This window comes from Eucalyptus grandis, chromosome 9 (genome assembly GCF_016545825.1).
Source record: "Eucalyptus grandis isolate ANBG69807.140 chromosome 9, ASM1654582v1, whole genome shotgun sequence".
Taxonomy (NCBI): Eukaryota; Viridiplantae; Streptophyta; class Magnoliopsida; order Myrtales; family Myrtaceae; genus Eucalyptus; species Eucalyptus grandis.
The window spans coordinates 26,218,821-26,356,338 of NC_052620.1; the positions used below are offsets into that span (position 1 = coordinate 26,218,821).

The following is a 137,518-nucleotide window of genomic DNA, read 5'->3' on the forward strand; positions in this document are numbered from 1 at the left end:
TCTATCGCACACAATGCATAGCTTGTATCCATCCAGCAGCAGATAAAACATGACAGCTTTTTTCCATAACTAGAACTCAAATCATTAAAAGAGAAAGAAAAAAAAAAAAACACACGCACACGCACGCACGCACACAAAATCAAAATCCATGATCTCGCTAGATAGGAGCTTCGACGATAATTACCCGCGAAATACCATTGGAATTATTCAACTACGAAAAATGCTTAATTCTAGGATCCTGTCCAGGAGCAACGTCAACAAAACCAAAGGCCAAAAGGCATCCCAACATTATCGCGGAAAGGGCCAGGAAACTATTTCCTTACAGACACAAGACATAAAAGGACGTGACATGGCTTCTGTCGTCGAGGATGCCACTACGATTAAGGGCATAAACACGACGATTAAACTCGATTTGCCGAACTCCAGCTTGTCTTAATTTGTCCTGTTTTAGGGTTTGCGACATCATAGACAACGATAGCTTAAAAGCACTCTATACTTGATGACGGAGAGGGAGGCCGATGGTTCATTATCATGTCATTGTGTGGTGACTAGCCTCCGCCGAAAAAAAAAAGGGGACATCCATAATATCTCGACTCTATCTTAATTAAATTGACCGATTTATACTTTTGTAGCCAACGAGCTCCCTCTTCGACCGCCCTTGGCCCGGCAATGTGGGTTTACGCTAATTTCCTATCAATCGCTATCTAAGTGAGACATTATAACAATAGAGGCCGTTACATGTCCGTTTAACCCAACATAACGACAGCGGATTGATGGGCGAGTCGGGGGATGATGGCCGCACTGTTTCCCGAAAACAAATTGTTTAAATCTGACCGGATCTGAGGAAAAGGGCAGTGGTCAAAAACGACGTGTATGGTTTACGACGAGCCGGCATCGCCATCACCACGAAGCTAAATACCATTTGATCTTCCTTTGCCTTTGCTTCCTATCGTCACAAGGCCTATTACAATGTCTAGATTAGGGAATGAATTCGAGGTTAGTAGGGAGTTTGGTAAGTGCTAGTGGACAGCACAAAAGGAGCAACGACCGATCACGGTCAATCGCAATTGCAGGGGAGGGATGCTTCCTTGCCTGCGAAGTAAAGTAAGTATAGCTGCTACATATAGCCTTAGCCAAGTAGCATTCCCGGGGCCGATTGCATCCTCTGAACCGCTTTCCCCGGTCTCAAATGCAATGTATTTAGGTGGCAAAAAACATCATCATCCTATCCACCGCCACCAACAAACACGAAGCGAATTCAGATGAGGTCGGGATTTGTGAAGACGTGTCATTCCCGAAGCAAACCTCGTAGAAACAACACGGGTTCCGTAAGTTCATTGCATTAAGATGGGTTAGCCGAAACGAGTTTACGTGATAATTTTTGGGTTGCACATCTTAGTAAATTAGGGTCTTTTTTTTTTTTTTTTTTTTTGGTAAAAGATAAGAAATTAGTATATTAGGGTCAATACTATGAAAAAACCTTAAATTAGTATACATATGACAAATTTAGATATTCAAAAACTCTAAATTGATACATTTGTAATGAATTTTTTTTAATTACTTTCCGTTAAATTGGATTAATATCACGAAAAATCACAAACCAGTATACTTACGACAAAAGGAGGGTAAGATCCCAAATTAATAAATTCATCAACTATCACGTGTTATCCAACTTAATAACTTGAAGGTAAATTTAACAAAATTTAACATATAATAAATTTATAAGTGTATCAATTTGGAGTTTTTGAATGTCAAAAAATAAATTTTTTATAAATTTATCACGAATGTATCAATTTAGTGTTTTTGAAGGAACCAACCTAATAAATGTATATATATTCTCACGAGGACAATAAGGAATGAATTCCAAAACGTTCATGTGATTGATGGTGGCTTTCTAAATGTGGAAAGGCTAAGAGGTCAGGCCTTAATTCACGCAGAATCCTGGAGCTAAAAACAGAAAGGGGTGTCCTATGATTGGAGGGAGCAGGTGCCCCCCACTTCGAAGCTGGCCTTCTAGGGTAAGGCTTTGCGGCTTCTCTACCTTCTCGGAATAATAATTAAAAATCGTTCCTGGTTTTCTCAACTTCGAGGGAGACCAGGACGGGAAAAAGAGGGACCGTCGAAAACACACCCCCCGTCCGTTCCGTCCACGCCGTCGTGCCCACGTGGAGGATCGGGTGCACCCGAGAGGGCCATGTGTGAGCAGCCCACGTGAAGCAGACCATCGAGCGGGCTTCCCGGCATGCTTCCCGTCCCCCCCCTCCTCCCATGCGTGCGTGCACCGTGCAACGCATTTTTGCAACGTTTTTTTTGTTTCTTTCTTCTCTCTTCTGCTCTGTTTTGGGGTTTTCTAGACTTGCTCTTTTTGAGGTCCTGTTGCTAGATTTGCCCATGCAAATGCGTCGTGGCCTCGCCAATTTCGGAGCGGGAAGCTTTCTCCATCTTCCCCTTGGCTCGGACCGTTTCGATACAACCACAGATCGATCGCGACTTTGGACGCTGCGGATGGACCTCTATTTGGAGTTGCACGTTGATCTACACGCACTCCGGTCGAGACAAGAATCCCCCCCCTTCCTAGAGCTGTTTTCACGCACTTTGTAGTTGTTATTTTGCATGTACGCAACGAGTACCATGCATCTTCCTGTAAACAAAGGTCTTACGGAGAGAGAGAGAGACGTCGCTATCAACAGCTAAAAACATTTGGCAAAATTTATTCGTTCAACAAAGGAGTCGAATCATTTGACGAATAAAAATCAATTTGTGGTGAGCTGTTTTGTTGACATTAGGGTAAACGCATTGTAGTGATCCACATGTCTGAGCAGAAGCGCATTACGCATGCACGTTAGTACATTAGCTTTACGCATTCAACAAGTAAAAATGTTTTCCTAGCAAAATCTATTCATTCATCAAAGGAGTCGAGTCATTCGACGGACAGGGACTGATTTATGATATACCATCACGTCTACATTAAGGTAAACATATTATAATAATCCAAATATCTTAGCAAAAGTGCGTTAAGTAGATGTGCGAAGCATTAAGCATGCGTGTGTTCGCACATCAGCTTAACGTGTTCATAGCTAAAAAACATTTTCCCAGCAAAGTCCATTCTTTTGACAAAGGAGTCAAGTCATTCGATGAATAGAAATTCTTATATAATGAGATGTCTCATCAACATAAGGTAAATATATGGTGGCGGTCTAAATATATTAGCAGAATCACATTTACCATGTGATTTACACATCAGCTCAACGTGTTAAAAAAGAAAGAAAACTTAATAACAGAGAAGCCGTGGATTGATTGAGATGACCAAAGTGGGCAATTCATGTCACCATAATAGACTTGGACCAACTTGGACCAAACAACTTGGACATAGGAAATTTCCCTTCACATCCAGAAATCCTAGAAACGATCTCAAAAAGCTAAAAACAGAGGAACGACGTGAGAGGGGTTGAGGGCACCCATCAAAGATGTTCTTGTCACGACAACATGGCATGTTTTTTTACCACCATCGTCAAAGCCTCCGATTTGCAAGATCACATCGCGGTCGTTGACGATGCGTTTCGTTCGAGTAACGTTGTTTTGCTCTGGTTCTGATTCGAGGTTTGGTCGGGCAATTATTGGCGGCGACGGCGGAAGCCGAAACGCTCCCCACGCCCGAGGACCCCGTAACGGGATCCCGCGCTCCCGTTCCTCGGAGCCCCGGACAAGCCCACGTGGCGGTCATGTCATGCCGGGGCCCGCGCTCCATTGGCTCTCTTTGGTCATTGGGGGGATTCATTTTTGATGGCTCCCCTGTCCCACACCCTCTCTCTCTCTCTCTCTCTAACCTATCCTTTCTCCCTACCTACATTCTCTCTCTTCTTTTCCTAGGTATATATTATAATGATCTTTTGCAAATGCTAATCAAGAAGCATTCTTGATCTCACTTGCAGGTGATTTCCAACACTGGTAACTTCACTTAGACAAAGAGGCTCTGTATTATCCCCCTGAGTTTCTAGGATAATCATACATTCTTGGTTCCGCTTTATATATAGACCTCTGCAATCCTCACGTTCCTCTGTAGCCTTACCTCTCTCTCTCTCTCTCTCTCTCTCCTCTTCCCTTTTTTCCCTCGCCATTCGAATTGGCACTGGATACAGAACAGAGTACCAGTACGCAATACGCAGGGGAGGCTCTCGCATTGTAAAAGCGATCGCTTAATAATATCAAGAATCGTACTTTTTCGAAAACGGCCCTTCGCAAAAAGAGAGCTCGCTCGCTCGCTCGCTCGTTCGCTCGTGTTGGGCACACAAAAGAAGAGAGCTCCCCCACAAAAAGTACCCGAAACCAGCACCAGCACCAGCACCAGCACCACCTTTATTTTCTGTTTCGCACATCGCATCTCTCGCTTCTCTCTTTTTCGCTCCCCCGCAGACGGCCGGCAAAGCTTCTTCTTCCCCTCCCCCATCGCTCTCGCGGCTCTTTCCCCACGTGATGAACACGCCGTCGTCGTTGCCGGAGATGCTCCACTGCGCGGACATGACGGTCCTCGAGCGGCAGCGCGCTCGCGTGAAGTGGCAGCAGGACCCGCTCCAGCTTCATGCGCAGAGCGAGGGGCAGAGGTATTACTACGGCGGTGGGGGCGAGCTGAACGGCGCGTTTGGCTTGGGGCAGAGCATTGAGAGCTTGTTGGGCGGCGGCGGCGGCGGGGTGGTGTTCGGGGATGTGCCGAACCACCAGATTAAGCCCGACCCGGGTGTGGAAAGCGGGTGGCTGAGCAGCTTCGACTTGTCTGGCTTGGCCTATGGGGCGTGTGGGTTCGGTGGTGGGACTGGGTTGGATGCGAATTTCGCCATCAACAGGACTTTGAGCTGCCCTCCGGCGGTGGTTGCCGCCGCGGTCTCGCCGGCGGCGACGCCGGCGGTGACGGTGGAGAAAGGTAAAGAGTCAGCGGTTTCGGAGAAGATGACCCAAGCTGGGCGAGAGAGTTCCAAGAAGAGGAAAACGGATAAAGTGCACAACACAAAGGTGTGTAATTTCTCTCGGCGTCTGTTGAATTTTCCCAACTTTTTCCCAAGTATGAATGCGGTTTTAGGTCAAGTCATTATGTGAACTTCTGGGTACTTGATCAACGTCTCTCTTTCTTTTTCTTTTCATCTTTCTGTATTTTAACCCCATTAGTTAAATGCTATTGCTGGTTCCTGAACTCTAATGTTAGATGAGTTCCATAATGCTTTCTTCCCTCTTCCTTCAGCAGAAAGGTTTCCTTCTTTTTTTTATCCCCTTGTCCGAGTAGTCTGGTCAATTTTGAGAAAGATGTAATTTCAGGAAATGGGTGATTTTGTGAGGATCGTGATGGATAATTTAGCTGACACGTTGGTTACGATTTGTAGATTGAAGATGATTCCAAAGGAAAAAGGATCAAAGGGTGCCCTGAAGAGGGAGAGTCAAAGATCATGGTGCAGAGCAACAGCAACAACAACAAAGAAGCATCTGCAAGCACTTCAAAGGAAAACTCAAAGGTGTCCGACGTCCCAAAGCCCGATTATATCCACGTCCGAGCACGTCGTGGTCAAGCCACAGATAGCCACAGCTTAGCCGAAAGAGTAAGTCCGGAGTTCGAAAAATCTCTTTTTTCCTTTGGGCCTATTAGCTCTGGTTGAACTCCAAAGTTCAAGGTTTCAATTGGACCTAATAAGAAAGTTCTTGGTGCTGTAATTTTTTTTAATCTCAGGTGAGGAGGGAAAAGATCAGCGAGAGAATGAAGTTCCTTCAAGATTTAGTCCCTGGGTGTAACAAGATAACCGGGAAGGCCGGAATGCTTGATGAGATAATTAACTATGTCCAATCCCTGCAAAGACAAGTAGAGGTAAAGATCTAGCAACGTGTAATGCTCTACACTCTTGTTTGGAGTTTTTAACTCTTACAGCATCCCAATCATTTGCTACGACCATTGTGCAGTTCTTGTCCATGAAACTGGCTGCTGTCAATCCAAGACTTGACCTTGACCTTGACAACATTTTCGCGAAAGAGGTAGTTATAGCATTTTAAGGAATTATGAGATGCGATTCACTTTAGAGTTTTCCTATTTGCTTTCCTTTTGAGTTAATCACTTGGAGTCATCTAGAGATGAATATTCTTGAGAAGCTGGTAACTTGTAACGTTCCTGGTTTGTGTTAACTTGTGGGTCGTGACTATAGTAATATCTTTTAGCAGAATCGATAACATTTCTGATCCTGGTAATAATGTTATGACATAACCATGTAAGAGGATTTAAGCCTACGTATATGAGGAAAGCCAGAATATTTGTTTCTGAAAATGCTAATTCTTAGTGCCATCTCCTGAACATTGCGTTTGCATTACTATAATGAAGGGAAGCTCAATTTTTTTCGCAAGTTGAAGGTTTCCTCATGCTCTTTTTACTTTAATATCTGCAGATGAATCCTGCGTGCACAGCAAGCTTTCCAACAATTGACATGTTGTCGGATATAACAAATCCAGCCTACCTTCCTTTTAGTCCAACACAAACGGTAGCGTCATGCTCTGGCATGGAAATAGGAATCAATCCTGACTCGGGGCTCCGAAGGACGATAAGCGCCCCCCTGTCGATCCCTGACACGTTTGTCGACTCATCCTGCTTCAGTGTAATTCCTGCTGCACTTTGTACAACATTTCCCAATTCCCAGTAAATATTGATCAATCTTTTTACTTGCACTATGTTGACTCTGCAGCAATCACAGCAACCCTTGACATGGGATCTTGGTTTGCAGAATCTTTACAACATGGAGTTCCACCAAGGAAAAGCAATGGCCTTTCCATGTCAACAGTTCACAGGTAATATTTCGTCTTTCTAATGATCACCTAATGTCTTGATCGTGAGAGAATTGAAGTAAAGTGAGATAAACTATTAATGATAGATACAAAAAGGAACCCCACATGTCTAATAATGATTGTGCTCAGTGATAGAGGTATCTTTCTAATTGTGATGAAGGGTAATGGATTACAGAGATACCCTGTATTGCTTCTTTTTCTAAGTCTCTTAAAAGTCATCCAAACAGTGGATCCTTAAAGGCCATATAATAGCACTAAGTTGATCCTTTCCGAAAGGCAATAAAGCCTCTATTGCATTTTGACTTTCTCGACCAAGGAAGTCTCGAACAAACTAGCAATGGCAATTCTTGAAGTCTCTCCCTTTTTCCTCCAGATTCCACAGATGTCAGATTTTCAGTGATTGATAAAATAAGCACCAACAAATTTATTTTAAATGATGCTACTAATTGGCCGTGAAGTGGGTCGATGCCAAAGCTTGTCATCTATAAATGGTGGTTGATTCATTACAAACAAAACTGATACTCTCTGGTTACCTTCTTGAATCTAATGATTGCTTAAACAAATTTGTGCAGGTTCAGTTGAGGGCGGCAATCTGAAGATGGAGATGTGAACCAATATCTCATTGTCATAACTCCTATGAATTCATTCCAAATTGCTGGAATCCATTTTTTTTTTCTCCTGTCTATGTATAGAAAGATATATTTGTACGTACATTTACGCTGATAGTATGAATAATAGTAGTCTCAACCTTTCCTTGCCTCTCTTTCTCTAGCCAAGAACCTTCGCTCGTGACTGTTTGTATGCTCTTTTACATGAAAAATGTCGGGGAGGGGGTGAGGACGATCAGCATCAGAACAGAGGAGATTTGAGCATTGATACGGGGAATTAAACAGAGAAAAATTGTGGAACTGCTTAAAACTATACTACAGAAATCTATCAAGACTCTTGATTAACAGTGGATTACAAGTGGAGTTAGTAATTTCAGAGGACCAGTCAGAAGTCCTCAGCTCGAGCCCTCTGTGTCCCTCAGGAGCCGATTCCTTACTTGCTTTATGATCATGCCCTCCGCGGCAGGCATGCTAAGTGACATAAAAGTACAACAGTTTCGCTAGAAAAAAAGATGATGGTGATGGAGGAGAGGGACCAATTCAAATCGTGTGAAGAAAAGTGGAGATAATGCCCATCATTTTCACCCAACCATCGTGCCAAGTTAACCGACTTTTTGTGGACAGTGCTGCTATATATCTAATTGACAATCTGACCCCGTCTTCCTCGGTTACATAGAATGATACCAGCACCATCATCATCCTCTATCAGTTACTGTGTTTCTAATATCCAAAAGCACTTTTAATTTGACAATTCCGTCGGACTCCCATTTCTAGGAATGTACCCCGTACCCCGAGAGTCCATTGATGATGGGAAAATGTTATTCACTGTCTCGCAACTAACAAGAGGCGAGCAGATTTGCTCATTCAATGGCGAGAGGGCGAGGGGGGGGGGACCACGAGAGGAGTTGCCTGCTCAGGAAGTTGATCATCTCTCTGGTCTGATTGCAAAGGAGAGGAAGCGCAAGCTCGGCCTTCGTTTTCAAGCCATAGGTTGGAGTGAGAGGGATGGACCTGGCCTCATCCATTTAACCAAAGATCTTCTCGATTCTCTTTGCTCCAAAGGATGTTGAGAGGTGAATTTGCCTTTTCCCTTTCGCTGGGCCCAACATCAACTTTCCGCAATTTCCTCCTCTCTCGTGTCTCTCTCCTCTGAGAAAACCCATGTAGATATCTTTTCTTGGCTACATACATGTCGGATACTCGAATTTCTGTCTTTTTCTTTTTTTATGGGGAATCAACAGATGAGGATAAGAAGTGTAACCAACTGTAGAGATGGTTCTTTCCAAAAAAAAGGAAAACAGAAAATTGAAGTCGGATACGGCAGCCTCATAATTCGTTTTGTACCCACTGCAACTCTTTTCATTACAGGACCTTGAACACAGATGTTCCCTTTTGTTCCCATATTGGATTAGCACTAGAAAAAAGCACAAATGCCGCATGAAGATTTACACGGATAGGGTTGTGACTTAAAAAGGTACTTTTCTTTGGTAGACAAGATCCAATTTGTGAATCGGGTTATTAATTGTAATTGGTCAGGTCATTACATGGATAGTGCCATGACTCGTGCTTCTGTCTTTTGCATTTGTTAGGGGAATCATCAGCAGATTGGGACAAAAGTGAACCAACAGTGCATATGATTCCTTAGAGAAAAGGTAAAGGAAAAAATATTGATGATTAATTATGAAAGTCCCATGGGACTGATTGTACCGCTTCAACTCTATTATTACAGGACGTCAAACCATGTGGGAAGGCATAAACTTAGCTCAAAGCCCATATCTTTTTTTTTTTTAATTAATATCCCAAAAAATCTCAAACTAATATATTTATAACAAATTTACTTCAAATTAATTATTTTACTATAAAAAATCTTAAATTAGTATATTTGTGATAAATTTATTTTTCCTTCATTTTCATTAGATTTTACCATCAAATTGTTGAGTTAGATAATCCATGATAGTTAATAGATATACCAAATTAGGATTTTAGCCATTAGGTTTTTTCTGGTATTAATCCATTTTAATAGAAACTAATTTATTGTATATTTATTCAAATGTACTAATTTAGGATTTTTAGTGATCAATTTGAAATAAATTTATCACAAATATACTAATTTGAGTTTTTGATAATCAAAATATTAGTTTATGGTAAATTTTCATTGGTATATCAAATTATGATTTTTTGTTATATTAACTATTTTATTTTTATCCTTCGAGATTCTTGAATGGAATTAATCCAATGGGAGCCATAAATTATGGGTAGGTCTCCAAAGACATGACGTCCACATTAGATTAGAATTAGTGAAAAGCAAAAAAGTTAGATGTTTGGATAATTGGGAACTAATCGAATAATAAAATTTTTATTTTCGGAAATAGATTTGGAACGAAATTAAGAAGTAGAAGCAAGTTGTCTACCATCATCATCAGCGATGGCCGAACACTAACTAAGTAAGATCCACCGAGCTCGCCAAAGGCTCTCCTGGCCACAACGAGCCTCAACCTCACCCAACTTGGGCCAAGTTAAGCCTCGCCAATGGCTAAGCAATCCAATGAGGCTTGGCCTCGCCTCGCCTCGCCTCGCCTAGACAGCATGAGATCAACCTCACCAATGGCTGGGTGAGGCCGAGGCTCGCTGTGGCTAAGCGAGCTTGTCGAACCTTGCCTAGCTGGTCGTCGATCACGGAAGCCAACAACTAGCCACAAAGAATGAGGAAGAAGAAGGAAAAAGGGGGGGGAATAAAGAAAAAGAGAAAAGAGAAAATTAAGAAAAATATAATGAAAGTATTAAAAAATTTAAGAACCCTACCAAGCACATTTATATTCCAAGAATAGAAATTTCATATAGTTACCAAACATATTCTTTTGTCTAGAAATTGTTCATAAAAATATAATCAGAAAAAACCATTTTTAATAAAAATTGTTTTCGGGACCGAATGATTATCAAATATGCCTTAAATTGCCAAATAAATAAAAATTAACTACTTTCCCAAAAATATTTTCTTTTATCATGAAATTTTTTGTGAAATAAACAAATCATTGATTCTTTTGGTAAAACTCATTTTAATAATTAACCTAGGGAGGTAATTAAATTACCCTATTTGAGTTACTGATGCCTCTAGTTTTTGTCATTAGTTCGAGAATTGGGAAAAGAAAAGGGTGAAGCTTTTTTTTTTTCCTTTTCTTTTGAAAATGGTGAGAATGAGCATCGTTGCAGGGAGCTCTATTCACACTCCTGAGGCCATGAGTTTAGGCTAACAGCCAAACCACATAAATTTCTGGTCATTTCACCAAATTCTCATCATCTTTTGTTTGCCACCTTTCCTAAGCTGTGCAATAAATTCACCATGTTCGTGACACCGTTAGCTAGCTGTAAAACCTCTCTCTCTCTCTCTGTGTCTCTCAAACTTTATTTATTCCGAAAAAACATTGTCCCTGTAATACACCTCAACACTAAAACAATATATCCGACCTGTTGCTAAAGAATATTATCCTCATTCAATCTCGTATTGTTTAGCATAGCGAAAAGAGAAGGCCCGTCAGCAGAAGAGGCTAAGAATGGATCAAAATTGTGAACTGAGATCCCTTTTATAAATCAAAACTTAAACAGGTGGCAAAATTTCATCAAGAGAGACAGGTCAGTAAAATGCTATGCATGCCTTCAGTCACGCATGCCCGCCTTTTGCTTTGTTTCCCATCTTCCCCTTTCCAGAGCCCTTTCCAGAGCCCTTTCCAGATCCTTTACCGGCTCGCGCTTTTGCACTCTTTCCCTTTTTCAAACCGCCTTTCCCTGGCTTGCCCTTCCCACGACTCCTAGCGTCCTTCTTCATCCTTCGGTCAACAACGACTTTCCCCTTCCCGCCCTTCACCTGGACCCCCTTCTTCGCGACCACGTATTCCCTTTGAGGTTTTTTGGGTGCAGCCTTCTTGTATAGTTGGTCAATCATCCTCCCCTTGGAACGATCAGATATATCTGTCTGGTCTGATATAGAGTTCGCTTTCTTACGAATCTTGTCTAGCTTCCTCATGGCAGCCCGCTTCTTTCGTGCTTTGGCCTCCGCCACCTTCTTAGCTGGGCGGGCATCTATCTCCTTAAATTGTGCCTTCATTGCAGCAATTTCCTCTTTCGTCACAGGTTTCATTGGTTGTCGGTGTTTCCTCTCCTCATCTACAAACCACTCAGGCAGCCCCTCATCATCAAACATGTACTTATTGTAGGCATCATCTAGGATTTGCTCTCTCTGCTTTTTCCTTAACATCTTTTTTGCACAAGCCAAGATCTCAGCTTTCGTGCCAATATCTTCATCCTCCGAGTCATCAGAGGAGGACTCCTCACTAGAATCAGTAGCTGGTGCAGGAACTATCTCAAAATCATCTCTCTTCTTGGAAGCTTGAATGGTGTCCGATGCTGCAACTTGGGTTGCTGTCTTAACCTTTGCTAGTGTTGGAAGTTCTTTTCCGCGCTGATCAATTTGCATCTCATCATCACTATCATACTTCTCCAAATCTCCCCCTTCTACAGCTTCTGCAAAGATATCTTGACTGAACCACTTGTTGGTTATCTCTTCTTGGGTAGGCACTTCACCATTATCAAGGTTTACCATAAGTGGATTTAATTCATTATCACCGTCAGCTTTGTCGGAGTCATCATCATAATGGATCATGCCCTCATTTTCACTACCCTGTATGGTTAAAAATTAAAAAGAAAAGAATCAGCAATGCCAGCATGCTATGAAAAATTCTATGCGTCGCAAACACAAGTTAATGCGTACAACCAAGTTTATCCTAGGCCTGTAACTATACAAGCACCACCTTACGACTAAAAAAGTTCATGACATTAGAATGTAATCTGCAAAGTCTGTTTGTCCTGAATGCAAAATCACATCAATGAAAAAGAGAGTGGTGCAAAAGTCCATGTGCATTGATACTCAGAGCTCGGAGTTCTGTACCTCTAAAAGTTGGTCCTTTTCATAAGCTTGTTTCGCACGCTTCCGCTGTTTTGTGCTACCCTCCTTTCTGGCTACAAAGCGTTCATAAGCTTCATCGAGAAACTCTTCCATCTTTTCATCATATCTGCCATGGGATCATAACATAAGATAAACACACTCTTAAATATGCCTGATAAATCAGCAACTGCAGAAAGTCAGGAATGTTACCTTTTGCGTTCTTCCTCCGAATCAGCATCACTTGAAGATTGCTCCTCACTTTCCTTCAAAGTTCCTTCATCATCACTATTCCGTGAGTCCACATTTTCCTCATCAAGTTCATTGGAATCAACAGCTACCAAATCTTTCTTGCCCTATAGATGCAGAATATGACCATTGATCAGAAAATTACAGTTGAAAAAAGACCAGCTTAACTTGCATTTCTTTCTAACCTTTTTGCCTTCCAAATCAATACAGAGCATTCAATAAGAAACTAAGGCTTGATAAAAAGTTCCCTAGCCGATAATTATACTCTAACCAAGAAAGAGATGGAGGAGATGCACTCCACTCTGGCTCTTTCCCCTAAAATTTGACAAATCATCACTTGGGAAAGATGAGAGACATCTGTCACAGCCAAAGCTATATTGTCTGTGCTTTAATAACAGAAACTCATCACACGTAAGCAAACATATGGACTGAGGAAGGGGTGATGAAAATCATTTCACTAGTGAACCCAGGGAGGGGAAAAGGACATGAAGTGAGGATCGTGGAAACTTTTGAATCCCAAACAACAAAAAACTGCAAGATGATATATAATCCACCATTTCCAATTAACCATAGTTGCAGAAAACACTTATGTATCTATCCACATTGTCCCTTTCTCCAACCGTCCTCCAACCAAAAAGCAGGGGGAGGAGGAGGATGTTCACATACGTAGCTCTAGTACATGCAAGGGAAACCAATTCCACAAGCAAGACCATTGAACAAGCAAGGGAAACCATAAAACAGTTTGAACATAGAGCATGCAAAACTAACAACTTGCCTTGATGGAAGAAAGAGAGAACAATTCATGATCCATATAACCATCTTCCATAACATCCACTTGCACCCCTAAGGCCTTCCGTGCCTTGTCCTGACAAAAATCAAATGTCAGTATGGCTATTCAATTCAAATGGCAAGTGATATGCTTTTTCCCTTATTCCATCGCACAAAAGCCAAACCTTAGCTCGTCTTTTTGAAAGAAGCTTCTTTTGTCGTTTTTTCTTGCGATCCATAGCATATGTCAGCTCCTCCATCTCATTGAGTATTTTATCATCTTCATCTACTGGGTCCTCCTTGTCACCGACTGCAGGACTAGAAGAGTCAGTCTTCTTTGTAGGAGACAGAGCCTTCCTTAATTGCATCCGCCATCTGCATGTCAACATGAAAGTTTTCAAATCAGGAGAATGTTATGCTTTGGCCATTTATTTTCAGAACAGACACATCAGTTAACAGAAACTTTTGGGTTATTAGCCAGCGAAGGACTGCCTATTCGATTGTTCATCAAGCATTAATTGATGCTATCCAAAGTCAGCTCCTCACCATCCTTGTCATTCCTATTCGGATGCACCTGGTCATCTATTTTAATATGGCTAGTCAAAAGATAAACCTAGACTAATGAATCAATACCTCCATTGGTTTAGTCGTTGAATTAGTTAAGCCCTATACCCAATTCCAGGAGAAAAGTAAACTAAGTGACAATCATGCTAGCATGATAGAGCCCTAGTGAGAAGCAAGGATACCTAACCTTCCCAATGAAAAAACGGCATGTAAAATCTTGAAAATTATTTTATTGATGATGGCAGAGAGAAAAGGAGGCAGATCACTCACTTCAACAGATGCTTGAAGTCTTGTTTTCCAAGGACTCGCAAATCCTCACATAGATGTTTGACCTAGAAAACAACAGGATTCAAGTTTCTAGGAGGTAATAGACCATATATATAAATAACTGTACAGGGGAGAACAAGAATTACCTCCTCGGTAGTTAAAGAGTGCTCCTTAATAGGCAAAGAAGCTGGGTCTTCGAATGATATTGAAGTTACTGAACCAAGTATCTCGAGAGGAGACTCGGACCAAATGAAATCTGCAGCTGAAGACACTTTCCTGAAAATTGTTTCTCCATCTTCATAACTGCGAGGAAACAAAACAGTTAAGAGAGAACAATGCTACTTTCGTTGCTGCATACAAGAAGCAACTGGAAAATCATCAGCATGCTCTACATGGAATAGCTGCTGCACTGCAATATGGCATGGTTTTTCAAACAGGAAGGCATTTCCACTCCACATCAGAATTGAATCTATATATATTAAGTGAAACAGACATAATTAACTTAACATCATCATCCAAAGAACGCTTACCCATCACGGTGTCTCTTTTGCTTTGTTCCTCTGAGTACATCAACCACCTATGTCAAATAGATACAAAACTAAGTCAAGAATAGGCGCTGTATTTTGTGGTGCGATAACCGTCCCCAGTGAAGTCGTATGCTACTATGCACTAAAATAAGTAGCAGGTACCTTCCTAGGGGGCTCAATAGCTCCTTGAAACAGGTGCTTCACATCAAGAAGTCGCAGATCTATTTTTGCAGGGGCCTTGTATTTCAATCCCAAAACAAATATCTCAGCAGATGTCGACCGACTAGCAGCTGGTTTGTCCACCTCAACCTTTTCAAACAACTGGAGAGCAAATTCCAATGCTAAATATTAGATCAGGTCTGGATGTATAAAGCAAACGTTATATAACCAGGATGGTACCAATACCTGCTTGAGGCAATACAGAACAGAGTTGTAGTCTTGGGACCTGAAAACCTGATACAGGTCGAGTAGAATGTAAGTAGAGCGAAAATGGATTCATCTGCAATATTTCGCAATACCCATGAGCTGGACTAGTATTATAGTGACTTCGGAAGGTTAAAACACAAGAAGCAGGAGATAGATGCTAAAGATAAAACCTTCATTTGTGTAACAAGATATGGCGATGCAACAGAGTAATCCTACGCACAAACTGTAGTACAACTAGCAATCAGATGCATGGTAGATGCCATTTCGTGTCTTTCTTCCGATATAAAGAAGCTGCAAGCACTAAAAGCTTCTCATTTCCACAAACAAGCATCCACTCAATCTCTCATTTTTCACCAGCTAAATTTCACTAATCCCATAACATACACACTCCAATCAAAGCCTACTGGCAAGCTCAAAACTTAAGAAACCGCAAAAGCCACAAGGCCGAAAACCGAAACACGCACCTTCGTCACGAACGTGCCCTTCGGCGCCAGAAACTGAGTCGCGAGCTTGACCGCATCGATGACCAGCGCGTTCTGGCTCATGGCCTCCTGCGCCCACGCCCCGCCGACATTCGGCGACCCGTCGTGGAGCACGAGGTCGAAGGCCCGGACGCCGTGCTCCCCCATCAGCTTCTTGACCCGGGCCCGGCACTCGGGCTTGGTGATGTCCTGCTCGATGGAGACGGCGCCGCGGATCGGGGCGATGGGGACGAGGTCGATGCCGAGGACGAGGCTGCCGACGGGGACGCGCTGGACGGCGACCTGCATCCAGCCGCCGGGGGCGGCGCAGAGGTCGAGGACGGCGCGGGAGGAGCGGAGGAAGGAGAACTTGGAGTCGAGCTGGACGAGCTTCCAGGACGCCCGGGACCGGTAGCCGTGCTCCTTGGCGAGCCGGTAGAACTTGTCCAGCCTGTGCTTCCCCTTCACCTTCCCCATGGCAGCCGCTGCTTCTTCTTCTTCTTCTTCTTCTTCTTCTTCTTCTTCTTCCGAGGTTTTTGCTGCACTTCCGCAGTTGCAGGTTAGGGTTTATGAAGCGCGGGGCATTCCTTTATGGTTAGCTGATTTGACGGATTTGCCCCCCGATTCCGCCCACAAGCCGAGCGACTTGCCGTTTCAAAGATGGAAGGGAAATTTTTTGGGGAATGATATAAATAGTAATATAGTTCCTGAATTTTTAATTTTTTTAATTTGGTTTATATTCAATGAAGACATAAAATTTTAAATTGTTCAACGTTATGCCCTAAACTATATGAAAATGATTAATATAGTATTTTCATTAATTTAAGATCATTGACAACATTAATAATTTTCATATTCCATTAACAATTTCATATAATTCAGGGATTATATCGAAAATGTATCCAAAGTTCAAGGATTATATTATACATTAAGTTAAAGTTTAAAGACTATATTGAACAAATTAAAATTTCAGATAACCGAAGTTCAAGAACTGTTTTTATCATTTTACCAAAATTTTTAGGAAAAAAGGAAAAAAGGGAGCAAGCCGGGCCAAGCTTCTAACCGAATAGGCTTGTCCAAGGAAGCCCGCAAGTGCTCTCCGGGCTTTTTGGCCCGATCTGGCCTGGGACAGGCTGATCGCCAGGCCCATGACCATGTACACCACCACCTGCGCAGCAACCCTTCTCAAGTTCCTGAACGAAAAACCTTTGATTTTCATCGTAACCATTGTGGCGACTCCACTCTAAGGGAAGACCACCGAAAAGTGAAAGTCCATCCGATGGCTATCGGAGACGACGGCCCGAGTCAGACTTTCAGGTCTGTGAGAGGCCACTACATCGAGCTTGGATTGTGGTACGGGCCGTCAAATATGTGAGCTTTGAAAAGATCGAATTCTGGGTTCATTTTAGATCACTACATCTATGTTGGATTGATTTTGGGCGAGCAGACACCTAGGCCCAGATGGGACTCTTGGATCATTACCGCTGCGATGGATTGAGCTTTCAGACAAAGATCTCACACCTTTGGATTACATTTTCACATGTCAGCAAACCATACCGCGGGATTTCAAAGATGCAGGGTCTGCACACAAAAAGTCGGAGGCGGTAACATTTCGGACCACCATGGCAAGTTTCAGGGTCGAGCTTGTTGGATCATTATTATGTAGTAATCCAATGCCGGTCAGCCGAAAAAGCAGTAATTCCACAAAGATCCTGCCGCATTCATTCGATTCAGACTCTTCCTTTTGCCTAACATTTCAGTCTGCACGACACCCGAAATTCAGTTCAAGAACTGTCGTACGTTCTTGAATATGATTCTTTCTTTGCCTAGTATTTTGGTCGACACAATGCACGCATGAAATTCAGTTCAACGACATCTCCAACACAAAAGACTAGCAGCCACTTCAGAGAACTAGTTCACATGCTCGAGTAAATCAAAAGAGATGTTGACAGAAAACTGCCGGTTACTTAAACAATAGCCCATTAGTTTCACAAGACATCATCACCAGGATAGTATCGAAAGTTCGATACAACCGGCAAAGTTTATTCAAATCTCGCAGATTACCTTATTTACAAACTAAGAAGCAGTTATATTGTGGGAACTCAGACTCTAGTAGGCTTGTCCTATAATACTATGGACAGGACTAGGGATAAGTATTTTTGTACATACAGCAGAAAGGAGCTCAGCAACTCTCCGGCACGAGAACTGCTTGAAAACTATGTATAACTTGTTCGATCTCCATGCCTAGGTCTCTTCTCGGAGTATTTTTTTCATCTTGGAAACAACTGTTGATTGACTCGAAATCCATCCGCTTATATAACTGTACCATCTTCTATGGTTGCCTTCTCCAGTATCACGGTTATTCCCAAGCGTATGTAAAACCCATCCCCTGGCCGATCTGCTTCTTCAACTCCCTGAACAGCAAATACATCAATTTCGGTCTGTTAAAGCATGCCAAACTTGGAGGACAGAATCGTTCGAAACGTTAATTACAGAACTACAGAGAAAGCCCAAGCGCTGCGGGCGAGTTACTTACATCTTTGTTTACAATGGCCACATCTTTCCCAATCTTTGCGTTCTTGTCTATTATGCAGTTCCTTTGAAGATTAAAACCCAAACTGGTATCAGATTATGTAATATGTCATAGCACCTCTCAAAAAATTAATATCCCACCCTTCAAAAATTGAACAGCTCAATATTTTTACCTTATCTTTGTGTTCTTCCCTATCCCGATAGGCACCTTCCCCTCCGCTAGCAGAGAAGCTATTTCGGATTCTGTTTGGTAATAGTCTGCACCCATCATCACCGTGTCCTATCAGGAAGAGAGAGATCACAGGTAATCAGAAATCGGAGATTTCCACATTACATCGACTCAGATAAAGGAAAAGTTGAAATTCAAGATGAGTTACCTTCAGCTCAACTCCAGAATCGAGGCGCGAGCGTTCACCCACTATGGAGCGTTCAACGCGGCACTCTCTCAAAAAGCAACCGTGGGAAATTATTGCATCCTTTAACTACAACACACAAAGCAAGCATAAGAAGCAAAGACAAGTTAAAAGACCAAAGACAAAAGTAATACTGCGAGAGCTGCACACCTTGCAGTTGTCTATCTTGGTCGGTGGAAGAAATCGAGGGGACGTGAAGATAGGTGTCTTCGGATCATAAAATTCAAATTTTGGAACCTGCAAGAAGGACCACATCAGTTAATCCCGTTTCAAATGAAAACCATAATTGCAGCTCCTCATGTTGCATAAATTGGATGGCGTGTTCAATTCAGGGATCTTAAGCACACAAATTTGAATCATAATGTATATAAAAGTGAGAGCACAAGTAGGCATGCTTGAGAAAACCCACCTCTTCTGTGAGAGCCAAATTAGCATCATAGAAGGACTTTATAGTCCCTATATCCTCCCAGTAATCGCGGAAAATATAAGCCTGGCAATCAAGAGAAATTAAGCTTGCAATTAGAGTTTCAGTGGATACAAATATCTTAGAAGAGAGAATCTTTCAGATAAGAGAGCTCGCTTACCTGGACATCTTGCTCCATCACAGCCGAGGGAATGATTTCAGATCCAAAGTCATTGGCTGTAGGGTACCTCCACTTCAGAAGATTTAGTAAGGACTCCGTCTTGAAGGCATAAACTCCCATTGATGCAATATATGGAGATCTTGCAGCTTCTTGCGGAGACAATCCTAGGGTGGTGGTATCTACTTGCTACAAGAATCAACAAATAACTTGTTACCAAATTGAAGGAAATTTAAACAGCATTCATAAAATAAAGCGAGGATGGACAGCCTACCAAATAAAAGAGGAAAAAAAGTTCAATCACATTAAAATATCATAAACTCTAGTTAATTGGCAAAGGTGAGACGTAGGTACAGTTTAAATGGATCATCTTAGCACCAAATGCTCACCATAGCTGTCAGATCAGGACCCTTAGGCTTTTCAGAAAATTGGACAATTTGGCCTCTGCTGTCTATCTTCACCAATCCATAATCAGATGCCCGGCTGTTATACAATTGACCAAAATTAGATTACATAATATGCCTAAGATAAATTAACACATTAATAACACGAAGTTTAAAATTGGTAACAAAATGTGGCTAGAATCACAACCAACCTTTCCCCCACAGGAGTACAGGCAACAGATATTGCAGAGTTTCTGTCAATATGATTCTGTCGAGCAATGGCAAATTCATAAGGAATATGACTTAGGTTTTCAATCAAGAACTCATTTCATTTGGGAACCACCATACGTACCTGCAGAAAATCCATATAGTCCATGCGGTAAAGATGATCCCCCGCCAAAATTATTATGTCCTCAATATTTCTGTTTTTGGCATCCTTCAAAATTCAATACAGAAAGCAATGGATTAAGAGACTAAGTTATGGAGACTGCTGAGATAAGAAAGGGTAGTGTTTAAAACCAGCAACAATGAGACACCGACCTCAAACACCCAAATGAATTTCCTTACTGCATCCGCTGTTCCTTCAAACCACTTCTTTCCCGTTTCTCCAGGAGTTTGAGTAGCAGCCAGAACCTATACATTGATTGTACTTAGACACCAATCGAAAAAGGCCTTAAATATCGCAGCAATGGATAGATATTGATATCGATTGATCAGAAAAGGTTTCCTAACATAAACCAATTTCCAGACAGAAAAGGTATCAAGACAAACACTGCCAATCAAATGAGTCAACAATCAGACTCTTCTTCTCAGGGATGCAGATGCAAAGCATTTTTTCTGAAATCCGAATGAATCTGCATAAGGAAAACATACCTCAACAAACCCATCTCCAAAATTGACACCATTTCCAAAGTAAGTGCGCGCCAGATGACGATTAAGAGAAGCAGAGTTGAACTGGGTCAGCACAAAGATCTTGTTTATGCCACTGTTAATGCAATTACTCATTGGGATATCTATTAGCCTGTAGCATCCACCAACCGGAACCTACACATATTATCAATTCCTTAATATGCATACATACATACAAACAAATATATGTTATATAAACAGAATGTCTGTATGCATGAGCAAATATGCACTACTGATATTGGTAATAGTAGTAGTGTGTGGTACGAGAAAATAAACTGAGATCCTTACAGCGGGCGTGGCTGCTCTTCTGGTGAGAGGGAAGAGTTGAATCCCTGCACCTCCCCCCAATATAATGGCGGCCACTTTCTTTGGGTCTGCTCTTGGTCTATGCAACACCGGAGATCTAATAGTCTGATATCAACAGCACAGAATTCGAATAGATTCATTTGATCCCGATTATGGCACAACGCAAGACTTTAGCAGCAAAATGGAGTCAATGAAATTATTTTCATCAAACAATGGCTACTTTGAAAGATCATCGATTCTACTGTTAAACGAGATCAACTCACCAAGGTCTCCGCAACGGTGTTCGATGTAATAACAGCAAAAGCCACTCCGGGTTTCGCCTTCTTGAACTTTTTTTCAACTCTCAGATTTCTAGCAACCTGTTTAACCCAAACACTGTTATCTAGGCTCCCTCTGATTCTCTCACCCAAGAATCCCTTATCTACATTCTTGAGACAGCTCTTGTTTGATTGAGCCAAAGAGGCGTTGGCCTTGAGGGCCACACAGCGAGAATCCATTGCCGTCAACTCTCACTGCAACACCAAATCACGACCAATAAGCTAAGATACTCACCTGAGCACTAAAAGACCACATGAACAAAAAAGGAACTGATTAAAGTAAGGCCACCCGATCTAAGCAAGCGAGTAAAGTGCACATTACATAAAGAAATGGAAAAGCAGTGGAGTCAAAGTTGAGTGAAGCTAGAAAAGCCGCAGAGCAGTCAAAATCTAATATAATACACAAGATCCAAGAAACCCAAAAAAGAAAGATCGAAAAAACTAACGCAAATCAAGGAATCAAAAGGAAAGGTGGCGAGAAAGCATTCAAGCGCCCAGACCACGAATCTTGATGCAGAGAGAAAGCGAAAGAAGATCACAAACCCAAGAAAGCAAGCTCCGAACTTGAAGCCTTGATGCTGTGCAACTCCAACGAGTGATCAAGAAGAGAGCATTCAAGCGCCCAGACTCCGAATCTTGATGCAGAGAGAGAGAGAGAAGATCACAAACCCAAAAAGCAAGCTACCAACTCGAGGCCTCGATGCTATTATGCAACTCCCACGAGCGATCAAGAAAAAGGATCGAAGCCTCAAAAAAGAAAGACGGTGGAGAGAGCGAATGCGGTGGAGGTTGAAGGGGGAGGGAGAGGCGCGTGAGGGGATGGCTTTGCTTTCAAGGTGGCCCCTGTGAGAACGTGAGGCTTTTTCCCCTCACGAGAAGCGCCGGGGCTCACGCCCCACTGTTTATACAAAGATGAAGTGAGTAGAAAGTAAGAGAAAATCTAGCTGAGGATCTTTGAGGAGGGTGGCGCCGGTCGATGCAAATTTATACATCGAGAAATGAAGGAAGACAGCAGTGTCAAAGTCATGCTCTGCTCTGCTCTGCTCTGCTCTGCTCGGAGCGCTTCGCTGAAAAACGCCAAGACGATATCAGAGAGAGAGAGACAGGGCGTACGTGGCCGTGACCCTCGGTCCACGGAGACCTGATTTTTTTTTTTTTACCAAGTTCCTAGGCCAGCTCTGTCCATTTCATACTTTCGTCCCATTGAAATAATCAACCTCGGATCTTATATTAGTGAATCTCATAAAGAAGTCGGTTGACATTTTTACCGGCTGGCATTTCTTTTAATATTCCTTCTTTTTCTTTAGTGATTGCCAGTGCACATCATTCTTTCGGCTAAATATAGCGTGAGTTGTTAAAATGAGTATTAAAATTTTCAAAAAATACAATCAAATTCTTCTTTTAACTTTGTTCAACATGACAAATGAAAAATGCTAACAAGTATAAGATTTGATCACACAAAGTTGATAAATTTTAAAATTGATCGTACTTTTTAAGTTTTATGATTCAATTACATTTTTGTGACAAGTTTTAAAATTTAATTATACATTTTAAAATCTTTACGACTCAATTACATTTTTATAGTGAGTTTTAAAGCTTCTAATACACTTATCTCCAATCATCTTTTATGTTATGATCTTCAGTCATTCCATTGTGTATTTTTGTCAGGAATGAACAATTTTACAAATCTTGTAGTCTACAGACATGCAATAACGTCGTTAATCAAAACGAAATTGTTGACTTGCGACAAAACACAATCACTTTTTGACTCGCCCCACTGCCCAAAAGGAATCTTGTAGAAAACATGGTCAGTGCTCGTGGAATCAAATGATTAAGTAGAGTACCAATCGATGAGTTATGTCGTAAAATCAAAATGGCGGTACATGAAAACAGGCCGTCAAATGAAAATGGCTTTTGCACATCATTCATTCAATTAAAATCTAGGAGATTTCATGAAATTTTTGCCCATCGTAAGATGAAAAATCAGAGTGAATTTGCCACCGATCGATGAAGATGGCGATGATGATAAGGGATGCGGTATTTACCGAGAAAAGTCGTGCAAGAGGTCGATCCACGATGAGGTCTTTTCGTAGTTAAAATCCACTAATGTATAATTTTCTTTTGTTTTTTTTTTAACAGCACTAATGTATAATTTGACGGGGGGAAATAACGTTCATGTCTTTCTCGCGCTGGCCCACGGGAATCACGTCCAAACAAGAATATCCCGCCAATCATTTGGGTTAATCGACCGCTTGATTTGAGACATGTCCCTCCACCAAATCTGATGGACGGTTGCTATTCCATTCCGATTTTCATCTTCTAGTGTATGTACTATTCGCAAGCCTTTGGTGGGTCCCGCCGGTCTCTATCGTTCCAGCCCCTTGCCGCGAAAAATTATAGGCGCACTCCCTGCTCCGTCCATCACCATCCCTCCCTGTCGCCGGATATTTACTAGAAACGGCTCCAAAACTTTCTGTATGAACAGCGATTCAGTCCTAGTATTTTTAATTTAACTAATTTAATCCTCAACATTTTTTCGATTAATTTTAATCAAAAATTACTAACGTAATTATTCTGTTAATGTTTACCGTCTTATATAATACAACCAACTCTAATATGAATGATTTTTGTAAGTTCATGGATAATTTGAGTTTAAAATTGAATTGACATTTGAATAATAAGTTTTGAACTTTTTAGTAATTTTTTTGATAGATCACAATTAAATCAAATCCCAATCCAAATATGTGGCGCACCTAATGGATGAGTATGCAATTTATCGTAGTCGTTGAATCATGGGTGTGGAGCCGACGCAATCCAATAGTTAACGATGCATTGAGCTCAATGAACTTGAACACTCAACATTGGCTTATCCTAATAGGTGAAAATCTCGCATGGCAGATTTAGATGAATACAACCGTTCATTAAATCCAACAGACAATTGGAGTTGACAAGCCTCATATCAAAGGCTCTCGTGCATTGTATCACAAAGCTAATCACAGTTCTTTTTTAATAAATATGGTTGATTCACTATATCCCGTCAATGTCACACACAACATTATTACTCTCTCCATAATTGGGATTCAAATATTAAACAACTCAAATCATTTGATTCGATCGTAAGATTATTTCTTTAATATCGATCTTTTTTTTTTTGTCGTTCTTCAATATCAATCTAGGGATTACATATTTGTATATAAACATGTGTAAGTTCAATCTTTTTTTTTTTTTTTTTTTTTGATCCAATATGTAAGTTCAATCTTAACATGCAAAAGAAATCACATAAAATGTGGAAAAAAAAAAGACCCCCTCTCTTCTCCTCTCTTTCGACCTCGCCTTTGTGCTGCTCATCATTGTCGCACTATCAATCCATCGCCACCATGTCCGGTTCATCCATCGTCACATTCAGCATCTAACTTTATCGACATTGAAAAATATGGTCCTCATTCCATTCACGTCATCGCATAAAATCAAGTTTGAATAAGCCGAACATAAAATGACAAGGATGGTCAGATCGCATTCTCGGCTAAACCCCGGCATTTCCCTCATACCAATTTGCTCCAACGATACAATGTCTCTCGAGGTCATTCTCCATGAGCAGATGACAAGGGAGTTTACCATTGGTTTCGTTTCGCGTAGCTACTGCCTGCGAGCTTCCACCTATTAAGCACGAGACAGTTCCATCAGATATTTTCGTTTGAGATTGAAGCCGGCATTACTAGCAGATGAAGCGCACCGAACTGGCCATGACCCACTCTGGAACAAAGTAGTGAAAGAGATCGAGATAACGAAAGAGACGGACCAACTTGGTTTCCAGCCATTTCCGAGCGCTTCGACCGAACGCCGAAAACATGATTCTGGCCAATTTGCAATGTCGATCCAAGGGCGACATGACGGACGATTCCGATGAGTTGTCTGACTGTCGTGCTGCAGTTGGGGACTGGACACTTCGATTTGTGACCAAGTTGAAATAAAAAATGTTGCATTGGGCTTTTTCGACCGCACGCGTGTCCAGAAACAAATGGGTAGCCGTTAAAAGATCTTCTTCTTCTTTAAAAAAAAAAAAAAACTTTTTTTTGGGAGGTTTGAAGTAGCAGTGAGAAGAGTAATAATTCTTTTCGTTTGGCCTTATAAACAAGCGAAACGTGTGCTTTCGGACTGGCGCGACTGATGGGGGTGCGCTGGAGGTGGTGTGGTCTAATCTCACCAAATGATTGTATGAATTAGGGGAAAAAAATTGTTTAAAGACCCTCAAGTAACTAGAAGAAAAATTATTCAAAAAATCATCAATTTATTATACGGTGACTAATTCAACTTTGAATCATTTAATTGTACCAATTGAACATCAAACATTTTAATCATTTACCAATTTTATGATAAATCTTTTGAAAATTTATCAACTTAGGCATCTTGATCAATTTTGACTAGAATCACTAATTAGACATAAACATGATAATTTAATCAACATCGATTATTCTACATGATACAATTGGCATTGGCGTGAATAACTTCTGAGTTCTTTTAAATTTTTTGAATTTTTTTTTTTCTGTTCTCCCTATGCTGGCCACCAATGAGGGCTAGAGGAGGGGAGGTTGGCAACTTTGCTAGCCATCAACAAGGCATGGCAATGGCTAACGGAGGGAAAAAGGGAAAGAAGAAAAAAAGAAAAGGAAAAGGAAAAATAGAAAATAGAAAATAAAGAAAAATTTAAAAATTTGTTCACTTTAGTATGGGCCGTGTCATGTAGGATGGCCAAACTAAATCGTCACATCAGCAATTTCAAGTCAATTTTGACCGAAATGATTAAATTAGCAAATTATTAAAAGTTTTAGGAATAAATTAGCAAATTATCAAAAGGCATAGGACTATTTTGTCGTTTAGCGCTAAATTGGCAATTTATCAAAAGATTCAAGGTTAAATTAGTACAGTCAAAAGGTTTATGATTGAATTAACTATCGTATAATAGGTTTAAGACTTTTTAGATAATTTTCTCGATAATTAAATCTTTGTGTTTGTGTGTGTGTATACATATGATAAGTTGAATGTTCTTTATGAAAGTTCCCTTGTTTCTGTCATTTGTGTAAAAGTGCTCTGTTTTTGTCGAAGGGTACCTCTTTTAATCACCCTTATGATTGGCGGTTTACAATAAGGAACATAATTAGCTTGATATTTAGTTAAATTTGTACAGGTCAATATCCCCAACTTATAACTTATCATTAAAAAAAAGGTTACAGAAAATTTCTCACAATTTTATTCCAATTACGATGGGACAAAATACAGTCCGTTCACGAATGGGAAAGCACCATCATGTGTTTTCCCCTCCCCACCTATCCCTCTCGTGAGAATTTTATTTAAGCCGATCGTACGGGATCGATCTCGTGACCAATTCGATCTCGACAACTAATTTAGCATACAAAAATTCAATGATCAAATGAGAAATTTGGTTTGAGGCTGAAAGAAAGTGCTCGAATCACATGATCATAGCCAAATCAACTTGACCCGATAAAAGAATAGGAGATGACAAGGACCCCCATGGGCAACGTCAACAGCATGATAATGGAAAGCAAGACGCAATTAATTAACCCCCAACGACCCGATTTGAGAAGTGGATGCATTCCAACCATCGAAATGCACATAAGAGCTGGAAAAAAAAAGGAGGAAATGGGACATGCACTGGCGGACAAAAAATTCACGTGGTGTGTGCTACTGAATTATAAAGAGATCGAAGACACTGGCATAGGAAAAAGGAAGGCTCGCACGTGCTCGAGTTAGTAGATACAGCGACATATATAGGCAAAAGAAATTTCAGTCGCTCGTGTCCCGATCCAATGAGATTGCATTGATTTGGCAACGCCGTGGCACGGAGCGGCGCGGCCGAGTCCTGGACTCCCGCGAATCTGTTTGAGCTAAGGGTTCGAGACCGAGCACTCTTAGATGATCCCGACATGCTTCATTGGAAGCACAAGAACATGTCAGATTATCTTCCGGGTGTCCCTTGTCATTGCTGAAGAAAAAGGCATAGATGCAATGCAGATGTCTCCTCTTACATCATACGAAAGCCTTGACATTTGAACTCAACAGTTCCATACGTGCAGAAGGAATGAGATCCGCAATGGATCACCAGTCTTTTCGATTTTGTGCGATTCAAGATTTTCCTTTTCTTCTTTAATCGACTAGAATCCGACCTTAAGCCAAGCACGTCGGAGGATACTCTCTGTTGGTGTAAGAACAAGGAGGGAAGATACCCTCCTTAGACAAATGAATGTTGATTTGTTAACCACAGATGTTTCAAAAACAGAGGAACGGGTTGTTCCCCCTCAGTTTCACGAATGTCGAGCACAAATGTTATGAAATCCGGCGTTTAGAACAATCCATCTAGGATAATAAAGACGATGTTATAAAGGGAACATGGGTTGAACCTACAAGTAAGATCTCACCAAGCCCATGTCCAAGAAAATCACCCTCAATCCCATACTCACCCTGAAAAGAAATGAAGAGAAAAAGTTCTCCAACAAGTTAATACAAAGAATTTCCACGACCATCTTTGAATTAGGAGCCTACTGCACTACAGATATTGGCATACTAATCACAAAGATCTCAGAACCGCACAAATTTTAATAAGTGCTCTGAACAATTCTTTCACGACTTGTTTTTTTTTAGCAGACAAAATCTCTTTTGACGGTCATTCACGACCCCAAATGGCCAGTTCAAATCCAAATCATTCAGAGAATTCCATAAGTGCAGCACATCAACAAGGAAAATCCAAACGATGCATGTTAAATAGCAGTAACAAGGGTCACGCTCTAAAAAGTCTAATACGTCCAAAAAAGGAACAGCAGAGTACAGCACCAACTGATAGTGAGACAAAATTACAAAACATCTATGTGTTTGTAGCCCTTGTGTAGATCTGTTGGCTGGAATGAGCAGAAACCATCCTGATCAGACCTCTCGCCATCAGTTCTCTTATAGCCTTCCTCGCCAGAGACCCATTAACCTGGTGAGGCAAATCCAATAGCAGTTAGTATGCAAGCATTTTACGGCTCAACGAGAAAAGCATGTTATATTTCCCATTATAGAACACTCAAATATTATATTATATTTTCAAGGATCGGAACTAGCCGCCATTAGATTAAATTAGACCAATAAACTAAATTCTGTCCAGAACAAAGATATGACAGCCACTTTGATGATCACTTGACAGGGTGCATTTCTGAATTACCCGAGCCAGCGAAAATGCCACAAGTCAAAGAAAAGTTCACACTGGAAGAAACAATTATGTGATAAACCAATGAAAACAGCATACAAAGAGTCAGCTGCTGTTGATGGTAAATATATGAATTGTTGACCAAATGATAACCATAGTTCCAAGCACAACGAATTCCCTCACATATGAACCCTCAAAAGAGCGAAAATGAATTCCTTCTATGATCTTATGATCTTAGGAGCACTCCCAGGCCCAACACAAATAGTTTTACCCCACGACAGCGGAAGCAGATTCAGATGTTTACGTGGAGACTAACAGAAACCTCTTACCTTTATTACTTTTACCAAAAAAAAAAAAAAAAAAAAAAAAACAGAAACCTCTTACCCTTTATCAGCTGTTGATGGATTTAAAAAGATATAAAGGTTCCCTCTATACCAATACCAACCTAACTTTTCAAACCCAACAATCATTCACTCGGGCATATCATTGAAGAGAACAATGGCTCATTAGTCCAATGGAACCAATAACATGACAACATCCGCACACCATTCAAGCTACTAAAAAGGCATTTATGGAACAAGAATACAGAAGCATACCCTCAAGCGATCGGAGAGAATGGAAGGAGTGATGAGCTTGTACTTCGGCGCCTCGGAGAGAAGCTTGTCGTAGGAGCCCTGGTCAAACAGCACCATGTTGTTCACCTTCTCCTTCTGCTTCCCCTTGCTCCACTTCTGCTCCCCCCACAAACAAGAAAATCGTCACACCCATGACCCCACACAAAACACAATCGAACTTTCGAGCCAGAAAACGCACAGAGCACCAACATCCTCAGACGCATCTCGTCGCTAAATAACAAACTTACAATTCTAAACCAGCAAGAAATTACCAAGCTTTACCACAAATTGATGTACATTGAGAACGACACTGGCAAACCATTTTCCAACTACCGTTCTACCTCCGATTGATGAAAAAAACAGATAGCAGAACCAAACTTGAGACCAATACGAACAAAAAGGAAGAATTTTGCGAGCATCCATGTCGTGAAAAGGGCTAACCTTCTTCTTCTGCTTGCCACCGCCGGATTTGGCAGGCTTTGAAGACGGAGGAGGAGCCTTATCCTTCTTGGGAGCCTGTCGACAAACGCGAGATTAGTTCAGATTCCCATGCAGATGCGGTAAACTTGAACCCACAAACAAAATCATCGAGCGGATGCCGAGGAAAACGAGCAAAAGAAAGTGGCGGAGCGCGGCGGCGAATACCATGGAATCCGATCGGCGGCGGCGGCGGCGGCGACGAAGAAGGAGAGATGGCGGAAGCTGGGGAAGCCACAACAATCGCAAGATGGAGGCTTTTCTAGGGTTTCAGGTCGCTCGAAAGTCTTAGAGCAGCTCGGCTTTGGTCTCTAAAAGCGACGCCGTTTCGAGCACCGACTGGGCTTCATGGACATCAAGCCCAGCCCATATTGAACAAAAAAAGCCCAGCCATATCTTTGGACCAGGCCGGACACCCTCTAAAGCCCAGACTTAAAACAGAAACAAAAATGAGTGTAGATAGCCAGGAAAACAATGCGAGAACCAATACAAAAGAATGAAAATAGTCGATTTATTTATCCAGAATCGAGAATATATTTTGAATAATCTAATTTCATTGAATTTTTTGCATCATGGTATCGATGATTCTCGTCTGATAATTTTTATTTTTTTATTTTTTATTTCTTTCATTTGGCCTGGCGAGATTGGTCTAGATTATTTAACACAAATTCCCTAGTGCCTACTATTGCTTTTAACTCCTATATAATATAACCAACATATGGAACCGTCTTATAAGACGATTTTCACTTTTGCATTTTACTGGAGAAGTCGCTCTCAGTGATGTGGAGGTCCATGCATTTTCTCCAACTAGTCTTGAATTTTATCTCATAAAAAAAAAAAAACAACATGAAAGAGACAAGTTAAAAAAAACCTTTGTTGTTGAAGTGTATTCACGATTCATGAATATTAAAGAATTCCCTGCAAGAGAATATTGTTAGAGATATTATTATATATCATTTGATATTTCATTATTCTTTAAAATAGCTAAGTTTCTTGTTAGGATAGATTACTTCATTTCCTATACATGTTCAAGTATAAATACTCTTGAATATAATACATTTTTGCCAATGTCAATTTAATTGAGTATTGATGTAGAGTGCGTTTTTTCAATGAAAACTTCAGGATAAAGGAAATTTATTTCCAAAAAAAAATCATCTTTATAGAAAAATGACGAGTTTTGGTTTGTTTAGTAATTTAAGAAAAGTGACTTTCTTCGTTTCAGAGAAGGAAATTGTCTGCAACGCGTGAAAAACGTTTGCCATAAATCAATTAGCTTTTTCATCCTACAAATACTAGAAGTTTGGAATTTTTTTTTCCGAAAATAGTGTTTGTTCAAACAAACGAATCAGTATCAATTCTCTCTAAAAAATTCCCGAATAATTTACAGTAATAAAGGGAGAAAAACAAAGGACTGCTTTGCTTTTACCGAGGAGTGAACTGTGCGTGGTGTGCAATTATATATGCCTTTTGTTCTTGTCCTATATTCTTGTTTTTGCCTAAGTCATGCAAATAGAGGCGATGATGTAGTAATGGAATCCGATTCGACAAGCACCAATTCCTACGTGTTACGTTCGTGTGAATAATGCTTGAGATGTTTTTATTTAATACACTTTTTTTTTAAAAGTACCTATTTTATTTTATTTTAATTTAGTTATAAACTTTTCAATTATGTCAATTGTGTTCAAAATCTTTTAATGAATTGTTAATATAGTTTATCCGAACAATTTTCAGAATAAATTACTGACATGAATCTCAGGTGTTTACACGGCATAATCAGTATTTACGTGAACAATTTTTATTTTATTTTATTTACTTTTTTGTTCCTTTTTTTTTATTTTCAACCATGGGCCTATGACCGCGGGTGAGGTTTGGGCAAGGGCCTGACACCCTTGCCTGTGGTTAGCGATGGTTAGTCGACAACCTCACTTGCCTAGAGTTCTTTAAAAAAAAAGGGATAGAAAAGAAAAGAGAAAAAAAAGAAATAATACAACAAAAAAATCGGAAAAACATTTAAAAATATCAAAATTTATCCCATCAGTGCTAGTCATTCCGCGTAGAATAATCCATATCTATATCAACGATTTTTAGTTAAAATTTGTCGGATCGACTATGGCAAATCGTCAAGAGATTTAGAACTCGATTAGCACAATTGAATAGATGTAAAAAAAAAAAAAAAGTTCAATGTTCTCTTTTTTTATACTTTTCCCAACTTTTCTTTTCTTTCTTCAGGAATTAGATGATTTAATTTTGGAGAACCTTCTGACGTGGGAATAATTAGGTATGCATAGCTCCTGAGTCAGTGGGATCTTCCGCTTCTCCGTCCCACGCAGGCAGCGTGCGAAGTCGGATAATGATAAGCTAATGAATTAGAGCATACCATCTTCTTTTGCATGGTATATATTATATATTAAGTTAGGTGAATAATATCGGGAATACTTAGTGGGGCTCGATTGCATCCCCATTAAATTAGTCCGACGCCACGAAAAAGGGTGGACAATCTATGGACGAAGGGAAAAGAGGGAGATTACTTTCCGATTTGGATCGACGTCGGATTGATACCGTCTGTCTCGGACATTCGTCATTCGAGAAGAAAGATTTTCCCTGCAAAATTTCCGGGGTCCGAAATGCGTTTCGTGCGAAGCATTGTCTATCCTCTTTCTCTTTTGTGGCATGCACGCACGAGGCGTTTTCTAAAGTGAGACCTTTTTTTTTTCCCTTTTATTTACTTTGGTATGTGCACGTACCTTATTAAACTCAAGATATTTATCAAATTTGGAGAAAAGTATCAAAAAAATCCTAAACTTACTGTACTTGCATTAATCCGATCCTAAACATTTCAATCGTGTCAATTTAGTCTTAAATATATTCGTATTTTGTTAATTGAGTCTATCTTGTCAATTTTGAGCGGAAATTGTTAACATAAATGCCGATGATGATATGTGATATGGCTGACTCTGATATAGGCTTTTCAAAAAAAAAAAAAATTGTTTTTCGAATTTTTCTCTTTTCTTTTTTCCTTTCTTTTTCTTTTCATTCTCTTTCTACTAGTGGCCGGTCATTAACCACCAATTAGGGTCAGCCAAAGCTACCCTCGCCTAGGTGACCTAGCCGACCATGATCAGTGGCTGGTGACTGGCCATTGGCAAAAAGAAAATTTATACAAAAATGTTAAAGTTAGCTCCAATCGCATCGCATATGACAATGGGTATTCACATCAATAATTATCTATCTAAATTGGCTGGATAAACTCAACTGACAAAAACGTTAAAATGTTTAGAATTAAATTAGTATAATTAAAAGGTTTAGAACTCAATTGGTATAAGTATAATAAGTTTGGATTTTTTTGATACTTTCCATGGAATTTGTGATGAGGAATTACACATATTGCGTAGAGAAAATGGACAATTCGAAATTATGTTTGACGGCATGGATGCACGAGAAAAGCTAAAAGATAACGCCGACGTCGGACCAACTTGAGAGATGGGATAGCAATAGCATGCTTCTCAGACAAGGCGTCTTCCGGACTGGGGCCAGGTTCCTTCAATAATTCGCTCGACATTGTCTTTGATTCCAAGCGCACGAGAACCTCGACTTCGTCTGTCCTAATTCTCCTTGTTTCTGCAGAACTTTAGATAGGCATTCGAGATAAGTATTCTCCCCCCCTAATCATCCCCCTGATTTGGCAAAGCAACGTTGCTTCATTTCTAAGTGTTTTCTGATAGTTATCCCAACACCCTATGAAAATTAGCTGCATGGTTGAACATGTGAACATCATAGATTAAATAGGAATTCATGGTTAGTTGAGCTGAGCTTGCAAGTTCGGTCTAATTTATTACCCGAGAGCCGAGATTCCGACCCTGTATATAGTCCAGCCAAATGATGGGCAGCTCGACCATTTTTCATGTGGGATGCTCTTTAATGTTCGCTTTGTTCACTCCTAATTTAACTATAATAAAAACCAATTTCAATATACCGACAAAGAGAGCGACAAGCCATTAGTGTGAAGGCCACCTCATCTTGTTTCTCGTATCTAGATCACTTGTCACTGACGATCCTTACTATTCACACGATAAAGAGACATGTTTGTCTTTATCAATTTATTGATCTGCTCGATTTCTAATGTCTACCCTATATGTTACCCTTAACAAGGTGACTAAAACTATAGCATACATAACCATATCAAAAGGGGCCAAAGACAATTTCGGATGTGAGTGTACATATTATGGACTCTAGAGAAATCTCGAAGTAACAATGCAGAAAACATAGTTTCAGCATTAAGAAAATGAAAAGAAAAGAAAAGAAAAGGCAAAAAATATTTAAAAGAAGAAGAAGAAGAAGAGGGTGGTGGGTCTTAGATAATAATTTGTCTGGTGGGCCTTTGTACACAAACAGTAATAACCGCGAGCCCGTTTCTTCGTAGTGGTGAACTTAAAAAGCAAAAGAGAGGGAAAATCAAAAGTGGGTGAAACGTGGCACTTTCTTAGAGAGTAAGAAATGGAAATGGGGAATCCAATTGATGGTGATTGCCGGCTTGTCCGGTTGCCACCTGTGTGGAGCCTCACTAAGTATTAATCACTGTCAAGATCATGATCCACGGTTTTTCTTGCTTCAAAAGCTGATGCTTTTTTAAATAATTTACGTATCCGGTACTAACTCATTTTAATTCTCAAATACGAATCGAAAACCCTTTGATCTTTGTCATCTGATCACAACGTCTCTTTGATAAAGCCTTTCCTAACATTTGTAAATGGATCGACCAACATGTCTTTAAAGATATAACCGCCGCCGCGTGTATTGGCCTAGTTTCATGGGTGAGCAACTCCACTGTTATGGATATTTGCATGCTAATTCATATCATCAGACGATGATGGTAGGAATCTACTTCTTGGGATATGGAGTGCTTAGTTTAGTCATCCTCGTGAGATGATGAGCCGAGTTGGATTGATTCCAGCTAGCTTGACAGGATTAGCACAAGAATAATGGAACAAGATTTACTCAGATTGTCAAATATTCTCCTCCACCATGTCATTATTTAGATGAAATTTACATGAAAAATATATATCTTGTAGCACTAAAATCCTCTGGAAGTGGTGAGAGACAGAATACTGAGGCAGGATAAAGCATATTATGGTGCTGATCCCACAACGGGCAAGTTTCCGGTAAAGCAAAAGGCAAACAAAAAAAAAAAGAAAGTTAAAAAAGAAAGGAAGCAAAAGAAAAAAAAAACATATTCTTGAATTTCTAGAGTCTATATAAATAACTCATGCTTCAAGAACATCAGGCATTTCCCTCAAGAAAACGCATTGCAGAGAAGTGCAGTCTTCTCTCAAAGCAAGAATTCATACTTCTCGAACTTTGTTTGCTTAATCCTCCCCCTCCTTCAATAAGATTCTTTCTCTCCGTGATTGTGATTATATTTTCTTCAGTTTGCACAGTTTTCTTCCATGAATAGTTGCAGTGGTACCTTCACTATATATGCTTTGGTCATGCTCCTCTCTCTGTTCTCTTTGAGCGGGGAAGGGGTCTTTGCCCAAGCTTTCCTTGTATATCCCTTCTCGTGCGAGTAACGGGGTGTATAGTTTTCAATCCCTGGTGGTGCTTTAGAGATCACTAGTCGTTCCCAAGTCACTGTTTCTGATGGACTCGCTTCACTTTAAGAACATCAAAGTTGAGAAAAGGGCTTACAGAAGTACTGAGAAGAACTGCCAACTGAGAAAGATCGCGAGCTTGTTCAGGGTCATTGAGATATGTGTCCTGTTGGTGTTGCTCTCGAGGTTTTCCACTCAACTGCCGATAGCAGTCAAGAACTCGGGTGAGTATTTCCGGGACTTGAAGGTGGTCCTGGTGAGTCCTCAGTTCGTGTTCATCCTTGGGAACGTGATAATCATCACTCTGTTCGCACAGTCCAGACGGTTCTCTGCTCGGGATTCCACCACAAAGAACGATCTTTATGATGAATTCTTAGAGAAGAGCGAAAAGAGTCGGAACAACCGCCAAACCGAAACCCAATTCCAGGACAAGCAAGTTATATGTGAGGACACCAGCGATGACAAGCATGTTGTCCACACGGATGAGGTGGCGAAGACTTATAAGAGGAGCCAATCGGAGAACTTGCATCACGAGAATCGTGAGAAAGTGCACCGAGTTTTAAGGCGTTCTGTGACAGAGAAATGCAGAGAGAGTGCCCTTTGTGCTGAGATGGGAAAATCGGAGAAAAATCCTTTCCCTGAGGATTCTTTGAGCAGTGAGGAGTTCCGTCGCACGGTGGAGGCTTTCATCGCCCGGCAACAGAAGTCTCTGAGGGACGAGGAGTAGTCTGCGTTGTAAAATGCTTATAAGATCGTAAGGTAGTCGTACATAGTTCTATATTACTCTTTCCCAGGTTTTGGAACTATGTATATTTCCGAATCTTATGCAATTTCCCATGGGTGTCTTTTCCTCTCTCTCTTTTTTTTTTTTCCTTCTTCGGTTTGTTTTAGTTGCCATATGCTTCTGCCCAAGTTTTCTTTCATAGGGTACGACATGTCGAGCAACTGGTTTCCATCAGTCTAATCTGCTACCGATACAAAGAATGTGCACAAACCGAGTTCTTTCCGAGTTCTTAGAATAGGAACAACTTTCTAAAGTATGCTTTTAGGCCGGCTGTGATCCAGTGATGCAACTTTCAGAGCATCAATTTTATTGACACCGGATACAAAGATAAGATATTCGAGTTCGCAAACATTTTGCTAGCACACAAGTCGATGATACGGAGGGACTTTGATTAATAGAATTAAGTGATGCTCTGAGAGAATAATATGGATTGATTGGCGGGAATATATCCCTGGAATGTAATTCTGAGGTATAGCGTGCTTTGATGCCGTGCGCTTATAAGTTCATCTGTGTTTCGAGCACATGAGCAAAAAGCCAAGAAAGCTGTTTGCTTTTTTGAAATTTAAGTAAGATCTCTCACAGATCCATCTAGAAAGTTAGAGCTGATGGAGCAATAAGACACGATCTTCATATTGTACTTGGTCACACCGGTGAATTGTCACTCGATCGAGAAAATTATTAGCTCTCTTTCTAGTGCTGTACTTGCTAGTAACATATCGCAATACTCCCAATAGAAAATTTGTGCTTTTCTTCACCTCTTTCCCATCAGATTGCTGACTTTTTTGCCGCATCTGAGCACTAAAATTTAGGACAAGTGACCAAAAGGGCCAGTGGAATGCACCATTTTTATATGAAGCACATCAGACTTTACAGACCACCTTGGAGATCTAGATTGGGTTCCCTCTTTGGTTTAGCGCATCCTGTGTTACTTTCAATATGTGCAACTAGAGGTCTGGTTTTTGTTTTCGCAAGTGGATTTGCTTTCAACAATGACCAACTAAACTTGTCGGGCCATGAGAAGTATGTCGACGTGGATCTGATTGTGACTCTGGAAGGGTGGCTCTGCCCACCGGACTCGAGTCACGAGTAAAAGAATAATAGCCCACGAAATGCCGGCATATTGGTACGTTGCAGTTCTTGAAAAGTCTTGTAGGTAGGCATGCAATTTACAGCAAAGGCAAGGGTGGAACAGGTCGACGCAGCAAATTCGTTCTAAACTATGCTTGAGTTTCTGTAATTCTTACCTGTAACGTTGGGTCCTTTTCTCTCCTCATAATTTGCGTTCCCCATCATTCCACACCACAGACTGTGTTGCCAAGAGTTTTTTGGTCAGAGGTTATTATCAAAGCTGAAGCAGAAGAGAGCAAGAGAAGGGTTTCATCTCTGTTGTAAGTAGAACTTCAAAAGATCAAGAGCTCTGTTGGATATAATGCCGTGGGGACAGGCATTTTACCTCCAAATTCAGCTGCGAGGGCTAAATTCTCAACTAGGTACGGGACCAAAGAATCAATCCGAATCAATTATAGGAGGTCCTAAGAATTTCCCTCTTATTAAGTGTGTGCCGGCCGGCTTTTCAAATACAGGTCTAGAAAGTTTGCTTGATATGTCTGGACAAAAAATATCAACTTCAAAGTTGAAGCCGCGTCATGAGGAATGGACACCAACCAATAATGGGACAACTTATCTCTCTTTCTATTTGGACTCATCGATAAAAATCACTATGCAAACCTGTCGCTTGTTAGGCTGCCTTAAAAATGAATAACTAAATGCACAAACCTCTTGAATGACAAGCCTTGCAGGGGTCGATGCTTGCTTCTGATCTTATTCACTGTGGATGCAGAACACTGCCAATGCGCTTAGCCTCTTATGCTTTGTTAATGGCAATATGAAATAATTGCTATGGCCCGATTGCCGAGATAGGACAAATTCGATATCCGAACCCTTAGAGTGCCAAAAGTTGGTACAAAAAGATACTTAGTATAAAAAATTACGAAAGTGATACTTAAATGCTAAAATCAAAGCAAAATGGATCAAGTGCCAATCCGTCCAAAATGCCGACGTAGTGATTTTCCGGCGAAGCAAATGCAAAATGGCGTCGTTTTGGTGCTAACGTGGTAAAAAAAAAATTAATATAAAAATTAATTAAATTAAATTTAAAACTAAATTTATTTAAATCATTTAAACATTAAAAAAATTATAAAAATTAGAAAAAAAAGGGGAGGCGGTTGAGGGCTAAACCTTTGCTGCCACTAGGAAAGGCCGGCGACGGAGGGGGGGGTTGGCCGGGGTCGCCGGGTCCTAACTAGGGGCTAGCGACCCGGCCGACTGGTGGCCCTCGCCCAAATTTGATGAGGGTCGGCGACCCTTGCCTAACCGGGCCAAGGGCCGCCGCTCTCTAGGGCGAGGGCTCACAGCCCTCGCCGCCGGTCGGCCGGGGTCACCGGCCCTTGGCCAAGGCCCAACGACCCCGCCAACCCTCCCTCCTCCGTCACCAGCCATTCTTGGCGGTGGCGGGGAGGGCTCAACCCTCGCTTGCTTCCCTCATTTTTATTTTTTTATTTGTATTTTAATTTTAAAATTATTTAAATAAATTTAGTTTTAAATTTAATTAAATTAATTTTTATACTAATTTTTTATCACGTCAAAGATCAAAACGACGTTGTATTTGCATTTTTTAATCACGTCAGTGTGCAAAACAATGCAATTTTGCAATTACTTCACCGGAAATTGCGCACATCAGCATTTTGGCCTAATTGGCATTTAAATAATTCATTCTATTCCGATTTTGGCATTTAAGTATTACTTTTATAACTTTTAGTATTTAAGTGTCCATTTATGACAACTTTTGGCACTTGAAGTAATCTTTTGCCGGACAAATTCCCTAGGGAGAATTGAACTTGAACTTGACCTCGACCTCTAAGACAAGTAAGGACACAACGTCCCAGCCAAATTTTATCACTTGTGCACGCAGCTAGCTTGTTATTGTGGTCCGGAGAACCATAAATATCCACAATCTTCTGCGAAAGATCAATACCTGATTCTGAACTGTCAAATATCTTCTGTCAACCGAAACAATATTTTCTGATGCCAACATGCCGTCTCCCAAGACTATTGTTACCACTGCAGCTTCCGTTGCTGCTTCAACGATGGTCGTTCGGTCCGTACTTCGTGATCTCGTACCATATGAGCTGCAATATTACTTATTTAGAAGCATCCGAGGCTTCCTCAAGTCCTTTTCCTCTGAAGTGACTGTAGTCATTGAAGAATTCGATGGCCTAGCCGGCAACCAAATATACAAGGCTGCAGAACTCTACCTGGGCAACAAAATATCTCCGACAAAGATGTCTATTTTCATGGCAAAGAATCAAGAAGTAACAGATGTCTTTGAAGGAGTGAACTTCAAATGGAGACAAATTACCAGTGATATTGAATTGAAGCGGATGACACATGAACGCCGGCAATCGTAGGTGTCGGAAGTGCAGTATTATCAGCTGAAATTTCACAAGAAGCACAAGGATTTGGTCTTCAATTCTTACTTCCCTTTCATACTAAACGAGGGGTATAAGGTGCAGGAAGCACGAAAAACCTTGAAACTGTATACTTTGCAAAGTGACCACTTTCGAGGATACCCTAGTAGGGAAGATTCATGGCTTTCCGTGAACCTTCACCATCCATCCACATTTGACACGTTGGCGATGGATTCAGACCTCAAGAAGACAATAATGGAGGACCTCGATAGGTTCGTGAAGAGGAAAGACTACTATGGGAGAGTAGGAAAGGCGTGGAAAAGGGGGTATTTACTGTACGGTCCGCCCGGGGAAATCAAGCTTGGTGGCTGCGATGGCCAATTATCTGAATTTCAGTATCTATGACCTGGAACTTACAAATATCCCTCATAACTCTCAGCTGCGTAAAGTGTTATTGGCAACTGAAAACAAATCCATACTTGTTGTTGAGGACATAGATTGCAGCCTCGAGTCGAAAGATGAACAAGCAGACAACAACACATCAGCTCCATTTGGTAAACGTCTCTCACCTCGACAAAGCCAGGTAAATGCAAACCGTAGGTTACACTTTCGGTACATATTCCGTAAGCTTCTTGAAATTGCATTGAATGGTTGTTGAAGGGGCCTTATCACTTAATGATCCGCCTTTTCCTCAACATTTCCTAATCTATTGAGCTTTCTTCTTGCTCACAGGTGACATTGTCAGGATTGCTCAATTTCACAGATGGGTTGTGGTCAAGCTGCGGCGATGCAAGAATCATCGTGTTCACGACGAATCACAAAGAAAAGCTCGACCCTGCTTTGTTGCGCCTGGGACGAATGGACATGCACATTCACATGTCCTACTGCACTCCTTGTGGTTTCAAAACACTGGCGGTTAATTAACTCAGCATGACCGACCACCCACTTTTTCCTGAAATCGAAGAGCTAATGAAGTCTGCGCTGGTGACCCCAGCCGAAGTTGAGGAGCAACTGCTGAAGAATGACGATCCTGACATTGCCCTACAAGGACTGCTCGAATTTCTTCATACAAAGAGAAGGGAAAATTCCCAAATTTAAGATGATGACCCGGACCATAAAAGAGGCAGCAAAGAGAAGTTAAGAGAACTAGTACAGACTAAATGAAAGTTGTGTGAGACCATGTCAAAAATATAGTTTAGAATAAAATGTATGTTTGCAGCTAATTCTTCGTCAATTCATTAAACCGTCCTAAGTTTTATCTTTTCACGCTGAACCCTCAGTTGTTCTGAGAATAGCCTACTGTTCCAATGTGAATTCAGACTCTTAAATCGTCGATGTACTCAGAGAAGAAGGCATTGCTCTTCTTTCTGTATAGACTGCAGAATTTTCATCATGTACAAAATGCAAGTTCCATGACTACATCATCCAGCTTGTCTATGTTACGAGTCTGGACAGCAATTAGCAAAGAACGCATCACTGTGCTTTTTGGTACATTCATCCTGCACAAACTCTTTCGATTGCCCAGACATTGCACGCTTAGTTTTAGAAGGCTTCTTTTGTAATGCATATCGAATCAGTCATCAAGAATGAGCATGCGCAATCATTTCGTAGGACTGTCAACGGATCGGATATGTATTGGTTGGGTGATTGCCATACATGACATCCTTGACTTTGTTAGTTATATACGGGATGAAAATTAAGCAACACACGATGCTGACCTATACAAGCCTGTCATTTTTTGTTATAATTATATGACAAACATTTGCATTGATATGTCGACATATATATTGATTGCTGTCACGAGTTTACATTAAATGTACCACAAATAAGTAAGATATAGCTATTTTGATCGGAACTTAAAAAGAACATCGCAACCCACAATTGAATTTGGTTATTGTCTCGTGTATCTAATGATTTGTTACAAGGAATTTCTATTTAATTATGTGAATCCGAGATCAACAAGATACTGTCATAATTTCGTGTTATATATATATATATTAAATTGACATGTTATGTGATTAGTGGACTAATGAAACAATAAATAAGTAGAAACAATTGAAGTTTTTTTACTTTAGTATATTACGGAATGCATTGTTTACGTGTATAATGTATTTTACTCTAGAAAAACAAGTATTCTTCCCTGAGTTCAGCAAAAGGGCGGAAGATTGAAATTTCATTGCAAATCACATATGCACATGTATTTTTATGTGAAAGTACGAATATTTTACTGAAAAAATCATGGTAAATCATCACACAAAATGTGAATTGGTAACTCGATCCGTGATGATCACCCAAATGTTTCATCACGACTTCCCTCTTATCCCTCTATTTTTTGTGCAATTCCATCTTCCAAAAGAAAATCAAGACAAAGTTAAAGAGGAGTAAGAGATTGGATAGGGGCGAATCGAACGCCATCTACCAAGCACATCAGTTGAATGATCCACGTAACGATCCTTAGTGGAGCACCACAACTCAAAAGTCGAGCGCACCTATTCGGAGAACCCCAAAAAGGGCAAAGCCAAAGCGAACCTTTCAACATCCAAAGCATCAAGAAGTGCCCACAAGTCAACTGTTTCACAAATTTTCTGTAACTGAGTTGGACAAAATCGCTGACTTACGTGGTGGGACCGAGACAAAATTTGAGTTCACCACGACGGTTTTCATAGGATTTTCATAGGATGTTGTTCCTCTTTTTTTGGCTAATGTTTCCTGAAAGAGAACGAGAATGGTAATTTTTTGGACAACTGCTGAGGGTCAAGGAAGGGACACGATTTGGCGTTTTAGTTTTTTGGCTCTTTTTATTTTCTAGTCTTGGAAACAAGAACGTCGGTTTTGTTAGTTGGTGAGTATGCGTGGGAAGAGAGCGTAGCAAACAAACCTTCGAACGGAGTGGCTTGCATTTCGCTTCTCTCTCCCTCTTCTCTCTCTCTCTTTGTGGACAGGTTGTCCTGGACACATTGACCGTCCTCAAAATTTCAGAGATATATTCGGGATCATAGATAAACCTTCTCTTTCAGGCTCCCTAAATTCTTGTCCAGACAGGTATCTCTCTCTCTCTCTCTCTAAAAAAGCATCTTCCTATTGTGGTTTGTGCCTTTCAATCTATGTGCATCTTCTTGTTGGAGATAATTACCGGATATTTCTCATTTTTAGCAAACCCGTTTCGGATTTTTTTTTGAGTTGGTACGATTGCTTAGAACTCCTACTTGATCATTTCATGGCAAAAGTTCGTCTCTTGTACAATCTTGTGCATGTGGGGAGGTGTTTGAGCAGTCCGCAGTAGTTATGTGCTGGTTTGTCTAAAATTGGTGTTTCCCCATTACAAGGTAAAATTCTTGGATTCTTAAGCTGTTTGATGTTGCAATGGAGGCGATGTTGCATGTAAATGATGTTAACTTGACCCCCTTTTGGCACCGATGATTGATCGATTGATTCTTGTGTGCCCATCGATTGGTTGATTGATTTATGTGAGCCTTGTGTTCTCATTGATAGATTAATCGCGTGTGGCAAAATGACGGGACCTCTTGATCTCGCTGCTAAACCAGGTACCAGTTTTCCTCTTCTCCTCCAATATTTTCCTGTAAACCTTTGATCTGACAAGATGTCTCAGTTGTACTGCAAGTATGAATTCACTACGTGTGTTGTGGACGTATAATTTCTCAAGCAAAATTTTTGGAAAAGTATTGAAGGAAGGAGTCAATATTCAAGAGCAGGGGTTTTCCATCATTTATTGAATTCTGGGAACTCGTTGCGGTAGCCATCAGAAGCTACATAATTGAGAGGAGGGTTTTCATTTCTGGGTTTGATCTGTGTGAATAAATTGTGAGGCTACATATTTTCGTTTTCTAGGTGACTGAAGATGATCAAAGAGAGATTATGTGGTTATAGCATGTAACAATTCATCTAGTAAATAAGCTGCATGCTTTACATATTCTAGGAAATATTGAGAATTTCCCACCATATTTATCCAGTATGGTATTATCATAGAAGCACCAGAGCTAACAGTTCTGATCTCAAAGTTGTCAAAATGCGGATTCTTCTCTTCACTTGATTTATTCAAAAAGATACTTTCACAATAACAGCAGTACTTGCTCTTCCAAGTTGCTTTATGTGCGTTTCTGTCTACACAATGGTAACATGTCATGAGGATAGAGGAAATTTTTTTTCTGTTAAACTCTTCTTCATAGTATTTGGTAAAGATCAAAGAAAGTTTCACCTTTTTGCTCTTGCTGCAACTTTAATAGTTCTGTCATTTCATTGTACAGTTCTTGAAAAGCTTGACTTGGAGAACTCTGAGGATGAGAGGAAGACCAGGCTCGGATCTCTTAAGAAGAAGGCAATTAATGCTTCAACCAAGTTTAGGCATTCTTGGACCAAGCGAGGTCGAAGAAGCAGTAAAGTCATGTCTGTCTCATTTGACGATGACTTTGACTCAGAAGAACTCCAGGCAGTTGATGCATTTCGCCAAGCTCTCATTCTTGATGAATTATTACCATCTAGACATGATGACCCTCATATGATGCTCAGGTCTCTTCCTTGCTCTCGCATTGAATATTAAATGTGTGCATTGGATATGAACACACTGTTATTCACATATGGAAGTGAAAACGGAGGCAATCAATCAAAGCACTGACAACTGACTTTACCAATGTGTAAATTTGTCATTGACAGCAAATCATTTTCTCATCAAAGACTTTTCACAGTGACCCACACCGTATCATTGAAGAAAGTGCTTTGTTTTGCCATCTATATGTCACTTGCCTATTTTAGATTTCAGATACCTCCATAGATGCTTCAGCTTCTCTAGTATTTGTAACTCTTAGCATGTATCTTCCTGTGTAATGTGTAACCCAACGCCTTGTGGATGCAACACCCCTTGCCATGATCATCATTGCATACTAATCTAGTGATGTAGATGTATCTTGGACGGTGTTTCTCCTTTTAATTCCTTTTTTGGGCCCGTCCTGGATGGAGTTCAGACAGTGTTATTTCTGTTTGACACAGATTTTTGAGGGCCAGAAAGTTCGATATAGAGAAGACAAAGCAAATGTGGGCTGACATGTTACAATGGAGAAAGGAGTTTGGTGCTGACACTATCATGGAGGTACCAATGGAAAACTCAATAACCTGTGTCAAGTGCTTCTGCTTGAGTACATACTTTTGGAATATAAGATCATTATACCCAGTTCTTGGACTTCATTTTTTTGGTTTCTTTTGCTCAGGACTTCGATTTCAAGGAAATTGATGATGTCCTAGAGTATTATCCACAAGGACACCATGGTGTGGACAAGGAGGGAAGACCTATATACATTGAGAGGCTGGGTAAAGTTGACCCCAATAAACTGATGCAAGTGACGACAATGGATCGCTATGTTAAGTACCACGTGCGGGAGTTCGAGAGGACGTTTGCTGTTAAGTTCCCAGCTTGTTCTATCGCTGCCAAAAAGCACATAGATCAGAGCACGACCATATTGGATGTCCAAGGAGTGGTGCGTAAGACGTTCCCTTAATTTTCTCAGTAGGACACCCTCACAATATTGGTTATCCAAAAAAATTTATCTGTTAGCGTTGTCAATGGTTTCTGTGATATCTAAACCTTGGCAAAAGAAAGATGTCGAGCTATTATCGAAGTAGAGCCCTGTGTTGAGGAGGTGATAACTGAGGCAGAATAGACTTTTAACACCGTCTTTAGGAATCGGGAGATAACATGATTGCTTAAACTGTTATACAGGGGGTTTTGATTAGAACCTAAATGCTAGCTTCATCGCAAATGCAGGGGCTCAAAAATTTCAATAAAGCTGCAAGGGATCTTGTCGCGTGCCTTCAAAAAATAGATGGGGATAACTATCCTGAGGTACTTTGCAAACTCTCAAGCTCTCTAATTCCCTTCTTGGTTCGATTTGCTTATTATTATGATGCTCACGATGTCCAACGAATTTCAGACTCTAAACCGTATGTTCATCATTAATGCGGGCTCCGGCTTCAGGCTTTTGTGGAACACGGTTAAATCCTTCCTTGACCCAAAGACTACAGCAAAAATCCATGTAAGGACCTTTCCCAGATATGCTGCACAAGAGTGCTCCGTTTCTGCTTCAGCTGACCTTAGCATGTTGCTGCTTTTTCTCTACTAGGTTCTGGGGAACAAATACCAGAGCAAGTTGCTTGAAATAATTGACGCAAGGTTGGTCCAACCTTCTTTAGTCTATTCTATATGCTTTCAATTTGTCCTCTCATTGTCTTGTGTATCCCGGTCATACAATCAATAAAAAGCTGCGATTGACCAAATACAGTGTTTTCTAATTACTTCGACTTGCCCAAAAAAAAAAATGTCTTTGACTAATAACTCTTTGGCTTTCACCAGTGAGCTGCCAGAGTTCCTTGGTGGTTCATGCACTTGTGCCGACAAAGGTGGTTGCATGCGTTCTGATAAGGGCCCCTGGAACAATCCTGACACGTTGAAGGTTCGCTGCCGCTTTTTTGTTCCCGCCATTTGTACCACTATCCATGTTCAATGCAAATAAATAATGGAACTTATTCATCTATATCCAGATGGTTCACAATGGTGAATCGAAATGTGAGAGAAAATTGTCAGACATCGACGAAAAGACAATCTCTCAAGAAAAGGTAACTGATGCCAGGGGAATCAGGCTTGATTTCTGAGTTCTATTCAGTAGTGGGCCTCTCTTCTTCTTGGATATGAAACTTTTCCTATCTTGTGCTGATAAATTGGCCGACATTCCATCTGTATAACATCAATATGCATGCGTCCTTAATGCAGGAGTGCGTTTCTTCCAACTTAACAGCAGTTCCCGATGTGAGTAATTTAGAACCTCCATGTGTGACAAAAGATAAGGTGCGTTCTATGGCTTATCATTACATGAGGGTGATACCAGAGCTTTTACTGATGGATACTCTCCTTTTGTGTAGATTTTCCTCGCAAAAAAGTGTGACACTGATAATGCTTATGATCACTTTGTAACTATAATTGACAAGGCAGTTGACAACGATTGGATTAAGACATTACCAACTTCCAAATCTGGACTGAAAAAAGGTATGCAATCTGATGCATGCTCCAAGAATAATTCTATTTAAATGCTTCTGAAACTTTTTATTTATACAAGGTCGTAGATGCTTTAAGAATTTTAGCGAGAGCAAAGTTTGAGAGCCCGTTATCATCCAAGGTTACCCGACTGCATCGGCTTTCAAAGTGGCAATCATTATAATTTCTGAGCTAATCATGTGTCGCCTGTTAACCAGGTTGTTTTGTCCCGCCTGATCATTGCAAACCTCATGATGCTATAAGCAGCCACATCTTAAATGGCGTCTTGGCCTTCATCATGGGTATTTTCACTGTGGTCCGCATGACCCGTGACATACCAAGAAAGCTTACAGACGGAAACCTCTACTCTACTCCCACTTACTATGTTGACACAGTGAAAAAGGGCCATCAGTTGCCAGAGCCTTCTATTTCCCGCGATGATTACCTGAACATGATGAAGCGCATGGCTGAATTAGAAGAGAAAGTGATTGTTCTCGGCACAAAACAAGCATCCATGCCACCTGAGAAGGAGGAAATGCTTATTGCTGCAGTCAGTCGCGTTGAAGCTCTAGAACAGGAGCTATCTTCAACCAAGAAGGTAAATACACAGCGTGAGCTTATACATACTATGTTCTCTGTCTGTTGCCAAATGTATGCCTCCTAATTCATCAAGTTACGAGTACAAAATCTGCTGCTTGCCATTTTTGCTTGTTCGAAAATCATAGGGTCGACAAATTTATTCAGAATATTATCTGCATTGACTACTGAATTCATGCAGGCACTGGAGGAATCCATTGCCCGACAAGAAGAGCTCTTGGCCTTCATCGAGAAAAAGAAGAAGAAAAAGAAGCTGGTGAGTTGAGATACGCCTTCAATATGACACTATGCATCTATCAGATTTGTTCTCGTGCTTTCAACTGATGGCTTTTTCGGTCGTAATTGCAGAACCCCTTCCGTTGGTAAAGGCGTGGATTTCAGAAATCCAAGCTCCCATAGTCCTTTTTGTACTGAAATTAACTCTCGTCTGACCTCATTTTGTTTCATATGTGTTCCCAATTCCTGAAAAACACAAGCTTTTCATTTGTTCACGTTTGTGTCGCCACTAAGGCCGTGTGCCCTGGTTTTGGCGTTTTGAACCTTTATAATATAGATTGTCTGTGATTGCCAGCTGCGAAAGGAGAAAATAATTTTCTCAACCACTGTTGGAATTTCAATATGTATACAAGCCATCCTCTGATTGGTGGCGGAGGGGTTGTTCGCCTGCTCGCATGACTGGGCCAGGACTCTGCATTGAGTCACGGCACGCGTCGCTATTCCTACCTTTGTAATACTTTTTACTGCACCAGAACCCGGGAAAAAGAAGGCTTTGCATGGCGTCTGAAATATTTGCCTCAAAGCATCTCTTCGTCGGAGAAACAATCAACACGGATAGAGCTGGATTTGGTTACGAACAGGGGTGAGCACCGTGGACTGACCTTAGACCAGTCCAACCCTACCGATCTTAGCCCGGTTTCATAGGGACTGGGTCAGTTCTTGGTCCTCAAATTGCTGGATCGATATTATATAAATTGATCCTTGATCCTGGGAGTTTAGAATTGGTCCATCCGAACCAACCATGACTATATAATATGTATTTATATATAAAGTATTTAAGATATATTATATATAATATTCTTATATCTATTCTAAAGAACAAACCATAACTTAAACAATGTTACCTTAACTTAAACGGTGTTAAACGACATATGGCATCCTCCTCCTCCAGCACTCTTAATTCTCCTTTCTTTTTTTATCCTCTTCTTTCTTCCTTATCTTCTTCAGTTTTTACTTGAAAGAAACAACTTTTCGCTCATGAGCAACCTCGCCCTGCTTGCCGCGCATCACTCACCTCGCTCGTCACTTGACGCTTGCCCTGCTCACTACTCCATGCCCGCACCGCTGGTTGCTAGCCGCTCGACGCTCGCACTACTTACCTCTCTTTGATGGTTTCGCTTGTCGCCGAGTAAATCAGAAAGGAGACAAAACCCTCATTAAAAACCCTCTTTGCTCATGAGCAACACTCGCCATTAGTCACTTACTTCATCGCTTGTCTTTGTTCACTCGTCTCACGGCTCGTCCTTATTGATGGATATGTAATTTAAAGTAATAGGTTTGTTTTTTAGGGAATACAAAAAATTAAACAAAAAAAATTATTAGTTAATCTTAGGTTAACCTTGAAACTAAACCAAACCCATAAGGTTGATCCGATCCTCAATCCCAGGCTCAACTGGGTCAATCCTTCGCTCCAAAAATTAGGGACCAACGATGTGCGGGTTGGTCCCTAGATTAGGAGTTGGACTAGCCAATCCAAATTATGATCACCTCTAGTTATGAAATTGTTTTTCTGACTTTTGGGGTGCACATGGTAACACTTGTTGGTTGGGGAACAGTTTCTTTTCAAAACAGTTCTTTTCTATTTCTACTCTACGGAACAATTTCTGAGTAAAATAAGGTGTTTGTTAACTACATAAAATTTTTACTTTTGAAATAGAAAAAGAATAGAAATGCGCTTGGTAAGAAACATTTTCCTTTTTGTATTTATTTGTCTTTTATTCTTGCTCACGAATCGCCGACCATTGATCATCGGTTGCCACTGCCTATCGCTGCCATTGCATGACTGCTGGCGGGTGGCGGTCGGCAACGACGGTGGCGACGGTTGGCGGTCGGCGGTGGTAGTGGGCAGTAGTCGGCGGTCAGTGGCGGCGGCTGGTCTACGATTGGCAGTGGCTCTAGGTAGTTGGAGGTAGCCGCGGCAAGAGAGAGAAACAAAAGAAAAATAAAAAGAAAATTGGCTATTTTTAGAAATTGTTCCCGGAAACAAGAAGCAACTTTTTTATTTTTCATTTCTACTCCAAATCTATTCTCGGGAACAAAAAAATCGAGAAATTGTTCCCAGGAACAAAAGTTTGACCAAATGGATTTATGTTCTTTCTTTGTTTCGGGAATAAAAGAATAGAAATCTTAAGGAATAGAAATGTTACCATGCAGAGCATTAGGCTATAAATAACAACGCTTCTTGGTCGAAAAGAGTTATTTTCTATTTCTATTCCGGGGAACAATTTCTTAGTAAAATAATGTGTTTGGTAACTATACAAAATTTCTACTCCAAAAATAGAAAAAGAATAGAAATGTGTTTGGTACGAAACAATTTCTTTTTTATATTTATTCGTTTTTTTATTTTTACTCACGGATTGCCAACGCCAACCACCACCTGTTGCCACTCGCCGCTGCCGTTGCACAACCATCGGCTACCGATTGTCATTGCTGATCGCCGCCGCACACCCATCACCTTGCCGCAAACCGCCGACCGCGAGAGGTGGCGGTCGATGGGCTATGCGGCGACAGTCAACGATGACGATCGGTGGCCGGCGGTCGTGTAGTGACTGGGGCGGGTGGCACGGGTGGCGGCCGACGGTGGTCGGCGGTGGGCAACGGCGGTCGGCGGCAATCGGCGGCATTTAGTGGGGCTGCATCCGGCGGCGGTGGCGGTGGCGGTTGACCGGTGATCAACGTGGCTCCAAGTGGTTGGAGGTGGCTTTGGCAAGAAAGAGGAATAAAGAAAAATAAAAAGAAAATTGACTTATTTCTAGAAATTATTTTCGGAACAAGAAGTAACTTTTTTTTTTTTTTCGTTTCTATTTCAAATCTATTCCCGGACTAATTTTCTATTCCTAGGGAACAGAAAAACAACTTGGCATTACCAAACAGATTTGTGTTCTTTTTTTTGTCCTGGAGAATAAAAGAATAGAAATTTGGAGAAATAGAAGCGTTATCATGCAGACTCTTAGGGCTGTTTGTTTGCATTTCTTTTTTTCGTTTTTGAACACTTTTTCTGTTTTTTTGTTCACTGGGAACAAAAAGGAACAAACGCGTTTGGGTGCGTTCCTGTTCCTTTTTTGTTTTTTGTTCCCAGTTCAAACAAAAGGGAACAAATAAGAAACAACAAATTTATGTTTCTTATTTTGAAACATATTTGAAGAACAAAAAGGAACAAAATCGTGTTTCTTTTCTATTTCTTGCTCAGCCCTTCGAACACCGCCTCTCCTCCTGCGAGCGTCTCCACCATCGTCTTCTCCTAGGCGCGACAGGTCGCCTCTGTCTCGAGACCATCCTAGCTTCTCCACCGTCGTCCTCTCAGTGCCGACAACCGCTGCGAGCGTCTCCACCTACGAGCGTCCCCTCCGCGAGCGTTTCCACCTCGCGAGCGTCTCCACCATCGTCTTCTCCGACGCCTCCCACTCTCCGGCGCCGACAGCCATGCTCCTTCACCGAGTGTAAACACGTTCACTGCTCCTCCCTCACGATTGACGAGGGCTTCAACAGAGCCACCCCGCAGATCCGGGTGATGGCTGGTGGAGCTCGAGCGTGAGGGCTCGCTCGAGCCGCGCTTGCCCGGATCTGATGGCGTTGCTCGCGGATTTGCGGCGGCTCGTCGTCGCTCGCTCGAGATCTGGACCAGCCAGGCTTGCCCGGATGAGCAGCTCGCTCGCTCGCTCACGCTTGAGCGAGTAGAGCAGCGGCGAGCGCTCGCTCGCTCAAGCGTGAGCAACAGCAGTGTCCGCTCGCTTACTTCTCTACTCGAGCAAGCGGAGCGGCGAGCATTGCTCGCTCGCTTGCTGCTGCTCACACTCGAGCGAGCGTCAAGGTTTGCTATTGACAGCAAGTATGTTCATCTAGTTGCTGCAAACTGAAATAGTCAGGAACTGGTGCCGTCCACCACGATCCTTTCCCATTAAGCCAGGTAGGAGTACCCCTCCCGTTGGAACTCGCTTGACCATTAGAACTTTTTGACCAAAATCTTGACAAAACGAAGCGAGTTTAGGGCGATTAGTGATGTTTTGAGGCTAATGCATCGTGCTTACATTGAGGAATGCTTTCCGGTTTGAACCCAGAACTCGAGTTCATGAACACATGCCAACTGCTCGACTTTTGCTCAAACTAAGCGTGAAACATGTAGGAACACCGAACTTGAGTATGGGATTTTGAAGTGAATCGTTGTAAAATAAGACAGCTCCGTATGAAACACATCTATTTAAGCTTGTATGCATCATCTGTGGCTCGAAGGTTGCAATAAATCTCGCTCTGGAACATGGTTAAATCACATACTAACCGTTTGATAGAATGTCTAAGAGAAGGCCGCAATATCTGTGCATGTTAGAGTTCAAGATCAATTCGCGTTTTGTCTTGTATTGGTTGGATTTGGTCTAATATTAGTATTTTCGGTGTGTCTCTATGAACCCTTGCGGCTCAGCCACATTTTGGCCCAATCGGAAGTCGAGGCTTGTTCTTTCTGTTAGTCCACACGCATGTCGGGTTTGAGTGAACTAATGTTACTGATTTCGGATGTTTTTTTTTTTTTGATGATTTCTTTGAGTCTGGTGATGAGTTCAAGTCCTGAAAATCGTTAATATTATTCCCCCAATCCATGCTCACCACACGTTTGACAATGTGTCTAATCCAGCCTAGGTGTTTGCATTACCGATTCCCGGTTGTTCTTGAACACGTATAGGCAGGTTTCACGTGTTATAAACCTCTTGTCATTTGTTGGTCTTCATTTGCATCATTAGACAAAATCTAGGCATTCCCCTTTTTCTTTTCTTTTTGTTTCATTTTGTGTTCCTACTATCTGTTTTGCAAATTTTTAACGTGTCTCGGTGGTCCTCGCTGATGAGGAAGTACTCGGAGTCTAAGATATTCTGTTGGGTTGTCTCTCCCTGTCCGCACACCGTACATTCGCTATTTTGTGGTCATAAATGGGGGTGTCGGCTGCCAACAAAGGTTGAGATGGGTTGTTTGCACTCCTTCAAAAATACGTGATCTGCAATGTCATAGAGCTTCTATTATTAAGTGGCTTTAGAATCAATTGGTTCCAAATGAATGTTGGGGATTATACATTATGCGAGATCCTTGGTATCTTATGGCTATAATGGTTCAATTTTTTCTCTTTAAGTTATGGATTTGCAGAGAATGGAGGGCGCTGTTTAGTTGTTGCCTTATTGCTTCTTGTCTTGAATTTTTCTTTACTTAAGGTACATCCTCACTTTATCTCAATTAGTTGTCTCCTTCCCAGGTGAACAATACTGGTGTTGGTGGATCCATTATCGACGCTGATGCTTTGAGAACTTCGGTGGATCCATCCAAAGTTCCGCCTTGCCGATGCCAATCCACGAAGACATATTCTTTTTCCCTTGCTCTGTCTGGAATTTGCTAGTCCTTGCCACATAAATCGCAATTTGCTGACTTTGGAAACAATCATCCGCAAGCTAAGGTTGGCCTCTCGGCTTCTTTTTTCATTGTCTTAATCTTAGAGATCTTATAATTTAGTTGGACTGTTCACAAAATAGGATAGTGTATACGGATCCATATAGGTTCCCATGCTAATTTTGTGTATGGCGTGTAGTTCTTACGGTTTTATGTTAATGATTTAATTCATAACTCATGTGATGCTCAACCGATCGAAGATTCAATGGCATCTGAGAGACACTCATTCAATGCAAAGTGAACGGAGTCTGTAACCAATATACTTATCGATTTATTGGTGGATGAGGTCAAAAAGGGAAACCGCACCTCTTCCACTTTCAACAAAGCGGGGTGGAGGAATGTACAGTCTGAACTCAATAGACAGACAGGATTCCAATTTACCACGGTACAACTGAGGAACAAGGTAAACAAACTGAAAAAACAGTATGGCAGTTTTTACAAACTCATTTTCTCAGTCCGGATTTGGTTGGGATAATATGAACAAAAGAGTTGTTGTCGACGATCCAAATATATAGGAATCTCATATCAAGGTATTTCTTAACTTTGTGGTCATTTTGATATCATTACAGATGTTAATTTTAAAATGTATGATTATATTGCTGAAATATCATTATTGTGAAAATTGTAGGATAATGTCGAGTGGGCAAGATTCAGGAAGAATGGATTCCTCAGTATCCTGAGCTCTGTATTGTTTTTGGTGGTACATATGCTACTGGGGATCACGCCATATGAAGTGCTGAAGATGTGAATGTGTCGGATGATGATGACAATGATGATGACAATGTAGGTGGTGACAACAGTGGTCGCAATGCAGATGGTGTCAATGTAGGTGGTGACTATGATGGTAGCAATGCAAATGATTTCATTGGACACCATAGTGATGATAGACTTTTTACAACAGATGACACTGGAACTTCAGCTCGTGGAAAGCACAAATTGGATAGAACTTCAAATAGTAAGCGGAGAAGAAAGAGTAACCAATCCAGTATTGCTGAAACTTGTAGAGCCATACAAGATTTTCTGAAAGTTAGGTCATCAAGTCAATCTGGTGGTGGCTCTGCGAGCTCAAGGACTACACAACCACCTGTAGACTCTTTCTTCGTATCTACTGTGGTCCAGATTTTACTGAGTATGCCCAAGATAGAGCAAGGTGTTTACAATAAAGCAATGGAACGAGCATGCGTCAGTTGTGAATGGAGGGAGGCTTTCATTACATCCACACCTGCAAGGAGGATTGGCCTTCTTCAATTCCTTTAGTAGATGTTTGGAAATATATTACAAATTGAATGGAGTTTCATTAGACTATAGAACTTATATTATCTATTAATCTTTAGTTTATTCAAATATGATTAGTGTTGAGACTCTTGTACTTATATGTAATGGCATATCTTATTGAGATTTTATGACTTATGTTATTGATTGTTATCGGGATGTGTTTTCAAAATCTATATTGATGTTTTGGTCATTTTTGTGATTGTATAGGTACTATGGAAGGTGGATTAAATAGTGTGTCTAATGAGTACGTACAACCAGTTGAACAATTCTCGGGTGATGATATTAACATATTGGTAGCATGGTTCTGCTTAGCTGCGATGGACACGTCCCTGTATACGAGAGAACCTATTAGGGATAGTCAATTATCAGGAGGAGAATGGATAAGGGAGATTGTTCATGGACATTCATATAGGATATATGAAGCATTTAGGATGGAGAGACATGTTTTTCTGAATTTATGTGACTTAATGAAAGTAAGGGATTGGTTCAAAGATAGTCGATTTGTTCAAATAGATGAACAAGTTGGGATATTTTTAAGTGTGGTTACTCACAATAACTCAAATAGAGATTTATGTGAGAGATTCCAACATTCAGAGAAACGATCAGCAAGTATTTCAATAAAGTGTTGAAAGCAATGATCAAACTTTCAAAGGAGATAATCAAACCACCGTCCTTTGACGTCATTCCACAAGAAATTCTTATTGATCCTAGTCATAAACGCTACTTTAAGGTATGATTTTTATATTGATTTTATACCGTCAAATACATGTAGTTGATAATCTTATATGATATTAGATTGTTAATATATTGACAGGGTTGCGTAGATGCTATGGATGGCACCCATATAGATGTTACCGTTCCTGTATCTCAGCAGATTCCATTTAGAGGTAAGAGTGGGAGAACAACCCAGAATGTGCTGTGTATTTGCTCTTTTGATATGAAATTTGCTTTCGTGTATGCTCGATGGGAAGGATCTGCCAACGATTGTCGAGTGCTTTCAGTAGCACTCGAAAATCCTCAACTACAATTTCCCCGACCACCACCTGGTACTTACTTTGTTTATGAAGTCAATTTTATGATTATATATTATGGTTCAATATCACAACAAATTTATATATATCATGTTATAGGGAAATATTACGTGGTAGATTCAGGTTATGCAGCACTTCCGGGATTTTTAACTCCATTTAGAGGCGATCGGTATCATCTAAGCGAGTATAGAGGGAATGGGGGACGACCAAGGACAACGAGAGAATTGTTCAACAAGAAGCACTCTTCACTAAGAAATGTAATTGAGAGGTCATTTGGGGCATTAAAGAATCGCTTCACCATTTTGAGACAGATGCCTCCATTTACAATTCGAAAGCAAGCACTTGTTGTAATTGCTTGTCGTGCTCTCCATAATTACATTCGTGATTAAGATGCGATGGATAGAAACTTTTCCCTATATGAAGATCCGGAGTATCCATGCGGACCTACAGAAGTGGAGGTTGCAGATGATACGTTGCAGATGATGCACCTGGAATAAACATGCTTAGGACAATGATTGCAAATAAAATGGCGAGGGATCATAATATGCCTGAGATTTCATGACTTTGTGTTTCCGACTTTTGTAATTTTGTTTTTAAGTATTCACTTATCAAATTCAATGTGATGAAGTTGAACAATGAACTATATTACTTCATTATTGTGATGTTATGTATGAAATGGTCTATATAGAGATCTATAAGATATTCTTCTTTTAGGTAGCTCTTATTGTACAAATTTTACTTACGAAATTTTGTTCCAAGTATGCACATGACCATGTTCAGAATGTTTGTCTTCACCCAACATGAACAAAATTAAATTGATGAGCATTTCATTAGAGTGATAATGCAATACCAAGTTTACACTTTATTGAAAAAAAGGCACGTGAGAAAAATTTGGTACAAAGTTTATTTATAAAATTTTCTTCAAAGTATGCACTTATAACCATGTTCAGAATGTTTGACTTTACTCACCATGAACAAAATTAAATTGATGAGCATTTTATGATAATGAGAATTCAAAACCAAGTTTACACTTTATTTAAAAAAAAAACAATTGGGAAAATTTTGGTACAAACTTAAAAAAATTTATTCCAAGTAAGCAAATATGATCAAGTTTAGAATGTTTGTTTTCACTTAATATGAACAAAATTAAATTGATGAGCATTTCATGAGAATGATAATTCAATACCAAGTTTACACTTTATTTAAAAAAAAAAGAACAATTGAAAAAAATTGAACAGAATTTTGTACATTACCAAACGTGTTTCGTTCTTTTTTCTATTCCGAAAACGTAAATTTTTGTAGTTACCAAACGTGTTTTTGTTCTTTTTCTATTCCGAAACATAAATTTTATACAATTACCAAACGCGTTTTTTGTTCAGAAATTATTCCCCGGAACAGAAACATTTTTTTCTATTTCTTTTCTCAAACAATTTTAAACGTAAACGTTACCAAACGTACCCTTAGTGTCTAGAATATAGAAACTTGTGGAACATGATTGGAAATTAGTGATTCATGACAGATCTGAAACTAAAGGCCTTTTCCAAGGTTCCTGGGATGCACTAAAATACTGTATTCATATTAACATACTTCTTGTAGATAATGGAACTAAATCTTTCGATCTTCCCAACCGATTGCATACCTTTTCACTCTTTTCTTGGTCCGTAAACGTGGTAGGAATATTTACATTCTCCCTCTCTCAACAGCTAGGCAATGTCAAGCGGCTGCCACACACAACGTCATCGTCTAATATGGTGTACAGCAACCAATCGAGTTCGGTCATCTACATAATACCATCATCTCACTCTTCTTCTCATTGTCCTCGTTGAATCTTCCATTTCCATTTTCCGTATACGACAAAGATGATGACATGATATTTGTTAAACTGTCCAAATATATTACTACAGGATCAGGTGTTTTCACTCATACAAATCCCTACTCTTTCAACCAAATTTATCCATGACAGAGCTCATTTCACTGCTAGATGGAGACGTCTGCTGGTGTTGTGTTGCGAGAGTTGATAAGACTTAAGACTAACGAGACCAAATCCATACCGAGGACCTTTCTTTTGAGACACATGGGATTTTGGTGATTATGGCCTTAATCGCAGACTTTTGAATCTGGATAGATTGCCGCAACCAATGAATAATCCCCATTTTAGTCGCCACACAAATTTAGTCGTGTAAAGAACTGCATCATTTTACTTTTCAAACTTATTTTAAATCGAATTGGCTAGTACTGGTACAAAACGGAAGAGGGACGATATTCGCTGACTATGGTAACTCATTGTAAAGATAGAAGGGAAAAACTATCCTAAGTTACTCTGCAAACTGAAACTTTAGCCCCCTCTAGCTCTTGTTTCCTTTTTAACTCCATTCGTGTGTAATACATACTATTACAATGCTCATGGGCGTCCAACCAATTCTAGACTCTAAACAGTATGCTCATCATCATACCGCCGGTTTCGGACTCGAGGCTTTTGTTGAAGACGGCTAAATCCTCTCTTGATCCAAAAGATTACTGCAATTTCCATGTAGGGGACCTTTAATAGATATGCTGCACAAGAGCGCTCCATTTCTGCTTTAGCTGACCTTGGCATTGTAGCCTGTAGGTGCTTTTCCTCTACTAGGTTCTGGGGAACAAACACCAAGCAAGTTGCTTGAAATAATCGACGCTAGATCGGTCCAGCATGCTCTAGTCTACTCTTCATCTGATTCCAATCGGTCTTCTCACTGTCTTGCGTCATCCTTTGCCGTATAATCAAAGAAAAGCTGCAACTTGCGAGAAAAAAAATATAAAAAGATCTTTGACTCGTAACTCTTTGGCTTTGACTAGTGAGCTGCCAGCATTCCTCGGTGATTCATGCACTTGTGCCGACAAAGGTGGCCGCATGTGCCGTGGTAGGGTCCCTGGATCAATCCTGACATATTGAGGGTTCGCTGCTGCTTTTTTGTTCCCACCAATTGTACTACTATCCATGTTACCGGAGACAATTGATGGGATTTATTCATCAATATTCAGATGGTTCACAGTAGCTATTCGAAATGTGCGAGAAAATTGTTGGACATCAAGAAAAAGACGATCTCTGATGATGAGGCAACTCATGATAAGGGAATCAGACTTGATTTCCCAGTGGTATTTACTAGTGGGCCTCTCTTCTTATTCAATGTGAAACTTTTCCTACTTTGTGCCAATGATTTGGGTAGCATTCTTCCATAGGATATCAATATGCACACGTTCCTTAATGCAGAAGTGCAATTCTTTCAACTCTCCAGCAGTTCCCAGTGCGAGTTATTTAGCACCTCCATGTGTGACGGATGAGAAGGTGTGTCCAAAACTCTTTCCTGTTCTTGAAGTAAGTTCTATGGCATTTCATTACACATGGATGACACAGAGCTTTCAATGGTAGATAATCTCCTTTTGTCTAGATTTTCGTTGTGAAAGAGTGCAATGCTGGAAACAGTTATGATCGCTTTTTACCTATAATTGACAAGAATGTCGACACTGGTTGTATTAACATATTACCAACTTCCAAATCTGAATTGGAAAAAGGTATGCAATCTGGTGCATACTCCAAGAAAATCCTATACAAGATCATATACGAATGAAGAATTTGAGTGAGTGAAAAGTCTGAGAGCTTGCTATCATCCAAGGTTACTCTGCATTGGTTTTGAAAGTGACCTTCGACATAAATGAGCTAATCAGATGTCACCTGCTAACCAGGTTGCTTTGCCATGCCCGATCCTTGCAAATCTTCAGAAGCTATAAGCAACCGCATCTTCAATGGTCTATTGGCCTTTGTCAAGGGGATGTTCACTGTGGTCTGCACGACATGTGGCATGGCCTTCAACCACATCAGTTGCCGGAGCCTTCTATTTCCTGTGATGATTACCTGAAAATGATTAAGCGCATGGCTAAACTAGAAAAGAAAGTGATTGTTCTCAGCACTAAAAATGCATCCATGCTGCATGAGAAGGAGGAAATGCTTACTGCTGCAGTTGGTTGCGTTGAAGCCCTAGAACAGGAGCTATCTTCAACCAAGAAGGTCTATGCACAACTAGCTTATAAATATCCAGGCCTCTGCCTGTTACCAAATGCATGCCTCCCAATTAATTAATTAGTGAGTAAAAAATCTGCACCGAGTGCTTTCCATTTTTGCTTGTTCAAAAATCATAAGATCCACAAATTTATTCAGAATAGAATCCACACTGATACTGAAATTCATACAGGCATTGGAGGCTTCCATTGCCTGACTGGAAAAGCTCTTGGCCTACGTTGAGAAAAAGAAAAGAAAAAGAAGCTGGTGAGTTGAGAGTCGCCCCCAGTACGACACTATGCATCTTTCAGATTTGTTCTTGTGCTTTTGATTGATAGATTTTCTGGTTGTAATTGCAGAACCTCTTCCGTTGGTAATGGCGTGGATTTTCATAAGGCCATGCATCCTGGTTTTTGGCACATTGGACCTTTACAATACAAATTTCGCCTGTGACTACAATTGGAAAGTTTTTGCTTTCATTCCACAGGGACGTGGAAAATAATTTTCTCAGTCATAGTTAAAGTTTTAACCTGTATACAAGCCATCCACCAGTCATGGTGGAGTGGTTGGTTGCATAATCGAGCGACTTGACCAAGACTTTGGATCGAGTCACGGTAAGTGCTCTCTGCACTTGAACCCCATAAAAAGAAGGCTTTGCACGACGTCTGAAAATTCGCCTCAAAACATCTTTTCGTCGGAGAAAAAATTGACATGTGTGGAGATGGATTGGGTAATTTTATCTAGACAGGGTGCTGATTATTTTGCACACGTCCATTAGGAAACTGAGGTATCTAGACTTCAGTAACATGCGGAAAACAGGACTGGAAAATAGAGAGATTCATGACAGATCTGAAATTACAAGTCTTTTCTAAGCTTCCTAGGATGCAGTACTGTACTCACTCTATTTCTTACCCTGACTAGTAGCAAGAGACCCTAAAGGCATGTAAAAACAACATACGAAATGTCTCAAATCTGTATTCATGTTTTTATACGCTTTGCTGATAATGGAACTAAGAATTTCAATCTTCTGTAGATACTAGGACGAAATAAAAGAAATCCTTTCACTTTGAAGATGTCAAGAGTTGTTCACACTATTTTCTTGGTTTGTCAAGATGACAGAAGTATCCTCTCTCTCTCTCTCTCTCTCTCTCTCTCTGCAATATTGAGCTAGATCTCAAACGGCAAGCAAGTAAATTCGGTCGTCTACATATTACCATCATCTCATCTTTCCTCTCCTCGTCTTGGTTGAATCTACCGTTTCCATTTTCCTCAAGATGGCATAAGCTGGTGTCGTACACAACATGAGATGAGGACATGACATATATTGACCGACTTATATGTATACTACTACAGTATCAAGAGAAGGGCAGAGCTCACTTCACTGCTTGAGAGTGAGGTCTATGGTGTTATATCGCGAGAGTCAATAATACTCAAGGCCTCGGACTCGAGCATTAGGAGCCGAAGATTACAGAGGCTTGCACTTGGCCTCAATAGGCTGAGCAATTAGGTCAGTCCAACTTGCGCTCAGATCCTGATTATTGGAGCTTGAAGCTTTAAAGACACCAAAAGCAAAAGCTGTCAGAATGGTTGGATGGAGGAGGCAAAGGACTACTTCAAATTAGAAACACAAGAAGCCACTTTGGGACACGTCGCTTAGCTTACTCCACCACCAAACTGATAATGCGTAAGCGAAAACCTGAATGACCGACCCAAACATGTAACTATTCATAATCGATGGCACGCGCGATCAGACCATACCCATGTTATGCTTGGATCACCTGCGCGCGTCCGCTCCTCAACCTATCAAACTCGTCCCGTGAGTTAACAGATTGTAGACCGACCAATGCGTCCAAGTCACAGGCCTCGACGCTGTTCATAAGGGAAAAAAAATCCCCGTTCCGCCAATGGCGACGGAACTAAAAAGTCCTTCTAAAGACATGAGATAGCTGGAAAGAAATGATCGTGTCATTTACCAAACTCGACGGCCTATCAACTTGCGCTTGGCCGTTTCCTCGGACGGGGAAGTCCTGCCCAAAGTAATTGAAAAAGCGAAAAAGAGAAATCGCTAGTTGGGCATCGGAAAAACACGAGGAGACAAAACAAGAAAAAGCCCCGAGGGATGACGCTTTCGTTTTTGCCTGATGGGTGCTCCCCCACCCAATTATACTTTTCTTCACTGCGAAGGTAAGTTCCCCCACCGAGGCATCACCAAGACACGACCTTCTCCAGATCTAATTCGCTCTATCTCGAAACTCCACGAGAACCAAACTGACAGAGAGAGACACGGAGAGACAGAGAGAGATGAAAGCTATGTGTTTTAAGGATTCTCTGTACATGTACGAAGATTCGTAAAGATAACAGAGAGCTCGGGAACTGCAGATTTCCCACGTTCTCATCTCGTAATTCTGATACGAAAACAAAATGGCGGATGTCCGCTGTTCTTGCACAAGAAACAAAACAAGAGACGTAACGCGGATTTGTTCCAAAGATTCCTTCGCGACGATGATTGCTTAACCTTGGATAAGAACAAAAGAGAAGACAAAAAAAAAAAAAAAAAAAACCAACCCCTCGATAGAAAATCAAAAGCACAACGAAAAAGAAGAACTCTGAAGCAGGGTGCGCTCATTTGATTTGACTACATTTATGTCGGGCGCATCGCCCCATCTCTGCGACGTCCTTCCCTTTCCTTCTTCCTTTTTCGCAGTTCGATAGAGAGAGAGAGAGAGAGCAATGAAAGTCACTTCCCAGTGAAGCGGAAAGGTGAGAGCAATGGTAGTGCACCTCGAAAGCTGAAAGGTGATCTACCGCGGGATATTCTCTGCTTTTTGGATATCCCCTGTTTCGTCTTCTTGATACCCGATTAGATTTTCTGGACCCAAATTTGCTCATTTCGAACGCGCGTTCCGACGAGAAAGATCGACATTCGCTGGCTACGGTAACTCGGCATCGTGATGAACTCTCGGTCACGATTCGATCCGGCTCAATTTTAGATTATCCGAAGGGCCGATGGTCTTTGGAATTTCGAGGTCGCGGGCAACGAAAGAAGTGGTGGGCTTTGCGTCGACATCCGAGCTCAACTTTGGCGATCAAGAGTGATGCTCGAAAGAAGTAAGCACGTTAGCATGCTTTTCGTCACTCGTCAAAAGAAGGAAAAGAAAGAAGGAAAAGACTTGCTTTTCCATCGCCAAATCACTCGGCGTAAACGTGCGCATGTCCTTTTCTTTTGTTTATCATGTCGATTCCCCAGCGATGCTGCATGTTACTGTACTCGCCAGTCAAAGATGCCCGTGTGACAAGTAAAGTAACGAGCGTCGAATTCAATATGTATGTCTTTGTATATGAGTTGCGTAAAGGAATAGACTCGTGACCCTATTGAGAAACCGCAACGAAACTCGAGACTAGCTTTGGACTTCATTGGCCAGTACACGAAGTTCAAAATTATAAAGCGAAAGAGAGAGATGTGAAATTTATTTTATATATATATATCGATATATAATGAATAACTTTATGAAATGACTTTTAACATATATCAATCATGATTTGCACAATCAAATAGAGACAAAATCAATAGAATTATCAAATGAACTCTAATTATCTCTAAATTCCCCTTAAGCTCTAGGGGACTGTCAGCTTGAGTTTAAAATCAAGCCGAATAGCGTCTAGATGCAATGTTCGACAATTGTTCGAAAACGACATGCGAAAGGTCAAGAAGTAGAGAGAGAAACAACAAGCAGACAATGCGACTAGCTTGTTAAATAGTAATTGAAAGATGCGGCCTATATAGGTGGTGTCGTAACATTCCGCTACCTATATGATTGGCTTGGGAAAATAGTTACTGAGCAATGTAGCCTATGCAACTGGCATCAAAAGAAAAGTTACCTTCGTGAAAAATGCTCAAATGGGTGACGTGGTTAATTGGCGTCAAAACACAACCCTAGTGGAATGGACTTGACTAAGTACTTTGAGACTCGTGTGCATAGAGGGAACACTGTTAATTGGCGAGGATGGATGCATGTGTGCATCGGATGTGAAGTGCAACCAATGCACCCCATAATAAAGCAAAAGAGAGAATTCACACCCAGTGCACTCCATAATAAAAAATGGAGGAGAAATGTGGAATTTGTAGATATGTTAATATATATAAAAGAATGATGCATCAGTCCATCAAAATGACTATAAAAAGTAATATATATATCAATAAAGAAATATACAATTAATCGGAGATATGCAAGCAATTTTAAGAGATACATATAATTAACGAAATTGTCGAATGAAAACCACAATTATTTTCAACACGAAATTCAAACCCAACAAAACTTAGGGGTAATTATTCGATCAATTTTAAATCTATCATACGTATATAAATTCAGTTATAAATTTTTTAAATTTGTCAATTTTACCTTAGATCTTATCTGTTTCGACCAATGGGCCAATTTTCATTGGAGACCGCCTATTTTCCACGCGTGGATTGGGAACGTTACTTTTACGGTCTCTTGGAGCGGTTCATTTTTCGATGGAAAGCGAATTGCCGTGACGGGCGAAGAACGAACTTCAACAAGTGTTCACTTCCAACTAATTTTTACTGCTCAACGGCTTTTAACTGCCTCGGGGAACCGATCGTTCTTCTGCTGTCATTTTCATTCCAGGTTGCGTTTGGACGATGGTTAAAAAAAAAAAAAAAAAAAAAAGAGGGAGGAGTAGGCCATAATGTGGCCTAAGCGCGAGGCAGAGGGGCATCCTGAAAACGGCAAACCGACAGCCTCGGCACCGGCCACTGAGCACCGCATGGGTCCGGTCCATCCAGCTGGATCCGCACGTAACGTTAAGCACGTTGTAAATTATATCGACTTCTCGGGACAGGGCATTAGAACAGCAATTAGTACGCATGACTTTCTTCGGTTTTATTCACTTTCAATTGCTCCTCAGATCTTCGTCGTTTCTGATACATCGATTTTCTCATCATTCGTAATCGGTGCATCAAAGATCGAAGTGGAATTCTGTTGATGAGCGACCATTTGCTAAGCAAAAATATGAAAAAGAGAAAACAGATGTTTCCATACTTAATGCGTCAAATGTCCTCTGAGTTTTTTTTTTTTTTTAATAATTGAATGTGTTCTCAAATTTTCAAAAAGAAAGTTGACCTTATAGTCGTGCAACAATGATTCTCTACTTTTCATAAGATAAAAAAGATGCATGAAGTCTTTATCACAAAAAAGAAATAAAAAGATGCATGAAGTGAACTTCAATTTCAAGATAGAATTTTTCAACCCTCGATGTTCCCATTAAAGCAAGCTCACAAATTTGGTCGATATCATCAATTTGGAACATTGACCCGATTCGTGAAGCTCCACTCTTTCTAATTTGGGGCTGCTATTCCTTTTCTCACCGGATCAAATGAATTCTTAATTCATAAGTTTAAAAAACAAAGTGACTTAATCAAGAGAAGCAACGTTATCCAGACATGAATAATGCATCAATTATGCATGTCGACATCTATATCAATTAATATCAAGGATAAACCTTGACTTTGTACAATTTCAAGCATTTTCTCGAGATTTACCTATTAAACAAGTGTTTCGAAAATATTCATAAATAAATAAGGTCCATATCGAAGAATGGGTGCAAACTCGCTAAGCAGACCCTCCAATGACAATGGGCAGAAATCAAGGGCCGGCAATGGCAAGGGAATGGGGTGCGAATCCTGGATGGAGAAGGTAAAGTGGCCCCGCCACGAACCTACTCAACCCGTCCCTACCTACGATCCTCCCATTTAGATTTCTCGCTTTTTCCAAAGTGACTTGACGTCAATGATTCAGTGTACCTGCCCTAGTTAATATTTTACCCGGTTCAACTTTTTACTCCCTCGACAAAAAAAAAAAAAAAAAAAAAAAACTTTTTACTCCACCTAAAAAAGCGATGTCCGAATCCGGTGCAGTTGCGTCGAAGCATAGGAAGCTCTTCTCCTTCTAGCCGCCATGTCCTTTTTCCCTTTTACCCCTTTATGCTATCAAATGATTAAAAATAAATTAAATTTTATTGACGAATGTCCTAAAAGACATTTGTTATACACCCCGTGGAAAGAGTTCGACCGTTTCTTAGCACTATTGTGTCGTGCGCAAGGTAATTGTGGCACTAATTGTGGTTGATGAGTATTACTACAGATACTCAATGACGAAAACTTTAACTTTTGCCTATTACAAAAGAAATCCAAATTTATACCTACCCTGGCATAAATATTCCAAATTTTATTAAATTACTAAAAATCTTAAATTTATCTATTATGGTACAAATACTCTAAAAATTTTTATGTTAAATAAAAACTCCGAACTTATATTGATGTGATAAATAAACCCTTGATATAATTAAAATACATGATGAGTATGTCATACACGCATAACAAAAAAAATTGGGATATCTTTATCATATTAGATAAATTTAGGATAAAATAATCGAGGATAATTGTGTCACAATAATGATAGTTTGGAATTTTTGTGATATTTGCCCTTTGTAAAACAAAATACTTACTTGCATTTTGGCATTTTCCTAGACCGAGAGTACTTTTTTCCTCGTAATCATGGATGTACCAAACTAAATTTCACGATTTAATCTATATTATTCAGGTCCCCTTGTCATTTGACAAAAAGGGTGTCGTCTCTACCTCATAAAAAGACCGATTGGTCATAATGACGTCAAAAATTAGGCGCTGTGATGTAAACTCACGGGTCAAGAGTTCAATTACGTGTACGATTCTTGATAGACCCAGGAGAGGTCGTCGCCCAATTTCTACCATTTTTTTCTAGTTGGCCCTGCTCTTACGTTTGGTTAAATAAGTTAAAGAATGATAAAATAAGCCCCGCAACAAAATGTTAAATCATATCTGGACAAAAAGCTGCAGACCCAATTAATGAATTCGCGCAGAACCGCCCGTGCCCTGCCCCTAGGGGATTGGAAAGGTTGGCACTCCCCAAAAGAAAAAAAAAAATGTCATGCCTACCTTGACTTTTTCTTAAATTCATCATTTTATACACCGCCCTACACTACTCGTATCATTGTTTCTATCGTACAGTGATCACAATAACGTACACCTAATTTCCAGAAGAGAGGTGCAGCAGGAGTCATGATGTTTTTAATTTGCAAAATCGAGACGCAAGCCGAACGAGACATGAATCTAAGCCGCGATGTCGTGACCTCGCCCATGACATATTGCGCGACATCGGATGTCATGCTGACGCCACGCCCGTGGGTAGGTACGCTGGAAAGCATGATTGCCGTCGCGAAATGTTAGCGAGATGATGATAACTCCGGCTGCTGCTTGACACGAACTTTTTCTCGGAGAGACATACCTGGTACGGGCTTTGGCGTCCGTCCTTGAACAAGGATCGTCGGGAGCAAACGTCCGAAAGAGGTGGCGGTGGCGGTGGAGCTCTGTCGGACCTTTTTTTTTTTTTTCTTGCTTTTTTTAACGGTGGCGCTTCCTGTTGTCGACAGTTACTGATGGCAGAAGATCTTTGGTTTTTTTTTTTTTTTTTTTTAATCTGGCTTTTTTAACCCCAGCGGTGATGGTGATCTTGGGCGGGGTTGCTGGTGAACAGCTGGATCTGGACGGTTGTGGAGTCTTCTCGCCCCCCAACCTCACATGTCCCATCAACTTTTCCCAACAACTTTTCCTTACAATAGATTCCAAACCCCCTTTTCCCCATCATTTTCTCAATTTCACAAATTCTTTTATCTCTCTCTCTCTCTCTCTGCGTCTCTGCTTTTTCCTCCCTCAATAATTCGTCCGAATGGCAATGTTGGCCTTGCAGTTTTTCCTATAAAGTCCGCGCTCCAACGTGATGAACCCTCCCCCGCTTTCGCCAATTCCTCTCCCTAGTAACATCAGCAGCATCGTCCCTCTGTTTCTCTCTGCTGGTCCCACTCTGCCCAATAGGCCCATCTTCTTCTTCTTCGTTGATCTCTCTGGTTCAGGGTCCCGATTTTGGCTTTCTTGAATCAGATTTCCGACTACCCATTTGCTCCATTAAGCTATCTACCTGTTTTCGGTTTCTGGGCAGTTACAGTTTCCTGGAGAAATATCGTTCTTGACTCGTAAAAGTCGTGTCTTGAACTGATATTCCGTGCTGGGTTGAAGATCCCGAGCGCAGTCCGTACGCCTAGCCCCCGCCCCTCTATTTCTTGGCATAGTTGCGGTTCTTCTCCTACCGTCTTCATGCTTAATCTGTTGTTCTTGATGTTTGAGGTCCATGTCTCCAATTCTCAGTGAAATCCTCCTCTCCGGTTATATGATAAGTTCCTCATTCAGGCGCAGGACCCATTTAGTTCAATCCTTCTCCGTCGTCTTCCTCTACTGGCTGTACTACGTTTCATAACGTCTGCTGCTAAATCTACGTTAATTAGCCTCTATATCTATCTTTCTATTATATCGTCGTGTCTATTTCCCGAAATATTTGCATAACTACTAGCTGGGTCCTGTCGTAAGCCTTACAATAAATCTACTATTAGCTGAGTATTGGGTGTCGAATAATTTGCACGAAGCCACGAACTATTGGCAATCGATCTCATGGCTTCCTCGAGCGGAACGTCTTCCGGGTCAACCTTGATCCAGAACTCGGGATCAGAGGAGAGTCTGCAGGCCTTGATGGATCAGAGGAAGAGGAAGAGGATGATCTCCAACCGCGAGTCGGCGAGGCGGTCGCGGATGAGGAAGCAGAGGCACCTGGACGATCTGATGCTTGTGGTGGCTCAGCTCAGGAAAGACAACCAGCAGCTAAGGGACAACGTGAACGTGGTGAACCAGCATTACATGACCCTGGAGACCGAGAACTCCATCTTGAGGGTCCAGATGAACGAGCTCACCAACAGGCTGGAGTCTTTGAAGGATATACTCGGTATCCTGGATGCCGGAGATGGTGGCAGACCAGGAAATGGTGGCGGATCGGGATATAATGGCGGTGGCGGATGGGGAAATGGTGGGTTCGGATCACCTGAGGAAATTGGTGGTGGCGGTGGCTGGACAGATCAGCCTATCGATTACTTCTTCAACCCAATGAGCTGTGCTTATGCTGTGAACCAGCCTATTTTGGCCTCTGCAGACATGTTTCAGTACTAATCTCAGAAGACAGCGAGAGAAGGAAGTTGAGATCTGTCTGATCTATCCCATGAAGCATTTAGGCAGTGAATTTTTAGTTTGTTTGGTAAGAGTGTGAGAGGATAAGGGGCTTCGAACTGTAAATGGGGGTTGCTTGCTTTCTATTTGATCGAAGAACCGTCTGTAATTGGCCAGCTTAGTAATGATAACTAGTAGATGTTAATCCTACTTTCTTGTTTTGCTTGCTAAATCAACACATTTAGTCCTTTCTTTCTTGACCATATTCTGACGTGTTTTGACGACCTTAGCTTGCCTTAGACCAAATCCTCTCTTTTTAATCTCCCTTTTTCCTATTGAAACGAAGAAGAAGAAAATGATCAGTTTGTTTTCCTTAACGAAGATTCGAGTTTTACCTCTCGATTGAATTTCTGAAACATTTAGAGGACGAACTAGCCTTGAACTACCGAAAAAGGGCGCAGCTAAATACTTGAAAAACACTAACATGGAAAGTTACTACGATTCTTCTTGGAGCTTATGCTTTTAAAAGCAATGCCTGTTTTCGAGTTGACAAAGAACATTTTCCGAGTTACCGAAGCATATGTTGTGATTAGATCGGTGAATTGGAAAAATGGAAAGTTAGCTGCATCTCGAGAATCGTGATCTAAAAGAAAATTCGATGTTGATGCTGCTAAAATTAAGCTCAGTATATGCCATGCCGCACCAGATTGTCCAGTGAAAGGAGGGAAACTTCCATGGTTGTGTCATAGCTCCTGAGTCTATTCACCCTTCATCGGGTTCGGTGTTTAACTAAATCAATTCTGACTTGAAGCCAAAAAAAGTCAAAGGTCAAATGATGAACTCCATCCTCTTCTTTTTATAATAATTTTAACAATTGCATCTAAGAGCTGAAATAATATGATAGGTATTTATGAAATTATTTCACCATAGATCCCGCAATAAAATCTCTTTCATCAAATATTATATTTTTATTTTTTATTAAAAGAGACTCAAGTTCTGTGTTAACTTTTGATAGAGAGGGTTAAATGCAAACGAGACTATTCACCATATAATTTCGAATCTAAAGAAGTCGCTTGATACGTTGAACACGAGCTTAATACCAATGATAATCAATGTCGAAATCTATTCAACAGTGTCATCTACACTCACTTTAACATAACAATGAAAGCCCATTCAAAACAAGATTGAAGAGGATTCAATAATGTAAATGCGCCTAGACAGCAGTACTTTCTAATCAGTTTGAGGATATAACGTCAGAATCTAATCAACAACGCTAAACAATGAAGATAACACCTAGTAGACATTGCTCCTAGATGGGTATGAGAACATAGCATTGGAATGTAATTGACAACGTTGGATAGTGGTAACATCACCTAGCAAACACTCTTAGATTGATATGAGGACACAATGTTGGAATCTAATCAATGATGTTGGACGATAGGTTAGCCTTAGAATCTAAGCAACAACATTGTCCAAGATATAGACATTATCTAGAATTGAATTAACGATGAGAATCTTAAGTTGTAGCTAAGCCATATTAAGTAAGACAAAAGCAAGATAAAGTAATTTTGTATGTTTTTTGGAGGGTCTTTGTTGGATTGCCTACGGTATTTATAGGCTAATTTGATAGCCATCAATGATCGGTTACTTTCCCCTTAAGAGTTGCTTCATGTTCTATGTTGAACCGCCTTATCTATATTTGGTTTCTGACTTGTTTGACAATATTCTCATGGCTTGTCCAACAAGGATTGACTGCTTCCTCTTTTAACTATTCTCCCCTAATTCCACTATTAATGTTGTGTCTTCAATATAGTCCTTTGACTTCAACACGTGACAACCAATTGCTTCATTATGAAATTATATGTCTTTGCTTGTGTGTGATCGAAATTCAACCTAAGGATTCTCGAAATACTTTACTATTTTTTATTCTTATAACTAGTTATGAGCTAGGCCGATATAAACTATAGCCCACATATGACTACAAGGGCAATTTTAGAATTTTCCGTCCCCCGTAACCAACACATGCTTTAGGGGTATTTTTTGGTGCTAAGAGAAATAAAATATAGAAGTGACTTAAAGTAATAACCCCAGCTATTAATAAAAAAAGTTGCATGTATCTGATGATTTTTTTTCAAGAAATGTGTAACAATTAATCTTGCACTGAAGTTCCATTTATTTCACAAAAAATGAATAACTTGGAATATATTTTCCAAAAAATAATCGCTTGAAATTACTAATTAATGAAAAATATTTTTATCATCAATAACAATTTATATCTAAACATTTTCTTGTAAGACGAAAATATGTTTCGTTCATTCAATTTTGTAAGATATATATATGATTTTTAGATGAAAAGGGATAATGAATGATTTGACAAATACTTTTGTAAAATTGATCACTTGTATCGTTTGAAATAATTAGTTCATGAAGTTTAGGTGTTTGCTTGTGTTATAGTGTTGTTCGATTTTAACTAATTAACGCCAAAAGCGATGATTTGATAGGGACAACCTTTTGTTATCAAGCTCATCCCAAGATTAACATTGCTTAATTAATGTCTAAAGATGAAAGGAAAGCTCACCCGTTCATGTTGATATCTCCCGCTCCTTCTCCTTCTCTCCTTTCTCTTCTCCACTCATTCTATCAATTCAGCTTTTCCGAGCAAAGAAAAGGCCTCATCACCATCCAGCAAGGGAGAAAAAGCAAAAGGGGTATCGTAAAAATCGAAAGTTCATTTGCCTAGAAAAATCAATGCAACGAGAAAGCGCCACACAGTACAAGATTGAAAAAGTTAAAAAGAAAGAAAGATTGCATGAAACTGTAAGTTGAGATAGACGAGATGTCACTTTCTTGATATAATGTAGAACAGATGGCCCTGCGTGGTGGAACCCATTTTTCAATTCAAGTGGCCCGTCCAATCAATGCAACTAATTTACCATCATAAAAACACCTCTGTACCCCTAACATTAGAACTTACTAAAACATACATTAATCAAGCTTCTCATTTCTTCAAAGTTCAATGAGATTAAGATTAAGTTGTGCTCGGATCACGCCTAAGGCATCTGTATTTCCGTCGTGGGAGGTTTAAAATGCATTAGGAGTCGAACTTTTCCCGTCTTATCACCAAACGAAAGCCAGCGATGGTCTTACCCTCTGAGGAGAAACTTTCTTACCATGCATCCTCAAGAGAATGTTCCTTCACCCCGCATGATCATTAGTCAAGATGGGGACAAGTTCGGTGGATCGCGATGCGAACGATTTTGCAAAGATTACTCATGAACATGTGAGCACAAGAGGCAAATTGCGTCGGCACACATGCATGCAAGCAGACCACCCGCACTGACCACGACAACAACCTCATCAGCGACCAGATTTTTAAAGCCAAAAAGGACAGAGACAGAGCGCACACTCGGGTGCGGGAGTGACCGAAAGAAAAGCGGAAAGAGGGACATCGCAAATGGGCTCCAGCCAGATATTATACAGACACCGGAGAGCTCTTGTCTTCCTCAGATTCCCTTCTGCTTTCCGTACTTCCCCCCCGTCTTATATGACCAATGGCAGAAATGACCACATGCTCCCGTTTTTTTCCACATATAATAAAATCCGATACAAATGAGAATATTGAAACAAGAGTGATTTCAAATCAAAGTGGTTTGTGAAAATCAAGACCTCACATGGGCCAAGACCCATCTTTTACTTTTTACTTTTTTTTTCCGGGAAATAAATAAATGTCACAAAATCAAAGGCTTTGAAGTTCCTTTTTTGGTTGATCGAAATAATACTGGAGAGGGATATAAAAGGCTTTCAAATTTAGAAAATCTCGAATAACCTGTAGAACAAAACAAAAGCCAGCAAATAACAAAGCATTGTTTGTAGTTACAAGTACATTCTTATCCCTAAAAAATGGAGATGACGCCGTAAACAATTGACGGCGGATCATTCGATTTGGTGATGAGCACACACAAAGATCTCTCGCTTTTTTTATAACGGTTTGCGGTACGCGTTTAGGTTCAACGTCCTCATCACCGTCAAAGTACAAAGACATCAACATCAAAGTGTTAAAAAAACATCAAATACCTATAAAGCGCTCCCAAATCTATATGTAAATCTAGTTTGAGAGAGTAAAACCTCTAAAACTTGACCGAAATCTAAATCAGGAGAGGAGAAAGGTCTAATTTCGAAGAGGTTGCGGAGTCACGTTACAAACATCCTCCTCGGTCGCTATTGAGTGAATGATTGGTCGAACTGGTCTCCACGTGTATGGACGAACAACTGCAGAAATTTATTCACACTCTAACTTCCATAACAAATCGGGAGAGAAATAAAAAGAGAACTTCAAAAGAGGCAAGAGGCAGATAGAGAAGGAGGGGAGGAGGGAGGGATCCTATCTTAGGGACGGCACTAGAGAGGCAAGGACTTCAAGGGAGAATAGAGGAAACTCTAACCTAGAGTTGTCCTATTTGCCCAGCATTAGATGCCCTCCTCAAAGAGAGGTGTAATACAATGACTTCTTAGAAAGTCACTCATCTTAGAATTACTTTAGTCTAAACATGTTTCATTTCAGAGTCGTGATAAGACTTGGTGCATTAACAGCGATATGATTACATCCACCCCATTTTTCTTTTGACGCCATCATATTTATCGTGTTAAATGTTCTTTATTTTTTCCATAAAAAATAGAAGAGAGTAGCCATCGGGCCCATCACCAGTGGACAGCGAGTGTTGTGTTGAGTCGAGTCGCCATCGAAGAACAGCGCTTGAACCATAGTTCCGTAAGCTGTTAAAAAAAAAAAAAAAAAACAGAGTTCCGTAAGCATTTTAAATATGCAATTGCTGCTCACTTTCCTCCCCTGTGTCGAGAGTCAAGAGTTTCACTCCAACCTTTTGTCAACCAAGTGGACGGTGGCATGAAAGCGAAGTTGTACAATCATGCGATGACAAGTTTCCCATCATTGACAAGTTTCCCATCGTTGCTTTGATTTTTCTCGCCCGTATAAATTTACGAATTTTGTCGGAACTCTTGAAATTTCTTGATATACAGCTTTTTCTCGCACATGCGGTGAATATTCTGGGAATTGTAATATTTACGTCCCAAACATTTATGGAGTAGACTCTAATACAAAAGAAAATCCTAATCTGATTCCCTCCTGCTCTCTCTCTCTCTCTCTCAATCAGTCAAATATGGACAAATCTTCTAAACTAAAGTTCCGTGAATGAACTCTCTTTCTCTCGGTCGTGAAACGACCGAAAGCGTCTTCATTAAGCCATAGTCATCATCCCAAGAATAAAATCCTTCACTAATCACAGGCATGCCCGTATTGTAAAATGGTGAAAACCCTAATGGCCCTGGGGTTTGACTTAATTGGCGTTAACTTCCTCTTTTTAATTTCAAGAAAAAAAACGACACAGTTTTGATCCCTGTTAGATCGAGACTCGAGAACCAATCAAGAATGTGTACATTTAGTTAGTCATTATGTACATGTTAAAGACAAATTGCTAGGTAGGTAGGATGGTTTGATTTGCATGGAATGGTACATATCAGAATCATTTCAAGATTTTAATGTCCCATCACGACAGAGACTTGATTGGTATATCGATAATTAGTCATGATTAAATTTGCAAAATACTTGTGACATAAAATCGATATTGGCACAACTAGATACTCACGACGTTAAAACAAGTTAGAACGGAATCGCAATTTTGAAGACATTCTTTTCTTCCTCCTTTTGATGACCGATTAGCCTCGTTGGCTTTGTTTTACGGGCTACTTGTATAGGTAGAAACGATCGAACTGTTCGAGTAGAATTATACAAATGAAAGGATATCGCGAATGCAATTATTCGGCCTTGTCAGAGTAGATATCAAAAGGTTACGAAGAAACTTAGTTTAGGCACGTAAATTCAGTATATACTACAAGATTATACGGACTCCAATTGCTGTTGGTAAATTCGATGATTCCACTAGTCGCACTAGGTTGACGTAAGGGGACAGGAATTCTGAAAAGATATTATTTGGTGTGGGATTTTCATAATTCCAAAGTACCAATCAATTGCTAAAGAAATAAAAAAAGGTAATAAATAAATAAATAAAAATGTGCTGCTATATGCTAGATGTGCCGTAGCACAAAAGCACAAAAAAAGTAAAAGGGACGGTGCAATCAGGTACATGGTGGTTTCAAATCTAATTTTTTGAAAGCATACAAAAGTAATTTTATAATGTTTCTAAAAATTAAAAAAAAAAATCCAAAAGCATTCTACTCATTTTAATAAAAGACGAATCACACAAAAGGGGAACATTGATGACGAAATCACCATCACACCTTTCTCTCTTTTTTCTTTTTTCTTTTTCTTTTTTTCCTTTTTGGATCCGATTGCGTGCTGGAAAAGAACTTTTTTTTTTTTTATAAGAGAAAATACATATAAATTTAGAGATGGTGGGATCATGTGGCCAGCCATGCTGGATTCTGTTCTGTGAAAGGTGAGATTTATTAATTAGCGTATAAGTTTTCTCCAAACTCTACGATACGAAATAGAAATCTAAATCTAATCAGTGAAGGTATGCTTTGAAGGTTTATGCCCTTATCCTGGCCCACCACCTCTTTTCGTTTACGATCGCGCCTCTAGATTATTCGAAAAATTCGATAGACACCCCCGGCATATTCCCCCGGGTTACAAATCAAATTCAATCCATTATAAATTTGTATGGAATGATTCGATATCCTAAAGCACATTTGGGGGCTATAGTGCTAAACCTAAATTTAAAATTAAGAAAAGCATAGAAAGCGGAACGATTTCATTCGCTATTTTTAATAACTACCAACTCCATCCACCACCTCAAAACAATGGCAGTTCGAGTATGGATATAGCGCGTGCCTCGGTCAAATAAGGTCAGGACATAAAGAGCGTCGTGGCCAACTTGCACAAAGGTTCCCTCTCATTTGGGAGGGAAAATCCATTAGACTCGGAGATCTATACATTTTCCCAAAAACTTTTCCCTAGAAGGCTAACCAAGCGCACCCATGACGACGCTCTTACATCACTTAGAAACGACTGACTAGATTAAAGGTTGGATGTTTTTGTGTCATTGGTTTAGGAGCACTGTCACGTTAGATGGGCTGCAAATTGGGCCGTCAAACTTCTGCTGTTAGCTCGTGCCTCGAAGCGTTCTAATCAGGCAGTGCAATTGATGTCAAGTTTGTCGACTTTTCTTGGGCCCAGTGAGGTGCCCCCAGTTCATGATCATTTGAAATCCCTTTTGACATGCTCAAAAGAATGTCATCCAGCAATGAAAAGTTCAACCAAATTCCCATGTCACTTATCAAGTGCTGGTGATTGTGTCCTCTGAGGCTGCACTGCACTGCACTGCACTGCAATGCAACTCATCTCTTGAAAGTCTGAAATCAACGAAGAAATTGCTGAAGAGGAACTTCATGTGCAGGCGTCTGGGGCGGCCCAACCTTTCTTTCCCCAAGTTCTGGTATAAGACCTGTCCACATTCTCGGCTGCAAAAGTTTCCGGGTCTCCTCCATCTCTTGTCAGTAGACACGAGTACTCAAGATGGGTTCTTCGATTCTTTCCGCTTCCCAAGTAACTGGAGCAATCCAGCATTACCAGCAGTCACCGCAAGAGCATTCCCCGTGCCTGAAATAGTGGAAGCGTATGCGATCCCTCATTATTATCTCCCTCTGGTATATCTTGGACAGTAATTTCATCACCGCATGGCAGTCCTCGCAAGACCTCAAGTTCTTCACTATCCGTATTTCAGACCCCGGATTGGTCTTAATCAACCCGAATGCAACGGCAAGCTTTTCGCTGTGGTGGCGCAATTGAAATGCTTTAACCTCATCGTCTATTTCAAGCAGTACCTGTGAAAGTTTAGGACTATGCTTTTCTTCAAGCAATTTCTCTTCAATCTCATCCAATTTCTCGTATATCTTCTCTGCTTCTGGATGACTTGAATCTCCCGCCACGAATTCATGAATTAACCCATCGATCTCAATCCTACTGGATCCTGGTGGTTTCCTGAGTCCCTTCTTATCCATCAATTCCCTAACCTTCGCCTTATCGTGCCATTTTCCGGCTGATGCATAGACGTTGCCGATGAGTACATAGCTCCCACAATCATCAGCATTCGACTCCAAGAGCTGGAGATTCTTCATTAAGCGTTCACCTCTTTCCATGTCCCCGTGTACATTACAAGCCCAAATCAAATTTCTCCACATAACTGCATCCGCTTCAATAGGCATCTTTCGTATGAACTCTTCAGCTTCGTCCAATTGCCCTGCTCTAGCAAGTATGTCCACTATACACCCATAGTGATGAATCGTCGGTCTTACGCCATATTTCCTTCTCATGTTCTTGAAGTACCGCAGACCTTCATTACCCAACCCCTCATTTCGACATGCCGATAAAACTGCAGTCATCATCCTTTCATCTGGTTTTATGCCCATTTTCCTCATCTCGCGGAATAAATCAATAGCATCCATGCACTTTCCATGACTGGCCAGCCCAGCTATCATTGCTGTACAAGCAAAAGCATCCTTTTCCGCAATGTCATCAAAAACTTGCCTCGCACTGTTCAAATCCCCGCACTTTGTGTACATATCGATGAGTCCGGTGCTGACATTAGCCTTCGAATCAATCTCTATCTCCTTGGCAATCTCATGTACCTTCTTCCCCATTCCCAATGCCCCGGTGTCGGCACACGCTCTCAATACCGAGACCACCGTCGCATCATTAACCCCGACTCCTTCCTCCCTCATCCTCTCAAACAACCTGATCGCCTCCACAGGACAATCGTCATCAACCATCCCATCGATCATGCAAGTCCACGAGACCACATCTCTCTGCGACATTCTATCGAACACCTTACACGCCCAACCCGACCGCCCGCAAGCATAGTACATATGGATCAGGGCGTGCTCTATATACCGATCCGAAGCGAGACCCGACTTGACAGCCAACCCGTGCACTTGCTTTCCCATTCGGGTCGACCTCGAGCGGGCGCAGCACTTGAACACGAAAGGGTAGGTGAACTTGTCGGGTCCGGGGGCGGGGCGGGCCGGGTGGTGGAGCATGGAGAGGAAGAGGGAGAGGGCGCGGGGAGGGTGGCCGGGATCGGGGCTCTGGGAGTAGGCGCGGATCATGGTGTTGAAGAAGTAGGAGTTCGGGGCGGCGAGGGAGTCGAGGATGAGGCGGGCGTAGCGGAGGTCGCCGCGCGGGGAGAGGGCCGAGAAGGTGAAGAGCTTGGAGAGGTTGAGGTCGGGGCCGGCGGCGGCGGGGGACTTGAGGATCTGCGCGTGGAGTTGCATGGCCTGCGGCATCGTCGTGATCTCCATTGCCCGTCGTCGGTGAACGGATTGCTTCCGTCGCCGTCTGCTGCTTCTTCTTCTTCTTCTTCTTTCTTCTTCCTCGTTCTCCTTCTTTTCGTAAAATCCGCTGAGACGTATCTAGACATGAAAAACATGGGTATCTGCTAGCCCGGCCCATTAGTGTTAGTCTTATTGGGCTGGGCCATGGCCCATGGCCAAGGTGGTCTGAAATTCAGAATTGCGGTTGAACTGTCAAATCGGGGAAGTGGTTCAATCTAGAGCCGAGTCATCACTTTAGAGCCGAAAAGAGAGAATGCGATCCATCCATTCTAACAAATAAGCCCACCATCACTTTCTAGTTTAGGAAAGGGATAATTTCATATATGGTATAAGAAACTTGGCTTAATGTGTCATGTGACCCCAAATTTGTAATTTTTTCAATGTGCTCCATAAAATTTATCCTAATATGTAGTGTGGTCTTTGAACTTTTGGTAGACATTCAATTTAATCTCTAAATTATATGAAAATCTTAAATGTTGCATTTCCATTAATTGAAGTTCATGGACAATATTAAGTATTTTCATATATTTCAGGGACTAAATTGATCATTATTAAAAGTTTATGATCATGTTGAATAATTTAAAAGTTCAAAGACAACATTTCATATTATGGTAAAGTTTAGGAACTACATTGAATAAATTAAAAGTTTATAGACCATATCACACATTTAGCCAAAATTCAGGGATTATTTGTATTATTTTCTATTTAACAAACAAAGAGATGAACATCTTCGTCTACAAAACTAAGATAACTTAAGGGCACACACTCGTGTGAATCTATTTGAAACCTTTGATTTCCCTCTCTATCTCTAATTTTTTTTACGTAATCTTTTATGCCAAGTTTGAATGGTTGCTTCGAGATATTATATAAGAGTTAGTAAATTCGCAACTTTAGTAAGCTGTTCATATACAAGTTAACAAGTTAGTGCAAAAGTTGATGATTTGCAGAATATCTAGAAAAAGTTTATTCTTTTGTAAAAGCAGTGATAAGTACAAACAAGATACTTAGAGGAGAAGTGGCGTGTCAATTTTTCTATCGATAGTTATTGTACGGTTCGTTGAAATTTGCCAACTTGAACAAAAAAAAAAAGTTCCCCATCTTTTGACCCGGGAACAGCAGAATATTGCTCCGAAGAATGGGGGGAGTGCCAGACCAAATTTCAAAGAACGTCCCATATGCAATTTGTGCTTCAGCCTACATATGCAATAATTAAAAATGTATCAAAAAGTTCAATGACCACATTTTTTTTTGGTCGAAATAATGACCACGTTGAATAATTTAAAAGTTCAACAATGATTCTGCATATTAAGGTAATGTTCAAGGACCATACTGAACAAATTAAAAATTTAGGGATGATATTAGATATTGAGTCAAAATTCAAAATCATTTGTGTCATTTTATCTTTGAGAAACAAAGAGAGATGAACATGAACATCTTACTCTACAAAAGTAAGATGACCTAAGGTCCCACGCAAATATGAATCTATTTCAAACTTCTCATTTTCCTCTCTGTCTCTGATTTTTTTGACTTGATATTTTTTGCTAAGTTCGAACAGGTGTGCTGAGATATAATACAAGACTTAGTAAATTCGAAATTTGAGTAAGTTATTCAAATATAAGTTTGTGCAAAAGTTGATAATTTGCAAACTATCTTAAAAAGTTATACTTTTGTAAAAGCAGTGATAATAAAAGTGGTGATAAGTACAAACAAGTTATCCGAAAAATAAGCCGCGAATCATTTTTTTTTATCAATGGTTGTTTTACGGTAATCTTGTTGAAATTTACCAGCTTGAATAAAAAAAGTTCCATATCTTTTGACCCGGGAACAGCAGAATGCTGCTCCGAAGAATGGTGGGAGTGTCAGTTCTCTTTCGCGTTTCAAGAGCAAACCTCAAAGAACGTCCATATGCGATTTGTGCTTCAGCCTATATATGTAAATAGTTCAGAACTTGAGAAGGGTTCGTGACGCTTGGGGTTGGCGATAAGTCTATCGTGACGCTTCGTTGATCTCTCTGGTTCAGGGTCCCGACTTTCGTCAACGTACTCTCTCTCTCTCTCTCTGCGTCTCTGCTTTTTCCTCCCTCAATAATTCGTCCGAATGGCAATGTCGGCCTTGCAGTTTTTCCTATAAAGTCCGCGCTCCAACGTGATGAACCCTCCCCCGCTTTCGCCAATTCCTCTCCCTAGTAACATCAGCAGCATCGTCCCTCTGTTTCTCTCTGCTGGTCCCACTCTGCCCAATAGGCCCATCTTCTTCTTCTTCTTCTTCTTCTTCTTCGTTGCTTCGAGATATTAAATAAGAGTTAGTAAATTCGAAACTTTAGTAAGCTGTTCATATACAAGTTAACAAGTTAGTGCAAAAGTTGATGATTTGCAGAATATCTAGAAAAAGTTTATTCTTTTGTAAAAGCAGTGATAAGTACAAACAAGTTACTTGGAGGAGAAGTGGCGTGTCAATTTTTCTATCGATAGTTATTGTACGGTTCGTTGAAATTTGCCAACTTGAACAAAAAAAAAAAAGTTCCCCATCTTTTGACCCGGGAACAGCAGAATGTTGCTCCGAAGAATGGGGGGAGTGCCCGAGCAAATTTCTAAGAACGTCCCATATGCAATTTGTGCTTCAGCTATATATATATATATGCAATAATTAAAAATGTATCAAAAGTTCAATGATCACGTTAAATAATTTAAAAGTTCAATAATGATACGATGTATCAAACTTCTCATTTTCCTCTCTGTCTCTGATTTTTTTGACTCAATATTTTTTGCTAAGTTTGAACAGGTGTGCTGAGATATAATACAAGACTTAGTAAATTCGAAATTTATTAAGTTATTCAAATATAAGTTAGTGCAAAAGTTGATAATATGCAAACTATTTTAAACAAGTTATACTTTTGTAAAAGCGGTGATAAGTACAAACGAGTCATCCGAAAAAGAAGCCGCGAATCATTTTTTTATCAATAGCTATTTTACTGTAATCTTGTTGAAATTTACCAGCTTGAATAAAAAAAGTTCCATATCTTTTGACCCAGGAACAGCAGAATGCTGCTCCGAAGAATGCTGGGAGTGCCAGTTCTCTTTCGCGTTTCAAGAGCAAACCTCAAAGAACGTCCATATGCGATTTGTGCTTCAGCGTATATATGCAAATAGTTCAGAACTTGAGATGGGTTCATGACGCTTGGGGTTGGCGATAAGTCCATCGTGCATGACCCATCTGTTCTCCATTCATCTCCTTCTTGCGTCAAGCACCTCATTGCGAAGAAGACGCCGATTGTTCATCTCATTGGCATGCGAATCTGCCAACCCCATTCCCCGCGACTAAGCGTAAAAGATCGAAGAATGCTATCGGCAGAGAAATAATAGAGGTTCCTTTCTCTTTCTTAACTCCTTTTTTCTTTTCGTAGCTTGTCTGCAAAGGTGCCTGTGTCTATAAACTAACACCACGCGGCTTGATCTTCGCCTGAGGAAAAGAGAGGCCGGCATGAATAGTTTAAGTTTCGAGTTCCATCGAAGTGCTCCTCTTTATTGCCCACCAATGTCCTTTCAGTGACGTTTGGTGCGTTGTCCTTGTCGTGGAAGGATTATTGGAAGCACCCAGGTCGTCCACATTAGTTTTTCAGGACAACCTAATCATCTCCTTTAATCAGCGCGACTAACGATGATTAATACTATTTTAGTGCTGACACATTCTCTTCTTGTGAATATCTTTCCATCCCCAGTTTGTCTCACAGTTGATATATATGTATATATCCACATTCCAAATCTCTCTCTCTCTCTCTCTCTCTCTCTCTGTGTTTGTGTTGAACATATTACCTGTCCTTGGCAAGCATTTGGGTCATTGGGGCAAAAGTTTAGACACAATTTACAGACACTTTCATTCTTAGCTTGATTGTTGAATTATTACTATAGGAGTTTCCCTAGAATTCCTAAAAGCATACCAACCCTTTGAATCTTAATCAGGAATAATTGGGTATGTGTTTAAACCGGACTAATGACCCACTTTGAATATTATTGGATTTGAGTGGACATCACGCTCAAGACTAGCTTCACTTTAAATTAATCATTTGAAATCAATCCACTAACTTCTTAAGACTTATAGTGCTGGTTTCCAAGAGAAAAGTGGTCTCTTTTCACCTTTTCTCTTTAAGTTTTATAATCAAAAGCGCGGACGACTCCGTTCGTAAAGTTAAATAAACTAATAGTTTCCCGTTATCTCCATCCACTTCCACTACGAATTGTTTTTAATGTTTTCAAAGAAATACAGGAAAAGAGACATTATTCTGCTGCCCTGCCACCCCCCTTCCTCTCTATTTTTATTTCTCTCTCTGCTTATACACTTGGGAGTGCCAAAAGGACTCGGGAATTTCAGAAGAAAGGGAACGTCAAACATGGGACTAGTGCTCCTGAAGAAGATCAGTCTTCTGTTTCTCCTCCTCTCAGCTTCTCTTCTATCTACTTCTCTGGCAGGTCCGTCTTTTAAGTCTTTTCTCGGCTTTCTTTAGCCACAAACTACTTACAGTCTCATTAATCTCTCACTCGTCGACCTAAGTTATCAAATAATAGGTGACCAACCACCATGAAGGTCAGGATCGGGAAGTTCCGTTAACATTCTGATGACTACATAGAGATGTTGATGTTCAACGTGTCTGCATGCATGCGAAGAGAAAATCTTGAAGCTCATTTTCACAAAACTGTCTGCTTAGTGATCAGTTTTCTTTCTGTGAACTTTTCAGGCCGACCGTACAAGATCACGAGTAGGTTGGCCAAGGAAGTGAATCCAAATGCTGTTACATATGAGGTTATCATTTCTTACCCTTCCAATCGTTCTTAAGTACCGCGAAAATGATCTCCATGCACGTCACCTAGGTTTTCCTACCTTCTTCCAGCTCATTTTTGCATCACCATTTGAGATGGCATCACCAATCTCATGTCTCTTTCTTTCTTCTCACCAAACTCTCGTTCGAAGCTACATGCCGAATCATATACTCCAAATGTACAAAGAGTTAGACAAAGGCGTAGTTTCATATTATACTTCTAACATACTGGGCTAATAGTTTCATGCGAGTTATACTTTTTTTTTTTCTGGCTGATATTTTAGTTGATGGGTTTAGTGGGTGGTGTTATTATTAGGAGGGGTCACAGGATGGAGATGAGGCAACTGCTGTTCATGAAAGGATTCTGAAAGAGAACACCCATGACTATGGCAAGTACGACCCTGCGCCAGCCCTTGTTCGACCTCCTTTCAAGCTCATTCCCAACTGAGGGTCGGCGTCTATTTTGTGCAAAACCAATAAGCTGTGATGTGGAAGAACTTACCTACTTATGTATAATATAAGCCTCGATATCTATATATATGTATACATGTAATCTAGGATCTTTTACTAGTGTATAATATGGTCTTCATAATGAGGGCACCTTAAATTTTGTATCTCTTTGATATAGGGCACTATATTGCCCTCGAAGATGTGCGTGCTTTGTCTTACTGACTCGTTAAAGTCAAAAGCGCAGCCGGCTATACTAGAAAAGAGCACACAGGGTTGCCTGTCAAGAGAAAAAGTGCGAAAAAACTAAATCGATAGAGAATAATATAGCATCTGAAGATTTTATTCCATTTTTTCCATATAATTTCAAGCTATCGTAAGACAAAAAAGGGATGTTTATGGAATACTTAATGATTATTTTGAATGCAAATTTAGAAGATAATAATCTCCATCAATCATTAACCAACCAAGTTATCATAAATTATGATTTTATTCGTGTTTTCAATGAAAAGACATGCGCATTTACTCTCTCTTTTACTTTTTACTCAAATGATATTTGATGAAATGTCTGGAAATGATATTTTGTGCTCAGTCCCTTAGCTTCCCAAAATTGATTTTTGAAAGTGATTGCAAAGACTTAATTGATGCCATCCAACAAAAGGGTCTTTTGCCCTTGGAGCATCAGCTTGGAGCATCAGCCTTTCATTGCAGATTCTCACTTCCTACTTCAGCCAAATCCAGGTTGGAGCTTGGCCTGGTCCGTAGATCCAATAATGGAGCTGCTTATGTGCTTGCAAATTGAGCTTTTAATCAAATAGGCACAGCATCTTTTTTTTCTTTTCCATGATCTCTTGTCTAGAGTTAAAAAAAATTGCATTAATTGAGTCTTCTTTTATCTATCGTTCTAATATAAGTATTGCATCCATTCTGTAATGTTTTTTTTGAAATAAAAAGTTTATTTCTAGCCAAAAAAAAAAAAAAAAAAAAAGAATTGGAATTTGAATGTTATTTTGAGAGTCGAGCTTGGTTGGGCCTGAAATCGTAGACTTCGGGCTGGACTAAAATATCAAAGCCCAAAGTCTCTACACTTGACAAGTAATAATATCGGCGTTTCTGCCCATTTAGAACAGTAATGCATTACCGATGGTTCCGTCCATTTCATTTCGAAGACTGCTACCTTGGATCCTTGGGTTGGTTAGTGAAAAAAAATATGTATCGTGATGAACATATATTTTCGTCAGTTCTGTCAAAAAAATGTTCGGTTTGGAACAACTAAAGACCAAAATGCACTTCTTGTCTCTAAAAGCGAGATGAGTAGTTACACACTCATCATAGTCCTTTTCCATAATCTTTTGAACCAAACTTCTTTAACACATGAGACATTATAAAGTTTCGACAACCCCGCTTATTTTTCAGTAATATATTATCGTTAAGACATTCTCTGATGTAAAAATATTCTCATATGCAACCAATTTGATGAATAATCACATACATTTGAAGTAGTTTTATGGTTAAATTCTCCACATGCTAACCATCTAACTTTGATTACGATTACTATTGAAACACATTTTGTTGATTTCATCGAGTGCAATGTACTGTTATTTTATGTCAAGATCTAGTTGTATTCTCAATTGGTGCAATCTGATGTACCCTTTTCTCTTATGCCAATGATTGTCTAGGTATATAAAAAGAAAATGAGGGAAAATCTTCAAAGAATAGTGGGAGCAGGTGAAGGTGAATTCTACTCTCCCTTACCTACCCATTGGCATGAATTCAAATTATTCTTTCTTCTGCTGGGGAAAAGTTGAGGTCACTATCTGACATAATCGCTCATTACATAACCTATCCTAAAACTTAAAGTTCGCATGAGAGTGGAACTGTATGCACTTTTCTCGCAGGTTAATGTCCTGAGATGAAGTTTCTAAGACATGATTAGCTGAGAGCGAGGGGAGCGGTGAAGAAGAAATGCAATGCATGTTCATTTAGTCAAAATCAACTGGAGTTATGTTCTAAGAAATGCTGGTTGCTAAGAATTTAGTCTAAAGACATCCTTTCCGATCGGATGACTCTGAAACTTCTGCCATGTCTGATCATCGTGATCTGTTTGGCTTCTCGGCACCTCAGAGCTGGAAGAGAAGAAACACACGAACCAGTCGGGGCGGACACGGGAACGCGCCACGTTGCCAGCGGTCCAGCCACGTGGCGGGATTTCGTTTCGTCGTTTTCGTTTCCCTCGGCTCCACGCGTGTAGTCCTTGCATGTTCCACCGTCATTGCATCTCCCTATTAAACAAAACCGCTTCGCTTGAATTTGATTTAAGGGCGTTTGATGCAGAGATTTTCGCGAGGACTGGCTCTGTAGCTTTCTCGATCGTGGGTGGAGTGGAAGAAAGAGAGAGAGAGAGAGAGAAGAAAGGGAAATGGCTAATTTGAGAGACGAGTATGGGAACCCAATACAGCTCACCGACCAGCGTGGCAACCCCGTGCAGCTGACCGACGAGTTCGGCAGACCCATGCACATCTCCGGCGTCGCCACCACCACCACCTCCAGCGGTTCCGTCACCGGCGTCGGGGATCAGCACCACCCGCATGAGCAGTGGCAGGAGCGCCGCGAGGAGGGTGAGGCCGGCGAGCTCCGCCGCTCTGGCAGTTCTAGCTCCAGCTCGGTGAGTGGCCGGTTTGGTAATCCGGGGAAAAGGAAGCTTGCCCTTTTCTCGGCCCTGATTTGAGGGGGATGACAACTCAACTCTTCACTGACATTCTTGGGAAATTTGATGTGTTTTTCACGATCCCTTTTCCGTTAGACCATGAAAGCGAGGAGCGCTGCGTGTCACAGTACTTTACTTAGCAGTAGATAACCGCGAGTTCAATTTGAGTTTTATGTTTTGGATCGATTCAATTCTAAGGGCTCGTGTATCATGTTGAACTGACGCTAATGTTTTCAATGCTTGTAGTCAGAGGAGGACGATGGGCAAGGTGGGAGGAGGAAGAAGAAAGGCATCAAAGACAAGCTCAAGGAGAAAATCACCGGGGGGAAGCACAAGGACGAGCACTCCGAAGAAGCCACGGAGACCACCACCGTCAAGGTCGAGCATCACGAGCAGCAGCACGAGAAGAAAAGCATGATGGACAAGATCAAAGAGAAGCTACCTGGCCACCATAGCCATTAAAAGAGCTGTGCCTTCGTCCTAGAAATATGTACATGAACATATGCATGCGGTTTGCTTGTATCGTGTCGTGGCGTTTGATTTGTCGCTTTGTTGCCGTAGCGATTAGACTTTGATTTTTAAGTTAGATGGTCTCGAGAGGCTCGGTGGTTGTCCTGTAGTAGTCTCTGTCGGTCTTCGAATGTCAAGTACTATGTCAAGTTCGATGAATTTCATGTGGAGGACAGGGTCGGATAAATATTAAATTTTGCTGCGCTTCTGTTCGCTTGTCTACTAAAGAGAGAAACGATTTTCCGGCGATTGTATCGGCGCTGTTAGCCTAATGCGTGGCTCGATTTCCAGTCTCGAGTGAACGGAATTTTTTAGCGGGAAGTTAGGCTGCAGAGCCCGGGATTGGTCCATTCTGTTTCTGGCAATGATTGCCTCGTGGTCCGCACGAATTGGCCAGATTTCGGACAGAACATTCGAACTACAAGGTTCAGTTTTTAGCGTGCTGAAGGACACGGGATTTCGGACAAAACATTCGAACTACAAGTTCAGGTTTTAGTGTACTGAAGGACACAGTTGCCGGATTTGCAGAACCATTAATTGCAGTGATGACAAGAATCTCTGCGACCCAGATAAAGAATGAGAGAGATGCATTTCTGCTACCAAGATCAAGGCAAATGCATGGAAAGAACGCCATGGAGAAAGAGTTTTTCTTCTCTCGCCCTTAGGAATATCGCTCTTTCTTCCCTCGTCCTTAGGAATATCTCCGAATTATACGTCCCAAAATGAAGACAAAGCAGCAGTTTAAGCAGTTTTTAGAATATACTCAAATTCAGATTGATCAAGCAATTTCGGATATACTCAACTCTAGATGTTTGATGTTGATCTGAAGACGAAGAGTTTTAGGACATATTTAGGTCCATGTGATGTTGATATGAAGACGAAGCAGTTTTAGGACATACTTAGGTCCATGTTGTGATGTGATGTGTGAAAAGAAAAGATGGGGTCTTTATTAGTATTATTCATTCATGCCCATTACAAGGAGAAGAATCTTTTCCCCAATCGCCGCCACAATCACAACCCCACCAATTCAAAAGTTTCAACCCCAACATTCCCTTTTCATTATTTCTGTACTAAGCTTGGCTTGGCCCTAATTATACAATTCCCCAGTTCACATATTAAACAAATAGTGTGTGAATCTTAAATCTTTACAGATCTTGCTAACCCTTCCAAAAAAAAGAAAAACATTATCATACAGACTTTTCTGTGCTGGTGCCACAATACAAGTCATTTCCCTAACATCCCTGCCGCAAGCTTTAACGGAATGGTCTCGGAGGCTTTCTCGTCATGAGGATAAGTCCGTGGAGGTTGTCACGCCACGAAATCGTGTAACAATTGCGTGGAACCAAACCTCTGCTGCTGGTTCCCGATGTTGATGCTTTCAAATTCTGTCGTCTCGGTGCCTATGGAAGAAGCCGCCTGGTTGTACATGTCATCCCCTCTCATGGCCAGGAAGCCGCTGTGGGCACCAGTAGAGACGGGCATGGTGCCTCCCTCGCAATGTTGCAGTCCCAGAGTAAGGGACACCCCGCTCCCTCCCCCAAACCTTCCCAGCTCGGCCATTTGATAGGCAGCGGCAGCAGCCATAAACCTGTCATTGTTGCTGCCGGACTGAACCATGGAATTCTGGAAGAGACCGCAATCGTCGACACCAGCTTGCTCTCCATTTAGCTTCATCTGGCCATATTCAGCTTCGACATCTCTATGTCTCCCGTTCAGGTAGTTGAATCCCACAGAGTGGCCTGCCATTTCGACATCTGGAGTCCGGTCGAATGATGAGTCCATGAGCTGGCCTGAGCTGCATCTCTGTGTAGCTGTTGAACTCTGTTGCACTTCTTCCACCCGGTCCTCCATGGAGGACTTGATATCTCCTGTTTTTGGCTTGGCTGTGTCGGAGGATGAGTTGGAGTCCATTTCCGCATCCCCAATCTCTTCTTTGTACATTTCTTCGACCATAGGTTTCCAGAGACGCACTCTTGCATTGATGAACCAATTCGAGACCTGTGGCACACCCGGTTGATCAGTTAATCAGTTAAATACACAGACGTGTCAACACTAAGCAGCTACATATCTTGCACAATGTATCTTACACTATGCAAAAGGAACTAATGTCATTCGGGCGCTGTAAATTCTAGAATATCTTTGTTTGTCAATGCATAGGAGAAATTAATGTCTAGTCTCACCGGAGAATCCGTAGATCTTCTCCTCTACATGACATGGTTAATGAATGATGATAATGACTGGCATGGCAGGGTGAAGATAACTATCCTCCAATTAAACTGCCTCATCCATCTGCTACGCTCTTAGCCTTTCATTCAAGTCTTTCCTTACGAACAAGTGGTTTCTTAACTGCTGCTCCTTGAGTCCAATTTTTTTAAATGTTAAACTACCCTCCCATCCCAGCCTATTCATTCTTGAACTGTAATAACATAATCGATGAAATCAGACTGCTGGTTTGCCTCCAGCAATGTTTTTTTAATAGAGCTCCAGGAATTAGGATGTCTCGATTAGCTCATGCTTCACCAGTTCATGTTCATTTGCTGATTAAGCTTGAGTTCATTTCTCACCTGACTTCTTGTCAAGCCTGTCTGCCTTGCAAGCAGGATTTTGTCAGAATCCTTTGGGTAACTACACAAAGCAAAGACTTAAATAAGACACATATGACATGGAATACTTAAATGACCATTTATGGAAAAAAGAAAAGACATATAACGGCATAATGGCAGTCGCCTTACGGATGAAGAAAATGCTCAAATAGCCAGGCCCGAAGAATAGAAACAGAACTCTCAGGAAGTCCTCTTTGCGGCCTCCATGCATGCTGTTGCATCATCCCAAGCTGCTGTAGGGCTCGTTGCTGCCTGAGCTGCTGGTCCAAAAAACGAAGCCGGGGTATTCCCACTCCTTTACTGCTTCCAGAAGCATCTTGTTCCCCAAGACTCTTACGGGTTGCTTGAATTTGGGTGCTTATTGCATCTCGCAAGCACCTAAAGTGGCGCGATATCGTCTGAAGGGCAAGGGCTGTGTATGGTTTAGCAGCACCAGGTCCTGCTATCACGTCGAAGGACGACACTACAATCTGCATCTGATAGTAATACTGTTTGTACCTTCTATCAACCTGCATCCATGAACGGTTCATGATTCCAAGATTGAGAAGAATTGCACATTGCACTATTATATAAGATAAGGATCAACAAGACAATGCTATTAATCACTAGAGATGTTGAAAAGAAAGCATCAGAGATACAGTAAGACTCTGCTCTGTGTAATTATTTTTCAGTTCCTTACTTTATCATTTAATCAGAGCAGGAATTCTACAAAAATAAAGAAAACAACCATCCACAGCACGTTAATAAAAGAAGACCGCAGGATATGGTAAAATGACCACCCGTCCCCACATGATCACTATGTACTAGCATGGAAGCTCTACATGCATACAACATGCCTTTTCCTTGTAACACAAGGGGCACATAAGCATGTCGATCAACTATTTAGATCAATACTAGATGACAAACTTTAAAGCCAAGTATTGGCAAAGTTCCTATGACATTAGGAAACAGCAGGCATTAGATCTGCTCACCCAAGTTTTTCTGTTACCGCAAGGAATTTCTACCCATGCATGAGAGGAAGATAATCAACTCAACATCTTGACTAGAAAGAGGGGATCCTCAACAGAAATCAGCAGGATTTGCATTTATCTCACTAAATTTACTGAGTGATTAGAGAGTCTACGTACTTCGCGAATCAGCAGGCAGACCAAGGTCCCATGTTCCATTAACCACAAATTTTACCCTTGGCTACCTTTGTTTTATTGCTCTTATATTTCCTTGAGTAGTCGAGTCGTGAATTGGAAGTTTTTCAAGAGACAGGGAATGAGTAAACCGCTTTAATTATAAAACAAATTTAGATTAACTAAGAATGAGAGTATACACCAAAATCTAAACAATATCAACAAACATACCTCATCCAACATTGACGAAAGTTTGGCCAACTTGCTCTGCAATTCTTGTCTTTCAGCCTGTGAAAGGTCGCCAGCGGAATTACCATCCGACTCTTGAGGATTTGAGACCACGTCTTTCTTGGAATCCTCATCTCCCTCTTCAGACTTCTTAATCTTCTCACTATCAGATTGCTTCAAAGCTTTCCGAACATTAACAACCTCATCAAGCAGCTGTTGAGCTGCCCTTAGGTATCTAGAATTCGAAAGCATTCTTGACATGTTTGACATTCCATTTACAGAAAAGTTCCCTGTGTTCAAGTCTTGGTTGGCTCCTACTAGACTCTGGGGGAAGAACTCTGCACTTCTTGGTTGTTCATCAACAGTGGAGCCATTTCTACTATTGCTTTCAGCCGATTTTGACGAATTAGGACTTAAGAACGCAGTTAAACCCAAGTTCTGACTCCGATATTGACTCGAAGGAATGTGGATGCCTGAGGGAATATGCGTCCCCAAACTAAGTGAAAGTCCCTGTCCCTGCATGTTCTGACCATCTTGGACTGTTGAGTGGCTGGCCATTGGCTGCATAAAAAGCATCTCATTCCTCCCATCTCTCCACCCAGCCAAACCATGATCGCTCATTTGGGACCCACCAAGGCCAGAAAACATAGCTTGGTGCTGCGGCATAGTATCCAGACCACCAACAGACAACATATCCATGCCATTACTTTGCTGCTGAGGATTCCCGGTCAATGCACTCGAGAAGAAACCAGAAGTTACATATGTCATATTATTGCCAGGAAGAAGAGGTTCTTCAGCGTGCGATGTGGGGGCGTGTTCTCGTAAGTATAGAACAGGTGCAGCATCTCTTTGGTCACTGGAACTGGTATAGTAAGTCGACATGCTGCTTGCAACTGCTTATCTGAGTAGGCCTTTCATAATGACCGAGAGAGCTGAAAAATGGGAAAGAGAACATTTAGTAGAGCTTATATAGATACGATAGGAACCCAAGATTCAATTACTTAAGTTTTTGTATCACTATGGGCCAGGTAGCTAATTTGACAAGATAACTACTCAAGATGAGGGATCAACCCTGCTGCGTCCAATTGCATATGACTACTGCAGCAATTTACCATATGCTAACTACGTTTAGCTTTGGAAATTTCGATGGAGATGCCATTGCAAGACTGGCTTAAAGTCAATGGGAAAATTGAAGGTCACGCCTTACAAAGCAAATAGGCAGTCTAACATAGAAACTCAACCATCAAAAGACTACCTCCAGGCATGAGATGCAAACAGGAATTTCGGACAAAAATCAATTATTTAAGGACGATCCTTTGATAAATTTAAGACAAGTCCCGCTTCGTCCAATTAAACTAAGTAAGAAAAGAAGTCAAATCCAGCAAACAAGCACGCCCAAACACCAACAAAATAAATACGATGAAACAATCCAATCAAGTCGGAGAAGACATGCTATGTTGGACAAAACAATCTCGAGAACGAGCTTGGAGCAACTGGCAAGCAAGAGGTCTGCTTAGTAAGCCTCATAGGAAAGTAGCTCTATAAGGACTTGCTAGAATAGAAGGGTAATTACAAGAGAAGTTTAACAAGTTGTTAGCTTGATCATCTCCATTCCATAGTTGGAGAAGCACACGCAAAGATAAATAAAAACAAGAAAGGAAGGAAAATTCTTGTTCATCCACAGAAAAGGATGGAGAAAAGACAGCATAGAGAAAGAAAAGTCAAGATCATTAGAAACCAAGAGAACCTCTGAAGGCCTATACCAGTTGAGGGTATACCACAGAACGGGCAAAAAACTCTTCCAAGACACCAAACATCCTCTGGTCCCGAGAATTCAGCAGAAAGAAAGGCTCCAATTTGCAATGAACTATTGGAGAGACCCAGTTCACACACCTACAAGAACCCAAAACCCAGATGAATTAAAAGCAGGAAAAAAGAGAAGAAGAAGAAGAAGAGAGAACTATAACTTTTTCCATAATTCAGACGAACAACAAAGTTTTGCACTTTTGTTGCCTGCTGAATCATGCTAGCATGCAACCATCATATCTAGAAATCCCCACCTGAGAACCACACACAAGACCCGACCCTCTTCCTCTCTCTCTCTCTCTCTCTCTCTCTCTCTTCGCAAAAGTTGGTTCTTTTTTCTTTCTTTCTGTCTGCAACCCACACAAACACTCACTTTCCGAAACAGTCACTGCTTTTTAAAGCTCCGTGGATTGCTTAGCTTTGGGTTCTTGCTTGAAACAGAGCTAGCCGACTAGTAGTAGTTGTTGGAGTTTTAACCAGCAATGTTGCTTCTCCTCCTCATTCCTCCCCTCCCTCCCTTCCCCTCTAATTCCTGGCTGGTGTTTGGTTAAGGTGCTTAATCTGTAACCACCAGTTGGTAGACCTAAACCCTCCCTTAAACCCCCTCCTCTCGTCTCTCTCTCACACCATCTCTCTCTCTCTCTCTTGCTCTCTACCTGTGGCCGTCTCTCTCATCCATGAGCATGGAAGTTCTGCTCTCTCTCTCTCTCTCTCTCTCTCTGGTTGCTTCAATATCCACCATATAAACCCATGAGCATATTCTATTCCCCTTTTATCTATTGGTTTTATTTGTTTGTTGTGGTTAGTTGCCCCAATTATTTAATTACCCCCTTTGAAAAAATTATTTTTTTGTTAATGGAGGATGCGCAACAGTAGGTGCCCATTTGGCTCCATACTTCTCATTTTTTTGGCTTAAGACATATTTCGTAAACATCACGTTTTTCTATTTTTTTTTTCTCATAAAAAAAACATAAATCCATTTCATAATATCAATTAATTTTTTTATTCCGAAAATAAAGAATTGGCTAGGAAATAGAATTGGAACATAAATAAAAACTAAAATAAATCTTCTTCCTTATTAATGGGAGTAGATATGAAAAAATTATTTTTGAATGGAAATTATTCCGTAAAACTAAATGTTCACCAAATACACCTTTCGTTTCTCCTTTCTTTTTCGCCTTTGCATTTGCACTTTGATTTACCAAATTGGCCTAGCTAACTGAAAACGAGAGCATGAATTTTGTTCGTTTAGGTTTTACTCCACGACATCGCTTGGCATAAGGATTTTCATGTGTCAATGTTTAATGGGCCTAAAGTTACTGTAAATGCCATTCGCTCATGCGTCAGCATCAAGCATCGAACGCTTCTTCTGTTTTGCCTTTTCAGCAAAACCCCCAATGGAGTCAGCGTCATGCTCATACTCTTCAAGTACGCATGTAACTGTTCTCGTACCGGATGTTTGGAAGCCGCTCTTGCACTCCTTCGGACAACCTTGCGGACAAAGCTTAGGCCCCGACATCTATTAGCTGTGAATGGCAAAAAAAGAAAAAAAAAAAAAAAAGGAAAACAAAGAAAGAAATTTACATTCTCCTTAGGTAGATGATATCGTTTGACGATTCGATTCAAACCCCTTTTTTTTTATGGCTTTTGACGAAACATGCAGGTCGGAAAACTTTTCAAATGAGTATTGAGGTAGAAATTGATCGCCAATTGAGAGGCCTAGCGTGTATAAAAATCCTATCTTTCTCATCCATTATATACTAAAGTTGATATAATGGCAAGAATGTGTCCAGAATCAACCCCTCCGCAATAAAACGAGAATAATTACTACCAAATGAACATCCCATCGTAACGGTATTTTTTCCCATTTGCAAAAGCGAGAAGCTACGCCGATGATTTTCATTGATATGAAATGTTAAAATAACAACCCGTGTATTCAAAAGAAAGACCTGCAAATTCGTTGTGGTCTTTTATTAGTTCTAGGAAAATGCAATCAAAACTTATCATAAAACTTGTCATAAAAGTGCAATTAAATCCTAAAATTTTCAAAAAATGCAATCAAATTTTAATACTTATTATGATATGCAATCAAATTCTAAAATTTTCGAAAAATGTAATTAACAAAATGACTTGATTTGACTAATTTGGTAAGTTTTATAACTTGATTGCACATTTTAAAAATTTTAAAACTTAATTACACTTTCATTACAAGTTTTATAACTTCAAATGCGCATATCCCCTACTTTTAATGTTCAATCAAACCACGTTAAGACATGGGCACAGCAGTCATTTTCACGTCCATGAACGTGAGATTTCCATGGCCGCTCGATGACTCCTGAGCAGAATCTACGAGCATCATGAAGAATACCACAATCCTCAGTTGGCATTCAAGCAAGCACGATGGGGGCGAGAGTCCTTTTCTTTGCTTTTTATACCTTCCCCTTTTTAAAGTTCAAAGTGCTTCGACTGAAAAAGGGCACTCTCCCCGGCATGGGGCCCCCAAATTTCCCCTCCCAAAAAGAAAATTTTACTTACCCCTTTTGGGGGTGCAATCAAATGGGGCTTGAGAAGATGGAGAGAAATTTCGTTGGCACGTGCGGTTATGCACCTCTTTTCTATTGGGCACGTGCCAAGCTTAGTAGGTAACAAAGGCCTTCTCATAATTACGGAGGAGATCTAGATTGTTTGATTCGGTAGCCATCTTTAGCGAAAATGCACGCATTAACCCTAGCTAGATTCGACCTTCTTTTAACATTAAGTCGCGAAACTGAAATAGTCCATCACGTTGGTCGCCGAAGTAGCAAGCGATTTTACCTAACTCAAAGCCATTTGAAATAAAAAAATCAACCCAGAAGTCATAACTAGGAGGTGGCCAACATCAGGTTATTGGATAAGCATGGCCAATTTCGTTATGCATTGCATTAAGAGGAGAAAAATAAAATATGGAAATTAATTGGATTTCGGATTAATTAATCTTACGAAAGCATCACTCATCCTGCCACATCGCCATCTGCTGCTTCCTAGGTATAATGAAAGGGGCAGTACGCTGTTCCACCTTTCCAACCAACTTATTTTTGTATCCACGATGGCTAAGTGTCGATACAAGACTGATCTTTTGGGATACATCATGGACCCGATCCGAAAAAGATGATGATGCCAAGGCAATTTTCAGGACGATGACGACCGGTCCCGAGATCGTTCGTACGGCGACGTTCCTGCCGAGCTACGCACGCAGGCTTCAAGAAACGCAGGCAGATCGAAACCCTAAACGAACCCACGAAAGATCGAGGAAGGGGAGGAGGAGGAGGGGTTCAGAGAACCGATGCGGATCGGGTTGCTGTCGATGATGTCACGAGGCACGATGATGTCCCACGCATTGTCGTTCTTTTTTGCTCGAAGGAGATCGTGCATGATTGCTTTTGATGGGGACGTCTGTGATTTTGCTGTTCCTACCGCTTCTTGTTGAGTTGCTTTCCGGTGGTCAGTCCTTTTTCTTTGGTTTTCTAAATGGAATTGGTTAGTACTTAGCACAGTGCTTCTTACTTACTACGGAAATGATTGATTTTCACGAAATGTACGGTCAATTGATCAATTATTAAATACGATCAGTGCATACGTTTGAAACATGTCCAATGCAATCGCGTGATGATGTGTTTGATTATGGAAAATTTCGAACCTTTTCAACCTTTTTCCGAGCATTTTTGTAGGGATTTGCCGGTGCATGAAAGTCGGAAAAAATACTGATGAGTTTATTACAGCTTTTATAAAGAAGATTAGGCGTCTGCCTCTTCTTCTTTTCCTCTTATTTTTTTTTTCCTTTCACATTGCAACCACGTGTTATGGATGCCTTCAAAAAATTGCTTTTTCAAAAAGATATTGTAGGTGAAGATGACCATCAAGTTTTGTGGCTACAGCTACCCTTAATCACGTCATAATGATACCGAGCGGCTAAACTAATCTTTTACGAAAAGCCAATTTCCTAAACATTATTCCTTTTTTTTTTTTTGGTCGAATCCTAAACATTATTCCACATGTGCCAACCGTAGCCATAAAACTCGAGAGGGGACTTGAATAATATCCATCTTGCTTAAGCACCTTATTATCATCTTATGATTGTTTGATCCATCAAATTCTATTAATTTTTTTCTTTTTCAGATAATATAATACTATTTTTTGTTCTTTTGAATTCACGCAAATCGTGAGAGCCGCATTATCCACAGGCCGTTTAAAAAAAAAAGAAATTAGGTGGGCACCTAATACATGGCATTTATCCTCAACAGAGTTGCTTGAAAGACAAACCAAAGGGGGTTTCAATAATTGTAACTTAAGCAGCCTCCCTTAAACCTAAACCGAAAATTCGTGGAAAACGAGGAGGTGGATGGAGTGGCAATCTCGGTAAATAGAGGCGGAAACGGAGGGCAAAAGCAAACGTCGGGAAAGCTGCCTAGGATCAGAGGAACAGAACAGGAACAGAAACCCTGCAGGGGAAGAAGCGATGAGATCTAATTACGTCTGCAGCGGCAGCCCAGCAGGAGCAGCAGCGGACACGGGGATTCGCGACAAAGGACGATCTCGACAGCTTATTAGATTAATCGAGCCGCGTTGCGATTGGCGGACAGGCGTGGAAAGCAAAAGCAAGAAGCTTTTTTCTAAGGGAAATTAAAGATTAAAAAATTAAAAAGAAAAAGGCGATGAAATTTTTAGCGATACGTTTCTGACACGACAGGGCTGGAACCATGCGCTGACGAGGCCTACTTCCGTGATTTTAGAAAAATATTATTATCTTGGGATCGGGTGGGTCGTGTTTGGCTCGTAATGACGATGATTATTAATGGTGATAATCTTGTTTTGTGTTGCGTTTCTTCCATGACTTTCGCAAGTTCATGGTATTTCCCCCTTCCTTCCTTTGTTTCGTAGGTAAAGGTTTTGGATGCTCCTGGAGAGAAAATTTCTTTTTATTTTTTTAACTCTGGTGGGATCGAAACGTATCTAAATAAGTTTTTTAATATACTTTTTGCTTGATTCAGATTTTGCAAAGAGCATGCATACTTCTTCTTACCCCGTGATATTTGGAACATTCACATTATGTAAATTCGACAAGTAAATATAGGTATGGTATTTTTGAGGTCTAGAGAACTTTTTCTTTAAAATTAGATGAGAAATCATAGAATTTTTTCCTTTTTGGCTGAAGCATAAACAAACGTGCCCTCGATAATTTCTCTTGTGAGTCTCGTTATTTCTTTTTTATGACGGGTTTTTCTTCACAAAATATTTCGATATTTGCTCACTCTCATGAGGTATTGTATATATTTAAAAAAAAAAAAAACTTTTATCAAGGGCTATCCATGAAAATCAACCTTCGAGTAGATACAAAGAAAAGTTAATAAGCATCAAATCCGCGGACAATATCAAGGTAATTTCATCAATTTCAAACAACGTTGAAGTTAAAAAGTCGGAGAACTTTGTTTTTGCAATTTCGCGTCATCTTCCTTGGCTACTCCTAAAATTTGTCTTAATATAGAGTCAATGCGCATTACAAGATCAAAGGGGCTCCACGCGAGCTAGATGCACGCATTGATTTATGCGAAAGACACTCAACTCTTTTTTTTGGTTAAAGTATATTGTAAGTACCAAAACTTGACTCGGGTGAACATTTAAATGTAAAAAGTTCGTAAAGCTACACTTATGTACAACTTAATGTAAGAATAAATGTGATCATGTGGCTTGCTGAAGTTGTCTACTTGGTAATCAATGTGCAAAATGATGTCGTTTTGCCCCAAAATTGATTTTCAATATAAATATTAATTAAATTAAATTAAATTAAAAAAAAATTTTTTTTTTAAAAAGGGAGGGGTAGCATTCAACAAGGGCCTCTCCTGCCTTGCTATTATCGTGTGACGCTCTAGCATGTCATGGCTAATGTAGCGTAGTTGTCTTATTCATTTCATTTTTTCTTAAGCATGCAGAAGTGTAATTGACCAAAATAATCTAGAAGTACACGTGAACTTTTACAAATGGGACAACTTTATTTCTTATTTATTTATATATGTATCGGGCAACAAGTTGGGTATACTGGATAATTCAAAAATGTTAGTACCACTGACCACATTCGATTGTGAGTCAATTACCCCATCTTAACCTAGCTATACATGTGGTCGCCTAATCTTGGCCATTAGCTCCGTCCAAAAATCTTCCAAGTTCTTAAAAATCCAGCTGCCCTCGTACCTCCTTTCTATGCAGTGAGACTGCCTCCGTTCCTCGGTCTGTCGATGAATAGTGAGAGAGGACCCATCGTGCGCATGTTGACATGGGCATACATTCTAATGAACCCAAGAGTGACGAACCCCATTGGAGGCCTTATATCCACAACTAAATGAGACGTGATCCAGATGAAGACTATATCCGGAAACCAAGGTCTATGAACTCATCCTTTTGCCAAGTGAAGTTAATCAATACTCCATCACGAACCATAGGGGAAGCAAGTGGGATTGACATTTCTATTGATCTTAAAATATATAGTTAACAATCAATAAGCCTAACCCCAGCAAGTAGAAGGTTTACCAGTCTATGCTATATAAATCGATCATCGTACCAACAAATAAAGATTTTATGTAAAGTATATCAATTATCAAACCTCTTCAAAATGACATAACATTTCGATAAAAAGCAATAACTCAAATTAAATGTACGTAGGGTTTTATTTAATCGGAATTTCTTGTTGTCTTTGTCATTTGGGGAACTCCATTAACCCCCGGGCATCTCGCATCCATTCGGCATTGCGAGAACATCTAAGGGAACTACATTACACCCCCAGGCATCTAGAGGAACCAGTTACCCCTCTAAGCACCCCTATCACAACCCAGGGTATCATCGTCCCAAAGACCAATGGTATTCTTAGTCACATATCCATATCTTGATGCAGTAATTTCATAATTCAATTTAAAAGCATGTTGACTTTACTACTATCTAGGGACTCAAGCATGAATCTAATGAATTCTCAATCATTTTTCTCTTAAACTAATATAAACTCACCCCTGCTGATATTAGATGAATCGTGAGAATAATCTCATATCTTAGGCCCTAAACAAGTCTTATAAGGCGTTCTACACATCTTTAGAAATGGTAGCTAGTGTCTAGGTAAATGGGTTTAAAAAATTATGAAACTTTAATTTAAGGTAGATAGGATTTAGAGGGACATTTTTCATGAGGATTCTAAGTCCGATTCCACTCATACAATTCTAAATAATTTTTGTAAGCCAAGCCCCAAATAGTAAAAATTTCTATAAGGTGACAAAGTAGAAAGATAAATATTTTGTAGGCTAAATGAGACTGAAAAGTCATGGAAAGTTTATATGTGGTAGCATAAGATGTACTTTGCAATTTTTTTATTTTTTATTTTTTTTTTTGGGCCAGAACCTCAGAAATGCAGTGGGGCCGTGATAAAAGAAACCGAGGGGACATGTAAGCAGGAGGACCCACCACTCCTGGCGACCCACTTAAGACCCCAAACGAATGTGAGAGGATTCGAACTCCTCCCCTCTGTGAGGGGGAGAGAGCCCAAACCATTGCGGCCACCAATGCGGTAGTATGTACTTTGCAACTTTCATACACAACACAGTGTCAGAATTCTTGACTGAAAAATTTGTGGAAAATGGAAAGCAAGAAGAGGTCGATGCAATACCCTTAAGAATAGATTTCACATTAAGTAGTTTTTCAAATATTGTTGAGCTAGTATTACAGAAAACCCCAAACCAGTCAAAATTTTTTTTACTCACAATTAGTTTTCTTACTACAAAAATCATAAATTGGTACATCTATAATAATTTTATCATACATTAGTTTTTGTTCAAAATATTATAATGCTGCATTTAGCCGCTTGGACTTGAATTGGATAGGATTGGATAAAGTAGGACTAGAAATCCCACAAATATTCTCAAGATTGTAAAAAATCGCTTCCTATGTTTGGTGCAATCCAAGATAAGATTCAAAATTTTTGAAAGTCTCACTTGCTCATAGAGTCGATACTTTTCAAATGTAGGGCGACATCTTGCTGACTTAATCTCATAGGATTGAGACTAGTGCCATTTTGAGCGATCACCATAAAATCAAGTGACCCCCATTTTTCTTGTTCTTCTTTTTCAAATATGACTTTTTGAGTCGATCCATCGATTTCGATCATTCATCAATGATAGTTGATTTGGTTCAATAGTTGTCGAAGGATAATTGGTTGGACGGTGACGACGATCGGTGTTGGTCAAAGACGATGGCGATAACACGGTGGTCGAGAGTGATAGGCTATCGTGGCGGTGGTCTTTGCACGGTGGTCGACAGAGCCGAACTCCATCACTCCGTCGTTAGAAGGAAATTGTTATGTTTATTTTTGTTTTTAGACTTTTATTTTATTTTATCAAATTCTGGTCTATCCTATCCCCTAGCCTGGATTTGTTATTTGGCATTTTATCAGGGTATCTATGGATTTATCAAGTCTAAAAGATGTCGCAAACATAGGATATGATATTTTTGTTATACTATTCGGACTCAAATTCGAACTACCCAAAGCAGCCCAAATTAATACTTTTATTATAATGGGGATAAAACCCTAAATCAATACATCAGTTAGCTCTCATGTATCATTCAAATCAACAATTTGATGGTAAATTTAATGAAATCTAATTGAAGATAAATTTGTTACAAACGTATTAATTTGTAATTTTTATGATCAAAAAATTAATTTGGGATAAATTCGTTATAAGTATACAAGTTTGAGATTTTCATAAATTGTTGCCGTTGATAGTAAAAAGAGATCTCAAAAAGTGTTATTTCAAGTAATATTATGGGTGAGTTTGGTAATCACCAAATAGTAAAAAATTATATTCTTTTGTTCTTGGGAGTAGATTTGAAATAGAAATCTGATAAAAATTTTGTTTCCAGAAATGATTTTTTTTTTTTATCGGAAGTAGATTTGGAACAGAATCAATAAGTAAAGAAAAGTCGATTCTTTATTCTCAGGGACAATTCCAAAATCAAGGCAACCCATATTTTTTCTTTTCTTTTCTTATTTCCTTATTGTTTTTTTTCCTTTTACTTTCTTTTTCCACCATCGCCGCCATCCACTGCCATTGGTAGCTGGCAATAGTTTGGGTGAGCTTTGGCGAGCTCGTTGGAGGCTTGTCCAGCCATCGACGAGCCGCGATGGGGCCTCCCACCACCGATGAGCCTCACTTGGCCGGGCAAGGCTCGGTTGAGCCTTGCCTCGGTTGGGTGAGGCTCGACCTTGCTAGGCCACCTCGAGGTCAACATTGCCCACCAAGGTGAGGCCGACCTTGCGGTGGATTGGATTTATGAACTTTTTTATCAACCTGGGTCTATCCCATCCCCTAGATCGGATTTCTTATCTAGCATTTTGTCTAAGTATATTTGGATTTATCTGTTCTAAAAGATGTCACTAAACCGCAGTCCAATATACCTATTACAAACGAGGATAAAACCCTAAATCAATATACTAGTTAGCTTTCTCGTATTATCTAAATAAATAATTTGATAGTAAAATTTAATGAAAACTAATGGAAGATAAATTTGTTACAGGCATATTAGTTTGTAATTTTCTATGATAAAAAAATTAATTTGAGATAAATTCTTCATAATTGTACAAATTTAGGATTTTTCATAAATGGTAAAAAGAGATCTCAAAAAGTGTTATTTGGAGTGATACTACGAGTCGGGATCTAAACGGTTCAGCAGACTTGCGAGACATTTCATGAATTTCCGAGTAGAGAGACCTCCTTGCTAGTGCTCTTGAATCGAAAAATTAAAAAAAAATTAATAGATGAAAATCGTCCCGGTATTCTCTTCGTAAGGGAGGCCGGAACAAGCACGACACCGCGTCCGTGAGCGATATTCAATAACTTCTGGAAAGCCATTGACTCATTATGCCCCGCGAAAGAGAACAAACCGAGAAGTCCAGGGAAGAAACTTCGTCTCACATATTATACGTCACACATCGGTATCAAACCCATTTTTCTAAGTTTGAAAAAATATGTTAGTTGAGCCTTTTACTCCAAACTCTACCATACATTAATTGCTAGGGGGGCCCATTAGGTGCGCTCCGGGCCGGCTCGTCGAATTAAGACAAACCAAATGGAAATGATATTTTTTAGAATACCATTAATACGGCGTGACACGCGCCTTCAAGTTTGAACTTATTTTTCTTATAATTATATCGAGTACCTAAAAATTATTAGCATACAATCAATTAGAACGGAACATATATTATAGCGTGACGAGGTTGCCAGCTGTAGGTTAGTACGCGTAAATAGTCGGTAATGAGTAGATTAATGATCTGATTAAGGGTTGATAAAATCTTATTTTTCTTAATCCGTCCAATCGGTCAGCAACGGCTGACGGGGGCCGGGGGACACGTGGCGGGAGGCGATTGCCCGGATGGCGAAGGCCCGGGTTCGAGCCGGGACCTAACAAAAGAAAAAAAAAATAGCGATTATTTCTATATATATATTTTTCATTCGTGCGATAAATCAAACTCGGGTGGGACCCACGGGTGGCGCGTTAAGGAGAAAAATTTCAGGAATATAAAAGCTGATCCCGAGGGAGGGTGGGGGTGGGAATGCTCCTCTGGGATCGGCTCCACCGGTTCGGATCGTGTCATCGTTACGTGGGTGGGACCCAAGGGGAGGTGGTCCCCCACCAGGGGGCATCGTGGTTCGTGACGCGAGATTGCTTGTGCAGAAACATGCCGCTCGTGGAGAGTGGGAATGGGCAATATTTATGCCGAAACGTCAGGTAAACGCGTGGGATCAGTTTGAAAACATCTGAACCGAAAATTATAATACTCTTTTTTTTATTTATTTAATTAGAACTGCTCCGAAAATTCTTATTTACAAACATATTTAAAGTTACCAAAGGCCTCAAACTTTGTCAATTTCGACATATTTAATCTAAACATTTTTTTTTTCCGTGATATAAAAATCCCGAACTTATATTCGTGTGTCGCATTTATCTCAAACTTTTTTTGATATTAAAATCCCAAACTTGTATTCGAAGGTCTAGTGTTTGAAACTCCTGCAACTTGCGTTGCAGGGAGACTAGCCTGAGACTCTTTGTGACTTACCCAGCGGCACGTGTGTGGTGGCTAACAGCAGCACATGTCGCTCCCAATGATTTACCTCCGACTGCCGGCCGTGCGGGGTTCTCTGGGTCATAAAAAAAAAAATCCTAAACTTGTGTTTATGCGACACGTTTATACCAAAAATTTGGGGTACTAAAAAAGTTGATAAATTTTGGGATAAATGTGTTACACGAGTATAAGTTAAATGAATATGGTGTCGGAAAAAAAAAGTGTTTGGGAAGAATTTATCATACGAGTACAAGTTTAAGGTTTTTGGTGCCGCGGAAAAAAGTTTGATGTATATATCTTACACGAGTATAAATTTAAGATTTTTTGTGTCAATAAATTAGGATAACTTTGTCGTCACGGATGAATAAGCTTGAAGTCATTCGTGGCTAACAAGTCATGTTAAGCGGCTAACAATATTTTGTTTTATTACTCAATGGATTAAAAAGTTCTAACCTATTACTTCTTCGATTACGTAGCCCCGATTTTTCAGCATCTTCAAAAGTTTTTGCATTACATTATGCGAGTTTGACTTCAATCTTAATGAAGGGTAATTTTCTCAAAATCGTCATTAGTCGTGCCGGATTTATGTCTTGTTCGACTCTTTTACACATTCGAATCAGATCTCCTAACGCTATAAATTCTTCAGCTTTTTACTCACAAAAAAAAAATCGGGACAAACTTTGACCGGGCCTAAAATTGGAGTTTCTTTTATTATAGGGAATTGACCAAAATTCTTACGTAGACTCGGATTCAGATGACTCGGGTGACGGGTGGATCTCATCATCGTGGACGTTAATCTCCATGATCCACCGATCGGACGGTTTGGATCAAAAACAGGCCATCCGAGTTTTGGTCCAGGCAAAAGTCCTTTTTTCCCCTGGCGGAGGTTCCACGACACGCTCCGTTGTTTGCTAATTTACCATTCAAAACGCCCTGTCCCATTTTGGGTCCTGCGACCATTCTCGCCGCAGGGTCTCCAGGCTTTTCATCTTTTGGAGATGCAAAAGGACACGCTCCGACAAGGCTGCTCGGCCCCTTACGTTCCTGTTCTTTTGACCACCCGCTTTCGTGCTCCCCATGCCTGGATTCCCTCGCCAGTCGATTCAGGGGCAAGAGAACAGGGGGCGAAAGCATCGAGTGCCAACCAGTAGAATTCATTTCGTGCACGGAGAGACCGACGTACGTGAGACGCGACAGAAACCCAACACCCATCGGAAAGAGTTTTTACTCCGAATCTGTCGACCGACTCAGTCGAACCCGGTTTCGATTGAAGGTCGCCTTCGTGAGGCGATTAAAACATATTAGCAATTAGACCCAACGTGGGATTTCTTTCGTCCGATACCCCTCACATGTCCACCTTAACTCATGCGATTATTGCATGCTTGGCCCATTAAAGGACAGCACAAGAGCCAATTCGATTTCCATGAGCCATTTAAGCTTAATCGCTCGCCCTAAAAGCACGAGGGCTCATCGAATTTCTTGTTTCTTCTCCTATTGAGATTGTGTTTTCTTTGTGGCGAGATCGGCAAGTACATTCTCCTAAGCCAAATTTCTAGTTTTAGAGGATCGCTTTAAAACGTTAAATAAACGCTGTCCACAAAGGTGAAATCATGCGAGGGTAAGTTACGTAGTCCCCGCACACAACTTCATACACGCAAAGTAAATCGAATTTATTAAATCAAATCTGACAGACCCGATTAGCACGCAACACTCAATTCCCTGATCTCTCACTGAAGAAGGACAGGATCTCAGTAGTGACTTGCTCCGTCCTCTCCTCCTCCTCCTGGATAAAATGGTGGCTGTAGATAACCAGAACTTGCAGACCGTGGTGGCTGTAGATAACCAAAACTTGCAGACTGGGCACGAGTTCCTTGAAGAGTTCTCCCTCTATGTAACTTATGGTTCCGAATGTTTGTAACGCGACATCCTTATCCCCAACAATGAATTTTGTGGGGACACTTATTCTCGCCCCCGCCACGGCCCGAGCAACTCCTGCATTCAATGGACATGTCAGGTCCTGCCACTCTGAGAAGTTAAAGATCCGACTTGCAAATATCGAATTCAAATGAGGAATGGGAAAGAGGCTCCGGGCAAGCGAGGCTGTCACAAAATGCGCCTGCCAGTTCTTGCTGAAATTGATTGTGTTCGTATTCACAGTCCGTGGGGCATCTTCAAAGGGTCGGTCAAAGCAGATGAATGCATTTACTCCGTCATGGAATTTTCACAGATGAGAGAAACAACGTGGTTCTGGCAGACGTGTATTGTGCAGGACCATAAGGAGGCATGAATGCGAAAAGGTTCATCCTAGACATCACTTTTCGTAACCTCTTTCGATCTTTGCTTAGATTGGATTACTGTAAATGCAAACTCTGGCTAAAAGGCCGATCTTGGCTCCTTTTTGGTCACTCTACTAGCTAACTGGACTGAATCTGTGCGCTTTTGGGCTTTCGATATGTTCGAATTGAACCCGGTTTGAGCCAATTACATGTCCATGGCGCGGTAGTAGTTCAATGCCCCAGCAAACCGAAGCTCCGGAATTTCTCTGCCTTGTACAGGAGCTCCTCTTTGGTGATCTACGGGGGCAGTGAATTCGGGGTCTCGAGGAAATCGATGAGCTCAACACCCGGTGGTGCGACCAGAACATCGGGATCGTTCACCAGTAAGAACTTCTTAAACAACGTCAAACAGTTGTACTTGGCAAACGACTTCTCGGCTCTTCCCTGTTCCTGCATTAGCCACGATAAAGAGGAACAAGGAATGCAAGCTCAAGTACTGTACGGCTTGCCCAAATCGTGCTTTGATAATCAAGGCCTCAGACCATATTGAAACTCAATTTCTGACATTTTTCCTTGCCTGAAACTAAGTAGTGCAATGTGCGTTTGATTCAGTTTTCTCAAAAGACTTTTAACCTCCAAAGCTCGTTAAGGAAATATTAGGGTGTTTGGCAAATTTGAGCTTTTAGTCAAACGTTGGCATTGGGAAAACTAAAAACCTAAAGCTCATAGGGACTAATTTTGAGCTTTTAATATTTGGTCAAATATTGAAACCTTTTTTTAAAGTACTATCATAAATTTTTTTATTTTTTCAGTTTTATCTCTCATTGTTAAAAAACTACCCTTACTTTCACTAGAGTCGACAAATAATTTAATATTTTTTAATAAAAAGAAAAATGAAATCCAAAAGCTCTTTATAAAAAAAGATTTGTCAAACACTCATTACGTCGAAATATTTTTGCAAAGAATTTTTTATTAAATGCAATTTGCATTTCCCTAAAACCCTTTCGGCCAAGGATATTTGCATTTTTCCAAGGCCCATTTCTAAAGCCTTAGAGCCAGTTGATGAACTTTGTCGCCATGTATTTGGACGGCTTCGACTGTGGGGACCGTGGTCGATAAGGCAGGCCCAAGTTAACAAGCGCCTTGACTCTATTCGGCCTGAAGAGGCAAAGGTGCCATGCGATTTGTGCGCCCCAGTGGTGACCCACCACATACGCCTGTCAACCAAACCCATTTATAGTTTCATCAGCTTTTTTCGACGGAAGTATGAACGAAACATAGAAAAATCAATGTAGTACAGGCTATCCCCAATCCCGGTCGGCACATATTCAGAACCAAAGACTTTGGTAATAATCATGGACATTCAAATTCTATAGCAAGCAGCGAACCCTTCTACGAACAAGAAGCTATCTTGCTCAAAAATACCCTGCAGACTTATAATTACCATACGAATAGCACAAATGCTAATCCTCACAGAAAAGGCCCTACGAGTACTTAATCATTCTGCACCTGATCTTGACCAAGTGCATCGATGAGGCCGACCAGATGGAGGATGGTGTACAATGCAGGGTCGGTAGGGTAGTTTTGAGTCCCCGTAACTCCTCAGGTCGGGGGCGACGGCGTGGTACTCATGCTCGGCCAAGCGATGGATCTGGTGCTTCCATGTGGATCAGAGCTCGGGGAAGCCATGGATGAGCAGAACCAGAGGCCCGTCTCCTTTCTCTATTATGTGCATCCATATCCCATTCGTTCGGACTCGTTCGGACTCTCCTGTGAGCTATGTTGGCCATGTTTGCATGATGAATCTTTTCTGCGACCGGTCTATGCTACAAAAAAAAATGTGTTCATTCGTTGGTTCTTAAAATTCAACGCACGAAGTTTGGGCCTTTTAGCTATGGATTTCTCTAAACATCATTGGTGATGTTTCAATCAGTTTTTCATATGCTTTCTTCGAGAAATTGGAATTTGTTTTTGAATACGAAGGCATCATTTCACGACGATCAATAACGATGGTTGAATGGGGGGACATTAAATGCACGCCGGAACAGGGCCCTTTCGTTTCGTCAAAGCAAAACCCACTCATTTGATCTTCCCGCCTTAAAAAAAAAAAAAAAGTGTAATTAATTCAGGTTCTTTCATTCTTTCTCCAAATTCTTATTCTTCTAAATCCGGGCCGAATCGGCCCAAATTCAAAATCCATAAACCCGAACCCGCCTCCCCCTCCTTGCCCGGACGTTAAACGCCGGCACTTCTGGTGGGGTTTGGTTTCTGCAGCAGCGATGGGGAAGAACAAGCGAGCCAAAGATCGAGCTCCCGGCGCTCACTCGCCTTCCACCGTCTTCTTCTCCAACTTGCCTTACTCCTTCACCAATGCTCAGGTAACTCCCTCCCTCTCGGAAGATGCTTACAGTCGGCGGTCGCATGCGCGTGTTGCTGGATCGAGGAACGTTTTTGTAATCCTGGGCTCTCTGTTTTGGTCTTTCAGCTCAAGGAGACGTTCGGCAACGTCGGTCCGATCGGGCGATGTTTCAATGTGACCAAGAAAGGTGAGGGAATGTGATGATATCTACACCGGGGGGCGCTTGCGTGAGGGTTATACTTCTTCTATCAAATGGCTGGTATATATGATCATGCTGATAGTTTCTGTAGAGGAAATTTTATTCAACTGTGTGAGGAACACAATTTTTTTACCCTGTAAACTTCCCTTTGAAATATACTTTTAGAGCTCTTTCATGTTGTATAATTACTGATCCAGAGAATGCAATGACATCGGTTTGTATGTTGGTGTCCTGAAGGGTCGCAGGGACCGTCAGAGTTGGTGGTCTTGTAAGTGCTAAAATGGCGGACCAGGTTCATAGTAAGGCAAAGGAGATTGGGAGTTTGGGACAGCGTGTTCTCTGTCTCATCCACTTCCTGAAAAGGATCTTCGCCAACTAGTAAGTGCACCGTTGCTGTTACGCTCTATTTGTTGTCATCGTGGTCTTGCTCTTCATTTCTCTCGATAGTTGGTTTTCTCTCACCTTCTGGCCTTTTCCTCTCCTGTATTTCAGTTAAAAACATGCCGAATGGTGATATATTAAAGGGCTTGATGAGATCTCAAACCTCATCTGTACCGGTTGAGTGGAATGTCATCAGTCAATGTGTGAGCAACTAACTTGCAGGTGTGAATTGACTCGACAACTAAGTGCACATAAGCATATTTGCCTTTTTTTTCCTGGTGGAAGCAACTATGGTAGCGTCATTTACAACCAACACGGTGCCGGTACCTACTCTTCTTCTGCCTTCCCTACGCCTAGCGTTGTTTGTGCACGCTATTCTTTCATCATTGCAGTCATTATCAGAACCCTCCCTAGGAGCTCTCTGTTGCCAGCACTTCTTGCACCAGCAAGAATATCTCCTCCTTCGCCATAACCTTGTTGGCAGTGCCCCACTAGTAATGGCTCTGTAACCACAACTTGACGATGAACTGTGGTGCCCCGGAGACCAGTTGGTACAATCCTCCTGATGTGATGCAAATATCTACTAAGTAGAGGACAGAATAATGGATATGTGCCTTCAAGAATGATGAAGCTAATGAACTTTGTTGGGGAAGAGGGAAGTTGTGAATATTTCCTCTGATCTCTGTTATTTGCACATTCGATATGATGCAAAGTGCATTCAGCAAGGAAATGCAGGATTTACATTAGCTATTCTAAACGGGAGATTAGTAAAAATAAACATTACAATTTTTATGTTTCCTGTTAGAAGATGTCTCGAAAGGGCATGCCTCTAAGAAGTGTGGGCTATGTTGCTGGTGGGATCGACAATGTTCCTTGTCAAACATTGAAGTTGTGTTATGTTGTAATTTGGAAATATAACTTTCTTGGGTTGGGATTCTGAACTGGTTGTCATTTGTGACATACCAGGCCTTGCACAAGATGGATGTAGAATGGATGCCTGTGCCGTTCTTTTTACAAGCGTTAAATCAGCTCGAAGTGTTGTTGCAAAGTGAGGCGATTTCAATTGAAGGTGCCTTTGTAAGGCGTTTAAAATATTTTAGCAATAGACCCCATGTGGGATTCCTTTTGTCCGACACCCTCGCACCTCTACCTTAACCAATGTGATATTGCATTTTTGGCCCATGAAAGGACAACGCAAGAGCCAATTTTATTTCCGTGAGCCATTTAAGGTTAATCGCTTGCTCTAAAAGCACGAGGGCTAATCGAATTTCTTGTTCCTCCTCCTTTTGATCTCATTTTCTTTGTTGTGAGTTCGTCCTGTGCAATCTCCTAAGCCAATTCTCCACTTTTAGAAGATTGCTCCTTCTAGAATCCAACATATGTTGCACGACCAGTGCTCAACCATTAAGTAAACACCATCCACAAAAGTGAAACCATGTAAGGGTAGGTTATATAGTCTCTAAACACTACTTCATACACGCAACGTAAATCGAATTTATTGAATCGAATCCCACGAACCCGATTGGCACGTAACACTCAATTCCCCGACCTCTCGCCAAAGAAGGATAGGATCTCAGCAGTGACTAGCTCCGCCCTCTCTTGCTGGATAAAATGGTGGCCGTCGATGACCAGAACCTGAATACCAGGCACGAGCCCCTTGAAGAATTCACTCTCTATATAACTTTTGGTCCCGGCTGATTGGAACCCAATATCCTTATCCCCAACAATGAATTTTGTGGGGACACTTATTCTCGCCCCTTGCCACGGCCCGAGCAGCTCCCAATTCCTGCATTCAATTTCAATGGACATGTCAGGTCCTGTCACTCCGAGAAATTAAAGATCCAAATTGCAAATATCGAATTCAAAGGAGAAGTGGAGAAGAGACTCTAGGCAAGCGAGGCTGTCGCAAAATGTGCCTGCCAGTTCTTGCAGGAATTGAATGTGTTCGTATTCGCAGTCCGTAGGGCATCTTCAATCGGTCGGTCAAAGCGGATGAATGCATTTACTTCGCAACGGAATTTTCGTAAGTGAGAGAAACAACATGGTTCTGGCATAGCAGACAAGTATTTTGCCGGACCATAACGAGGCATGAATGCGAAAAAGTATATCCTAGACATCACTTTTCATAACCCCTTTCGATCTTTGCTTAGATTGGATTACTGTAAATGCAAACTCTGGCTAAAAGGCTGATCTTGGCTCCCTTTTTGGCCACTCCACTAGCTGACTGGACTGAATCTATATGCCTTTAGGCTTTCCATAGGGTCGAGTTGACTTTGAGTGCGGTTTTGGAGCAGACTTACCTGTCCATGGCGCGGTAGTAGTTCAATGCCCCGGTGAAACCGGATCTCTGGAACTTCTCTGCCCTGTACTGGAGCTCCTCTTCGGTGGTCCACGAGGGCAATGAATCCGGGGTTTCGAGGGACTCGATGAACTCGACACCCGGTGGAGCCACCAGCATATCGGGAGCATTCACCAGTAAGAACTTCTTCAATACCGTCGGACAGTCGTGCTTGGCAAACGACTTCTCGGCCCTTCCCGGTTCCTGCATTAGCCACGACAAAGAGAGACAAGAAACGCAAGCTCAAGTACTGTGCAGCTTGCCAAAACCATGCTTTAACAATCGGCGCCTCCTTACCTGAAACTGAGTAATGTACAACCCGTCGCCGAACTTTGCCATGTATTCGGACGGCTTAAACTGTGGGGTCCGGGGTCGATAGGGCACGCCCAAATTAACAAGCGCCTTGACTCTATCCGGCCTGAGGAGGCAAAGGTGCCATGCTACTTCCGCGCCCCAGTCGTGACCCACCACATACGCCTATTGACCAAACCCATTCTTATTTTCATCAGCTTTTTCTTGACGGAAGCGTAAACAAAACATAGAAGAATCAACGTAGTACAGGCTATTTCAAATTCTGGCAAGCAGCGCAACCTTCTATCAAACCACACGAATGGCACATTTGCTAATCCTCACAGAAAATACCCTGCAAGTACTTAATCATTCTGCGTGGCGATGCGACGCACCTGATCCTGACCAAGCACATCGATGAGGCCAACGAAGTCGCCGACCCAGTGGAGGATGGTGTACGATGCCGGGTCGGTGGGACAATCCGAGTCCCCGTAGCCCCTCATGTCGGGGGCGACGGCGTGGTACCCACGTTCAGCCAAGCGATGGATCTGGTGCTTCCATGAGGACCAGAGCTCGGGGAAGCCATGGATGAGCAGAACCAGAGGCCCATCTCCTTTCTCTGCTATGTGCATCCATATTCCGTTCGTCCGGACTCTCCTATGAGTTATGTCGGCCATGTTTGAGTGATGAATCTTGCCTATGAAAATTTTCTTGCTACATGTACATCGTATGAAGTGGTCAATCCTGGCGTTCTGGTGTTTGTTTTTTTTATTTTTTATTTTTGGGCACAGATTCCTTGAGACGTGATAGATTGATAATGCTCCAATGAGTTGTCATTAGCTCTCTTCGAGCAATTGGACTTTTCTTGAATTGAGTTGTCATTAGCTCTCTTCGAGAAATTGGACTTTTCTTTCAAGTCCGGAGACGTCATCCTCCGAAGTATAATCCATCTATTTACTCCACGATGGTCGATTGGGGGGAAACTAAAAAATTGTCCTTGGTGCATCCACGCTGGAACAGGGCGTGTTTGTTCTGCCTGGATTTCTTTTTTCAAAGCAAAATCCACTTTTTTCTTTTTTTTTGTTGGTAAAAGGTAAGAATATATATTAAGCTATGAACAAGAATTCGGCACCGTAACTCACACTTTAGCTATGGGGGCAGGGAGAGTGTGAGGGTGCCGAATCAAAAAAGTACAGAGAGAAGGAAACATAGCAGCAACTACTCGGCTGAACTACAAGTAAAAAACAGACCAATGACCCTCAGGCACCCCCTCCAAAGAGCGAAGAGATGGAGGAGAGCTAGGAAGAGGATGCCGAGCTGAAGATGGACAGATCGAACCCCCAACTTCTTTGGAGTCGCTTGTTTCTTGGAGTAGGCAGGACATTAGAGAACAAAAGAGCCTTATCCTTCACAACCTTGAACAAGTGATTCTTCATGGCCGGAATTGCCAAAGAGTCACCTCGAAAGATGATAGAATTCCTTTTTTTCCATATGAAATGACATAAAGCCCCAAAAGAGAAACAGGCAATACTGTGAAAAAAATCTTTGCCGGATAGGAATTTGAGAGCCCAAGAGAGGTTGTCATTCCAAACTTTGTTCTTCCAAGGTAAATTACATCTAGAAGCCCAAAAGAACGCAAGAGTCGCAGACGTTGTGCACTCAAAGAACAAGTGATCCACGGAGTCCGGAACGGAGCAGCAGAAAGCACAAACAGGGAACTCAATCCTCCCATAAGAGAGAAGGAGAGTCTGAGTTGGCAGCCTATTTTTTGCGAGCAACCACAAATGAAATTGAAATCTGGGTGCAAGGTCATTGTCCCAAATAAGAGGAGCCCAAGACACTCGATTCTTTTTAACCCTGATGTATTTCCAGGCAGAGGTAACAGAGAATGAACCCGATGGATCTTCTCGCCAGGTGAAGCGGTCAGAATCAGTAGAAAGAATGGTTATATTAATTCCCATATTTGCGAGGAGATCTCTCAAAGAAGCACCCACGGGAGAATAAAGGTCCGCCACTACAGAATAGCTTGGCAGGCGACAGCTCTCCACAAGGTCCGGCGAGATAAGTAAGAGAAGCGGGCCACATTCCAGCCAATTGTCGTGCCATAAGGAGACAGAGGAATCGTGGCCAATCTTCCAAAAGAAAGAGAGCCTAAAGTGTCTTCGAAGTTGAAGGATTTTTTTCCATGCCCACAAACACGTAGTGGGTGTGGAGGAGTTCCAAAAGTTGTCATTCTTTAAAAAATAAGAATGGATCCAACGACACCAGAGAGATTCTCTATCGGTGAAGAGAAACCATGTACTTAAGCAAGGAAGCAAGATTGCAGTCTCTCAATTTCCGAATACCCAAGCCACCTTCATTTTTTGGGAGGCAAATGTCATCCCAAGATACTTTGGCACCGTCTCGGCCAAGCGAGGTGCCCTTCCACAGAAACTGTCTTAGCAGTTGTTCAATTCTATCAAGAATAGAGATAGGCAGAGAAAAAACACTAGCCCAAAAGGCTTGGATAGAATGCAGTACCGACCTTATAAGTTGAAGCTTGCCAGCAAAGGATAAAAAGCGGTGAGCCCATGATTGAATTCTTGCGGTAATACGATCAATCAACGAAGCACAATCAGCTTTCCCAAGTCTTGAAGTGATGATGGGCACCCCTAAGTATCGAACTGGGAGTCGACCTTCCTGAAAACCAAATGCAAGTCGGATATTCTCTCTGATGGAAATAGGGCCTCCTGAGAGAAACACCTCGCTCTTGTTTTTGTTTGGAAGCAATCTACTCCAAGATGAGAATATATCAAGACTTCTCTTGAGGATCGTGGCGGAAACCCAATAAGCTTGACAAAAGAGAAAGACGTCAACAGCAAAGAAAAGATGGGTCAGCTTTACCTTTTTGCATCTCCAAAAGTATTTGAAGCCTTTCACCGAAGTAAGGAATTTTAAATCCCTGAGAACACATCCATAACAAGGGTAAAGAGGTATGGCGACAAAGGGTCCCCTTGGCGAAGGCCTCGACCTCCAGAGAAGAAGCCATGAAGTTCACCATTAATAGAAACCGAAAACTTGGGTGTTCTCACACACACCGTTATCAAATGGATGATCCATTCCGGGAATTTGAAAGTTTGCAGAGTGAGTTCCAAAAAATCTCAGTCTACAATATCATACACCTTTTGAAAGTCCACCTTAACAGCACATTTAAGAAGGTAAGGATCTAAGTGAAAACCAGAGAACAATTCCTGAGCAAGAAGAATGTTATCTCTAATTCTCCTTCCTTTAACAAATGCATTTTGAGATGATCCAACCAAAACATTCAAAACAGCAGCCACACGATTAGCTAGAATTTTTGTAATAACCTTGTAGATGGTATTACAACATGCGAAGGTCTAAAATCTGTGACTGCAGTAGCATTCTGAACTTTGGGAATCAACGTAAAGATAGTATTGTTTACCTCTTTTAGGAGGAAGCCCGAAGCAAAGAAATCCTGAACAGCTTCACTAACCAATGGCCCGACAAGATCCCAGTTGGTCTTGTAAAATTCAACCGAAAAGCCATCAGGACCCGAGGCTTTTCCTCTTGCTAGGGAGAAAAGAGTATCCTTGATCTCCGAATCTGTGACCGGGCAAGAGATGGAGCTGCATTGAATATCCGAGAGAGGCCAATGGATGAGCTCCTTCATCTCATGAAGAGACGATTTTGAGAGGCACGCCTGAGGTGAGAGCAGCTTTGAGAAGTGGGACACAAACACTTGAGGCACAAGGGCTGGATCATTTATGAGGACACCGGATGAATCCATAACCGAGAGGATGTGGTTTCTGGTCTGTCTGTTCTTAACCGAATTATGGAAGAATCTAGTATTTCGATCACCCTCTTTCAGCCAAGTCACACGAGACTTTTGACAGTAAAAAGACTCCTCATAGGCCCGCAGTTGGACAAAGGCACGTCGCTGGTTTTTTTCCAGGTCAGCAAGAGATGAATAAGAAGGATCATCATGAAGCCTAACCTGAGTGATGCGAAGGGCTTCTCTAGCTTCAGCCGTCCTCATCGAAATGTCGGAGAAAGAATCTTTATTGAGTAATATGAGGCGAGGTTTAACCAATTTCAGCTTGGACACGAGGTGGAACATCGGCACTCCGAAGACTGGCGTATTCCAAGTTTGATTGATGCAAGACGAGTAATCTGGGTGTTTAGACCAAAAATGAAAATATTTAAACGGCTTCCTTCTTGACACCGGATCAAGCACTCTAACAATCATAGGAGAGTAATTAGATATACCCGGATTGAGAAAGGAGGCTTGAGAGAAGGAGAACCGATGGTTCCACAGATTGTTAATAAGGACTCAATCAATTTTGCGCATTTTCCTTGCAGCACCAGAGGAAGTAGACTAGGTAAAACGGAAGCCAATGTATCGAAGGTCCACCAACTCGGTTTGAGCTAAACATAAATGAAACTCGTCAAAAGATGGAATCCAAGCGTTTGAACCCCCCACCCTATCCGATGGGTCCTTAATGGCGTTAAAGTCGCCAGCTACAATCCAAGGCGAGTCCTGGAAGACTTCATTGTAATGGATTAGATCATCCTAAAGGGGCCTACGACTGACAAACGTGTGATCAGCATAGATCGCAGAAATACAGCAACTCATGTTAGAAGAAGTAGAAGAAAGAAAACCATGAACAACTTGCTTATTCGAAGAAATAGGAGCAAACTCAACTACACTTGGGTCCCAGCCAACCCAAATTCTGCCACGAGGAGCATATTCATAGTTTGCCGTCCATTTCCAGCCTCTTAATAAGGTCGAAGATATGGAATCAAACAAATCTTCGGGCACCTTAGTCTCAAAAATACCGATCAAGCAAAGCTTGTTGGAGAGAACAAGCTTCCTTACCTCAGCACGCCTAATAGGATTGAGGATACCTCTAACATTCCAGAATCCAAAAAACATATGTACATAAGGAAGGGAGGTAGTTACCTCTTCATAGAGGTTTTGCGGCCAGTAGAGGTGGCCTTAGCAAGAACCGAAGCAGGAGGTTCATGAAGTAGATGATCCAGCTGGTCTTGAATAGAGTCTGGCTTTGCACAAGACATCGTTCCCCGAGGTGAGGAACTGATGGATAGTAGATCATCATCCTCCGAGATAGCATGAATACTAGAACTAGCAATCTCATCCGAGCCAATAGAATGTCCCGAGCAGGAGGTGTGGTCCAAGGTCTTGGCAGTATTATCATGTACCTTAACAGGTGCTTTCAAAAGTCCCTTAGAAATCCGAACAGGAGGGAGCACAGGTGGTTTAACCGGTTTAGTGGAAGCGATCTTCAGATTCAACTGTTGTCCACCTCCGGTAGCGCCTGCCATACTGACAAATGATGCCTTCTTAGAAAAAGGAAGCTTTTTTATTTTTATTTTTACTTACCACTTCATGCCATTCCTCACCCGCGAGAGGAATAAGTGGAGGGGAAGAAGCGAAGGCAGGCGCGACTTCACGCATTGTGACTAAATCAAAGGAACCGGCATCGTTTCTTGTAGGTATAGGTAGAGTAACCGAAGACGACACTTGGGAAAAAGCAGCGGCTTCCGTATGAGGAGCAGCAAGTTCCCCACCGGCTTCCAAAGCATCGAGAGGCTGCTGGACTCTTTCCGAATCTTGTTGCTGATGCGGGGCATGAGCATCCACCAAAACAGGGGAAACAAGCCTATCCTGGGGGAGCTGAACAGGAGCAGGAACAACTGATACAGGAGCCTTAGCTGCAGGCCTCCTCAAATTAGATGCTTGGCGAGAGGCTGGGGGATTGCAGTTGTGGCTAAAGATGCCGCACTTGGAACAAACTTGTGGACGCCACTCATATTTCACAACAACAATACGGGATCTTCACGCCCAAAAGAAAATTATCCTATTGAATTTAAATTAATCACAAAAATTTTATGTGGGTGCTTCGCAAGTTTATCTTCTTAAATTATCTCATCGTTTATCATTAAATAAAAGTCTAACTTGAAAAATAAGAACTCTTGAATAGACTCGATACATATCGAATTTTTAAAAATATCTTCATTTATTTCATTCGAAATAGGGACAGCAGTTTTGGAAAAGCACGCATTTGAATATTGAGGAGAGTACACCGCTGGAAAAATAAATGGAAATTGACGATGAAAAATTGGAATTCTCTGGGCAAAAGGAAATATAACAAATATTTTTAACTCAACGTAAATATTACAGATCGCTTACAAAAAAAAAAAAGCGTAATAATTCAGGTTCTTTCATTCTGGGCCTAAAGGGATTCTTTCAGGACAAATCGGTCAAGCCCAACCCATACTTCTTGTTCTCCTCTCTATCTCCATCTGGGTCGAAGCGGCCCAAATTCAAAACCCATAAACCCAAACCCGCCTCGTTCGTAACAAGGGCCAATGAACCGACCCGAACCGACCCGAAATCCATGAACTCCTTCCTTGTCCGGACGTTAAACCCTGGCACGTCGGCGTGAGGTTTGGCTTCCTGCAGCGGCGATGGGGAAGAACAAGAAGCAAGCCAAAGATGGAGCTCCCGGCGCTCACTCGCCGTCCACCGTCTTCGTCTCCAACTTGCCTTACTCCTTCACCAACGCTCAGGTACTCCTCCTCCTCCCTCTCGGAAGATGCTCGCCGGCGGCGGTCTCTTTTCGCGGCCGCGCGCGCGCGTTGTCCGATCGAGGAGCGTTTTTTTTGTAATTCCCGGGCTCTCTGTTTCGATCTTTTTCAGCTCGAGGAGGCGTTCAGCGACGTCGGTCCGATCAGGCGCTGTTTCATGGTGACCAAGAAAGGTGAGGGAATGCGTGATGATATCCGAGCTTCCGTGTTTTCGCGCGTTCGGGCATGTACTGGAGAGAGGGGTTTTGTTGTTGACTTGTTTTCTTGTCGCAGGTTCCAACGAGCATCGAGGATTCGCCTTCGTTCAATTGTAAGTCTCCGGCGATGGCCTTCCCTTGGAAGACTTGAATATGTCATCGATTTGTCGGCTGCTAATTGCGGCGTAGCATGATATAAGCTGAATCTTCATTGCCCTAGGATTCGTTGTGTGTCTTCAATTTGTTCGGTCAACTTGTCGTTTCCTTTATTTTCTCCCGAATGTGGAGAGGTTGAGGTGGAGCACGATTTAGCAAAGCTAATAAGGTGCCGTAGCTTAATTGAATACAGAGGAATTTGAGGTCCATTCTAATGCAATTACTGCACTGTTTTCTGTAGTTCTGCATATTCGGGTAGCTCTTGTGATTCTAGATGCCGTTGATGAGCTCTCTTTCCAATTTAGTTACTTTTCCAGTCAGGGTTGCAAATTTACCGCTAACTTCCTTTGTTAAGTACAGTTCACAGATATGAAATATTTATATTGGCTGAACCGTTGGAAGTTATCCACGATTTCCTTTGACTCTGATACTAGTTAGTAGTCTATGCTTAAAGATTTCCATATGATTTTGGCTGTCATACTATGAATGACAACAAGCGAGATAGTTATTTTAAGGTTCAATTGAGAATCATGACATGTAGATCAACTTTGTAAAGCCCAAACATAAGAAAGAGATGACACTTGGCTGCTCTTATAATTGAAGGAAATGCATGTTGTTATATTCATGTTTGACTACAAACTGGACAGAACTTGCATAATGCGTTGAGACCAGACAGTTTAAAGTTTATTTTTATGCATGTTGAGATAGTACTGATTTGAGGACAAACTAAACATGCCTTAAATAATGTGTTTGACAGGACATTTTGCAGTTCCAGCGCTCTTTGATGCATTTTGATAGTTTCTGATGCAGATTTGAAAATCTAACTGATGAGAATGTTAATGCAAAATTACAAAAATACTGCTCTACTGTTTGCCAAATTGCCAATGTCATGCCATTGCTGTGAACACATCTGTTGCAATATAGCAGTAGTTATTGTACCATGCTCTCTCTTCTAGGCAGGAATTTTTGTTGCAAGACCATATTCTGGTAATTTTTGAACCATCTGTCAATTTCACACAGGTTGTTTAGACTCGAAAATTATTTGGTTGGATGGATTTCATGTTTATATGCTGGAATCATTTACCTTTTTTTTTTAATGTACATAAATCAATTAATTATTGCTTTACTTCCATGCTGACTATTTCCTGAAGGCTCACATTCTCCATATGTATTGTAATGTTTATCACTGCCTTACAGTGCTGTTTCTGAAGACGCAAACCGTGCTATTGAGACTAGGAATGGTTCTTTGGTTGGTGGTCGTAAAATCGGAGTAAAACATGCTATGCATCGGGCCCCCCTTGAACAGCGTCGAGCACAAGTCAATCAAGGTTGATGCAATGCTCTTATCATAATACAAGCACCCTGCATTTGATATGCTCACTCCTATTCGTTGATTTTCTCAGATGATGCTGTGGAATCAAAAAAAGCTAAGGACAGTAAATCTCACAGGACAACCGAGCCTGCTTTGGAGTTACAGGAAAAAGGTTTCATTCTTTGATTATTCATTATTTACTGTATGTCATGTATTGCACATTATCACTTTTTCGATTAACCATATATTTTCCCTTGAACTCAGATAGACCTGTTGTATCTCAAAAAGCAGCTGTTGTATCTCAAAAAGCAGCTACACTGTGCCGTAATTTATCTGATAATGAGAAATGCTCAGAAAAGCAAAGGTACTGATTGTTATATTAAGCTTCTTGACCTTCTGTTGAAAAAGATGGTTGTTTGAGTAGCTTTTTAGATCATTGATCATGTGGGAGAGGAACAAATTTGACTTATTTTATTTGGGTCAATCTCATAAAGTATTCTTCCCTGGAGTTTTTGTGCAAGATATACTGTAATGATTATCAAGCTGCTAGATATTTTTTGGACAAATCCTGATGGATGCCACTTGTTCAAAGGTGATTATCAGTGTCCCTTGCATTAATTCACTGGCACATTTTTCTGGGGCGAGTCAGGGTTGTGAGTGCTTTCTGATACTAGTGAAAAGGTAGTAAGTTGGTTTGACCTTCATTTGTGATAACATCTCCCAGAATTTCAAGATGGAGGTCAACCATTGATTACGGGTAAAGAACTTGAATATAGGTAGATCCTAAGTTTGAATTAGGGTGCGACACATTCATTTGTGTTGGGCAAGACCATGTTGTTTTTACTCGATTGTGCTGGTGCATTGGTTTTGTACTTCTTTTATCAGATGATTGGTACATATGAACTTGCTGATAGTTTCTGTAGAGGAAATCTTATTCAACTGTGTGAGGAACACAAATTTTCTACCCTGTAAACTTCCCTTTGAAATATACTTTTAGAGCTCTTTCATTTTCTATAAATACTGATCCAGAGAATTATAGAATGTTGTGTGTTAATGTGAATGCAATGACATCAGTTTGTATGTTGGTGTTCTGAAGGGTTGCGAGGACCATCATATTTGGTGGTCTTGTAAGTGCTAAAATGGCTGACCAGGTTCATAGTAAGGCAAAGGAGATTGGGACAGTGTGTTCTGTGTCATATCCACTTCCTGAAAAAGATCTTGAACAACATGGTAAGTGCACCTTTGCAGTTACACTCTATTTGTTGTCATCTTGGTCTTGCTCTTCGTTTCTCTTAATAATTGGTTTTCTCTCACCTTCTCGCCTTATCCTTTCCCATATCTCAGTTAAATATTTTGAATAGTAATATTTTAATGGGCCTGATGAGATCTCAAACCCCATCTGTACCGCTTTAGTGGAATGTAATCAATCAATGTCTCGGCAACTAACTTGGAGGTGCAAAATAACTTGACAACTAGGTGCACATATTATTGAAGAACATATTTGCCCATTTTTCCTGATGGACACAAATATAGGAGTATCATTCACAACCAACACTGTGCCAGTAGCTACTCTTCTTCTGCCTTCCCTACGCCTAGTGTTGCATGTGCATGCTATTTTTTATCGTTGCAATAATTATCTGAACCCTCCTTGCGAGCCCTCTGTTGCCAGCATTTCTTGCATCAGCAAGAATATCTCCTCCTTTGCCACAACCTTACTGGCGGTACCCCACTAGTGCTGGCACTGTAACCACAACTTAACAATGAACTGCAGTGCCACGGAGAACAGTTAGTACAATCCTCTTGATATAATGCGAATATCTACTAAGGTAGAGGACAAAATGATAGATATGTGCCTTCAAGAATGATGAAGCTAATGAACTTTGTTAAGGAAGAGGGGAGTTATGAATATTACCTCTGGGCTCTGTTATTTGCACATTCAATATGATGTAAAGTGCATTCAGCAAGGAAATGCAGGATTTACATTAGCTATTCTAGACTTAGTTAAAATAAATATTACAATTTTTGTATTTCCTGTTAAAAGATGTCTCGAAAGGGCATGGCTCTGATAAGTGTGGGCTATGTTGCTGGTAGGATTGACAATGTTTCTTGTTGAACACACCTAACTAATCGAAGTTGTGTTATGTTGTGATTTGGAAATATAACTTTCTTGGGTTGGCATTCTAAACTGGTCGTTATTTGTAACATACCAGGCCTTGCACAAGATGGATGTAGAATGGATGCTTCTGCCGTTCTCTTTACAAGTGTTAAATCAGCTCGAAGCGTTGTTGCAATGTTACATCAAAAAGAGATTAATGGAGTGACTGTATGGGCACGACAGCTGGGTGGGGAGGTAAAGGCATAACCTTATATTATTCTATTGTTTGTTGTTTGCCCAAAGTACACCCTGGAGACAAATTTGTGTATACTGCTTATTGATACTGCAGCTATATATCAGTTTTTATGTGGCAAATAATTTTTTTCGGTCGGAATATTGTATATAATTGGCCTGAGCTGTTCCAATCCTTACCTATTATCATGAAGAAACGTGAGTGATTGTCTAATTTGTTTGGCAGGGCTCAAAAACTCAGAAATGGAAGCTCATTATAAGAAACCTTCCATTCAAGGTGATATTATATGCATTATCCCAACCCTGCTGCTGCTTTCCTGGTGGGCAGAGCTCATCTTCTGAGCAAATATCTTTTGGTGAGTGCAGGTAAAAAATGATGACATAAAAGAGATGTTTTCAGCGGCAGGGTTTGTGTGGGATGTCTTTATTCCTCAAAATTCTGAGACAGGGTAAATTCTCATCACTTGTTATCAAATGTAACTAGGACTATGCTCTTTTGCTTAACTATGATTGGGTTTTGCAGGTTGTCTAAGGGTTTTGCGTTTGTGAAATTCACGTGCAAAAGTGATGCAGAAAATGTATGGCTTCACATTACCACTTTCAGAATTTTTTAGGCTGGCATTGTAAAATTGATATCTATTCTTTCTTGCAGGCCATCCTAAAGTTCAATGGGAGTGTGTTCGGTAAAAGAACTATAGCGGTTGATTGGGCTGTTCCAAAGAAGGTATATCATGGTGTCAGTGCTGTTATTGCTGCCCCTACAGATGGTAAGTCAGCATTTGCTTATATAAAATTTGGTTATTAGATCTTTCGTGTAATGGAGTCTTTCTTAAGGAAACTGGCAGTAACTTGTGAATTTGACTGATGAACATTTTTCCTTCATTTTATCCAAGTTATTCTATGAGAAAACAAATTCAGAAAACTGGAACTTAAAGAAATTTTTTTCTTAATATGTCATCTCAATGGCCCATTTGTATGGGGATCTTATGATCTAAATGCACATTCAGTGTAATGTGGTTGCTGGATTTTGCAGGACAGGAAAGAGAAACAGAAGAGGAAGGTGGTAGTAGTAGTGAAGATCTGGAGGATGATGTTGCTGATGAAGGAAAAGGAACCCTACTATCTGACGAGGATGATGTTGGAGTGGAGAATCCGGATGCAACTGGAATAGAAGATACTCAGGCAGAGTTAAATTTTGATGACGAAGCTGATATTGCGAGGAAAGTTCTTCAAAATTTGATCACATCTTCTGGTAGAGGAAGTCACCCTAACAGTGAGAGTTTGGAGCAGCTTAAAAGAGAGGAAAATGGAAGTTCTAAGGAAACCAATGATGTTGCAATTGAGGCTGTCAATTGTTCATCTGTTGGTGAAGCTAAAAGTTCTGGTAAACATAAAATGAAAGATGTGCAGCAAACAGATGTGGATGACGATTTGCTAAGAACTATTTTTATAAGCAACCTGCCTTTCGATGTTGACACTGAAGAAGTGAGGCAACGGTTTTCTGGATTTGGGGATGTGCAATCATTTGTTCCGGTTCTTCACAAAATTACCCAGTATGGACCATAATTTCCTTCAATTTGCTTCTATTTGTTGTTTGTCTATGGTTTCACCCAATTCTTTGTGGCAGGCGGCCGAAGGGCACGGGTTTTCTCAAATTTAAAGCAGTAGATGCAGCTAATGCTGCAATATCAGCAGCCAGTGTAACATCTGGTGTGGGGATATTTTTGAAAGGTAGACCATTAACTATTCTGAGGGCCTTGGATAAGAAGTCAGCCCATCAGAAGGAGTTGGACAAGGCCAAAACTGAGGATCATGACCACCGCCACCTTTACCTGGCAAAGGTAGACAGCTCAAACAGTTGTCCAACCTTGGTGTGCTTGTGTTTTAACATGCTCATGGACCATATTTTCGAAAAGCTTGGCTAACAGATTGTTGTCAATCTGTAAACAGGAAGGACTTGTTGTTGAAGGATCGGCCGCAGCTGAAGGTGTTTCAGAGAGTGATATGGCCAAACGTAAAGGGTAAGTCTCTTCCCTTCTGATGCAGCTTTATTCTTTCTTTTGCTTGTCATATGTTCTGTTGTGGAGATGCTTGACTTTATTTTGGACCTTCACCTCCAACTTGTCTGTTTACCCGGCCTTCTTATTCCTCTTTTGCTTCTTAGTACATGGTCGATTACCAATCCGTACAAACAATAGATTGTCAGAAGTGTCTCATAACTATCATAGCAACGATTTGACTGATTTTCTTCAGCAAAGTTACGCTGTAATCATTTGATTCGACTGGAACATCTTTTATCACAGGTACCCAGATGTCTTAAAGTTAGACTCTTGAGTTTATTCTCATTGAAACATCGATCTTCGTTTGCATCAGTTTGCCAGAGGATCTTCCAATATGTTTATAATAACTGGTTTGTGATTTTAATTATTGGTTTCAAGAATAGATATTACAGATTTGAATGCATGAAGACAGGTGATTGTACCCATTTTACATCTTCCTGGTGCTAGTTGAATCCGGCACATGCAATATAATTATTTCCTGTAGTATGTGTAGAAGAGGATGCATGATGGTGAACGATGGCACTTCTATTAGATGCTAATGATGGTAACTCTTGTAGTGTGTGTCTTCAGCAATTGGGTTAATGATATTCTGGTCCTTTCCAGGCTGGAGAGGGAGAAGATGACTAAGCTGCAATCTCCAAATTTTCACGTTTCAAGGACCAGACTTGTTATTTATAACTTGCCAAAGTCAATGACTGAAAAAGAACTTAAAAAGCTGTGCTTTGAAGCAGTTACCTCACGAGCTACAAAGCAAAAGCCAGACATTAGACAGGTCAGTAAGTATTGTTTACTGAAGCGTTTCCCTTTGTCTTTTGGCAAAACAACAAATAAATAGTCAAATAAGGACACTTAGTCTATTGTTGCCATTTCTCATCTACTAAATGTAGTTTGTATTTATATTTCTCGTGCAGATAAAGTTCCTGAAGAACATCAAGAAAGGTAAAGTTGTCACAAAGGATCACTCACGTGGAGTTGCTTTCGTTGAATTTACCGAACACCAGCACGCACTTGTGGCCCTGAGAGTACTGAATAATAATCCTGGTAAGGTCATCCTAAAGTGTCCTATTTTGATTGTAGGTTTATGGGGTCGTGTGTGGGTGGGTGCGTGAGAGAGAGAGAGAGAGAGAGGGCATTGAGGAGGTTCTCCTCCCACATACTACTATAATGTTCCTTCACTAATTTCTTATGCTCTAGATCTGATGTTATTATCTAATGTTTCCTCCAGAAACTTTTGGACCCCAACATCGGCCAATTGTTGCATTTGCCCTAGACAATGTGCAAACGCTAAAGCAAAGGAAAGCTAAACTACAAGCTCTCCAACAAAGCTCCCTGAATGATCCTGAAGGCATGGGGCCAGAAGATTATGACAATGCCCCTCCACCCAATAAGTCTAAGAAACGTAAGTTCAGGGGTGAAGATAGATCACAGAAAGATTCGCAAGGGGCTTATCGGAATGAAAGTTTGCAACCTAGTGAAGGTGCTGCTAAAGCACATATCGCTAGTTGGAAGCGGAGTCGTAATCTGGCAAATAAGATGGAAAAGACAATTCCATCTGAAGAAAAATTAGAGAATTCAAATGAGAAACGTGTGGGAGGATCAAAAAGGAAACCGAAGGGTAAGCTGGAACTGAAGCAAGCTGATGGCAGACGATTGTTCAAAGGTGAGGTCACACCTGGAGGGAACAGCAAAAAGGAATCGCTTGAATCAAAGGTGGTACCCAGAAAGAGAAAGCTGCAAGAACAAATGGACGAACAACATGGCAATGCAAATTTGAGAAAAGGTCGAAGGCCGAAGAAAATAAAGGAACCGCCTAAGAAAGAGGCGGTAGACAAACTTGATCGGTTAATTGAGCAATATAGAGCTAAGTTTTCGCAACAAAGACCTGGTAAAGGTGACGGACTGAAGGATGCTTCTAAGAAGCGAAGTAGGTGGTTCGAATCTTAATTTTGCTTTGAGGCTTTGTAGCATTTTATGTATTCTTTTGGTGTATTAGCATTCTCCTTTACGCAAGAAACTTTGTGCGGTAAAGTTGATTTATTCGTATTTTACAGAGTGATGGATCTGGTTTTTTTGGTCCCTGGACGACTCCTGTTATTTCATATCTATGAAAGCCTCACTTGTCTGTTCCCGGTCTGCCATGTCAATTCCCGAGAAACATGGGAATGTAAATTAATTAGACTATACTTGGAATTAACGAATGTTGAGTTTAGGGGTCAATGGCGGTCGCCCCAAATGATCAAAGTAGAGAGACTTTCAAAATTCGTCTCTTTGATCAGACTTGTACCTCTATTTGGAAGCCAAGAGCTTGCAGCAGCTCCAGATCTGCAGTCAGATTCATCACGGGACATTCTTGACCTAATCGAGGACGAATTAATCAATCAACAGTTGGATGCTTCTGGAATTGGTCGAATCCCTTAAAACCATTTCAAATGCAGTAAATTGAAATTCCATCTTTACGAATTCATTAGTGGCGACACCTACGGGTTGTGCATTGTGTGCTGAGGGCGTCTGGGCTGATTCTCTGGTCATGTTGGTAAAGTTAATGGCGATTAGACTCCATTTCCCATTTTTGTTTTTGGATTTTCTTTCCTCTACAGGTTATTTTCTTTTTGCTAATTTGGGTGATAAGGTGGAATTCAACGAAGGGGATGTCGTCGAAGGACTCCGTCCGTCGCGACTTGTCCATGCAATGGATGTCCCTTTAATTCAAGAACACTCTCGTCGTTTTCTAATTAGAGGGTGTTCCCAAGAATCCTTGCTGAATGGATCTCCAATCTCTCTAGAACCTTCAGCTAAAGAAGGAGAGGAGTCCTCGCTTGCTCGTAATATCTGTCGAGTTTTCGCGCGTTCTCTCGATGGATCCTAGAAAAGCCCACGGACCTCCCTACATTTGCCACATCTTGGCGAAAGTACACCGACCATCTTCTCGGAAGAAACGTGTATGTCAGTGCTTTTGAATCATGATGGTCCTTGAATTGCAGCAGGCTCAGCCTTCCTTCAAAACTTGGAAAAGGAAAAGAAGTCAAGGGGGGTGGTGTCCCACCATCGGCAGAAAAAAAGGGGACTGCTCTTTTCAGTACGTTACGTTGATCACTGTAGCCCCGCAGGACCAACGAGGCAACTCCCCATTTTTCAAATTGTGTCTTTCTCCATTATCGATGTTTCATGTGAACTCGATGCTCCCGCCTGGCATGGTTAGGGCTCGGACCCGCTTTTGTGCTCGTGTTTTTCTAGGAATCCCTTGCCGACATAGCCAAGAACGACGTCTATGGACGAAAGGCATCATGTCTATAGGACGGACTGAGTTACGTCCGCATCCACCACCGCTTCAATCCGGTTCTAGTTGCCGCGGGGGGGATTTGACCTCCCGGCTTCACTCTCTAATGTCGGAAACCGCCGTGAGAGAAGAAGACGAGGAGCAAGGGCTTGTCTGATATGGGAGTGGACATTGGTGGTGGATATGGTCAATCAATTCGAGTTCATAAAATGGAAACCGTTGTATCACAGGGGGAATAATCTTATCTCCTCACCGGAGGATTGCCTAATCTTGTCACTTTAGATTTCCTGTTCTTTGGGGGTACGGCTCCCCGCCTGCTCTCGAGCACGCGATTCGGAAAGTAGTCCAACGAAAAGGAGAGGTCAACAATTCGGGTTTCTTGGCATACTTCCATGATGGTCCCGACCACTAACTTCGCTACTTTCTAGAGACGTTGGCCGCACACAGAGAGAGAGAGAGAGAGAGAGAGAGAGAGAGAGATTTCCACTCCCTACTACCCCCGCCATCTCGTTCCGTACAGGTTCTTTCCCCGCCCCAACCTTTTTTTTTCTCCATGTTTTCCTCCTTTTCCTCCGTTTCTCCTCGATCCGGGCGAATGTTTCCTCGTCTCATTTAAGATACAGGGATCGATATGAATGTCGTGTGGAATCGCACGATCTAAGATTTGAAATTTCAGCCTGCGATGTCATCGGAGAAGGGACGCGGTTTGACTTGATGTGATAATGCCAGGCCGATTATTTCTCCTCCTCCTCCTTGTTTTTTCGAAGTTTAGCCATGTTTAATGCTGCACCCTTTGTCAAAAACCGATTGCCAACCACCAAATGACCAAACCTCGCCATTTTTAGCGAATTCATCGAGGAATATTCTTCCGTTCTCTGCCCCCAATGTTTTTTCGTGGGCTTTTGCTCGATAGGAGCGACGACTATCTTTTAACATTTGCAAAATGTTTTAAATTGCCCTGCAACGTCTGTAATTTTTGTGTCCCAAATCCTATCAGCGCGTCTCATCTGTGAGATCCGCGTTTCTTATTTCTTAGCTCTACTTGTAGTTTCGAGAACAGGAAAATAGGAGAGAGACAATCCCTGATAAGTGATAAGTACACTTCCTGTTTATACCTAATCAAGATTTGTCGAGATTATGTATATGCTCATGCCCTGAATGAAAAAAGGAGTTTAAGATTCGATTAAACAAATAATATTTCGAAATAACAGCGAGTTTCTTTCGATGATTCACCAAAAGATCACATCGAATCTAACAATTAAAAATTCAACGGAGAGAGAGAGAGAGAGCGGGGAATAAAAAAAAAAAAATCCAGACATTATCGAAGAAAAACAAAGGCGGACACAAATCAGGAGAGGAGGCAATGGACTTTCGTGGACCCCCTCGCCCTTTCCATTCACACAGAGCCCAGGTGCCGAAGCAAAGGAGCACCGTCGCGGCGTCACCCCATCCAATCACCTCCCTCCACGTAACCATGAGACCCGACCCGGAAAACGGCGATAGGCCCGATCGAATCGAGCACCACCCCACGCGGGCCGTACGCGTCGCACCGGATCGCAGCCCGAGTCGTCCAACAAGGGAGACCAACCATTTCCTTTTAAAAAAAAAAAAAAAAACGAAAAATCGAAGGAAAAAATGTTTTTTTTTTTTTTTGGTCCGCCTCGGTCTGCCTTTCTCTTCTTCTCTCTCCTTCAGTCCCTCCTTCTCCTTGTCCGGTACTGTAATCCATGGCCAAGGCCAAAGCTCCGAGGCGCACGCTCGAATCCTACACAGTCAAATCCATCAACAAATCCGTCCGAGGTAAGCCCCCTCCCTTCCCTTCGCCGCTTCCCGCTCCGCCGTGGGCCGCCGCTCCTCCTCACCGTCGCGTGCGTTTTTTTTTTTTTTTTGTGGCCCGTCCCCTCTCTCCGATCAGTCGGCGACTGCGTCCTGATGCGGCCGTCGGACCCGGCGAAGCCCTCCTACGTGGCGAGGATCGAGCGGATCGAGTCGGACGTTCGCGGGACCAACGTGAAGGTGCACGTGCGGTGGTATTACCGGCCCGAGGAGTCGATCGGGGGGCGGCGCCAGTTCCACGGCTCCAAGGAGGTGTTCCTCTCCGACCACTACGACATCCAGAGCGCCGACACGATCGAGGGCAAGTGCACGGTCCACACCTTCAAGAGCTACACCAAGCTCGACGCCGTCGGGAACGAGGACTTCTTCTGCCGCTTCGAGTATAATTCCTCCACCGGCGCGTTTAATCCCGACAGAGTGGCCGTGTAAGTTTGGTATAGAAATTTCGGGTTTTTTGAGCTCCTGCCTCGTTTTTCTTATATGGTTCATTGAGTTTAGGTTTGATTTTTCGTTGAACTCCTTTGGTTTTGCCGTGGAAAGCGAAAATGTCCGGTCTTTTTTTGTTTTTTCTTTTACTTCGCGACCATTTTCATTTCAACTTGGCGAACGAGTTTCCCTTATCGGCTTATGCGGAAATAGATAAGCAAATATTGATCTTGGTGCAGATTATAGAAATGATTGGTTTTCGTATTTTATTATCTTCAGTGAAGAATGCATTGACCTGGGATATACATGTTCGTCAATCAAGTTCTCTTTAGTGATTTGAATGTTAGTGCTGGACTGAGACGGGACCCTAAATTCTGGCTCGTGTCGACTTGGCAGGTATTGCAAATGCGAAATGCCTTATAATCCTGATGATCTAATGGTTCAGTGCGAGGGCTGCACTGATTGGTAAGCTGGAAGCCTCTGGACATGTCTCTTGATCCATTGTAGATAGGACCTTACTTCTTGATGAGGCTACTTGAAACGTAGGGTTCATTTGGTTTTTATCAATGGCTCAAGTTGGTAGTACTATTTACTTGGTCGATGAGGGCAGGGTTAAATTAACACTGAGATGGATGTCCCATGAAAAGAAAAAATGGAAAGAAAAAGAAAAACACGGTGCTGTGTAGTGGTATTGACTTTTTGTCCTCGACAGCTTTGCTTGAAAGTCCAAGTTGGGATGCTCCTTCTCATTTTCTACTTCCTGCGTCTGGAAACTTTCATCAACTAGTGTTAGCTGAGCAAAGAAGGAAAAAGAAGTTCATCATGTGAACAAATTTGTCCACGATCTAACTGTGGTGGGTATTGGAAAGTGGACTTCATATAAAGAATAATAAATCTACTTTCTTTTGTTTTTGGTGAGTCTGGAATGGAATGTTGCTGAAAGGTCTTGCATATCCTTGGGCAGGTTATGTTGGAACCAGGCAAGTATCAGTTCATTGGAAATGTATTCCTCTTTGGTGAAAAGACAGTTGTTAAAAATAAATTTACTTATGCTATAGCAAATGCAAAAAAGTTTGAGAGTGGGAGAGTATCATTATGATTGGGTATTACAGGTGCCACCTGACCTGGTTCTAAGGTCTCATTAATTCCGTTTGTCTATCATCTAGATTGATAACCTAATAAAGCACACGTCCTGAGCCATAAAAGGAAAGTTACATTTTGGTGGGATATATGGGCTATGTGTCGGGGGCATCTCCACGAAGATTAAGGGTATATCATGGATTGTATCACTTTGATTTTTTTTTTTTTAAATTTTTTTGGTTGAAAAAGGGTGCAAGGTGAGATTACAAAACCAGCGTGTTTTAATGGAAAATGCTACTCGTCTCTTAATAAAGCATAACACAATTTTTGTGGCAGTCAAGGAACTGTGACTACGTTTTTGTTGGTTTCAGCCCTTAGTAATATATTTACCCCACCTTGACACTCTTGTGCACAATTTCCGGTAACATCTATGAAAGCTTATGATTGTAAAAAAAAAAAATGCTAAGAAAGAAAAAGAGCATGCAAAGTAGGTTTCTGCTTTTCACTCACTTTTGTATGTAATGGTTGGCTTTTCTCCATTTGGGATTAACTGTACATTTTTATTGACATTATACCCACAAGCCCTTGTTTGTCTTTTTTCTTGCACAAACATTATATGCACTCAGGATAGATGCCACAAGCTGGCAAAATGCATCTTTTGGCATGTGAATGTGTCGCATTATCCATGTTAGAGGGGGAGGAAGGATTAGTTGGAGGAATCTGAGGGCAGTAAATGCAAGATTTAGTGGTTATTCTTGTTCCTACTGAACTTTTTGGCCGTTCTCACTGCATTTTTTAAAGTTTGTCATGATGTCAGTGTTAATCCTGACTGAGCTGCTCTAAGTGGTCACTAGTTGTTGTGGGTAAGTATTAATCTTTACTGGTGCGTATGCAACACATGTTTTGGAAGGTTGAATGGATGGACAATGTTTCAGTTACCAAGGATTATGTTGACGTCTTGGATAAGACTATTTATGCAAAGAAATTGTTGATGAAAGGAGAAATGGTTATTAAGCATGCTATCTCTAGTATTTAGTGTAGCTTCCTTGTCTTCTGTGGGCCAATACTTGTCATTTTCTATGATTTATCTAAACATTCTTTTGGATTTTTGTATTGCCCACAGTTGCTATTTCTAAAAGTTAATTATATAATTAGTTCGGAACATCCAAATATCTCTGTGGTAGTTGGAATGTGTGGATCCTTTTAATATATAGGAGAAGCTCATGTCGGGGTAATTTTGGTCAATATTGTCATGATGAGTGATTAAGGTCATGAATATTGTATTTCTTGGGAAGGGTCAATGGAAAGAGGGAAAAGGTATAGTTTTGTTGAGGAAAGTCTCAAGAGTGATTTGTATAAAAGTTCAATATATTGCTGGTGATTCTACTGTTAGAAGTCAAGTTTTTTATTTGGTCACTTTTGCAATATATAGCTAAGTAATTCAGCACCCATGGTGAAAATTACTGACCTCCCGATATCATTGGAAGTGGAATTGGTGTATGATCTCTTGATTTTTGTTACTATGGCCAGTGCCAGAGTGGACACTGCAATCATCTATTTGCATTTGTTAAAGTTCCGTAGATATTAGCAGATGACATTAGAATATTATCTTTGAGTGCTACCATTATCCATTAGAACAAGCAGTCAATGGATAAACCACTTCCCTATTAAGTGTGCAGGTTAAGAGCCTTTGGCAGCTTTACCATTTACAGTGAAAAATGTGGTATGATCTGATCCGAGTAAGGCATCCATCATAGTAACTGTCTTGTAAGGGACTCTGATGTAAATTAAGATTGAGCAAGTTCTTAAAAAACTGTCAGCCTCTTGTTTTGCGACTGGTCCATCAGATATTCATATGAGCAGATATAGTCTCTTGAGATGGTTCAGAAAATAATACTGATAGTTGGCTTGATAGCTGGAGCCAAGTCAAATAGACAAAATATGGAGTAGTGAGAGTAGTGACTTCTTTCCTGCGTATTAGCTTTATTGGCCTGCTGCATATCTCTCTCTCTCTCCCCCTCTCTGCCTCCCTCTCTTTTTTCTGGATTGGATCTGGGTTCTCATCCTCAAACACCACTTCCACTGCGGCACCACAAAAGTAAGCAAAGAAACAAACCCAGTTGACTGCATAACTATTTCCATACAAAGCATGGCGAATTAGCAAATTCACAAAAAGAACATATAAAGATGAAGTATGCATGTTACTTTAAGAAAATGATCGGTGCAAACTTTAGCATGGTCTTCTTTTGATTCAGGTTTCATCCTACTTGTATAGACATGTCGGTAGATGAAGCCAAAAGACTTGACCACTTCTTCTGTGAAAGTTGCTCAGCAGAAGGAAAAAAGCTGCAAAATATTCACTCTGCTTCCAGGCTTGTTGCAGATACAAAGGTTAGTTGAGTTATTTCGGCAATGGTCTGTTTACTTATTTGGTTCATTATCGCGCGAACTAGTTGACTTCAGTGCCTGCCTGAACAAGTTATTCCCTGAGATAGATTGATAATCGAGATTTGTTTTCTCCTGTCATTTATACTATCCTTGTGTGTCTATCATGAAGTTTTATTAGTGCTTGGTGTTCAATTCATCCAAAGGTAAAGTCCATTTTGTTCCCCTATTTGACATCAAATTATGTTTCTGTTGCTGATTTTCAGGTGGATACAAAACGTCGGCGGAGGTGACGACTGTATAAAATGGGTAGATGTCTTCTAAGTTTGGATTCAAAAGCACTCCATGACAAAATCTGCTGTTTTAGTTTGGAGTCTGTAGGAGGATAAGCTGGTGTGAAAATCTGTGGTCTGTACTTTGTTTGATTGGGAGTCAACCCTGTTTTGCTTAGGTCAAGAAAACGTGTTAATCATCTGTAATTATGTAGATACCATTTCTTCTGGTTTTCTTGTTTATATCTCACCTCGTAGCTCATGTATTATTCTGACAAGTAAACTTATCTGTGTAAGAGCAATAGATACATCTGGGTTATAGAGGTAATTGATCCCTCTAAAGTTTGAGTTGCTCGTGGACTGAGGAATTCATGAATTAAATATTCGATTAGGTAATAGTGCTAAGTTATAAATATTGTGCAGTGTATCACTACTGAAAAATTGCTGCAGTATTCGTTTTGTTCCCTTCTGGTTTTCTGAGCAGGAAACGAGGTCAATGTCCTGATTTTCATACAAGTAACGGAAAGATTGATGTTCGTTCTATGAAATGGGTAGGATAATATCTAGTTCGGGAAGGGGATATGAAATGGCTGACGGCTTGGTCTCATTAAAAGAAAGAAATGGTAATCACCTACTCATGAAAGATCCAACAGGAAAATGTAGGTTTGTTCTTCTCAAGGGCTTTGGTGGGTTAATACATCCAGAATTGCTCCTTTCTATTATACCCCTTGAGCAGACATCTTTGTTCACTCACCGCAAGGTTGGATTTCAGATTGAGTCTATTAGTTTTAACTGGTCTGTGGAGCAATTCTTGGTTTCTTACTTGCACTGTGCACTTCACCTGTCAAATACGAGATCAGGGTATGTAACTGAGAACTATAAATCGAAAGCTTAATTTGAGCTAAAGAAAAGGAAACAGTATGTGCTGTGCGTGGATTTAGTTCGGTACAGAGGCGATAAAGATTGAGTCGACCACAATATAAGATTAAGCTCACACGGTTCTTTTCCCCCCCCTCCATTTGTTATCGAATGAACTCATCCCCATGGATCAAATTCATAGATAGTTGCTGATCTGTCGAAGTTAAGTTTTGTTGTATGCACGCGTTCATGGAGCGAAGCGTGTAAAGCCGTTCCATCTCGCAAATTGCAGACAAGTAAATTTGATAGTTGCACCTACCAAAAAAAAAAAAAAAAAAAAATTTGATAGCTGCAGACAGTTGTGGTCGAGGCAGGAGTTGGTTTTGTGCTTGCAGTCAGAGAGAAGCTTGTATCTTGGCAAAATAGACACTGAATGATCAGAGAAAAAGGTAGTCTTTATTCTTAGCAAAAGCGAGATGATGATTTACATAGGGGAAGAGCCAACGAATAATTAGAGGGATTGAAAGGCCAGAGCGAAACTAGTACTGGCAAAAAACTAGGAATCTGAATAACTAGAGAAAAAAGCACTCTGATTAGTCTTAACAAATGCTAGCCGGGAAGAGATGGTGATTCACATATGAGAGAGCTGAACAAATATTTAGGGGAATTGACGCCATGTGACTCCAATCATAAGAAGGCAATCCAACCCGGAATGGAGATCAGCTCGATTCCTTGACCGGATCCCAATATCGGTTGCGGAACCACAAAGAATCGGCCTCTGCAGCAATTCCATCATTGTTGCGGTTCCAGCTGTAGTATGCATGCGTTCGGTTCTTGATGTCAAAGATGGCGTGCCCGAAACTTGCTTCGCGGAAAGCAGAGTACTCTGGCTGTGGCTCTGTCATGCTGCTCCACGCAAAATCATTCATTCAGTTTTCTCAGGCAAAAAATGCAGGCAAACTTGGATTGGGAAAAAAATAGGGCGTTTCATTCTATTACTTTTTAGCTAAGCCTTCTATGTTCCCTCCGTCACCAATGGTTATGTAGACAGGTGCGTTCGGATCAGACACGGGAGTAGCCAGACCATTTGTAATGTTGTATGCTACGTTCGATATGCGTTCCTGTAGACAGACAACGCATCATCATATTTCAAGAAACCACAAGGGTGAAGTCATTACTTTACACAAAGATAGGCCAAGCTTACAGATCTTTCATAAGCGTGCACATGACCAGCAAACACGACGTCGACCTTGTACTGAACAAGCCATGGCTCGAAAACTACTCTCATGGATTCTCCTTCCATGTAGTGGTAATTGTAGCTGTTGTACCATGGAGTGTGCATGAGAACGATCAGCCACGGCGTCTCGCTCCGGTTCACTTTTGGCAGCTCTTCTTGAAGCCATACGTACTGAGGAGTGTATATAGCTGAAAGGACGAGGCGATGGAGCATTAAAGCGACAAGCAATGCAGTGCGGTATACAATATGCCGAATAGGAAGATAGAGGTTTCCTCCTCATAACGACGTGTAAAGGATCCTTACCATATGCCGAATAGGAAGACAGTACTATGATATAAGCAGAAGCTCTCTTTATTGAGTACCACAAAGGGCTGGTGCTGTTTGACTCCCTGTATGGGATTTCGTACCGGTGCAAATACGGTTTGAATGGCGTATATTCCCCCTGAAACACAACTAGCCCTCCTAAGTGAAAAATCAGAATCCAAGAGTCCACAATGCTAAAAGGCTGAAAGAATCAGGAACAGCAAAGGTGTCTGCTTTTCGATTAAGGTTCAGCGACTTCTATGGAAAGGGCTTACAATTTCAGGGCAATAATCAATCTCATGATTTCCTGAAACCCAGATCCAATGCTGATATGCCACGCTTCTCTCGACGAACCTCCCCCAACTGTCCCACCTCAAATTGTTGTGCAGCGGATGATCATCTGCATAGGACAGGTCCCCGACAAACAACACTGACTTTGGATTGTACGGGTTTTGCTGATAATGAGTCAGGGTCACATTCGAATCAAGCGTCTGACCTAGATCGCCTGCATGATAATGAATACATAAACGAGATAGGCAGAAGTTAAGAGTTGATATCGAATTTCCGGAGAGAATCTTGGTAATTGCGCATAGAGCGCTACAAAGCTACTAGAGATCAAGTGATGTAATTTAGTCCGACTGGAATTTTCTTCCTCACTACCATATCATCACGTCTTGCTTTGAAACCAAATATTGACATCTGATACCAGAACCAACTCTTCAACCCATCATCAGATATTCTACAGAGAACCTTACCGATCAGACCGAAAGTGTACGGGACATCAGGGCCAACTTCAGGAGGGGTCACAAACCAGAATTGTCGCCGGACGTGTCCAGACCCGACTACGTAGTGATACTTCGTATCAGGCTGCAATCATGTAGACCGGATCAGAAAGAAGCCGACCGCCAAAGCTGGTGTCGCTTCGCTACATGCTTCTAACAAAAGTAGCGGAAGAACCAACAAGCTCTAATTAAGCAAACCTGAAAGAAGCTATTACTCACCTCTAAATCTTTGATGGTGCAATGGTGAATGTAACCAGAAGTGTAGTTGTAGTACTTGTAAGTTTTGACAACAGTGTTCTCCGAGTGCTTCTTCCTCCCGGTCTTTTCGCTCCAGTAATGCACTTTGTTGGAGCCGGGTTCATGAGGAGTCACCCACGACACGATCACTCCCTTGCCAACGTGATCTCCTTGCGTTATGTGAACCTGTAACACATCGTTCGAGGCGAGGTTTGACCGTGATCAGCGATCCTGCAGAACGTGAACCTTTCTTTTGTCAAGAGGAAAAGCGGAAGATCGAAACCGTTCACCTGTTGGGGCGCATTATGTCCGGTAGGCGCAGCAAAGACATCACTGTCAAAAGGCATGTCCACGGACGGCCAAATTTTCCTAACGAAAGGACTCGTCGTTCCTCCATTGCAGATCACAGCAACACTCAGGAAGCATGCAAGAACCGCCAGGGCGGATGAGCCAGGCGCGAACGAGTGCGAACTCATCACTGCTAAGCCTGCGTGATACTTCGTCTAGCTTTTAGTCAAGACTCAAGTGCTCTTATATACGTGATAGGTTCCACCTGAATATATGGGGAATATTCTGACCTTCCCAGGAATTTCGGGGATATTTAGTTCACCTGAATTTGATCACTTAGAAACCGGATCGTATTCAAACAGCGAACTTAACAGAAAAGATCTTTTCGATTGGGTCTATTCAGATTTTTTCATGCTTTTAAAAATCTGCACTGGGAATTTGGTGAAGTAGAAGTTTTTCGTGATTCTCTCTGTCCTTGAGCAACGGGAAGCTAATCGATATCAGCTCCAAGTACGAGTAACCTTAAAACTACTTGCTAATGAAATTTCTGAGTCTATGGTTACGTTTGTGATGATGTATCAATTTACAATCTCATATTGATAAACACGACGACTATCACGCGCATCGTATGGCATGCTCCCTAAGATAGACGAAACATGCTTATCCTGATCCTAGACTTCAACCTGATTCTGTCTTCACTTGTAGTTTTCTTGACCCAAGATTCTCAATTGGATCTGAAGCTACACGCTCCGGCTCAGGACTACCTCACATATTTTTGGTTCAGGGAATCATCGAATATCTGTTCACAGGGTCTAGTAAAGCACCTCTATTTCCATTTGAAGAAATTTATTCCAAGGATTATTGCTTGTTAATCTAAAAAACTATACTATGATTATGACAGGAAGAGTATGTCCTTCACGTGTATCTTTCTAGATACGACTAATACTAATCACCGCAAGATAAGAGTTGTATTGAGAATTCAAAATTATCATTTATTGGCAAAGGTTTTACAGACATGTTTATTAGGAACTTCAACAATAAAAAATATGCAGTCTACTAAAATTCCAGCATGAATCTTTCATTCAAATTAAAAAAAAAAAAAAATCTATTACAAAAAGATAGTACCATAGACTCCAAGAAGCCTAATTGCAGAACTTTTAATTGCTTGGAAGCGTATTGAAGAGATCCAAAGAGAAAACTTGTCCTGTCCTGTGATAACCATCAAACGCTTGTAGAATCATCAATTGGATGCCATATTCTATTGAAGAACCACATAGAATCGGCTTCCACTGCATATCCATCTTGATTTCT

At 41.0% G+C, this 137,518-nt stretch overlaps 18 protein-coding genes and 2 long non-coding RNA genes across 27 annotated transcripts in view; 10 read left to right on the forward strand and 10 right to left on the reverse strand.

Annotated features, from left to right (window-relative positions):
• The first annotated feature begins 3,901 nt into the window (after window positions 1-3,901).
• On the forward strand, window positions 3,902-7,569 carry LOC104418845 (transcription factor bHLH63). 2 transcript variants are annotated; one of them, XM_010030303.3, is made up of 7 exons: window positions 3,902-5,007; window positions 5,373-5,585; window positions 5,714-5,848; window positions 5,941-6,012; window positions 6,417-6,623; window positions 6,750-6,813; window positions 7,383-7,569. In XM_010030303.3, exons 1-7 carry the CDS (start codon window positions 4,474-4,476, stop codon window positions 7,418-7,420), a joined length of 1,263 nt encoding a protein of 420 aa, XP_010028605.1. In that variant the 5' UTR covers window positions 3,902-4,473; the 3' UTR covers window positions 7,421-7,569. The 2 variants fall into 2 exon arrangements, with proteins under 2 accessions (XP_010028605.1, XP_010028604.1); XM_010030302.3 differs by having other exon boundaries at window positions 3,904-5,007; window positions 6,711-6,813.
• Window positions 7,570-10,809: 3,240 nt separating this feature from the next.
• On the reverse strand, window positions 10,810-16,146 carry LOC104418846 (adoMet-dependent rRNA methyltransferase spb1). Its single transcript, XM_010030304.3, has 11 exons — window positions 15,620-16,146; window positions 15,135-15,182; window positions 14,892-15,050; window positions 14,733-14,779; window positions 14,349-14,505; window positions 14,206-14,267; window positions 13,557-13,746; window positions 13,379-13,468; window positions 12,568-12,710; window positions 12,361-12,484; window positions 10,810-12,093 (listed from the first exon to the last, which is right to left on the reverse strand). Exons 1-11 carry the CDS (start codon window positions 16,091-16,093, stop codon window positions 11,077-11,079), a joined length of 2,511 nt encoding a protein of 836 aa, XP_010028606.3. The 5' UTR covers window positions 16,094-16,146; the 3' UTR covers window positions 10,810-11,076.
• Window positions 16,147-17,545: 1,399 nt separating this feature from the next.
• LOC104418847 (glucose-1-phosphate adenylyltransferase large subunit 1) lies at window positions 17,546-22,155 on the reverse strand. Of its 2 annotated transcripts, XM_010030305.3 has the most exons (15): window positions 21,601-22,155; window positions 21,004-21,252; window positions 20,723-20,845; window positions 20,399-20,569; window positions 20,066-20,158; window positions 19,878-19,961; window positions 19,738-19,793; window positions 19,532-19,625; window positions 19,146-19,331; window positions 18,971-19,051; window positions 18,712-18,798; window positions 18,526-18,630; window positions 18,322-18,428; window positions 18,153-18,213; window positions 17,929-18,030 (listed from the first exon to the last, which is right to left on the reverse strand). In XM_010030305.3, exons 2-15 carry the CDS (start codon window positions 21,235-21,237, stop codon window positions 17,929-17,931), a joined length of 1,584 nt encoding a protein of 527 aa, XP_010028607.1. In that variant the 5' UTR covers window positions 21,238-21,252; window positions 21,601-22,155. The 2 variants fall into 2 exon arrangements, with proteins under 2 accessions (XP_039158063.1, XP_010028607.1); XM_039302129.1 differs by lacking the exon at window positions 21,601-22,155 and having other exon boundaries at window positions 17,546-18,030; window positions 21,004-21,237.
• Window positions 22,156-27,651: 5,496 nt separating this feature from the next.
• Window positions 27,652-29,639, reverse strand: LOC104418848 (40S ribosomal protein S25-2). The gene is made up of 4 exons (XM_010030308.3): window positions 29,518-29,639; window positions 29,314-29,388; window positions 28,855-28,989; window positions 27,652-28,048 (listed from the first exon to the last, which is right to left on the reverse strand). The coding sequence occupies exons 1-4, from the start codon at window positions 29,518-29,520 to the stop codon at window positions 27,935-27,937; spliced, it is 327 nt and encodes a 108-aa protein (XP_010028610.1). The 5' UTR covers window positions 29,521-29,639; the 3' UTR covers window positions 27,652-27,934.
• Window positions 29,640-34,615: 4,976 nt separating this feature from the next.
• Window positions 34,616-35,791, forward strand: LOC104418849. The gene has a single exon (XM_010030309.3). It carries the CDS (start codon window positions 34,987-34,989, stop codon window positions 35,662-35,664), a length of 678 nt encoding a protein of 225 aa, XP_010028611.1. The 5' UTR covers window positions 34,616-34,986; the 3' UTR covers window positions 35,665-35,791.
• Window positions 35,792-38,813: 3,022 nt separating this feature from the next.
• Window positions 38,814-40,286, forward strand: LOC104420545 (protein HYPER-SENSITIVITY-RELATED 4). The gene is given in 4 exon segments (XM_039302488.1): window positions 38,814-39,092; window positions 39,189-39,535; window positions 39,537-39,771; window positions 39,921-40,286. Coding segments are annotated over 4 exon segments (1,227 nt in total).
• A 1,640-nt stretch (window positions 40,287-41,926) lies between these two features.
• LOC104418850 (phosphatidylinositol/phosphatidylcholine transfer protein SFH3) lies at window positions 41,927-47,426 on the forward strand. 2 transcript variants are annotated; one of them, XM_010030310.3, is made up of 15 exons: window positions 41,927-42,230; window positions 42,681-42,733; window positions 43,454-43,715; window positions 44,193-44,292; window positions 44,411-44,677; window positions 44,965-45,042; window positions 45,131-45,232; window positions 45,320-45,369; window positions 45,550-45,649; window positions 45,738-45,812; window positions 45,967-46,041; window positions 46,116-46,239; window positions 46,446-46,825; window positions 47,006-47,080; window positions 47,173-47,426. In XM_010030310.3, the coding sequence occupies exons 2-15, from the start codon at window positions 42,700-42,702 to the stop codon at window positions 47,188-47,190; spliced, it is 1,740 nt and encodes a 579-aa protein (XP_010028612.2). In that variant the 5' UTR covers window positions 41,927-42,230; window positions 42,681-42,699; the 3' UTR covers window positions 47,191-47,426. The 2 variants fall into 2 exon arrangements, with proteins under 2 accessions (XP_010028612.2, XP_010028613.2); XM_010030311.3 differs by lacking the exon at window positions 41,927-42,230 and adding an exon at window positions 42,309-42,514.
• Window positions 47,427-58,233: 10,807 nt separating this feature from the next.
• On the reverse strand, window positions 58,234-60,568 carry LOC120288040. Its single transcript, XR_005546277.1, has 2 exons — window positions 58,821-60,568; window positions 58,234-58,709 (listed from the first exon to the last, which is right to left on the reverse strand). It is a non-coding gene; the product is annotated as an uncharacterized LOC120288040 (long non-coding RNA).
• A 6,052-nt stretch (window positions 60,569-66,620) lies between these two features.
• Window positions 66,621-68,191, forward strand: LOC104418851 (bZIP transcription factor 11). The gene has a single exon (XM_010030312.3). The coding sequence runs from the start codon at window positions 67,427-67,429 to the stop codon at window positions 67,973-67,975; it is 549 nt and encodes a 182-aa protein (XP_010028614.2). The 5' UTR covers window positions 66,621-67,426; the 3' UTR covers window positions 67,976-68,191.
• Window positions 68,192-74,809: 6,618 nt separating this feature from the next.
• LOC104420547 (pentatricopeptide repeat-containing protein At1g08070, chloroplastic-like) lies at window positions 74,810-77,371 on the reverse strand. Its single transcript, XM_010032369.3, has one exon. The coding sequence runs from the start codon at window positions 77,303-77,305 to the stop codon at window positions 75,575-75,577; it is 1,731 nt and encodes a 576-aa protein (XP_010030671.1). The 5' UTR covers window positions 77,306-77,371; the 3' UTR covers window positions 74,810-75,574.
• Window positions 77,372-81,637: 4,266 nt separating this feature from the next.
• Window positions 81,638-82,767, forward strand: LOC104418853 (protein CASPARIAN STRIP INTEGRITY FACTOR 1). Of its 2 annotated transcripts, none has more exons than XM_010030315.3 (3): window positions 81,638-81,804; window positions 82,071-82,135; window positions 82,480-82,767. In XM_010030315.3, exons 1-3 carry the CDS (start codon window positions 81,726-81,728, stop codon window positions 82,597-82,599), a joined length of 264 nt encoding a protein of 87 aa, XP_010028617.1. In that variant the 5' UTR covers window positions 81,638-81,725; the 3' UTR covers window positions 82,600-82,767. The 2 variants fall into 2 exon arrangements, with proteins under 2 accessions (XP_010028617.1, XP_010028616.1); XM_010030314.3 differs by having other exon boundaries at window positions 81,641-81,804; window positions 82,468-82,767.
• A 2,166-nt stretch (window positions 82,768-84,933) lies between these two features.
• Window positions 84,934-86,056, forward strand: LOC104418855 (late embryogenesis abundant protein). The gene is made up of 2 exons (XM_010030316.3): window positions 84,934-85,263; window positions 85,552-86,056. Exons 1-2 carry the CDS (start codon window positions 85,018-85,020, stop codon window positions 85,765-85,767), a joined length of 462 nt encoding a protein of 153 aa, XP_010028618.2. The 5' UTR covers window positions 84,934-85,017; the 3' UTR covers window positions 85,768-86,056.
• A 682-nt stretch (window positions 86,057-86,738) lies between these two features.
• LOC104418856 (BEL1-like homeodomain protein 7) lies at window positions 86,739-92,289 on the reverse strand. 3 transcript variants are annotated; one of them, XM_010030319.3, is made up of 6 exons: window positions 91,828-92,289; window positions 91,546-91,660; window positions 89,771-90,699; window positions 88,548-88,927; window positions 88,380-88,440; window positions 86,739-87,813 (listed from the first exon to the last, which is right to left on the reverse strand). In XM_010030319.3, exons 3-6 carry the CDS (start codon window positions 90,647-90,649, stop codon window positions 87,124-87,126), a joined length of 2,010 nt encoding a protein of 669 aa, XP_010028621.2. In that variant the 5' UTR covers window positions 90,650-90,699; window positions 91,546-91,660; window positions 91,828-92,289; the 3' UTR covers window positions 86,739-87,123. The 3 variants fall into 3 exon arrangements, with proteins under 3 accessions (XP_010028621.2, XP_010028619.2, XP_010028620.2); XM_010030317.3 differs by having other exon boundaries at window positions 91,531-91,660; XM_010030318.3 differs by having other exon boundaries at window positions 91,515-91,660.
• A 12,126-nt stretch (window positions 92,290-104,415) lies between these two features.
• Window positions 104,416-105,436, reverse strand: LOC104420548. Its single transcript, XM_039302489.1, has 2 exons — window positions 105,282-105,436; window positions 104,416-104,833 (listed from the first exon to the last, which is right to left on the reverse strand). Exons 1-2 carry the CDS (start codon window positions 105,434-105,436, stop codon window positions 104,416-104,418), a joined length of 573 nt encoding a protein of 190 aa, XP_039158423.1.
• Window positions 105,437-107,170: 1,734 nt separating this feature from the next.
• LOC104418858 lies at window positions 107,171-108,856 on the forward strand. The gene is made up of 4 exons (XR_001981580.2): window positions 107,171-107,358; window positions 107,466-107,598; window positions 107,776-107,916; window positions 108,031-108,856. It is a non-coding gene; the product is annotated as an uncharacterized LOC104418858 (long non-coding RNA).
• Window positions 108,857-109,287: 431 nt separating this feature from the next.
• On the reverse strand, window positions 109,288-111,342 carry LOC104418857 (epoxide hydrolase A). Its single transcript, XM_010030321.3, has 4 exons — window positions 110,941-111,342; window positions 110,555-110,734; window positions 110,220-110,461; window positions 109,288-109,705 (listed from the first exon to the last, which is right to left on the reverse strand). Exons 1-4 carry the CDS (start codon window positions 111,220-111,222, stop codon window positions 109,456-109,458), a joined length of 954 nt encoding a protein of 317 aa, XP_010028623.1. The 5' UTR covers window positions 111,223-111,342; the 3' UTR covers window positions 109,288-109,455.
• A 5,667-nt stretch (window positions 111,343-117,009) lies between these two features.
• Window positions 117,010-125,353, forward strand: LOC104418859 (RNA-binding protein 28). Its single transcript, XM_010030322.3, has 18 exons — window positions 117,010-117,136; window positions 117,267-117,327; window positions 117,428-117,464; window positions 118,705-118,835; window positions 118,911-118,991; window positions 119,084-119,183; window positions 119,916-120,049; window positions 121,030-121,169; window positions 121,393-121,443; window positions 121,533-121,615; window positions 121,690-121,744; window positions 121,819-121,933; window positions 122,200-122,719; window positions 122,794-123,007; window positions 123,117-123,187; window positions 123,830-123,998; window positions 124,138-124,267; window positions 124,452-125,353. Exons 1-18 carry the CDS (start codon window positions 117,035-117,037, stop codon window positions 125,168-125,170), a joined length of 2,913 nt encoding a protein of 970 aa, XP_010028624.2. The 5' UTR covers window positions 117,010-117,034; the 3' UTR covers window positions 125,171-125,353.
• A 2,790-nt stretch (window positions 125,354-128,143) lies between these two features.
• On the forward strand, window positions 128,144-132,855 carry LOC104418860 (chromatin remodeling protein SHL). The gene is made up of 5 exons (XM_010030323.3): window positions 128,144-128,303; window positions 128,419-128,764; window positions 129,162-129,230; window positions 132,101-132,236; window positions 132,497-132,855. Exons 1-5 carry the CDS (start codon window positions 128,231-128,233, stop codon window positions 132,521-132,523), a joined length of 651 nt encoding a protein of 216 aa, XP_010028625.1. The 5' UTR covers window positions 128,144-128,230; the 3' UTR covers window positions 132,524-132,855.
• A 1,056-nt stretch (window positions 132,856-133,911) lies between these two features.
• On the reverse strand, window positions 133,912-136,399 carry LOC104418861 (purple acid phosphatase). The gene is made up of 8 exons (XM_010030324.3): window positions 136,210-136,399; window positions 135,902-136,105; window positions 135,656-135,767; window positions 135,176-135,405; window positions 134,901-135,039; window positions 134,565-134,785; window positions 134,360-134,481; window positions 133,912-134,266 (listed from the first exon to the last, which is right to left on the reverse strand). The coding sequence occupies exons 1-8, from the start codon at window positions 136,393-136,395 to the stop codon at window positions 134,080-134,082; spliced, it is 1,401 nt and encodes a 466-aa protein (XP_010028626.2). The 5' UTR covers window positions 136,396-136,399; the 3' UTR covers window positions 133,912-134,079.
• A 779-nt stretch (window positions 136,400-137,178) lies between these two features.
• Window positions 137,179-137,518, reverse strand: part of LOC120285922 (purple acid phosphatase 2-like) — a 7,863-nt gene continuing 7,523 nt past the window's right edge. For both annotated transcript variants that reach the window (XM_039301409.1, XM_010030325.3), the window contains one exon: window positions 137,179-137,518. This exon is cut by the window's right edge and continues 103 nt beyond it. In XM_039301409.1, the coding sequence (XP_039157343.1) occupies window positions 137,429-137,518 (90 nt within the window). In that variant the 3' untranslated portion in view covers window positions 137,179-137,428.

Bases quoted from the DNA above. Each gene is read 5' to 3' on its own strand.
- LOC104418845 (XM_010030302.3), top strand. From the start codon at position 4,474: ATGAACACGCCGTCGTCGTTGCCGGAGATGCTCCACTGCGCGGACATG. The intron at 5,849-5,940 runs GTAAAGATCTAG...ACCATTGTGCAG, and splicing joins CCCTGCAAAGACAAGTAGAG to TTCTTGTCCATGAAACTGGC. The intron at 6,814-7,382 runs GTAATATTTCGT...AAATTTGTGCAG, and splicing joins TCCATGTCAACAGTTCACAG to GTTCAGTTGAGGGCGGCAAT.
- LOC104418846 (XM_010030304.3), bottom strand. From the start codon at position 16,093: ATGGGGAAGGTGAAGGGGAAGCACAGGCTGGACAAGTTCTACCGGCTC. The intron at 15,051-15,134 runs GTATTGGTACCA...TTTGCTCTCCAG, and splicing joins TTCTGTATTGCCTCAAGCAG to TTGTTTGAAAAGGTTGAGGT. The intron at 12,094-12,360 runs GTACAGAACTCC...TTAACCATACAG, and splicing joins AAAAGGACCAACTTTTAGAG to GGTAGTGAAAATGAGGGCAT.
- LOC104418847 (XM_039302129.1), bottom strand. From the start codon at position 21,237: ATGGATTCTCGCTGTGTGGCCCTCAAGGCCAACGCCTCTTTGGCTCAA. The intron at 19,962-20,065 runs GTCGGTGTCTCA...TGAATTTTGAAG, and splicing joins AATTCATTTGGGTGTTTGAG to GATGCCAAAAACAGAAATAT. The intron at 18,031-18,152 runs GTAAGTAACTCG...TTTGCTGTTCAG, and splicing joins TGGCCATTGTAAACAAAGAT to GGAGTTGAAGAAGCAGATCG.
- LOC104418848 (XM_010030308.3), bottom strand. The intron at 28,990-29,313 runs GTTAGCCCTTTT...TGGGGGGAGCAG, and splicing joins GTGGCAAGCAGAAGAAGAAG to AAGTGGAGCAAGGGGAAGCA. The intron at 28,049-28,854 runs GTATGCTTCTGT...TTGCCTCACCAG, and splicing joins TTCTCTCCGATCGCTTGAGG to GTTAATGGGTCTCTGGCGAG.
- LOC104418849 (XM_010030309.3), top strand. From the start codon at position 34,987: ATGGACTCGCTTCACTTTAAGAACATCAAAGTTGAGAAAAGGGCTTAC.
- LOC104418850 (XM_010030310.3), top strand. From the start codon at position 42,700: ATGACGGGACCTCTTGATCTCGCTGCTAAACCAG. The intron at 45,813-45,966 runs GTAACTGATGCC...TCCTTAATGCAG, and splicing joins AGACAATCTCTCAAGAAAAG to GAGTGCGTTTCTTCCAACTT. The intron at 46,042-46,115 runs GTGCGTTCTATG...CCTTTTGTGTAG, and splicing joins CATGTGTGACAAAAGATAAG to ATTTTCCTCGCAAAAAAGTG.
- LOC104418851 (XM_010030312.3), top strand. From the start codon at position 67,427: ATGGCTTCCTCGAGCGGAACGTCTTCCGGGTCAACCTTGATCCAGAAC.
- LOC104420547 (XM_010032369.3), bottom strand. From the start codon at position 77,305: ATGGAGATCACGACGATGCCGCAGGCCATGCAACTCCACGCGCAGATC.
- LOC104418853 (XM_010030314.3), top strand. From the start codon at position 81,726: ATGGGACTAGTGCTCCTGAAGAAGATCAGTCTTCTGTTTCTCCTCCTC. The intron at 81,805-82,070 runs GTCCGTCTTTTA...TGAACTTTTCAG, and splicing joins TCTATCTACTTCTCTGGCAG to GCCGACCGTACAAGATCACG. The intron at 82,136-82,467 runs GTTATCATTTCT...TGTTATTATTAG, and splicing joins CAAATGCTGTTACATATGAG to GAGGGGTCACAGGATGGAGA.
- LOC104418855 (XM_010030316.3), top strand. From the start codon at position 85,018: ATGGCTAATTTGAGAGACGAGTATGGGAACCCAATACAGCTCACCGAC. The intron at 85,264-85,551 runs GTGAGTGGCCGG...CAATGCTTGTAG, and splicing joins GCAGTTCTAGCTCCAGCTCG to TCAGAGGAGGACGATGGGCA.
- LOC104418856 (XM_010030319.3), bottom strand. From the start codon at position 90,649: ATGTCGACTTACTATACCAGTTCCAGTGACCAAAGAGATGCTGCACCT. The intron at 88,928-89,770 runs GTATGTTTGTTG...TCATGGATGCAG, and splicing joins TTTCGTCAATGTTGGATGAG to GTTGATAGAAGGTACAAACA. The intron at 88,441-88,547 runs GTAAGGCGACTG...TGCTTTGTGTAG, and splicing joins TTTGAGCATTTTCTTCATCC to TTACCCAAAGGATTCTGACA.
- LOC104420548 (XM_039302489.1), bottom strand. From the start codon at position 105,436: ATGCAGGAACAGGGAAGAGCCGAGAAGTCGTTTGCCAAGTACAACTGT. The intron at 104,834-105,281 runs GTAGATCACCAA...AATCAATTTCAG, and splicing joins ACCCCGAATTCACTGCCCCC to CAAGAACTGGCAGGCGCATT.
- LOC104418857 (XM_010030321.3), bottom strand. From the start codon at position 111,222: ATGGCCGACATAACTCATAGGAGAGTCCGGACGAACGGAATATGGATG. The intron at 110,735-110,940 runs GTGCGTCGCATC...TTTGGTCAATAG, and splicing joins ATGTGCTTGGTCAGGATCAG to GCGTATGTGGTGGGTCACGA. The intron at 109,706-110,219 runs GTAAGTCTGCTC...AATTGAATGCAG, and splicing joins TACTACCGCGCCATGGACAG to GAATTGGGAGCTGCTCGGGC.
- LOC104418859 (XM_010030322.3), top strand. From the start codon at position 117,035: ATGGGGAAGAACAAGAAGCAAGCCAAAGATGGAGCTCCCGGCGCTCAC. The intron at 120,050-121,029 runs GTAAGTGCACCT...GTAACATACCAG, and splicing joins AAAAGATCTTGAACAACATG to GCCTTGCACAAGATGGATGT. The intron at 124,268-124,451 runs GTAAGGTCATCC...TGTTTCCTCCAG, and splicing joins AGTACTGAATAATAATCCTG to AAACTTTTGGACCCCAACAT.
- LOC104418860 (XM_010030323.3), top strand. From the start codon at position 128,231: ATGGCCAAGGCCAAAGCTCCGAGGCGCACGCTCGAATCCTACACAGTC. The intron at 128,765-129,161 runs GTAAGTTTGGTA...TCGACTTGGCAG, and splicing joins AATCCCGACAGAGTGGCCGT to GTATTGCAAATGCGAAATGC. The intron at 129,231-132,100 runs GTAAGCTGGAAG...CTTTTGATTCAG, and splicing joins TGCGAGGGCTGCACTGATTG to GTTTCATCCTACTTGTATAG.
- LOC104418861 (XM_010030324.3), bottom strand. From the start codon at position 136,395: ATGAGTTCGCACTCGTTCGCGCCTGGCTCATCCGCCCTGGCGGTTCTT. The intron at 135,768-135,901 runs GTGAGTAATAGC...ACATGATTGCAG, and splicing joins GCACCATCAAAGATTTAGAG to CCTGATACGAAGTATCACTA. The intron at 135,040-135,175 runs GTAAGCCCTTTC...GTTGTGTTTCAG, and splicing joins TTGATTATTGCCCTGAAATT to GGGGAATATACGCCATTCAA.